Source organism: Lithobates pipiens, unplaced genomic scaffold (assembly GCF_037356315.1).
Source record: "Lithobates pipiens isolate NorthernLeopardFrog02 unplaced genomic scaffold, aLitPip1_a1.2 Scaffold_18, whole genome shotgun sequence".
Lineage (NCBI taxonomy): Eukaryota > Metazoa > Chordata > Amphibia > Anura > Ranidae > Lithobates > Lithobates pipiens.
The window spans coordinates 355,556,320-355,700,498 of record NW_027507758.1 but is presented as its reverse complement, the minus strand read 5'-3'; positions in this window follow the sequence as shown (position 1 = coordinate 355,700,498).

Here is a 144,179-nt window from a genome sequence, read left to right as displayed (position 1 = left end):
AAATTGGGCCCAATCAGCCATTTTCCCTCCCCGGTGTCATGTGACTCGGTGTTACAAGGTCTCAGGTGTGAATGGGGAGCAGGTGTGTTAAATTTGCTGTTATCACTCTCACTCTCTCATACTGGTCGCTGGAAGTTCAATATGGCACCTCATGGCAAAGAAAGGACCTGAAAAAAAAAAATTGTTGCTCTACATAAAGATGGCCTAGGCTATAAGAAGATTGCCAAGACCCTGTAACTGAGTTGTAGCATGGTGGCATACAGCAGTTTAACAGGACAGGTTCCACTTAGAACAGGCCTTGCCATGGTCGACCAAAGAAGTTGAGTGCACGTGCTCAGCGTCATATACAGAGGTTGTCTTTGGAAAATAAACGTATGAGTGCCGCCAGCATTGCTGCAGACGTTGAAGGGGTGGGGGATCAGCCTGTCAGTACTCAGACCATACGTCGTACACTGCGTCAAATTGGTCTGTATGGCTGTTGTTCCAGAAGGAAGCCTCTTTGATAGATGATGCGCAAGAAAGCCTGCAAACAGTTTGCTGAAGGCAAGCAGATTAAGGACCTGGATTACTGGAACCATGTCCTGTGGTCTTATGAGACCAAGATAAACTTGTTTGGTTCAGATGGTGTCAAGCATGTGTGATGGCAACCAGGTGAGGAGTACAAAGGCAAATGTGTCTTGCCTACAGTCAAGCATGGTTGTGGGAGTGTCATAGTCTGGGGCTGCATGAGTGCTGCCAGCACTGGGGAGCTACAGTTCATTGAGGGAACCATGAATGCCAACATGTACTGTGACATACTGAAGCAGAGCTATCAAGGAATTAGGACCTTTTCATGACAGCACCCCTCCTCAAAGGAGCGGCCTCTGGACGCTCCAACTAGATGTAATTGTGCAAAAGTTAATGGCCTCAAACCGAACAACGGATGAGGGCACGTCAAGCTGGGCACCGGGTACTTCAGGCTGGGCATCGGATGCGTCAAACCGGACAGCGGCACATCAGGGCAGGCAGTATTTCCGGGTCATCAAACTGGGCATCAGGCTCTGGGTCATCGGGCTGGGCAGCAGGCTCCGGGTCGTCGGGCGGGGCAGCAGGCTCCGGGTCGTCGGGCGGGGCAGCAGGCTCCGGGACCTTAGGCCGAACAGCAAGTACTGTGAGGGCAGGCTGGATCACAGGCACCGGCTCAGCAAGCTGGGTAAAGGGCCCCCGGCCCAGCGGGCTGGGTGACAGGCCTCGGTTCAGCGAGCTGGGCACCGGCACTGGTCTGGCAAGCCGAATAATGGGTACAAGCTTAAGAGGACACGTGACGGACTCTGGTTTAGAAGACTGGGTAGCGGGCACCGGCCCCGCAGACTGGGCAGCGGGCACCGGCCCCGCAGACTGGGTAGCGGGCACCGGCCCCGCAGACTGGGTAATGGGCACCGAACCTTCAGGCTGAGACACGGGCACTGAACCTTCAGGCTGAGACAAGGGGGACTTCAGACTGGAACACCAATATCAAAACATCAGGCTGGGAAGCTGGCACATGAGACTGGGAAGCTGGCACATCAGACTGGGAAGCCGGCACATCAGACTGGGAAGCCGGCACATCAGACTGGGAAGCCGGCACATCAGACTGGGAAACATAGACATCAAACTGGAAGACTGGCACATCAGGCTGGGAAGCTGGCACATGAGACTGGGAAGCAGAGACATCAAACTGGAAGGCTGGCACATCAGACTGGGAAGCTGGCACCAGGACATCAGATTGGAAGGCAGGAACATTGGACTGGAAGGCAGGCAGCAGGACATCAGACTCGAAGGCTGGCAAATTGGGCTGGAAGGCAGGCAGCAGGACATCAGACTGGAAGACAGGCACATTGGACTGGGAGGAAGGCAGCAGGACAGCAGACTGGAAGGCTGGCACATTGGACTGGAAGGCAGGCAGCAGGACGTCAGACTGGAAAGCTGGCACATTGGACTGGAAGGCAGGCAGCAGGACATCAGACCGGAAGGCTGGCACATCAGACTGGAAGGCAGGCAGAAGAACATCAGACTGGAAGGCTGGCACATTGGACTGGAAGGCAGGCAGCAGGACATCAGACTGGAAGGCTGGCACATTGGACTGGAAGGCAGGCAGCAGGACATCAGACTGGAAGGCTGGCACATTGGACTGGAAGGCAGGCAGCAGGGCATCGGACTGGAAGGCTGGCACATCGGACTGGAAGGCTGGCACCGGGATGTCAGGCTGAAAGACTAGGATGTCAGGCTGGGTAGCAAGCACTGGGACATCAGGCTGGGTAGCAAGAACTGGGACGTCAGGCTGGGTGGCAAGAACTGGGACGTCAGGCTGGGTGGCAAGAACTGGGACGTCAGGCTGGGTGGCAAGAACTGGGACGTCAGGCTGGGTGGCAAGAACTGGGACGTCAGGCTGGGTGGCAAGAACTGGGACGTCAGGCTGGGTGGCAAGAACTGGGACGTCAGGCTGGGTGGCAAGAACTGGGACGTCAGGCTGGGTGGCAAGAACTGGGACGTCAGGCTGGGTGGCAAGAACTGGGACGTCAGGCTGGTTAGCAGGCACTGGGACGTCAGGCTGGGTAGCAGGCACTGGGTTGGCAGGTTTAAGTGGGTCATTGGGTTCAACTGGCATGCACGCAGGCTGGAACAGGTTGGTTGGTGTGGAGGCAGGTTGGGTTACTAGCAGGATTGTGTGGTTCGGAAAGAACTTTTGTTTCTTTTTTGGCTTAGCCACTGCAGCTTTGTATGCAAGTGCAGGGCTTTAAGAAAAGAAAGTATCTGGGCAAAAGAAAGACCAAGGAACAGTGGCTGGAGGAGAGTATTGTGGGATTGTTACAGGTGGAGGAGAAGAGGCAGGTGGATTGAAGGCAGGATAGGTGCTACACTTGGCGACTGGGTATTTGGTAGGAAGTGGAGTAAACTGGGCTGTAGCTGAGGTTGCCATAGGCAATGGAGAGATAGATACTTGGGAAGGCAGGTGATTAATGACAGGGATGGAATGTTGTGGCGCCGCTAAATGCAAGCGATCTGACCATACCTGTAGCACAGGTTGAACAAACACTGATTCACACACAGCCTGACTAATCAGAGCTTGCACTGAATTGATGCAATCAGACAACACCTGCTGTGGACAAGAGGAATACTGTTCCATGAAATAGGCTGGATCATCCTCTAACAACCATACCAGAGATTCCACTTGGCCATAATTGAAGAAGGGAGACAAATCATCACTTCCTTTGGGACAACATGACAGGGCTGGCTTTGCACATAATTGGATTAAGGGCTAAACAACCTCAAATGACATGTAGCCCTGATCCACCAGGGAATGAGTTGATTGGATGGTTTCAGCTGGATGGTGACAATATTCACCATCCTCTTCTGCCAGCAGAGAATAATAAGTGATTTCATTGAAATCCATATTGGCAGACTAACAGGTCAGGATGGTTCCTCAGTGCAGTCACATCTGGTCACATCTGGTCAGGGATGGCCTTGGTATACTATCAGGGAATTAGTAGAGCAGACTGTGTTCACTGCACAGAGGAAACCCAAAACGCATGTAGGTGAAGTAACAATAGTGCTTATTATAATAAGTGACAAGAAAGTGAAAACAAACAGTGCAATACCAACCACAAAATCACAAACAACAAGTAATATATACAATAAATGGGAAATACCAGAGTCGTAAAAAAAAAAAAAAGCCAGGCCGAGGTCATACACAGGGGAATCAGTAGATGGGGAACCAGCAGGAGAGGGAGAGGACAGATGGATGGGCTGCAGAGCAGGGATCCTAAGGTAAACAGGAGACAGGAGGGACAGGTCCAGGATGGGATCGGGAGAGATCAGGTCGGGTCAGATGCAGGCTCAAGGTCAGAGTACAGACAACAAGGTCAGGGTACGTGGAGAGAGCAATACCAAGGCAAGCATGTAAGGGCTTGCCCGGTATTTATAGGACTGCCAGTGATTAACCTCACGTAACAGCTGAGCGCAGAAGGTGCTGTCTGCTCCACACTGCCGGAGTGCACATGCTGGTGGACACCGGTACTACAGCCCAAGGATCCAACAGTGCCACCAGGAGGTAAGTCCTCTTATTACAGGCCCTGGGTGTTAGAAGACATGTGCTGGTGGACACTGGTACTGCGATCCAAGAGACCAACAGTGCCACTAACGGGTGGACCTTTTCATGACAAGAGCATGATGCCCTCCCTTTGGAGTCTGGGCCACAGGGCAGTATTCCAACATGATAACGAACCCAAACACACCTCCAAGATGACCACTGCCTTGCTAAAGAGGGTAAAGGTGATGGACTAGCCAAGCATGTCTCCAGACCTAAATTCTATTGAGCATCTGTGGGGCATCTGGTAAACTCCATGCCCAAGAGGGTTAAGGCAGCTGGAAAATAATGGTGGCCACACAAAATATTGACACTTTGGGCCCAATTTGGACATTTTCACCTAGGGGTGTACTCACTTTTGTTGCCAGCGGTGTGTTGAGTTATTTTGAGGAGACAGCAAATTTACACTGTTATACAAGCTGCACACTCACTTCTTTATATTGTAGCAAAGTGTCCATGATCTCAACATGGGGAGGGTGCTTTGGGGTCCCCCCAAAACACCTTGGGGACAAGGGCCTCATCCCATAATCCTTGCCTGGTGGTTGTGGGGGTCTCTGCAGGCAGGGGGCTCATCGAACTCTGGAAGCCCCCTTTAACAAGGGCAGGGCTTTTTTCAGCGGGATCGCAGTTCCGGCACCTCCAGCACTGAATGCATGTAATAGCATGGGGTTTGGGGTGTGCTGGGGGGTCTATTGATGATTGATGTTGGCTGCTGGGGGATCTAGTGTCATTGGGGGGAATCTGATTTTGTGTGAGGGTCTATTATTTCTGATGGGTAATCTATTGTTGCTGGGGGGTCTTATGTTACTGGAAGGGATCTATTGTTGAGGGAGTGGTTTATTTTTACTGGCTGCTGGAGGATCTATTGATGCTGGCTGCTGGGAAATCTGTTGTTGCTGCTGGGGGGGGGGGGGCTCTAATGTTGCTTGGGTGGATATTTTGTTACTGGGTGTGATATTTTGTTGTGGGTTGTTCACTGTTCCTGCAGGAATCTATTGTTGTTGGGGTGGAGTCCATTGTTGCTGGGGGAGTCTGTTGTTGTGTGGGGATCTATTAGAGGGATTCTATTGTTGCTGGCTGCAGGGGATCTATTTTTCTGCTTTTCTTTTTATCATCAACATGTTCCATACAAATGATTTAGCACCACAAAATGATACTTGGTTCTGTATTCTCTAAAAGGGCAGTATTGGTGGGTGGGTAGGGGATGGAATCAAGGGACGGTGATCAGAGGTGGGTAGGGGGCAGAGACAAGGGGTTACTCAGATGGGGGGAGTTCCTGCACCTATTTTCCAAGTAAAAAAGCCCTGAACAAGGGGACCCCCAGATCCCACCCCCCCATATGAATGGGTATCGGGTACATTGTACCTCTATTCATTCACCAAAAAAAGTGTCAAAATGTTAAAAATGACAGTAGACAATTTGGGACAAGTCCTTTATTAAAAAAAATAAAAAAATAAAACTGTCCCGCGATGTCCATTCATCCTCGATGGACCCTAGACAGTGGCGGCTGGTGAAGTTTTTGGATGGGGGGGCGCCAGACCCCGCCCATCATGACCCCGCCCATTATTTTGGCCCCTCCCACTTCTCATAAAACACGCCCCTTATGTAATCTGAAAAAAAAATTGACGTGGGTTCCCCCTCCGAGAGCATACCAGGCCCTTAGGTCTGGTATGGATTCCAAGGGGAACCCCCTACGCCGAAAAAACGGCGTGGGGGTCCCCCCCAGATCCACACCAGACCCTTATCCGAGCACGCTACCCAGCCGGCCAGGAAAGGGGGTGGGGACGAGCGGGCGGCCCCCCCCTCCTGAGCCGTACCAGGCCGCGTGCCCTCAACATGGGGGGGTGCCTTGGGGGAGGGGGGGCGTGCGGCCCCCCCACCCCAAAGCACCTTGTCCCCATGTTGATGAGGACAAGGGCCTCTTCCCGACAACCCTGGCCGTTGGTTGTCGGGGTCTGCGGGCGGGGGGCTTATCGGAATCCGGGAGCCCCCTTTAATAAGGGGGCCCCGGATACCGGCCCCCCACCCTATGTGAATGAGTATGGGGTACAATGTACCCCTACCCATTCACCTGTGAAAAAAAGTACAAAAAAAAACACAACACAGGGTTAAAATATTTTATTGCACAGCTCCGGGGGTCTTCCGTCTTCGGGGGTCTTCTCGCCGGACTCCTCCGCTATCTTCTTGTAGCTCTTTTGCTAGCGGAGGAGTCCGGCTTTCTTCCTCGCCGCCGGCCTCTTCTCCCGACTTCGGGGGTCTTGTCCCCCTCTTCGGTTCTTCTGCCGGGCCACCGCGTCTTCTTATAGCTCTTTTAGAGGCGGTGGCCCGGTCTTCTGCCGCCGCCGCCGCCGCCGCCCGTTCTTCTTCTTCTTCTCCTTCTTCTCCAGGAGATGTTGCCTCGACGATCTCCCTGGCCGGAATGCCAGGGACGCGCTGCGTTGCCACTTATATAGGGACAATGGGGCGGTGTCACATGGGTTGATGTCACATGGGTTGGTCACATGGGTTGATGTCACAGTCGCCATGTGACATCAACCCATGTGACCAACCCATGTGACATCAACCCATGTGACACCGCCCCATTGTCCCTATATAAGTGGCAGCGCAGCGCGTCCCTGGCATTCCGGCCAGGGAGATCGTCGAGGCAACATCTCCTGGAGAAGAAGGAGAAGAAGAAGAAGAAGAAGAACGGGCGGCGGCGGCGGCGGCAGAAAACCGGGCCACCGCCTCTAAAAGAGCTATAAGAAGGCGCGGTGGCCCGGCAGAAGAACCAAAGAGGGGGACAAGACCCCCGAAGTCGGGAGAAGAGGCCGGCGGCGAGGAAGAAAGCCGGACTCCTCCGCTAGCAAAAGAGCTACAAGAAGATAGCGGAGGAGTCCGGCGAGAAGACCCCCGAAGACGGAAGACCCCCGGAGCTGTGCAATAAAATATTTTAACCCTGTGTTGTGTTTTTTTTTGTACTTTTTTTCACAGGTGAATGGGTAGGGGTACATTGTACCCCATACTCATTCACATAGGGTGGGGGGCCGGTATTTGGGGCCCCCTTATTAAAGGGGGCTCCCGGATTCCGATAAGCCCCCCGCCCGCAGACCCCGACAACCAACGGCCAGGGTTGTCGGGAAGAGGCCCTTGTCCTCATCAACATGGGGACAAGGTGCTTTGGGGTGGGGGGGCCGCACGCCCCCCCTCCCCCAAGGCACCCCCCCATGTTGAGGGCACGCGGCCTGGTACGGCTCAGGAGGGGGGAGGCCGCCCGCTCGTCCCCACCCCCTTTCCTGGCCGGCCGGGTAGCGTGCTCGGATAAGGGTCTGGTGTGGATCTGGGGGGGACCCCCACGCCGTTTTTTCGGCGTAGGGGGTTCCCCTTGGAATCCATACCAGACCTAAGGGCCTGGTATGCTCTCGGAGGGGGAACCCACGTCAAATTTTTTTTCAGAAATTTGGCGTGGAGTTCCCCCTTCAGAGCTCATTCTCTGATTGGCCACGGCAAAAGTCGCCTGGCCTGGGGAAACCTTTCTGGCTGTGAAAGCTTTTTGCATTCATTCAGCTAAATGCACGAACATTCTCCACAAAGTAGAAGCTAGAAAGCCTTTATGCGGTGACTCACCTCTCACTGTCTGGCAGCTCCGCTCGGGCTAAGGAACGGAGCTGCCTGCGTCACTTCCGGGTTTCGTGAAGCAGCCGAAAGCCGGAAGTGACTGCCTGTCTAAGAATGACAATGCTCCCGCCCCTAGAATCACAGTGATTTTACGGGCGGAAGCTATTCGGCGTTCTGCAGTGCGCCGCAAGGCGGGTTTTTAACCCGCAAATGAAGCGCCATGGATGCAATCTTGTGATTGCATCGACGTGGCGCTTCTCATAGTGCACTGTGACCAGCGCCACAGTACACTATGTTAAATTGTTAAATGACATTTTTTTTTTTTTTTTTTAAATGTCTTAAAGGGCCCGTTTTTTTTTTTTGTTTTTTTTTTCCTTTTTTTTTTATTTTTTTTTTTCCTTTTTTTTTTTTACACCTAGGGAGAGGGGGGGCGGTGCCCGGGCGCCCCCTATGGGCGGGCCGCCACTGAAAAAAAAAACGCAACAACTCCATGGGAGGCTCCCCCCTGAATCCTGTTCACGATTACAGCTGTTATATAGCTGAGGGCGGGGCCACCCAGTGACGTAAACTGGTAACCCCACCCCCTTCTGACATCACGTCACGTAAGTCTTCCCAGCCCACACAAAAGAAAGAACAACCTCAACTCATCTGCATGAACCAGGGCCAAGATAACAACAGTCCATATTTATTTTTAGTCTTTATTCAGCAAGGAAATTGGCCGATATGATGATCACAAGTCAGGGTTCCTGCTAGGCTTAGGAAACATCATAGAAACTTAGTTAGACCCATTATCTAGTGAGGACTGCAATATTAATAGGATCTGTGGGGCTAGGTCTTCGCTGTAATTTTTAAAAAATTCCACAGTTAAACGGTCCGGGTGTTTGCCAACATTGGAAGGCAGAAATAGCAGATTGAGCTTCCTCGAGCATGATCAGGGCATCAAGCCAGTCATGATAAGCTGAAATAAGGGTTGAAAAGTCCACCCTGCTATGTAACCTGATAGTTCATCTCCAATGAATGTTGCCCTAGAGATATATAGACTAATGGAAGTGAGAAGTGAATCATGAATCGAAAAAAAGACTGGACGGCCGCACTCTGTTAACACCTTTATGGAAGACAGTTTAAAAAGACATGAGGCACAGGATCAATGAAAAGCTTTTCCTGTGCCTTTGATGTCTTTGTCGCAGAAGAATTTTTAAACCATCTTTAATAAAGGTGTTAACAGAGTGTGGCCGTCCAGTCTTTTCTTCGATTCATTCCTACATGCAGAGCTAACACCTGTTTCCATCAGCAGGTGGGATACATTATGGGATATCTGCCTAATCTGCAATGATTAGATGTAAAAAAAATATGCTCCTTTGCTAATCAGGCCAATAACATATAATTTATTCCCTAGTTCAAATAACATCTGAGCCTAGTGTAACATTTTTTTTGCGGAAGAAGTACAAAGAAGGAGAATATCCTTCTACACAGTTTGTAACATATCAATTATTTGGAGGTCTTGAGTCTGTGCATAAGTCCTTTTTGGGGCACAAGCTTCATCTTCTGCTTTCTCTAGTTCAATCCACAGCTCTCACTTAACTCTACCTATAGTTGACTTGTATTAGCCTTGTGTAAATGCCTCGAAAGCAATATTCAGCTACAGCATGTCTGATCTCTTTTGTCAAATACCCAATATTGTGAAAGTTTCCACAACCTGTCCTAGGAGGTCAGAAACACGGCCATGACACATCATGCAAATCTGGAACAGTATATACTGTAGGTGCATTTTTTTTTATAAATTCTTTATTTTTTCATCTTTTCTTTCCATAGATTTCACATTACATTTCGTTATATATCTACAACTTCTTTAACAGCTATAACAGTCTTATAATATTTCAATCCATACCTCAATTCCACGTCATCCTCCCCCATCCCTCACCCTTCCCTCCCAAAAAAATAAATAAATAAATATACAAACTAAAAAAAAACAAAAAAAACACGGAGTTTTCACTATAATCCCCCCCCCCCTCACTCCTCCCCCCCCACAACCTGGCTGCTCTATCATATTTCAAATGTTTTACATCATACTTTATCTATAATTTAGATATGGGGCCCAAATCTTCTGATATTTCTCATCTTGATCTCTCATTGTCATTGTTAAATTTTCCATTTGTTGGATTTCTGCAATTCTCTGAAACCACTGTGCTCTATCTGGAGGGCTGCTTTTTTTCCACAGAACCGGAATACATGCCCTTGCTGCTATCAATAAGTGTCTCAGCAAAGAATTTTTGAATCTTTCTATTGCCATTGGAATATCCAGCAACAGAAAAGTTGCCGGTTTATCTCCCAGGTCAATTCCTGTAATCCTTACAATAGTATCGGCTACCATCTCCCAGAACACTCTAATTTTTGGACATTCCCAAAATATATGTAGTAGTGTTCCCTCTGCTCCATGACATCTCCAACATGTCTCTGATATCTGGGGGTAAATTTGATGTAACACTTTTGGCGTTCTATACCACCTAGTAAGGATCTTATACCCCCCTTCTTGATATCTGCTTGCCATCGAAGCCTTTTGATTAAACAGCAACATCTTATCCTTTTGTTCTGGGGAAAACGTAGTCCCTAAGTCTCTTTCCCAAGCCTGCAGAAAGGGCAATTCTTGTGGAGTCTCCTGTTCTATTAACATACTATAAAAATAAGACATCAAATGTCTCAGTTCCTCTCCTTTCAAACAGATCTCTTCAAACTCAGTCAATGCCCTTATTTCTACGTATACCTTTGATTTAGATCTAATAAAGGCTTCTAATTGCCTCAATCTGAAGGGATCTAGCCCTAATGTCATTCCTTTTTCAATATCTTTTTTAGTCATTAACCGATTGCCTACCGAGAAATGACAAATTCTGCTCATGCCTCTGTCTCGTATTGTTTTAAATTTTGGATCTGTCATTCCCGGTAGAAATGCTGGGGTGCCCAGGATGGGAAGGAGCGGACTGGGAATTCTTGAAATAGATGTTTTTCTAAATACTCTTTTAGTTATTCGTAATGTCTCCCCTAGTATTGGATGTTTTCTCATTCCTACTGGTATTTCTGTATCTGGAATCCACACTAATCCTTCCAATGGGATATCTATTGCTGCTTGTATCCACAGGTTTTTCGTTTTTAAGCCTACACCATTCCACTACTCTAGCTAAATGTGAAGCTTCCTGGTATTTTATTGGGTCTGGGAGTCCTATCCCTCCTTTTCCTTTGGGGAGTACTAAAATATCTTGACGTACTCTTGCTGGTTTCCCAGCCCAGATGAACTTCATAAATCTTGATCTAAGATCCTTGAAAAAACTTGGAGGGATCTTAATCGGTATAGTTTGGATTATGTATAACAGTCTAGGCATCACATTCATCTTAATAATATTGGTTCTCCCAAACCATGTAAAAATCTCTTTATCCCATTTTTGAAGATCACTTTTGATCTGTCTTACCAGTGGGATATAGTTAAGTTCAAACCGCTCATTTAGATTTTTTGACATTTTTGTTCCTAAGTAAATTATATATGAATTTGTCCATCTAAAATCAAATTGCGTGGATATTGCTTGTAGCTGAGGCGAATCTATTTCTACCCCCATTGCTTCTGATTTTCCATAATTTATTCTAAAGTTAGATATTTTCCCATATTCTCATAGCTCCATTAGTAAAGACGGGAGAAATGTAATTGGGGACGTTACAAAAAAGATCAAATCATCTGCATAAGCTGCTAACTTCTGATCTTCATTTTTTATTTTTACCCCCCTGATATCCACATTGGCACGTATTTTCCTTAAAAAAGGTTCTATTGTCAAAATGAATATCAGGGGTGAGAGGGGACATCCCTGGCGTGTTCCATTTAAAATGGAGAATGGCTCTGATAATCTGTCATTCACTTTCACCCTAGCACTTGGTTTTGAATATAAGTTAAGGATCCATCTCAGCATCCCCTCCCCCAGGCCTATATGTTGTAATACTGCTTTTAAGAATATCCAATCTACCCGATCAAACGCTTTTTCTGCATCCGCAGATACAATCACCTTTGACTTATGCAGTTTTTGTACCAGGTAAATTGTGTTCACCTCTCGTTGCGTATTTTCTCTTCCTTCTCTCCCTGGGACAAATCCCACTTGACCTGGGTGTATTAATTCCGGTATCAAATTTATCAATCTCATGGCTAATATTTTTGTGAACAATTTAAGGTCCACATTCAACAACGAAATAGGTCGGTAGCTGGGACACTGAGAGGGATCCTTTCCTTCTTTTGGTATTACTGTTATATGCGCCAGTAATGTTTCTGTTGGAATTTGCTTCCCTTCCCGTATTGAGTTATATGCTTCCACGAATCTCGGAGCCAATTTCTCCATGAACATTCTATAATATGACAAAGTAAATCCATCTGGACCTGGTGATTTACCTAGTTTCAATATTTTTAATGCTTTTGCAACTTCCTCTAGAGTGATTGGTACATCTATTTCTCTGGCCATTTCCTCTGTTATTTTTGGCATTTCTGTCCTTTCAATATATTCTCTGGCGATCTCTCCTTTTTTTAACTGCTCTGCCAAAGTAGATTTCTTTTCCAGCTGATATAGCTTCTCATAGTATTCTTTGAATACCTGAGCGATTTTCTGCGATGTATTAACCATTTCATCTCTCTGTGTCTTAATTTGTGTAATTGAGTTCCTGGCTGTGCTTTCTCTTAGAGCATTTGCCAGCAGTCTCCCTGGTTTATTCCCAAATTCATAGAATCTTCGTTTCCCTCGAGTTAGCTTTGCTTTCACTTTTTCTATTAATTGGAGATTTAATTTTTCACGCAAACTGTCTAATTTCTGTTCTACTGCTTGTGCTTGTGATTTTTTATGTACTTTTTCTAGTTCCCTAATCTCTTTAAGCAAATTATTGATCGTTTCATTCAGTCTGCGTTTTCTATGTGCTCCCAGGGATATACATATTCCTCTCATAACACATTTATGTGCTTCCCATATACAAAAAGGTGTTGTTTCTCCTACTTTATTTGTTGCGAAAAAAACATCCAGTTCTTGTTCTAATTTTACCTTATATTCGTTATCCTTCAGTAATGTTTCATTTAACTTCCATTGCCATTCCCTTGGTTCAGCTTCCCCTAATTCTATCACACAACTCGTCGGGGCGTGATCTGATAGTGTAAATGGGCCAATTGAGGCTTCCACTAGGGATGTAATCACATTCTGGGAGATTAAAATGTAGTCAATTCTAGAGTAAGATTTATATTTTGCCGAGAAGAATGTATAATCTCTGCTCTGTGTGTGGACAGCCCTCCAGCTATCAATCAGCTGCAATTCTTACATCATTCTCTTTACTTTCCTTAATTTGACATATGATAGATGAGACGAGCCTTTTGATGTGTCTTTTATTGGATCCAAAAACATTTTTAGGTCGCCTCCTAACACTAGTATTCCCTCTTTATGTTGTTGAATAATCTGTAGATAGATTTCTAAAGAGGTTACTTGATCTTCATTTGGCAAATATATATTTACCAATGTCACTTTTTGGCAACCCAATGTACCCTTTACTATCAGGAGTCGACCTTCCTCATCCATGTGTACCCCTGGTTCCTTCCATGGTGTCTGTCTTGCTATTAAAATAGACACCCCACAGGATTTCGAGTTCTGTGAGGTGCTATGGTATACCCAGGGGAAATAGTGACCTTTACTCCAAGGGATCCTCTCCTTTTTAAAATGAGTTTCCTGCAAGAAAACTATTTGAGATTTAAATCTTTTCAACTCCATTATTAATCGTGTACGTTTCTCTGGGGTGTTTAGTCCCTTAACATTGTATGATGTAAAATTTATTTTAGTCATTTTTATTGCCGGTCGGGGGGGGGGGGGGAAAGAGAGGGGACGAAAAAGAGAATAAATAAATAAATAAATAAAAATAAAACCCAACCCACACCCCAAAACAACCCCTTTTTTCAAATAAATGAGAGACAGATACTATATCCGGAGCTGTCCCCCACAAAAGAAAAAAAAAAAATGAAACCCCAACGCCTCCGACTTTTCCTCCACCTGGAGGAGAGGCGTTTAATATGGGGGTGTTAGTGAACAAAAGAGGAGTAAGTGAACCGTGCCCACAACCAGCGTTCTCCACACTTACAGTAATTATTTTTCTACCACATTCATCTTATTCTTTTTATCATAGACATATTATCATTATCTTTACTTAATCCTTTACTTTTCACATATTATCTCTATTCTTCACCTTTATTTCTTCTTTTCCCTTTCTCTTTCCCATCTTCTCTCCCTTCTCTCCCTCCTCCCCCTCATCATTTCTACTGCTACCCCTTTCTTCCTTTCCTTAAATAAATTACTCTCCCCTCTCCCCCCCCCCCCCCCCGCTATCAACGGGAAAGGGAGGACAGGAGGGGAAGATGTGCGAGGGACAAAAAAAAACCCCACACTCTCCCCCTCCCCTCTCCCATCTCCTCCCCTTCCACTGTAGGTGCATTTGAATATACTGTCTACTATCAATTGCTAGCATCACACTGTAATGTATAATTATGTATACCAATTCCTAACTCTGGCTGTTGGGAAAAGATCCTGGAAGGAGGAAGTGGCGAGAGAGAGAGAGAGTGAAGATCTTAGCCACATGTCCTGTCCATGTTACTAATACCAGATCAGTAGTGATTAATTTTATCTGATAACTAGGACTGCTTTCCAGGCTGGTTAGGTAATTGCTAGAGACCCCACATTTTGTCTCCTGGTCTCCAACACAAGACAGACCCCACATTATATTCAGGGGATTCTGTAATGAGACTTTGCTGCAACATTCATCTGGAAGTACCTCTAATACTGCGTACATGTTAGGTACTCACCAGGGGCCGAAGTGCTGAGAGCAGCTACCCTTGCAACTGGGTGCACAGTACCCCTGAGGGTGGAACAGCGGGTACAGGGCACGAAGGGGCACGGGTTGCCAGCAGGTGACTTGTATGCAGGAAATCTTCTGAAGGAAGCGATGCCCGTGCAGATGGCTTTGGGATATACTTGAAGAGAACGCCCGGCAGGGGTTCTAATACCTGACTTGTGTGAAGGTCTGGAAGAGGGTTCGTGCAGGATGGATCGGACCAGAAGGTAAGTAGCAAGCCAGTCTGTAAAACAGGTAAAAAAAGTGCAGAAACCGGCCGGGGATCAAACACAGTTATCAGTCCGGGAGCCAGCAAGGCTAAGTACAGAAGACAGAGGATATTCCAGAGGCAGGCCGAGGGTCAAACACAGGTATCAGTCCGGGAGCCAGGGGTCAGGTCAGGAGAGAATCAGTGTAGTCTTCAGGCAATCCGGGTCACAACAGGAAGTGGTAAACAGGAACAGGAAGCAGAGGAACACAGGTGAGCTGAGGAGACAAACCAGCAAAGACACAGAGCTAATGGTTGCCTTTTATAGGTCTGCCAGAGTGATCAGGTGATGTGCAAGCCTGCCGTATCATGTACCCATGTGTGCCTTCGCGCTGGTCTACCCCGCAGGTGCACAGGGAAACACCGACGCTGAAGTCTGTTGATCCTCTGACAGTGCCCCCCCCCCCCCCCCCCAAGGGGCAGCCTCCGGATGCCCAATCTGGCTGGTAACTCAGGGCATCTATGGTGGAAATCCTGTATTAAGCGAGGAGCGTGAATATTACTGGAGGGTTCCTAAGAATTGTCTTCAGAGGGATACCCTTTCCCCTTTACCAGGTATTGAGTCTGTCTCCCCCTGTTTCGACAATCCACTATGGCCTCCACCTCGAATTTTTCTTCGCCTTTGACTTCGACCGGTGGAGGTGGTGCCACTTCTCTTCCGGGAATGGAGCTTGGGATCACTGGTTTCAATAGGGATGCATGAAACACTGGGTGGATCTTGTACGGACTAGGTAGCGATAATTCAAAGGCTACTGGGTTTACCACCCTCTTGATCTTGAAGGGACCGATGATCTTGGGGCCGAGTTTTCGTGATGGGTATGGTAATTTCAGGTTAATAGAGGATAACCAAACTTCTTCCCGATCTTGAAACTCGGACAGTTCTTCCTCCCCCTATTATAATATTCCTCATAGTCCCTCTGAGCCTTTCTCATAGCTTCTTGGATTTGTAGGAAATTGTTTTGGATTGATTTTACCCATTCTTGTACTGCAGGAGTGGAGACTTCGGGGACGGAATCTGGCAGGAAGGAAGGGGGATAGCCGTAATTGGCCCAAAAGGGTGCTTGGTTGGTGGTGGAATGTACCGAGTTATTGTAAGCAAGTTCCACGCAGGGCAGGAGAGAGGACCAATTGTCTTGAGAGCAGGAGCAGAAACAATGAAGGTATTGCTCTAGTGTCTGATTCGTTCTTTCTGTTTGCCTGTTGCTTTGTGGGTGGTATGCGGAGGATAGTGAAGTCTTGATTTCCAGTGCTATGTAGAGGTCCTTCCAGAATTTGGAGGTGAATTGGATTCCCCTATCAGACACGATGTTTGAAGGGACGCCATGTAGCCTCACGACTTCCTTGATAAAGATGCTTGCTGTAGCCGAAGCAGAAGGAGTGCCATACATAGGTAGAAAATGTGCCATCTTCGAGAGACGATCTACTACTACTAGGATTGTAGTAAACTTGTCAGAAGAAGTCAACAATAAAATCCATAGAGATCTTTCTCCAAGGGTGATCGGGAACAGGTAAGGACCTCAAAAATCCCCAGGCCTTGGTGTTTGCCCCCTTGTTACGTTGGCAAGTGATACAGGACTGGACATAGTTCTTGCAGTCCCTTCTCCAACCCGGCCACCAGACAGAATGACTGATTAAATCGGCAGTCTTCTGGATCCCAAAATGTCCTGCCATCTTTTGATCATGAAAGGTCTACAAAATCTGGTGTCTTACTGAAGGAGAAATTAATACCTTGCTGTGTGCCCATAGCAAACCGTGTTTCCTTTCCAAGGAGGATGCTGTAGTTTCGGAGAGTTGGTTAGTGGCTTGTTTTATGGCAGTTTCTAGATCGGGCTGGATGATTTGGAGGAAGTTGTGTGGAGACAGAGTAGTTGCAGGCTCAGGTGGTTCTTCGGCTTCTGGAAACATTTGGGAGTGCGTCTGCTTTCCCATTCTTGGAACTGGGCGGAAGGTGATATGGAAATTGAACCTGGAGAAAAAGAGGGCCCAGCGTGCTTGTCGGGGTCGGAGGCGTTTAGCAGCTCTGAGGTACTCCAGGTTCCTGTGATCTGTAAAGATCATGATGGGTTGAGATGCACTCTCCAGCAGGTACCTCCATTCTTCCAGTGCAAACTTTATAGCGAGAAGATCTCGATCTCCGACATCGTAATTCCTGGACTGAGTTTCCAGGAAGCAAAGGCGACTGGATGAAGGAGAGCCTTCCGCCCACTTCTTTGGGAGAGGATAGCACCTATTGCGGATTCAGAGGTGTCCACCTCCAACACATAGGGAAGGCTTGGATCTGGATGTAGGAGGATGGGAGCTGATATAAAGAGTCTCTTTAATTTATCGAAGGCTTCCTGTGCTTGTGGAGACCATTGGAATTTGACCTGCTGGCGGGTCAGTTGGGTGATGGGGGAAATAATGGTGGAGAACCCTTGGATGAACCTGCGATAAAAATTGTCAAAGCCAACAAATTGCTGGACAGATCTTTTGTCTGAAGGTGCCGGCCACTCCTGGATGGCTTTGATCTTTTGTGGATCCATTGAGATTTCTCCTGTGGGGATGATAAATCCGAGGAACTGGATGGTATCTCTTTCAAATTCACACTTTTCTCCTTTTAGGTAGAGCCCATGTTCTCTGTGGACGAGGAGGACCTTCCTGATGTGGGTACGGTGCAGTTCTAATGAACTGGAACAAATCAGAATATCATCAAAATATACTATCACGAAGTTGTCTAGATACTCACGGAATATACCGTTGACCAGGTACTGGAATGTGGCCAGGGCATTGCAGAGCCCGAAGAGCATCACTAGATATTCAAAATGCCTGAATCTAGACCTGAAAGCCGTCTTCCACTCATCCCCATCGTGGATTCGGACTAAATTATATGCTCCCCGAAGATCTAGTTTAGTAAATATCTTGGCAGTTCTTAGGCGTTGAAAAAGTTCAGGGATGAGAGGAAGTGGGTACCTGTTCTTAATGGTAATTTTATTAAGTTCCCTGTAGTCCATGCAAGGCCCGAGAGAACCGTACTTTTTTTCAACAAAAAAGATACCTGCACCAGCTGGAGAAGAGGATGGTCGGATGAATCCTTTTCCAGGTTTTCATCTATGTAAGAGCATAGGGCTTTTAGTTCAGTCTCTGATAATGGAAAGATCCAACCAAATGGAATTTCGGAACCGGGTAGCAGGTCTATCGGGCAATCATAAGGCCGATGGGGCGGCAGAGTATCAGCCTTCTTCTTGTCAAAGATGTCCAAAAAATTATGATAGGCTGAAGGGACATGTTGTAGGTTATCAGGATTAGTCTGTATGGTTAGGCAGGAGGTGGACTTGTGGGAGATCAGCAGTTGACAGTGCTGTGAACAGTAGGCAGAGGAAAAGAGTACTTCTTTCTTGTTCCAGTTGATCTGTGGGTCATGGGCTTGTAACCAAGGGAAATCGAGAATGATTTGAAACATCGGAGAATGGATAACGTCAAAGCGAAGAAATTCGCAGTGACCAGAGTCTGTGGATGTTAAGATTGGTTCTGTTTCCTGGGTTACAGGATCGGAGCAGGGTAGGGAGCCATCAGCCAGATGAATTTGAAGGTGTTGTTTTTTAGAGCAGAGAGGGATGTGCAGGCTCCGAGCTAGGGTTATGTCCATAAAGCAACTGCAGGCCCCAGAGTCAATGATGGCTCTCAGCAGAACCTCCTCTTCTGCCACCTGTAATGAAACTGGGAGGATAAGGTGAGACCGGGTGGAAACCGCAATCTGAGGATTTACAGCAACATGAGGTCGGCACTTACTGGGTCTCACAGGGCAGCTGCGTAGGAAATGGCCCGCTTCACCGCAATATAGACAAAGGTTGGCTTGACGCCGACAGAGTCTCTCATCAGGGGTGAGTGGAGCCCGGACCAAGCCCAGCTGCATGGGTTGGCCATCAGTAGAGGAGGTGGGAGCTGGAACAGGTGCGGGTACCGGGGGATACCCGGGGTAGCATCCACATGGGTCTAAAACATAAGATAAGGAAAGGGGAAAGAGAGGAGCTGAAGGGGAACCAACCCCCGGGACTTTAAAACGGTACCCAAGTAGAGAAAATCAAAAAGAAATACCCACAGAAATAATACAATCTATTTATTAAATGTTCAATAAAGATTTAAAAAATGAAGTCCGTAAACACATAAATGTACAGTCTTCAAAAAAGATAAACTCATGAAATATGTACAAGAAAGGTACAATTCATATCACTACAAAGTGTTACCAATCCAACACATATTAATGCTGCAATGATTCTTTTCTACATGTTTCACTCTCGTGAGCTTCTTCAGGAAGGTGCAGCAGATATTAAAAAACTAAGAAAAACGAAAGAATTAAAAAATGTCAAAAATTAAAATTAAAAAATAGATTGTATTATTTCTGTGGGTATTTCTTTTTGATTTTCTCTACTTGGGTACCGTTTTAAAGTCCTGGGGGGTTGGTTACCCTTCAGCCCCTATCTTTTCCCTTTCCTTATCTTTTGTTTTAGACAATATTGGGATGTGTTACCCTTTATCTATTTTGGTTTGATCGTTTCATCTTTGTATACTCTCTTTGTGATCCACATGGGTCTAGTTGACTGGAGGAATTTGGAGCGACACTCCCGTAGACGTCAATCAAGTTTGGTAGCCAACTGGACCAGATCTTCCAAGGATGTAGGGGTGTCTACTCGGGCTAATTCATTTTTAAGGTCTCAGATAGGCCCAGATGGAACTGATACTTAAGGGCAGCCTCATTCCAGTTAGTGTCCCCAGACCATTTCCGAAACTCCACAATGTAGTCCTCTACTGGTCTCTTTCCCTGGGTTAGGGAATGCAGAATGGCTTCGGCCATAGTGGTGCGCTGGGGATTGTCATACAGTTGTGCCATAGCTTCAAAAAAAGTCTCTACAGAATTAAGAAGGGGGCTCTTCTGTTCTAGGAGGTTATGGGTCCAGGACTGTGGCTCATCGGATAGCAGAGAAATTATGAAACCCACCTTTACCAATTCAGAGTAAAAGGTCCTGGGCTGCAGAGCCAAGTACAGGAGGCATGCATTCTTAAATGCCCTAAACTTCTTCCGGCTGCCCGAAAAACGCTCAGTAGTAGGGACCCTGGGTTCCGGGAGGGTCATGACTACTGCAGGTGTCGCACCGCCTTGGGCTTGCAAAGCGGAAGAGCTGATGGCTGTGGATGGTGAAGAATCCGGTGGACTGGGAGAGATTGCCAAGTGCTGAATGCGACCCTCAATCTGGAAGTAGCCGTCTTGGAGTCGCTGCACCGTATGGGTGAGGGCTGCAACCTGCTGGCAGAGGGCCTCCAAAGGCCCTCTAGCTCTGTCGGCCTCTGACATGGCTCATTTGTACTGTCAGGTACTCACCAGGGGCCGAAGTGCTGAGAGCAGCTACCCTTGCAACTAGGTGCACAGTACCCCTGAGGGTGGAACAGCGGGTACATGGCACAAAGGGGCACAGGTTGCCAGCAGGTGACTTGTATGCAGGAAGTTTTCTGAAGGAAGCGATGCCCATGCAGATGGCCTTGGGATAAACTTGAAGAGATGCCCAGCAGGGGTTCTAACACCTGACTTGTGTGAAGGTCTGGAAGAGGGTTCGTGCAGGATGGACCCGGACCAGAAGGTAAGTAGCAAGCCAGTCTGTAAAACAGGTAAGAAAAGTGCAGAAACAGGCCAGGGGTTAAACACAGGTATCAGTCTGGGAGCCACCAAGGCTAAGTGCAGAAGACAGAGGATATTCCAGAGGCAGGCAGAGGGTCAAACACAGGTATCGGTCCGGGAGCCAGCAAGGCGAAGAGCAGGAAGTCCGTTAAACAAGCCAGGGGTCAGGTCAGGAGAGAATCAGTGTAGTCTTCAGGCAATCTGGGCCACAACAGGAAGTGGTAAACAGGAACAGGAAGCAGAGGAACAAAGATGAGCTGAGGAGACAAACCAGTAAAGACACAGAGCAAATGGTTGCCTTTTATAGGCCTGTCAGAGTTATCAGGTGATGTGCAAACCCGCCGTATCGCGCACCCGTGTGCGCCTTTGTGCTGGTCTACCCCGCAGGCGCACAGGGAAACACCGACGCTGAAGTCTGTTGATCCTCCGACAGTACACACTAATAGACTTTCCAGCAGAAAAGGTCAGACGGTCTTCCCAACAGAGTTCCGATGGAGTTCCGATGGACTTCCAACCGAACGGACCTGCCCACACACGAACGGACCAAAGTCAGTTCGTTTTGAACGTGATGACGTACGATGTGACTAGAAAACGAAGTTCAATAGCCAGTTCAATAGCCAGTAGCCAATAGCTGCCATTGCGTTGTATTTGGTCCATCGGACAGATTTGAAACATGTTCTATTTCTAGATCCGTCTGAATTTTTGAAGAAAAAAGTCAGATGAGGCCCACACACAATTGTAATATCCGACGGAATGATTCTGTTGGACCTTTTCTGCCGTAAAGTCCGGCCGTGTGTACGCAGCATTAAAATAACTATTTATACCCTGGTATATGTGCACAATTTCACCAAGACTATAATCAGGAACTTTTCTGATATCTGTTTGTACATTAAATGTATATACTGCTATTGATGTCTTCCTATATAAAGCTTGTATTATTTTTATCAACAAGTGGGCATTTCTTGAGACAAATATTAGTCAATCTATCCAAAACTAATATTTCAGTTTGGTAAGATGCAGAGGATTATGTATTTCTGTGAGACTGTGTTGGTGAGATCTCTGTGCTTGCATTCATTTGTGGATATACCTGCTGCGCCCATTATGATTTATATTTGTTTTATATTTTATAGAGCACAACAAGAGGTTCCGGAATATGAAAATATGTGTGGCAGCACTCAAAATTACCACATGGAAAGAAACAGAGTAGAACATTTTATAGCAAATGATCTCTGTTGGAATTTCTAAAATGTATAAAAAGCCAATGGCTGATTTGGACCACCAGGCTCTCTCCATATCTCCATATATAACACATTACTAGGTGGGCATATCTTTTAAAACTGATATGTTGGAAACTAGTAGTTTATATATATATATATATATATATATATATATATATATATATATATATATATATATATATATATATATATATATATAAATATAAATAAAGGACACCTAAACCATTGTATTACATTAATTTTGTGGAATTAGATTACATATTACTTTAAATACAGGGCTAATTCACATTATGGCTGATTCGGGAACTGGCTGGTAACTCTCACCCCTGCTAAATACCATGCAAACACTGGGTCTAAAGGTTTGTACTCTACCAAATTTTATTGCTGTGTGGATGGGCGGGGGAGGTTGGTACAAATGCTATCTGCACTGTTTTTTAAGTGATTATTAAAGATTGTTTTTTTATTTCTGGCATAAACATTTATATAAAACTGGGTCTGCAGTAGTGTAATCCCTCTCAAAGGTTAGGGCATTTAGTGTTCATTAACAGATATGTACAGGTTACATTTTCCTAATAAGCAATTATATTAAAATTGCTATTTATTAACCGCTTCTAAATCAAAAGCTGACAAACAACCCTGCTCTGTGACAAGCCTAGATCTTATTTATATTTAAATAATGTCACTGTATGATATTTTACCTGCTTATGTAAGGTGTATTTAAAAGCATTAAACATTTTAAGAAAACAAATATATGCTATCAGTATTAGACAGGTAAAATGCTGCCCTCTAGTGCTTGATGTTAAGTAAGCACTCAGTTTGTTATTGTACTGTGTATGTTATTGATAGTATATATTTTTTATAAACACATTCGCTTTTTCAGCTTTAAAAGTTCCAAAACAGATTAAATCTATGAAGTTTCAGAATTTTGTTAAAAGTTATGATTTTAATAAATGTCTGCATCTTAGATGTACCGTACTCAGGGCAGGACTTGGGGTGGTGGGGGCCCCTGGGCTTTAGTCACTTCCGGGCCCTACCTTCTATACATTACCGTATTTATCGGCGTATAACACACACCCCAAGTTTTGGAGGGAATTTTAAGGAAAAAGAAAAAACTTACATTTAAAAGGGAGGGACTGGGCGTGACTGTGAGCGGAGCCAAGCCGAGTACACTCGGCTATGTATCTTGGCTGGGTCCGCAGGGCCCCCTATTGGGCGGGGCCCATGGGCTTGAGCCCAGTCAAGCCCAATGGTAAGTCCGGCCCTGACCGTACTGTGAGTGCTGAGTGACCTAAGCTTGTGCTTTTTATATTTATAGTACAAGTGTGTACTTGCAGTAATGGATATATAAATTGTTTTTCTTGTTCACCAACACGTTTCTCAGAGTCTACTTTCTTGGTATTTATCTATGCTGGGTTGTCGCGTCTCTGACAAAAAATCTTCAAGTCCACACAAAAATGTGGACTTGAAGGTGGACTTCAAGTTCACATTTGTGATTCATGATAGGAAGATAGGAAGGCAGGACCTCTTAAATTTAGAAGTTGAGACAGAGGTAGCATGTAAAGAAAAGTGGTTGTAGCTACAGACAATAAATACCCTGGTTGGTAGAAATTATGTACAGCAAAGCTCACAGATTATGTCAAGAGTGTGTAAGCTAAAGCATAAGGGAGAAAAAAAACCAGTGCAAAAGGAGGCAGAAATGCTTTGGCATGGGTGGGAAGAAGAAAAATGCCCTGCAGTTGGTGGTCAGTGGCAGGAAAGATTCCCCATTGTCGGTGCTCAGTGGGAGGACGTTTGCCCCAATAGTCAATGGGAGGCCCTGTAAATATAAGAACAAAACCCGCTGAATACAGGACATATCTCTAAACTATGTCCCTTTCTAACCAATGAAACAATAAAGCTCCTGATTCACTCCCTGGTTATCTCTCGCCTTGACTACTGCAACTCTTTCCTCATTGGCTTAGCTTTAAATAGACTATCCCCCCTTCAGTCCGTCATGAATGCTGCTGCCAGACTCATCCCCCTTACAAACCGCACAGTGTCTGCTACCCCTCTCTGCCAATCCCTCCATTGGCTGCCACTTGCCCAACAAATTAAATTCAAAATACTAACAATAAATGACAAAGTCATCCACAACTCTGCCCCCAGCTACATCACTAGCCTAGTCTCAAAATACCAACCTAATCGCCCTCTTCGTTCCTCCCAAGACCACCTGCTCTCTAGCTCCCTCATCACCTCCTCTCATATCTGCCTCCAGGACTTCTACTGAGCCTCGCCCATCCTCTGGAATTCACTACCCCAATCTGTCAGAATGTCTCCAAATGTATCCACTTTTAGGCGATCCCTGAAAACTTTCCTCTTCAGGAAGCCTCTATCCTGCCTCAATCTAGCAACCGCACTATTTTCTCCATTAGCTCATCCCCCACAGCTATTACCCTTTTGTATAGCTTGACCCTCCCTCCTATATTGTAAGCTCTAACGAGCAGGGCTCTTTGATTCCCCCCTGTATTGAATTGTATTGTAATTGCACTGTCTGCCCTAATGTTGTAAAGTGATGGGTGAAGTGTAGGCGCTATATAAATCCTGTATAATAATAATAATAATAATATGCCCTTATAGAAGTGAATGCATGGAGAGCTTGTTTATTAAACTTTTTTGATACTGGAAGATAGAAGGAATAAAACAGACATTCCACTGGCCACAGCACAGAGAGAATGTGGAAATGAAAAAAAGCATTGGAGTAAAAAATAACCAGTCCAAATATACAGTACTGTATATAGGTGTGTTTAGTTTATGTATTAGTCTGCCCCAAGTTCTTTTTCCATTCTGCCTACCTTCTGTAATATAGAGAGCATAGAGACTCATCTCCCATATTTTATGGTTTGAATGAAAACATTTGTAGTCAAGCAGAAATAAATGATTTGTTGGTGTGGTGCAAGACTGGATGTTTTAGGACTCATTTCAGGACTCATTTATAGTAATATGTACTGTTTTTGTCAAGTAGCAGTTATGGGCAACCACACAAAGAACATTTGGTAAAAATGGATAATTGGAGATGGAAGAATATATTAAACACTACTTAGACCATTCCCCTTCTCTTTTATGCATGTTAAAACACAATTTTCTGCACATTTCCCAATATGGATTGTTTTAGAGTTTTTACCAAGAAAATAATAGAAATGGTTTACATGCTATTATCCCCTTTTATGATATGAATACATATCCACAATGGAATCAAGAAAATAATGCTATAGGGCAGTGATGGCGAACCTTGGCACCCCAGATATTTTGGAACTACATTTCCCATGATGCTCAACTATACTGCAGAGTGCATGAGCATCATGGGAAATGTAGTTCCAAAATATCTGGGGTGCCAAGGTTCGCCATCACTGCTATAGGGTAATATAGGTTTATTCCTAAGGCCTGTGAGGCAAAATACGTATGACTTTGCCAATGTCCCTGTTTTACAACTTGTCTTGGAAACACTGGGTATTTAAGAAAGTGAAATTCAATTGTCTTGTGCTGTGCTGTGTAGTTTATTGGTAGGGCAAAAAACAGATATTGTGGCCATGGAAGTTTTTTTAAATGGAGCAATTACCAAAGCAGCACAAGCAGCAGCAAGTGTAATGGATGGGAGCCTGCTGCATGAAAACATGGTGGCTATACAGTATGTTAGTATAAATCAGTGGTTTTATGAGAGAATCTATTTGCTTGCATAAGGAAGAGTTGGCTGAAAGTCATAATTTATCCAAGACTCCTTGATTTTGACTAGAGACTTTATTTACACATCGGACAATATTTCAATTACTATTCTTTTCAAGAAGTTGATTTTTGAATAGTCAGGTCGCCCACAGAATTACACAAAAAACAAACAAAAAGAAACCACTGTTGCTAGACTTCAAGGGGCTGTTTCTACATACTGTTATAACATTAATATTTATATGAAGTCTAAAGTAAAAACATTACAGTAGCTATGCCCCATCTTAAGACCATTTACTGTATAATAATATCAGATATAAAAGTATATCGACCCTCATTAAAATTCCATCCACAGCATTTCCCCAATACAAGGAAAGCTCTCCTTTATCCAAATTTTACCAATACTGTCAGTACAACCTCTCAATGTTAGGAGTGGGAGCAGCCTCTCTCCCTGCCACTCAGGCACTCTTGGCAGCACTCATGTCTCCATTGCTGGGCAATGGGTACAGCTCCCACTCTGTGTTGATTTACCAGTAGCAGCTGGTGTGTGCTGGCTGGGCATCCTCATTGTCAGGCAGCAAGCCACTCCACCTGCCTAGCCTTTCCTCTCACTTTGATTGGCTAGCTGCCTCACACCCCTCCGTCTGTCTGTCCTGCCCTTATTGGCTAAACTTCTCTGGCACTTTATTTAAGTATCACAAGCTCAGAGCTCTGGACCTGTGAAAGCATTCCTGCTTCCTGTCTCCCTTCCTACAGTCTCGTACACACCATAAGAATATCAGACGAATGATCGTTCGTTTTCTTTTGCATGCTAGCATCATATCTAGGGCTGGAACAACTAATAGATTAATCGACAACTAATCGATTATGAAATTAATCAATTACTATTTTCATAATTGATTAATCGGCTAGTAACATAATGGGGTTAAAAAAAACTAAAATGAGCCCTTTATAGTACAAAAAAGAGCAAATAATCGCTACTGTAAATATTACTTTCACAGTTCTACAGTAAAAAAAAATGATTAAAGTAGTGATTATCTTCTTTTTTTTTTTTTACTATAAAGGGCTCATTTTAGTCTTTTTAACCAATTATGTTACTAAATGTCTTAGACCTGGTTCACATCTATATGTTTGTTGGTGCTTTTTGCTGAAACGCACTACAGTTTATTTACATGGTTTCCTATGGGACACGTTCATATCTGTGCTTTTTTTCAGCCGCTGCGTATTTGGAAAGGGTCAGGGACTTTTAAAAGCAAAACGGTGCTTCTTTTAGTTCAATATATTTCAATGGAGAAGCTGCAGAAAAGCATGTAATGCATTTTTGAAGCAATTTGTGTTTTTTAATCTGCCCAAAAAAAAATGCAAAAATGCAAATTGCAGTAAAATCACATTTGCAGAAATCAAAAACGCACAGCACAAAGCACTGCAGAAACAGATCAAAAGCAAACTGCATAGGTGTGTACTGAGCCTTATGCTGGCTACATTGATCAATTTTCAGGTGAGAATATTCAGACGAAAAGTCTTTGTACAGTCGCTGAATGAAAGAATTTTGTTTGAAACTTTCACTTGTTTTTAACATTCTGTTTTTAAAATTAATGTAATTTCTGAATGAAAACCACATACACCGTCTGAAAATTCCTTCGACCAAGCAGTTTTCTATTATTTCCAAATTTTCCCGTCACTGTGATTGAAAATGAACGTCAATTTCACCCACTTTTTTTTAAGGTTATTAACCAATTAATCGAAACAATAATCGGCCAACTAATCGATTATGAAAATAATTGTTAGTTGCAGCCCTACTCATATCGAAAACCAGTAGGATACTAAAGTTATGAAAATTCTCATAATACAAAGTACAACTTCGGAAGTGATGTAATGTGTTTTATTGCAATGTATTCTTTCATTTCTGAGCATGCATGGTCTTGATCTTCTGATTTTTTACAGATGAATCCTGTACTGATTATATGAAAATCATATGTTCTGTTATTGTATGAGAAAAATCTTTGTGCTGGTTCCTTCGGTTATTTTCACATGAATTGTCATGATCTTTTCTCGAAAGCTGTGTACTAACAATCAGCTTATTGGACGATCGCTCAGAAAACTGTTTTTTTGGCCGATTTTCTCATTGTGTGTACTAGGTATAAAACTCTGCCAGTCCCTGACCTGTTTACTTACCTTGGATTCCTCATTTTTGACCCCTGTGTGGATTACTGATTACTCTTACGGATTGCCACCTACCTTAGAATCTTTTTCTGCCTCCCACCCTAACCTTGGAATTGTCTTCTGGATTATGTTTGCCCACTGACAGCCCTGACCTCAGAACTGTTGACTGGATCACCTTTGCCTGCACTGACCTTGGACTGTCATACGAATGCTCACCAGGGTGGTACTGCAGGCCCTGCCTGACCTGCCTAAGGAGAATAAGTACCCTTTTCGGTTATCTGCAACCAGTCCCAATGTAATTTGGATATTGTGTGCTAAGACCTGGGGACAAGAAAATCTCAGTATGCCAGCTTTACTTTTGAGAACAGGGGCTACTATAGGAAGAAGAAACACTCACTAGTTAAATCAAACAAGGTTTTTTTAAGGTAAACCAAACCTAAGAAAATGGGACGTTAACGGTGCAAAAAATCAGAGTTATATTCATAATAAAAGGTTTTTCTATACAATATTTATTTATACAAAATTCATAAAAACAGAGCAGTAATCTGTATAATCATACTGAGGTTATATACAGCTTTGTGGTCCAATAGACGGTAAAGTTGAGGTAGTTGCGATTGATTTATCCCGACATGTTTCGCTTAATGCTTCATCAGAGGATAAGCCAACTACCAACATAATAAATTCAAAAAGAAAAAACATAAATTAATTTCACAAAATACATACACGAAATGGGCTCTTAAAATATATACACGGATTTCGCGATTAATTTGGTCCATTATCGCGATCGCACCGACTGATATATTGGGGTATATTTTCCTTTCTCTCCCCCTTGTTTATTTATATCTCTCTCTCCCCCCTTGGTTTCTACAGACCTCTTTCGTTCCCCACGTGCATTTTATCATGCGACTCATATTATTTGAATATCGCATGTTATTTTGATGCATGGCTCCTGGTCGGCTGCTTTTGGCACTTTGGCATTGGAGAGGAGCATATGGACGCCCGAGGGCATCTTTGCTGGGTTGGACCATATCTGATCTGGCAGGCTGCCCACTGGTTAGCGGTAGTTCCTGCGTGCGAGACAGGGAATCATACACCTTGGGGCAATATGAGTGTGCTGGCCGGAGCATTGCCTTAGCTGTGCTCTGACTATCCCCTCTTTCACGTTTCCCTGAATGCCGGTGTTTGCACCGATGCATTGTGGGAAACGTAGTCTCCAGATTCCCCCGAAGGTTCTCTCGCGGTGACGTCAGACGCCGGCTCGATGGACGGCGGCATATATACTGGGACATCAAACACCCGGCTCAATTGTGGGGGAGCCGTGCTAGGAGGAAGTCCATACCTATTAGCTGGTTAGTAATTTTAACATTGGATTGCTGAGAATGATTTCCTTTCCTTTTTCATACCTTAATCAATGCTAAATATACTTTTCTTTCTCAGACACCTTGTAAACAGGCTGCAAAGCCCGTCTGGGTGAGCTACCCTTCCGGGTTTATCCTAATCTGAAGGGGAACTTCTTACATACCTTGGTGGCTATAATATAAAACCTGGATAAAATATTAAGGAAATTCTACTTTATCGTCAGTGAATGTAAGTGGATGAACTTAAATTAATAATAACTGGGCTCCACTAAATTAACAAAAAATATATTTATTTAAAGTAAAATGCATAACTTAAAAATGATTGCTATACCAGATAAAATACATTAAAATGGCTATAGGATATTCCTATATTATGATTATAGTATAAAACAAAATAATAAAATAGCTCTTGTTTATAAATAGTATGCTGACATATTGTATAATTTTTCTGTCCCAATCAGCCGCCGTCTATGCCCTCTCCAGCTATATTGCCTGGCTGCTGTACTTGCTGCCCTGCAATCCTCTATCCATCTGGTAGTTATATAATTCTTCCTGGGGTACGAATGGGTCGGTAAAATGGGGGTGAGCATATTTCCATCTTTTTGAGCCTTACTCGTGTCCTTTAAACACTATATATGCTGATCATCTGTATTAATGATGTAAAAAGAAATGTATTTTGTGAAATTAATTTATGTTTTTTCTTTTTGAATTTATTATGTTGGTAGTTGGCTTATCCTCTGATGAAGCATTAAGCGAAACATGTCGGGATAAATCAATCGCAACTACCTCAACTTTACCGTCTATTGGACCACAAAGCTGTATATAACCTCAGTATGATTATACAGATTACTGCTCTGTTTTTATGAATTTTGTATAAATAAATTTTGTATAGAAAAACCTTTTATTATGAATATAACTCTGATTTTTTGCACCGTTAACATCCCATTTTCTTAGGTTTGGTTTACCTTAAAAAACCTTGTTTGATATTTCTAAAAGGGATGAGGTGTCAATTAATGGGGTGCTGATGGAGGTTTGAATCATTTCCTTTTTTGACTCACTAGTTAAAGTTCCTGACCTAGGCATATGGCTGTGTGTTAAAACAGAAGTATTGTGAATGAATCCTTTTATTGACTATCTGGATTTTTATATGAAACAATCAAACCTTCCATTCACATCTACTTGTATTTTCATACTGAAGCCCAGAGCTCCTTAGACATTGACAGAACTTTGCTCCCTCATAATTGGTGTTATTACCCCTATAGCAATAATGTTCCCGTCATTGTAAATAGAGTATTACAGGATCACATGCTGTACAGTGCCATCAAATGCCGTACAGTGCCATCACATGCTGTACAGTGTCATTACATGCCGTACAGTGAAGGAGTGGCTGGATTGTGGAGATGTTTCCACCCCCTGGAAACTTTTGAACTGAGAAAGAACTATTAGTCCCCTTTCACACTGGATTGTTTTGCAGGTGCTATTGTGCTAAAAATATCGCCCGCAAACCGACCTGAAACAGCCACTGCTGAGGGCTTTCACACTGGAGCAGTGTGCTAGCAGGACGGTAAAAAAGTCCTGCTAGCAGCATCTGTGGAGCGGTATACACCGCTCCTTCACCGCTCCTGCCCATTGAAATCAATGGGGCAGCGTGGCTATACCGCCGGCAAAGTGCCTCTGTAGAGGGTTTTTAACCCTTTTTAGGCTGCTAGCAGGGGGTAAAACCACCCCGCTAGCGGCTGAATAGCGCCGCAAATATGACGGTAAAGCTCTGCTAAAAATAGCGGCGCTTTAATGCCGACGCGCCTCCCGCTCCAGTGTGAAAGGGGCCTTAGAGCTGATTCGGGACACTTCAAAAGATTATTCTGCAAAAACTAAAGGGCTGGGGAAAGTATGAAATGCAATGCAGCTATGAGGGTAGCATGTACTACTTTTTCTTTTATTCCAATACTTTTCTTTTAAATTATCACAAGCCATCTTTAACACTACAGGAGAATAGATTTTTTAGACTGTGTAATTGACCGGCCAAGTCTAGGAGTTATCCCTGTGTGTGCCACAACAAGCTGTGGCTCGTCCACCTTCCCTGCCAGATCCTCAATCCAAGGTTAACCTGCAAAGCAAAGCAAGGCACAATTTGTTGATGTGGTACCATTTTCATATATGTACATTAAAAAGAAAGAATAAAAAGGAATAAAGGACTTTATTGGTAGCCACATATAATCCTAAAAACATAAGGTGAGCACTCAAAAGGTTATAAAGACACAAACAATTTACATAGCACCCTCTACTGTGCTAGGGAATTAGTACAGTTTTTTTCCCTAGAATTGGTAATTTTTCAGACTTGGCAGACATCCAAGCCTGGGTGTGTTTGATCTGGGCTGTGAGTGGCTCAGGGTAGTGCTGGGTGACTCACGGGTGGCATCACTAGGACCTCCTACTTCTTTATAGAATCTTCTGGTGTTTTCTAAAAAGAGAGGCTGGAGGGGAGGTGGAGTCACCTGGGGTGTTCTGGGGAGTCCTGACAAATCCCCAACTTGGATTGGACCCAATAGTACCCACCAGTGCCCATAAGTACCACACAGCAGTACCCAGAATTACCACCCAGCAGTACCCAGAAGTACCAGTCACCAGTACCCAGCAGCACACACCAGTACCCAGAAGTACCAGTCAGCAGTACACAGAAGCACCACCCAGCACTACCAAAAAGTACCCACCAGTACCCAGAAGTACCAGCAAGCAGTACCCATCGGTACCCAGAAGTACCAGCTAGCACCACCCACCAGTACCCAGAAGCACCCCCCACCAGTACCAAAAATTACCCACAAGTACAACCCACCAGTATCCATCAGTACCCAGATGTAGCAGCCAGCAGTACCCACCAGTACCCAGAAGCACCACCCACCATTACCCAAAAGTACCACCCAGAAGTATCAGCCAACAGTATCCAGAAGTACCAGCCAGCAGTACCCACAAGCACCACCCAGCAGTACCAAAAAGTACCCAGAAGTACCAGCCAGCAGTACCCAGAAGTACCAGCCACCAGTACTAAGAAGTACCAGCTAACAGTAACCACAAGCACCACCTAGCAGTACCAAAAATTACCCACCAGAACTCAGAAGTACAAGCCAGCAGTACCCACCAGTACCCAGAAGTACCAGTCAGCAGTACCCTGAAGTACCAGCCAGCAGTACCCACCAGTACCAGCCAGAAGTACCAGCCAGCCGTACCCACCAGTACCAGCCAGCAGTGCCCACTAGTACCTAGCAGTACCACCCAGCAGTGTCCAGCAGTACCCACCAGTACTCGCCAGCATTACCCACCAGGATTCACCAGCAGTACTTCCATACCCACCTAGGAGACAGCAGCAGCCAGCGATACCTGCAGGAATCCTGAGGAAGAAGTGACAACTGAGGTCAGTTAAGGTGCAGGTAAACCGCAGTAAATCAGTGTGAAAGCAGCCTTAGGCTCCTTTCAAATGATCGCCTCTATAGAGCGCCAGATTTAAATTGACCTGCGTCCTTTTACATCCGCCTATCTAAAATCCAACCTGCTTAAAAAAACAGAAGGGAATGCCCTTCTGTCTGGGCGGATCGTAGGGCCCATAGAGTAGAGTGGGCTTTGTCCCTGTCTGCTCTGCAAATGCAGAGTGGACACAGACCTGTCATCTGCCTGCCCCGCTTATTGTGGCCCGCAACCAGCTGCCAAGTCGCTAATGTGGCCCTCGCTGTTCAAAAGGTTGGGCACACCTGATCTAAGGTTATCAGTGGTGTACCCCAAAATTCAGTGTTGGGACCCCTACTTTTTAATATCTTTATAAATAATATAGGGTCTGGGATTAAAAGTACCATTTCAGTGTTTGCAGATGACACCGAGCTATGCAGTGGAATAACGTCCTTACAGGATGTCTCCAACTTACAAACCAACCTCAATGCTCTGTTTAATTGGGCAACTGTGTGGCAAATGAGGTTTAATGTTGATAAATGTAAAATTAGACATGTAGCGATAAATGTAAAATTAAACTCCTAATGAGTATGCGCTATGTCTGTAAATTTAGTTTTGGGGCTAATTGCTTTAAATTGTGCATTGGCATCAGTTTGGCTGGGCTGTACTGAGGTACTGCCTGATCATAGGTGGAGTTCGCACCTGTGAGAGGCATTAGAACGCAATCTGGTTGGACGCATTGGGTACTAATCTCTCTCTCTGAGCCAATCAATGAGCGTTTGTCTCACTGTGTATTCCGGGAGAGGGTACTTAAGGTGATGAAGTCACGTGGTTCTGGGTTCTGGTCCAGAAGTTGTTGCTGACTCCATGGTCCTGGTCCTCCTGACCAGCCCCCAGGGGCCCTCATGGCCTGGGGTGCGGATCCATCCGTTTCCGAGCCTCGGAACTGGCTAGTTCGAGGCACAATAACTGGAAGGAGGATTCTAAGGTGTTCTGGTGCCGTCTTGGATTTGGAGAGGCCTAGCAACTCTACATGCAACCAGGGGAGGAGTCTTCAGTAAGAGGGCCACGCACGAGGCTGGCTGCTCGGTAGGAGCCTGGAAGCTGAGCTTCCATGGACATTGATTGAATCCACAATTCTTACGGTATCGCCGGATCGGTTGCAAGATTCTGGTATAGTAAGAAAAGTTCCTACCTCTATCCTTCCGGTTACAACTAAGTTTTCAACCAAGTCTGTGTGCGAGACTTTGCAAGGCTAGAATTACTTGTTGGCTGCTAGATCCAAGGTCAAGGATTTATCCAACAGTTAAAGAATCCAGTTGCCAGTGGCTATTCTCTGGATTGTGTACAGAGAGAGAGACTTTTATTGAAGTCAGCAGTTCCAAGCATCTGAGCTAAACTTTATCCTGATACCCTCTATTCCCAACTTAGAGACTGAATTTATTCAACAGTTTTATGCAAAATAAAAATCCTAACAAGCAATTCAAGTGTCGGTCTCTACAGTTACTGGGTCCTCAACCCTGGGAACCCCTAGGCAAGGACAAAGAGTTACGAGCTGGTGGAGGTATTCTGTAAGCCCAGAAAAATTCAGCCGCTCCTTCAGGGGTAAGTACTACAAACACTTGAGGGCTAAAAATATACATGCATCATACATACTAGGGGGAGTAAAACTGGGGCAAACAATAGTGGAGAAGGATCTGGAAATGTTGGTAGATCATAAGCTTAATAATAGCATGCAATGCCAAGCTGCAGTTTCCAAAACGAGCAAAGTCCTTTCTTGTATTAAGAGAGATATGGACTCCAGAGAGAGAGATATCATTTTGCCCCTGTAAAAATCATTAGTAATACCTCGTATGGAATATGCAGTTCAGTTTTGGGCACCAGTTCTCAAAAAGGATATCGGGGAACTGGAGAAAGTGCAGAGAAGATCAACCAAACTGATAAGAGATGATAAGAGACATGGAGGAACTCAGTTACGAGGAAAGATTAGAGGAACCAAAATTATTCTTTCTTGAGAAGAGGCGATTAAAGTGGATGTAAACCCACTCTCATCCTTTCTAAACTACTGCAATATTGGTTAACTATAAGAATATACAAGCCTCTTCCATGTATATGTAGCACTAACCCCCAAAGGAGCTGCTGGTTTTATTCAGGCTTACCGTTACCTCACCTGCTCGCCTCTTCATCTTAGGAGAGTCCCGTGCAAAGCAGCCCAAATGATGACAGATCAGACACGTGGTCCTTTTTGAAGATTTATTTAGGGGTAACACCAAAGAAATACGCAAGACACGGTCCTTCAATAGAGGGTTAGAGGATAAGGGAGAGTTCAGGCACCTGGTAAGTGCGGGCTAGAGGTATCCGTCAGAGGACAGACAGCTCCACAGACTGGATCCAGCAGTCACCGGATAGGCCCCCCACTCACTTGATCTAGCAGCCGATGAGATGCCAGACAAAGTCTCTGCCACAGACTTGTTAATTGAACTTAGTGGTTTTGAGAGTAGATGCACAACAATGTCTCTGCCACAGACTTGTTAATTGAACTTAGAGTTTTTTGAGAGTTTTTAGGAATAACTACCATACAGTACCAGAATCTTTCAGCCGACACGGCGATACTGTAAGGATATTCATCCGGGTTGCGTCCTCAAACTGAATTTCCAGGCTCCTCCAGAGACACCAGCCTTGCGCTCGGTCCTCCACTGGAAAAGTCCCCCCCTGGATCCTCCAGATTTTCTTGGCTTCTCCCAGCAAGTGAGACAGCACAGGACCACCCCTGGATCAGCAGACCCCAAGAGGCTCCTCCAGAGACACCAGCCTTGCGCTCGGTCCTCCACTGGAAAAGTCCCCCCCTGGATCCTCCAGATTTTCTTGGCTTCTCCCAGCAAGTGAGACAGCACAGGACCACCCCTGGATCAGCAGACCCCAAGACATTCCAGGGCCCACACTCTCAGTTGCGAAGCCTCAGGCCAGCCGGCCCCGAGACGCAAGAGCATGCGACACAGACCCCAGGCCAGGAGGGCCCTGGGGTTGGGATCATGGACCCCAGAAAACAAATGAAAAAAATGGCATCGGTACCTTAAATACCCTGTTCCAGAATGCGCAGCAGGGAAACCACACCCACTGAACCATTTCCAAGCAAGAGGTGGCATTAAATTCATCCAGCCTGCTGCTGTTCCACACCCACCGTGACAGTGACAGTGACAGTGATGTTTGACCATTCCTCCAGAAGCACATTTGTGAGGTCAGGCAGAGCCCAAAGCAAGGTCCATGAAGACATGGATGAGTGAGTTTAGGGTGGAGGAACTTGACTGGCCTGCACAGAGTCATGACCTCAACCTGATAGAACACCTTGGGGATGAATTAGAGTGGAGACTGCAAGCCAGGCCTTCTGGTCCACATCAGTGCCTGACCTCACAAATGCGCTTCTGGAAGAATGGTCAAACATTCCCATAAACACACCCCTAAACATTGTGGAAAGCCTTCCCAGAATAGTTGAAGCTGGTATAGCTGCAAAGGGTGGGCCAACTCAGTATTGAACCCTATGGACTTAGACTGGGATGCCATTAAAGTTCATGTGTGTGTAAAGGCAGGTGTTCCAATACTTTTGGTAATACAGTTTATATGCAGCGCGTAATAAAAGTATTGAACACGTCACCATTTTTCTAGGCAAATATATTTGTAAATGTGCTATTGATATGACATTTTCACCACATGTCCGTAACAATCCATGCAATTAATACATACAAAGAAACCAAAACAAATAAATTCAGAATTTAAGTCATGTGTAATAAAATGAAATGATAAGGAAAAAGTATTGAACACATGTGTCAGCTCCTCACCAGGGCCGAAGTGCTGAGAGCGGCTTCCCTTGCAACCTGGGTGCACAGTACCCCAGAGGGTGGAACAACAGGTACAGGGCATGAAGGGGCACGGGTTGCCAGCAGGTGACACATATGCTAGAGGTCTTCTGGAAGAATAGATACCCGTGCAGATGGTCTTGGAACTTGTTTGAAGAGAATGCCCGGCTGGGGTTCTAACACCTGGAGTGAGGAACAGCAGGGGCCGAGGGTTAAACACCAGGGAGATTAGATCAGAGTCCAAGAGCAAGCCAGGTCATACACAAAGGTCAGTCCGTAGATCCAGGCGTCAAAACACAGGGAATAGGCAGAGACAAGTCCAGGAGGCAGGCCGGGGGTCAAACACAGGAACAACAGAGGAAAATCCGAGAAGCAAGCTAGAGGTCAATCACAGGAGAGGTCCAAGAGAAGTCAGGTACGATCCGGGTCACAAAGGGTAGGCTCAGGAAACAAGGCACAGGAACCCAGGAACACTGGAGCTGAAGAGACAAACCAGCAAAGACACAGAGCACATTGTTGCCTTTTATAGGCCTGTCAGAGCAGTCAGGTGGTGTGCATAGCTGTGTGCATATCGCGCATATGGGGGCGCCAACCCGTGATACTGTGTGTGTGCGGACCCGCTAATCTGCGCACTCGTATGCGCAAACCCACCGCATCGCACACCCGTGACCGCTGTTGCGCCGTTCTGCCCCGTAGACACACAGGGAAGCACCGACACTGAAGTCTGTTGATCCTCTGACAACAAGACGAAAAAAGGAAGATGCAAAAAGGCATGGAAATCCAAGAAACCAGCTGAAATCTATCAGTAGTAAGAAGGCAATCCTGCCCCTTGTCAGTACAAATTAATATTAGCCAGTTCACTCTCAACTGATGGCCTATGAAAAGGTGTCTCATAACCAAAGTGTCACACAAGAAATGATGGGTAAAAGCAAAGAGCTCTCTCAAGACATTCGCAACCTTATTGTTGCAAAACACACTGATGACATTATTTACAAAAGGATTTCTAAACTTCTGAATCTTCCAGACAGCACCTTTGGGGCCATAATTCGTGGAAGTGAAAAGAACATAATTTCACCATAAAAGAGTGGGAAGAATTATCAGAAGAGTTGTCCAAGAGCCAAGGACCATTTGTGGAGAGCTTCAGAAAGACCTGGAATTGGCAGGCTCAATTGTTTCAAAGAAAACAATAAGTAATGCACTTGTAGAGGTGTTTCCCCACAACGAGAGATATTGCTGGCATGTTCTCAAGTATCCTTGAGGCTCTAGCTCCTGCTGACACAGGGCACTTGTGGTTAACAACTAAGGATCCATCGGCGGCTTCCTCAACCGCTGTACCTGATAAGCCCTCACCCATTGAGCACTATGTGAGTGCATTCATGAAAAATTCAAAAAACACCTGGCGCATATAGTACGGTAAATCACCTCGTGGATTTTATGACAGGCAGACCAAAATGTAGGTAAAATATATATATATATTATTATAACAACATGATGAAATAGTACAAACCACCAATGAACATCATATAGTATTAATGCAATTGTGAATATAAGATCATGATACATAATACTCAAAATATCACATTCTTTATGTGTTGTAGGTAGTCACACCAAATGTTCATTTGATTAAGATTTTCCTTCTGTTCGCTCACTTTGCATTTTGTAAACTGATAAAAATTAAAAATTAAAAAATATATTTTTGAAAACATTCTTTCTTAAGCCCCGTACACACGAGCGGACTTTTCGACATCCAAACTCCGACGGACCGAGTCCGTCAGACTATCCGATCGTGTGTGGGCTGCAACGGACTTTAGCTTCGCCAAAGTCTGACGGACTTTAGAAATGAAGCATGCTTCAAATTTTCCCGACGGAACTCCGCCGGACCCGGTCCCCTTCTAAAAATTCGCTCGTGTGTGTGCTACTCCGACGGACTAAAACCGACGCTAGGGCAGCTATTGGCTACTGTCTATGAACTTCCTACGTCGAATCCAGTCGTACGTCATCACGTTCGACTCCGTCGGAGTTTGGTGTGATGGTGTGTGGTCAAGTCCGTTCGGTCGAAAAGTCCGCCAGAACTCCGTCGGAACTCCGGCGGAACTCCGGCGGAACTCCTTTGGAGGTCTGTCAGACTTAATCCCTCTCGTGTGTACGGGGCATTACTTTTTTCCACCTCCCTAAAACTTTTTCACAGTAATATACATTATATTACCAAAAGTATTGAGACACCTGCCTTTACACGCACATGAACTTTAATGGCATCCCAGTCTTAGTCCATAGGGTTCCATATTAAGTTGACCCACCCTTTGCAGCTTCAACTTTTCTGGGAAGGCTGTCCACAAGGTTTAGGAGTGCGTCTGTGGGAGTGTTTGACCATTCTTCCAGAAACGCATTTATCAAGTCAGGCACTGATGTGGACAGGAAGGCCTGCCTCGCAGTCTCCACTCTAATTTATCCCAAAGGGGTTCGATTGGGTTGAGGTTAGGAATCTGTGCAGGCCAGTCAAATTCCTCCACCCTAAACTCACTCATCCATGTCTTTATGGACCTTTCTGTGTACACTGGTGCGCAGTCATGTTTGGACAGGAAGGGCCATCTCCAAACTGTTACCACAAAGTTGCGATCATAAAATTGTCCAAAATGTCTTGGTATGCTGAAGCCTTAAGTGTCCCCTTCATTGAAACTAAGAGGCCAAGCCCAATGCCTGACAAAACAACCCTACACCATTATCCCCCCTCCACCAAATGATTTGGACCAGTGTACAAATAAGGGTCCATAAAGACATGGATGGGCAAGTTTGGGGTGGAGGAACTTGACTGTCCTGCACCTCTAACCAATAGAACACCTTTGGGATGAATTCGATCGGAGACTGCAAGCCAGGCCTTCTTGTCCAACATCAGTGCCTGGCCTCACAAATGCGCTTCTGGAAGAATGGTCAACCATTCCTATAGACCAGGGATGTGCAATTAGCGGACCTCCAGCTGTTGCAGAACTATAAGTTCCATGAGGCATAGCAAGACTCTGACGGCCACAAGCATGACACCCAGAGGCAGAGACATGATGGGACTTGTCGTTTTGCAACAGCTGGAGGTCCGCTAATTGCAGATCCCTGCTATACACACACTTCTAAACCCCTTCTCAGAACAGCTGAAGCTGTTATAGCTGCAGAGGGTGGTCCAACTCAATATTGAACCCTACAGACTTAGCCCTTGTACACACAGTCGGAGATTCCGACGGAATGTGTCCGATCGGAGCATTTTGTCGGATATTCCGACTGTGTGTGGTCTGCATCGGACTGTTTCTGTCGGAATATCCGTCGGACCAAATTTTCCAACTTGCCGGAAATATTTTCCAACAAAATTCTCAGATCGGACATACTCCGATCATGTGTAGCCTACTCCGACAGACAAGGTGCCGCACATGCTCAGATCAAATTCCTACATCAAAGCTATTGGCTACTAGCCTGAACATAGTCCCGTTGTAACGAAATAACGTCATCACGTTCTGAGCGATCAGATTTTCCGACAACTTCGTCCGACCGTGTGTATGCAACAGTTTCGGACAAGAGCCATCGGACAAAATCCGACTAACAGAATCCGACGGATTTGGTTGTCGGAATCTCCGACCGTGTGTACAAGGGCTAAGACTGGGATTCCATTAAGTTTCATGTGCGTGTAAAGGCAGGCGTCCCAATACTTTTGGTAATATCGTGTACTGTGTGTATATACAGTATCTACCTTCATTGCTCTTAGAAGTGAAATTAATGGTCATTTTTCATCCCTAATGAACAGCAAAGAAGACATTGTCCTTTGGAGTCAAATGTTACACCCAAGTATGAAAAGTTTTTGTTCTACAGGAAACATCAGAAAGTTCAATGTAGTGTTTGTATTCATATGAAGTCTTCTGCCTTCTTTATCTTTACATGCACTTCAAGAGATTTCATTTTTTGCATAAAAACCTATCTGACATTGTCACTTACAGGACTCTGCCCCTTGCTATAATAAAAATCAGTTATCTGCTCCACATATTAAGGGGAAAACTTAGAATAGTATGTTGGCGTTTGTCCAGTATCTATAGCAATAATAAATATTAGTGAGTGGCAAATGTCCACATTGCACAGTGATTGCAAATTAAAAATATGATAAGATTAAACCATGCATTATATAGTTGTTTGTTTTTTGTTATCAAGGCACAGATATGGTTATAAGATTGAACAAAATACACAAGTCCATCCAGTTCAACCTATGTATGTGTATGCATGTGTGATTTTTGCTCTCTAATTCTTCCTGTAGCCATGTATGTTCTGCTTCCTGAAGAAGACATCAAAAAGTTTTTGAAGTTGATGACACTCTGTTATACCATTTCCTGGGGGTGGGAGCCCCATATTTTTACTACCTTCACAATAAAGAACCCTTTCCTTATTTTAAGGTTAAAACTCCTTTCTTCTAACCTCAAATCCTTTTCCTTCATGATTCTTCCAGGGGAGCTCTTCCTAATGTGTAATATGCATGTATATTTTTGCCACCCAAGTGCATAACTTTATATTTCTCAGTAATGAACCTCATCTACCATGTAGCTGCTCACCCACTACCCCTTCCCTATTTTATTAAGGTCTTCCAAGATAGAATCTTGGGGCACACTACTCAGAACCAGAGCATTCAGAGAACGAGTCATTTATGACCACTTATGTAACCCGTGTCCTATCCATGTATAAAATGTGTAGCGGTACCACCATAAGGGCTGCTGAGTACTGTGGTCCATCTGTCACCCTGCCCAGTCAGGCACACAGTTCACATTCACCCTCAGGCAGAAAACCAGGCCTTGAATTTTGTTTTGTTTTTATGTATTTTATTGAGGGGTATTAAACTTGGATGCGGTAAGGGCAGGGCAGTCTTTAATATTGATTGGACCCCGGGCAAACATTTTCTTGTGCCCCCCCCATGCAATTTATCTCTTCACCCCAACATCCCAAAAAACAAATAAACACGCACATAGAATTAGCTCAAAAACTTTAATAATGTAAACATAAAGAACTGGTTCACACTCACTGAGTAGTTGCTGGAGGTTACTGCAAATCCCTACTGCTCACTGATTGGTTGCTAAAGGTTACTGCCCATCCTTACAGCTCACTGATAGGTTGTTAGAGTTTACTGCACATCATTACCACTCGCTGATTGGGTGCTAGAGGTTACTGCTTATCATTGCTACTCACTGGTTTATAGAGGTTACACCACATCATTACTGCTCACTGATTAGTTGCTAGAAGTTACTGCACATCCTTACTGCTCACTGATTGGTTGCTGCAGGTTACAGTCTTTTATCCATTTTTATAATTTTGTTTTTACAACACATGCCTGTGGAATAACCTATAATTAACATACTTACTCACCAAAACATGTCAGCAGACACAAAATAGGTACCAAACTTACACAACATAAATATGTCCGCAAACACCTACTCAGTTATAGATTCAGTACCATACAATACATACAGCACAATATGGGGATTGGGAGGGCACACACCAGGGTGGGTCAGGAGGGCGCAGTACGGGGATGGGAGGGCACACACCTGGGGTACAGGAAGGCACAGTACGAGAGTGGGAGGGCAAAGTATAGGGTCTTGGAGGACACAGTATGGGGGGCAGGAGGACACAAATCGGGGGGCCAGGAGGGCACACACCACGGTGGTAGGAAGGGCACATACCAGGGGGTCATAAGGGCACAGTACAGGGATCAGGAGGGCACACACTAGGGTGTTGGGAGGGCACACACCAGGGGGGTCAGGAGGGCACATACCAGGGGGTCAGGAGGGCGCACAGCAGAAAGGTTGGAGTGCACACACCAGGGGGGTAGGGAGGGCACACACCAAGGGGGTCGGGAGGGCACACACCAGGGGGGTAGGGAGGGCACACACACCAGTGGGGGTAGGGAGGGCTTACATGCCAGGGGGGTGGGAAAGGCACACGCCAGAGGGGGTTGGAAGGCACACACCGGGGTATCAGGAAGTCACACACCTGGGGAGGTCAGGAGGGAACACACCAGGGGGCAGAGAAGGCCGCACACCAGGGGGGTCTGGAATGCACACACTGGGGGAGTCGGGGTGGTACACACCGGGGAGGTTGGGAGGGCACACACCAGGTGAGTCAGGACAATGAAAACCTTGGGCCAGTGACAGTGCTTTAGTTAATGCTACATGAAAAAGCCATCTTCCCATTTTTTAGCCAGCACTTCTTTGCTATACTGCAGTAGCTCAGCAGACTTAGCATAGACGTGTCTGCAAGCTAAAAAACAATGAACCATTAGGTCATTTTACCTTCAGGCACACTTGCTCGGCACCCTCTGCTCACAGCTACTGTCACACCACCCTTTTCCAGGCGGGCACGATCTTGGAGCTTAGCTCATCCCGCCCACTCAATATCGTCCTTAATGTTGCTGGAGAGCAGCAGGGAAATTGCTGATGAGCGATGTAGGGGGAGGTGCAGGAGGCGGAGATGTGTGGACAGTGGACAGCACAAATCTTAAGCAACAAGTGAAATGGGTGAAAGCTGTCCAGATCGTGGTTCTGCTTTCCGTAATGCATCCGGGGGCAAGAGCACGGCAGGCTAAGGGGGTAGCAGCTGCTTTCTGCCCCCAACAGTGACAGGGCCCAGGGCACTTTTCCCACTTCCCCTTTGTTAAAGACGGCCCTGGTTAAGGGAGTATGTGATGCCCAATTGATTGAAGTACAAATATACGGGACTCAGACTATATACACTTCCTGTATATACACCTCCATACTTCAGCTCCAGCACATCACTTGCTTGCAGACTATCTTTCCTTAACACCTACAGCACATCACTTGCTTGTTCTTCCAGGACCAGCTAGCACTATATTTTAGGCCTGACAATGGCTCAGCCAGGCCTTAGCAAAAGCCCTTTGCAGGCAAGGACCGTGGGTCCCTCTGGTGCAGAAAAAATATGTCGGTAGCACCAGCTAGCTGTCCACATGGGTACTGATCCCAGCACCACTTCTTCAGGCTCTTCCAGCCTTCCTGGCTGTAGCTACCACTCTCCACTGCCATGCCACCACAGTCTACTCCACTGGCTCTGCTCCATCTCAGACTGCAATCTCCCAGTCCCCTCAGGTGTGCCTCCCCAGTCCTCTCCTGACTGTGTGCAACTCACAAGCCCTCCTGCTGCCAGTCCAGGTTGGGTATTGGTCAGGGCTCCTTTACAATACTCCAGGCAGCTCCACCTCTCCTCCTTCCTTTCTAGAAGATTCTACCATATTCTGAAAAGAGGTGGGAGGTCTCAGTGATGCTGCCTGTGAGTCACCAGCTCTGTCTGAGTCACTCAACCCTGACTCAAAAGATGACACACAGGCTTGGCTGCCAGCCAAGCCTGACAATTTACCTATCCTGTACAAAAATATCCTGCTCACTATATAGCAACCTAAAGGGGAAGTGTTTATGAGGTACAGTATCAAATGCCTTATCAAAATCTAGATAAACTACATCCACTGGACTTTCACCTTCAAGTTTCTCACTTACCTTCACATAGAATGATATCAGATTGGTCTGAAAAGGATGGTGAACCAAAGAAATCTTGTGTGTAAGCCACTCAAGCTCAGAAAGGGGTGTGTGCCTCCAGCGCAGTATACACCTGTATCTACCTATATTACTGTTCTCTAATTGAGCCATCTGCAGGAGTTAGTGGGTGTTGTGTGCCTCCAGCGCAGTATATACCTGCATCTACCCTTTATTGCTGGTGTTCTCTAATACAGCCATCTGCAGGAGTCAGTGGGTGTTGTGTGCCTCCAGCACAGCACAATATACACCTGTATCTACCCTTTATTGCTGGTGTTCTATAATAAAGGCATCTGCAGGAGTTAGTGGGTGTTTTGTGCCTCCAGCACAGCACAGTATACACCGGTATCTACCCTTTAATTGCTGGTGTTCTATAATAAAGGCATCTGCAGGAGTTAGTGGGTGTTGTGTGCCTCCAGAACAGCACAATATACACCTGTATCTACCCTTTAATTGCTGGTGTTCTATAATAAATGTATCTGCAGGAGTTAGTGGGTGTTGTGTGCCTCCAGCACAGCACAATATACACCTGTATCTACCCTTTATTGCTGGTGTTCTCTAATACAGCCATCTGCAGGAGTTAGTTGGTGTTGTGTGCCTCCAGCGTAGTATACACCTGTATCTACCCTTTATTGCTGTTATCTAATAGAGCCATCTGCAGGAGTTAGTGGGTTTTGTGTCCTCCAGCCCAGTATACACCTGTATCTACCCTTTATTGCTGGTGTTCTATCATACAGGCATCTGCAGGAGTTAGTGGGTGTTGTGTGGTTCCAGCACAATATACACAACCCAATTGCTGGTTTTCCCATCTCCCTGCAGGCCATTCCCATGTCTGGAAGGCCAACAAGGAGAGGCAGTCAGGCACCAGCCAATACAAGAGGGAAAGCAGGCTCTGTGTCTAGAGACAACAGTCCTGGTCGTGGACGTGGTGCATCATCATCAGCACGTGGCCATGGGACACGCTTGTCATCAGCTGGACGTGTTGAGCTGCATCATGCCAAAGACTTGGTAGAGTGGATGACCAAGCCCTCTTCATCCTCCTCATCCTCTCTCACCCAGGCTCAGGGTACTAGCAAAGCAGCTGCCAACGCATCCTCTTCCCTCGTCTCAATGTCATCATCAGTCACTCCTTCCCTAGACCCACCATGTCCTCCTGAGGAGTCCCCTGAACTGTTTGAGCACAGTGTTGGGTACATGCTCCAGGAGGATGCCCAGTGTTTTGTAGGTTCTGATGTTGATACTCAGCTAGAGGAAGGCAGTAGCGTGAGCACAGAGAGAGAGATGTTCAAGAAGGACAGAAATCTGGCAGTCATGTTCCACAAGCTGCAGCATACTGCCAGGTTTGCTCCAGTGATGAAGAGGGAGGGGATGATGAGGTCACTGACTCCACCTGGGTGCCTGGTAGGAGAGAGGAGGAGGAGGAAGAGGCACATCTCCAACGAGGCAGGATGCCCTTGGGGGCCATCTTAGGGACAGCACACTGACTGAATCAAACCGCAGAGCTCCGCCTGTGCAGGGCGCTGCCTCTGCGCGTTATTCTAAAAGTTCTTTGGTGTGGGCCTTTTTTGAGATGAGTGCATCAGATCGCACCGCTGCTATTTGCAACATATGTCTCAAGCGTATCTTGCGTGGCCAAAACATCAGCCGCTTGGGCACCACATGCTTGACCAGACATATGTTGACCTGCCATGCAGCTCGTTGGCAAGCTTACCTCAAAGACCCACACCAAAGATCAAAGTGGACCTCTCCTTGCTCCTCATCAGCTTGGTTCTTCAACCCCACTAGACCTTCAGTGTGGTTCGGGTGGTGCTTACAGGATGTCTTGAAGCAGGCCAGGAAAGTCTGTGTGCATTTCTGCCAGTCATTTAATGCCAGTGCTTGGCTGGCTGAGCTCCAAAAGAAGTTGAACCTGCCCAAGAACCGCCTTATATGTGACATGCCCACCAGGTGGAACTCAACGCTGGTCATGCTGCAGCGGCTGCACACACAGCAGAGGGCATCAATGAGTACTTGTGCGACTACGGCACCAGGACAGGGTCAGGGGAGCTCGGTTTTTTCTCACTACGCCAGTGGGGCATGATCAGGGATGCATGCACTGTCCTGTCACCATTTGAGGAGGCCACAAGGATGGTGAGCAGTGACAGTGCATGCATCAGTGACATGGTACCACTTGTCCACCTGTTGGAGCATACGCTGTGTGGAATAATGGACAGGGCACTTGAGGCAGAACAGAGACAGGAAGAGGAGGACTTCCTTGCCTCTCAAGGGCCCCTTTATCCAGACAGTGTTCCTGCTGTCCCACCCATCACACAGGCAGAGGAGGAGGATTGTGTCAGCATGGAGGTGGAGCCTGGCACTCAGCATCAGCAGCAGTAGTCTTGTAGGGATGATTTACAGTCCCAAGAAACTCGTGGACTTGTACGTGGCTAGGAGGAGGTATCTGCGGATCATGTTGTCCTTAGTGACCCAGAAGACTCTGGACCGAATGCCTCAGCTAACCTACACTGCATGGCCTCCCTGATCCTGCAAAGCCTGCGGAAGGATCCTCGTATTCTTCGGGTCAAGGAGAGGGACCATTACTGGCTGGCCATTCTCCTTGATCCACGGTACAAGGGTAAGGTTGCCGACCTTATCTTGCCCTCACAGAGGGAGCAGAGGATGAGACATCTCTGGGAGGCCTTGCAGAAAGGTCTGTGCAACGCGTTCCCAGAGACTGGGAGGTTACAAACTCCTGGTCCTGGACAACATGTTGCTGAAGCTTTGGTCAGAAGGAGCGGTGGAGAAGGTGGCCGTCTGACCGATGCGTTCAGACAATTTATTAGTCCGCAGCCCCAAGGTATGATCGGTTCCAGCAACCATCGCCAGCATCTGATTTACATGGTACAGGAATACCTAGGGGCAAGGTCAGACTTGGACACCTTTCCCACCGAAAATCCTCTGGCTTACTGGGTCTTGAGGATGGATCACTGGCCAGAGCTTGCACAGTATACAATTGATCTACTGGCCTGTCCTGCATCCAGCGTTCTTTCAGAACGCACCTTCAATGCTGCTGGTGGCTTTGTAACCGATCACAGGGTGCGCCTGTCCATCGACTTGGTTGATCGACTGACCTTCGTAAAGATGAATCAGTCTGGGATCACCACCAGCTACCAAGCACCTGAAGCTGATGTAACCGAATCATTTTTTTTGAAATATCACATCCCTTCAAGACTGCCTATGCTGATGCTGAGTGACTGTCCTGTTATGTTGACTGTCTATCCTCTTCCTCCTCCGCTGATATCTTGGAAGAACATTTTTGGTTCTGTGTGATGCCATCAGCCCAATTTTTCAGCCCCTGTTTAACAGGGGCGTGTAATTACAATTTGTGATGCAATGCTTTGCAGCAGGGCTCATTCTTGCACTCCAAATAGAGTATATGGGAGAGGTTGCAGTGTATAGGCCCAATTTTTCAGCCCCTGTTTAACAGGGGCATGTAATACAATTTTTGATGCAATGCTTTGCAGAAGGGCTCATTCCTGCACTTCAACTAGAATATTTGGGAGAGGTTGCAGTGTTGTGGCACCAGCACCAGCACCACCACCACAACCACCAAAGGCCCAATTTTTCTACCACTGTTAAACAATGGCATGTAATTACAATTACAATTCTACATTCTGCCTAGCGACAAGTGACGCTGATCTCTGCTCCATGTGATTGGAGCAGAGATCAGTGTTCACTAAATGAAAGCCCAGCCCCCAACAGTTAGTAACACACCCCTAGGAACACTTAACCCCTACACTGCCACACACTGGTTAACCCCTTCACTGCCAGTGTCATTTACACAGGAATCACTGCATTTGTATAGCAGTGATTGCTGTATAAATGAAAATGGTCCCAAAAATGTGTCAAAAATGTCCGATGTGTCCGCCATAATGTCGCAGTCACAATAAAAATCGCTGATCGCCGCCATTACTAGTAAAAAAAATTATTAATAAAAATGCCATAAAACTATCCCCTATTTTGTAAACGCTATAACTTTTGCGCAAACCAATCAATCACTTATTGTGATTTTTATTACCAAAAATATGTAGAAGAATATGTATCAGCCTAAACTGAGGGAAAACATTTTTTTTAAATATATTTTTGGGGGATATTTATTATAACAAAAAGTAAAAAATAATGTGTTTTTTTTCAAAATTGTCGCTCTATTTTTGTTTATAGAGCAAAAAATAAAAACCGCAGGGGTGATCAAATACCACCAAAAGAAAGCTCTATTTGTGGGAAAAAAAGGACGTCAATTTTGTTTGGGAGCCACGTCGCATGACCACGCAATTGTCAGTTAAAGCGACGCAGCGCCGAATCGCAAATAGTGGTCTGGTCTTTGGCCAGCAAAATGGTCCGGGGCTGAAGTGGTTAAAGGAATATTTCACTTTTTTTTCACTTTAATCGTCATTAAAATCAGTGTTCCCAAAAAAACGGCAGTTTTTAAAAACATTTTAGGCATTGACTCATGTCCCCTGGGTCAGGAGCCAGGTCCCCAAACCCTTTTTAGGACAATATCTTGCATATTATCCATTAAAATTAGCACTTTTTATTTCGAAAGTTCGAGTCCCATAGACTTCAATGGGGTTCTAAAGTTCGCACAAATTTTCGGTCCGTTCGAAAGTTCTGGTGCAAGCCGAACCGGGGGGTGTTCGGCTCATCCCTAGTCGATACTATTGGAGGATCCACACCTCAAACCTCTCTTGCTAGGTATGCCCAGGGTAACATATAGAAAGTGCCAAACTTACAGGAACACAATTGAACCTAGCAAAATTAAACCCCAGCAACAAAAAAATCATCTTTCCACACATCAGTCTAATCCCACTAAAAGGGATGTTTCAGTGCAAAAAAACAATATGTAAGACATGTGAAACATGGCAATTTTCCACCAAAGGAAAAACTTACACCATGGGAGACTTCTACAGTTGTAGTTCAGACTTTGTGGTGTATGGTCTTACTTGCCCTTGTCATCTACTGTACGTAGGACGTACTATACGTCCACCCTGCCAAAGAATAAGTGAACACCGAAGAAAAATAGAGGTTGGCAATGACAAGTTGTCAGAAACCATAAATCAGACCAAGACAGAAGTACAATTAAATCACACTTGTTTATTAAATAAAATAAAAAGGTAAATAAATAAAATAAAAGCGTAGTCAAAGCATAGCCAGAGTCCAGTAACCGGATAGAGTAGTCAGCCAAGCCAGAGTTCAATAACCAGATCGGGTAATCAGCCAGGCCAGAAGTCAAGGATCCAAGTAGAGCAACAGCAAGCAGAATAAGGAGCCAGAAGGGATGTCAGCAAGCCAGTCATTAAACAGAACCGCGGGAGATGGTTTCTTGTGATGTGACCAAAGTGAAGGCAGAGGTGAAGTGAGCTGGACAGCTTTAAGTAGGCAGGTCAGACGAGCATGATCAGGAACAGCTCGTAACTGTGGAGAGAGATGAGAGCTGGCAATTAGCCGACAGTGGAGCAGCCAACCCAGAGAAGGAAGGGATAAGCCAGCCCTGACACAAGTACAGTGTCCCTTGCCATTTCGCTGAACACCACCACAAGTCCACCGATGGGTTGGAAGTATGGATTATAGAACAAATGCCAAAAAACATCTAGGAAGCTGAGAGATTTCACATATTATACGAACGTGAGACGTATTGGATATATTCCTTAAATACGTTGCCACCAGGAGGAATTAATGAAGAGTTAGAAGTATCCACCATACTATAGGACGATGTCTAACAATATCCCCTTTCTTTTTTCTTTTTAGGTGATGGCATATATGTTTATCACATATAAGTATATATAAGATAACAGAGGAGGTGGGCTGCTTCACTATATAGTAAGTAACCATTATGCTGTAATTACTTACCATTTATTATTTTGACCCTTCTCCTTCTCCTCCACCCCCCCCCCCCTTGTTTTTCCCTCCCTTCCTCCTCCTCTTATTTAATTATTCCCGTAACATATATAAATAACTCATTTGAATAATAGATATAGATACCTGTTATGTATCCATGTATACATGCTTGGATAGACTACAGTCGTGCGTGTATATACTCCATTAAAATAACCAATCCAACTACTATTATCCATAATAATAATTGTTTTTCATATATTCACTTTTAACTTAATACTGGATATATTGTACATACACATCCCATCTCAAATAATGATCCCCATGCATAAATTAATTATTAACCATCTTAATATCATTATTTATAATAATTTTGTTTTCATTTGTAATCATTTTTAACCTAGCAACAAATTTAGTCCAGTATGAGTTTATTACGTACATACAGACATGATCCCTCTGCATGTATGGACATTTATGTGTGTGCATATATAAACATCACATCATCTTTTGAATTTGCAAGTTTATAATTGTTTAGTTTACAATGTTTATATTTATATCTCTTTTCCTTTTATTTTTTTATTTTACCATTGGTTAATGTAATATAGAGAGCTGTGTATATATATATATATATATATATATATATATATATATATATATATAGACTCTATCTATAGATTACAATGTGAAAAGCTGCCATTATTTAATATAGAGAGCTGTGTATATATATATATATTTATGGTCGAAGCCCTATGGCCGATACGGATATGAACCAATAGACTTTACCATAAGATTAACAACATGAAATGGACCTGAAGTGTGCCCTGGTCTGATGGTCGGTATACCAAAATAAGGGGGCATACCCTAGATTAGAAATTAATATATTGTGAAGAGAAATGAATTTGAGAAATGCCCTGAAAAGGGGATGGGAGGGTGGGTGCCGCACACCGGAAACCGACAAAGACCACAGGCGAGCGGGCTGGTTAAATACCCTCCGGGCTCCTCCCATAAATTCAGGCCACCACACTGGCATTCCTACTTATGGTCGAAGCCCTATGGCCGATACGGATATGAACCAATAGACTTTACCATAAGATTAACAACATGAAATGGACCTGAAGTGTTCCCTGGTCTGATGGTCGGTATACCAAAATAAGGGGGCAAAACATTCAGGTAGGGGTGTAGTTTTATTCGTTTTAGCTTAATTAGATGAGCGAGTTTGGTGAATGCTTGTGCCATTTCCACACGAGGATTGGGGATGTACTGGGCGAGGTAGGCAGGGTTCCAACTGCTTAGTCTCTCAATGACGTGACTTGGGACCCAGGCCAACATGCTGCCAAGGGTGCTCAAATACTAAAGAGTGACCACGGTATGGACCGGGGTCGAGGTGTAGGCTGCGTAGAAGGACCTAACCGAGAGCGGTCCTGACCTAGCTTCATCAACAAGATCAACCTCGGCCCAGTTGTCGGTGGTGAAAGCCATGGCCTGTCCTGTCTTGACATGACCCCAGAGTCGAGAGGCTGTCATGACCGGGTATAGCTTGAAGAGGGAGGAAGTCCAGGTAAACCCGGGGTTTAGGAGTATCCCTGATGCCATGGTTCTGTAAGCCAGTGGTGGCCAAAAATTGCAGCGAAGCCTGTGGAGGCTGCGGCATCCGTCACTACCAGGGGTGACGGGGCATCGTAAATGGTATAAACATCGCTATACCAATCCATGCAGTAAGGAACCTTCCGACATAGATAGGACTGCTAATGCTACGGCATCTAAATTAAGGATCTAAGAGGGGTCCTGCGTCCGTGAGAGGGAGACCAGGAGGCGTGACATAAAGATTGACCCTGGGGGATGGCCCGTATTGTAGATTTTGACCATTCGTCAGGTGGTGTCTGTGTAGAACTTGGCTGCCAGTGCTACTAACGATAAACTGGGTAGGCCGTGAAAACCACAAAGGGCCCGGTAGATGGCCGCTTGGATGACTAGACTGGGGAATGTGCAAGGATTTTGTGTCCCTAAAGATGGCAGATGTGATGGGCAAGTGTATGCCGTTGGCTATGGGCTGATGCCTCTAGATGCCTCGTAGTGGGTATCTTACTGTATGGGCCGTAAAGACAGATGGCTCTCCGGGTCCTGTAAGGATAAGAAATGCTGAACGCTGGCTAGGTATAGCCTGACTGTGTAACAAGAAGAAGCCAGTTGCGTGTGTCAACACGATCCCGGTGCAGGACGGAAGTTGAACTCAACTGTCTTAAGGGAGAGATGACAGACAGGGAACGGTGAATGGCTTGTAAGAAAAGCCACAGAAGACAAGTGGCCAATTAAGTGCTGCTGAAAACAACGTGTAGCCAGTTTGTGGGCCACTGAGAATGTGCTAGCAAAAGAATGATTGCGAGAAGTTATGCTAAGTCGCGAGCCTTGGCACGATTGCCAAAGTTGTGTTTAAACATGTGCTTGGGACAATGGCACGGGAGTTTGTCACTGGAGATGTGTTCGTAGTAACTCTGAGAAATTCGTGTTACCGCATGTGCTTCGTGAAGACTGCAGGAGTTGTGCTCGAACATGTGTTTGGATGCGTGCTTGCAACGATTGCAAGATGTAATGCCAAGATGCGTGCTTGCAACGATTGCAAGATGTTATGCTAGGACGCGTGCCTGCCACGATTGCAAGGAGTTACACCAGGATACGTGCTTGCCATGATTGTAAGAAGTTATGCCAGGATGCGTGCCTGCAATGATTGCTTAGCTGTTATGCCAAGATGCGTGCTTGCAACGATTGCAAGATGTTATGCTAGGATGCGTGCCTGCAACGATTTGCAAGGAGTTCCCCAGGATGCGTGCTTGCCATAGTTGTAAGGAGTCATGCCAGGATAGGTGCTTGCAACGATTGCAAAGAGTTATGCCAGGATGCGAGCCTGCAACGATTGTAAGGAGTTATGCCAGGATGCGTGCTTGCAACGATAGCAAGGAGTTATGGTAGGATACATGGGTAGCCAGGTCGAAAAAGACAGAAGTCCACCCAGTCCAACCACGAATCAAATAAACAAAGTATCGCACAACCCAACATACCCAATTCTACACCCACAGCTGATCCAGAGGAAGGCAAAAAACCCCAGCAGAGCATAGTCCAATTTGCTACAGCAGGGAAAAAAAAATTCCTTCCTGATCCCTCGAGAGGCAATCGGATTTTTCCCTGGATCAACTTTACCTATAAACATAAGTACCCCGTTATATAATGTACATTTAGGAAAGTATCCAGGCTTTCCTAAAGCAATCTATTGAGCTAGCCAGAACTGCCTGCTAGCAATGATTGCAATAAGCTTGTGCCTGGACATCTGCTTGCAATGATTGCAAGAGTTCTATGCTTGAATGAGTGCTTGCAATGATTGCAAGAGGTCCATGCTTGAATGCGTGTTTGCCATGATTGCAAGAGGTCTATGCTCGAATGCGTGCTTGCAAGGATTGCAAGAAGTCTATGCTCGAATGCGTGTTTGCAACGATTGCAAGAAGTCTATGCTTGTATGCGTGCTTGCAACGATTGCAAGAAGTCTATGCTAGGATGCGTGCTTGCAATGATTGCAAGAAGTCTATACTTGGATGCATGCTTGCAACGATTGCAAGAAGTCTATGCTTGGATGCGTGCTTGCAACGATTGCAAGAAGTCTATGCTTGGATGCGTGCTTGCAACGATTGCAAGAAGTCTATGCTTGGATGCGTACTTGCAACGATTGCAAGAAGTCTATGCTTGGATGCGTGTTTGCAACGATTGCAAGACGTCCATGCTTGAACGCGTGCTTGCAACGACTACAAGAAGTCTGTGCCTGGAAACATGTTTGCAATGATTGCAGGGAGCGTATGCTTGGGTGCGTGCTAGCAGTGATTTGCAAGAAGTTGTTTCTTGGATGTGTATGGAATGAATCCGATATGAATCGGTCGAACAAACCGAATCTTATATGAGCCGATCGCATGAAATTAATCTGACAAAACCCGTTTTAGAGTGTATGAATTTAATCTAATATATATGAGACTGTGGAGAGTACGGGATGAACCCGGTGCGAATCAATTTGCCGCTGGGGCGACTGGAATTGAAACGGGTTGTAGCGTGTATGAAAATGAAACTGACACGAATCTTTGTAACTATATGTAACAAATCCTGATAGGAACCGATCGTAAGATGTATGAAAGGAAACCAAGATGCATTGGATTGTGCGACTATCAGGGGGAGTAGTAGTGAGGTGAAGGTTTTAACGAATGAATCGAGACCCTTGGCTGTAATTCGAAGCATAAAGGATCGATCTATAGTGAGTGTCGGACTTGGAGGAACGACAGGCAACATGCGAACGATACCTGTAATGCTGACATGACGGGTGCGAACCAATGTATTGTTGGTATGAGTGGATTAGACTCAAGTGACAAGAGTGTGCAGTGAATGAGTGAAATGTTTGCTGTGACATAGGCTGATTGCGATAACCGACGTTTCAGACGAAAAGTGATGAGATGAACTGTGGAGCATGTAACGAATGCGACCGAGCCAATTCGGAACAAAACAATTGGAGCACACCGGAACAAATCGCCGCCTCACGGATGCGACTGACTCGAATCGGGGCACGGTATATGACGGTCAAATTAATGAAATATGTGTTATGACAGAGGCATAAGTCGATCGTGCCGCGACTGCGACTGATGAGGAACCGGACCCTAGAGTATACACTGAAATTAGGTTAAGCACTGGGGCACACCGTAACGAATTGGTGCATTACGTATGCAACCGGATTCGAAACGGAGTGCGGCACGTGGCGGCGAAATTACTTTGATTGCCATGACAGAGGCACGAATCGATCATGTCGCTGTTGCGACTGACCGTTAACCGCGTACGCTCTGGAGCATGTACTGAAATGTGGCTGAAATACCTGGGGCGCGCCGAGACGAATTAGCGCACGATGCGACTGGATTCGTATCGGAAGCATGATACGTGACAGTGAACCGATTTCCCATGACAGAGACATGAATCAGAGAACCGAAACCTGCAACCAACAATGAATCCTGACTCTGGAGCATGTACTGAAATGAGGCCGTAACAACTGGGGCACATCGGAACGAATCGGTGCATCATAGATGCGACTAGATTCGAATCGGAGCGCGGTAGGTGACAGTGAAATGAGTGACAAAAGTTTGCCATGACAGAGGCCCGAACCGGTCGTGCCGCGATTGCGACTGACAACGAACGGGACTCTGGAGCATGTACTGAAATGAGGCCGAAGAATACCTGGGGCCGTCCGGACGAATCGATGCACGGGGATGCGACCGGATTCGAACTGAACGTACTATGTGACAATGAAATGTTTCCCATGATAGAGCTACGAATCGGAGAGGACGCAACCTGCGACCGTCAACGAACGGGCTCTAGAGCATGTACCGCAATGAGGCCAACGCAACTGGGACACGTCGATCGAACCTGTGCGTTTTGAGAAAAGCGACTGGTTTCGATTCGAACGTAATAGGTGAGGTGAAATGACTCCCATGACAGAGACCCGGGTCGTTTTAACAACGAGCGGGCTCTGGAGCATGTACCGAAATGAGGCCGAGCAAGTAGGGGCACACCAGAACGAAACGGCGCATTTAGCGGATGCGACTGGATTCGAATCGGAGTGCCGTGCGTGACAGAAATGAGTGAAATGATGAAATGACCTACGTGAGCCAGCTATGGCAGAGGTACGAGTCGTTGTGCCGTGAGACACGACTGGCAACGATTTTGACTGTGAAACACGGTAACGAGACTATATAACAAGTACTAAAACAGTGCAGTTTTTTCCTACCAGCAATATCTACCGAAATGACGCCCGTGAAATGAAAGGCGCTGCGAAATTAGAGCGTATTGAGTGATAACAACCGGTATCATAACGAGCGAATCAATATTTCGGTTTTAAGGACACTAAAAATAGTACAGGAAGGTCAATCGAGACCCTTACCTGCGGCAGCCGAGCTGGCGACGTTGTACAGAGCCGGCGACGTTGTACAAAACGAACGGGAAAGAAAACCACGAGAGAGACGTTTGTCCGAATGGAAACGAAACACGAGCCGTCGGCCTAGTGACGTAGTGCCGCGCACCGGAAACCGACAAAGACCACAGGCGAGCGGGCTGGTTAAATACCCTCCGGGCTCCTCCCATAAATTCAGGCCACCACACTGGCCTTCCTACATATATATATATATATATATATATATATATATATATATATATATATGGACTCTATCTATAGATTACAATGTGAAAAGCTGCCATTGTGTGTGGAGAATAGATTCAAACTCTTGCTGCTAGATGGCAGCACTCATAGGGCAAATGAAAAGGCTGTATCCAGCTGAACTCAAGTAGCTTGACAAAGGAGCACACCCTGTACACATCTCTCCAGTGTGCATGCTCCAAAACACTTCACGAGCACGTCCATGACACCATCTCGTCTTGCGCTGCACTCCAGCCCTCCCCCGTGGTTTGGATCCTGCTCGAGCATCGAAGAGTCCTAGTGGTCAGGATGCCGTCGCCAGCAATACCCTGCCATACCCTGCCATACCCCTGCCATAAGTGGTTGCACCCCCAAAACACGTCCATTGATTCCCCATTATGGGAGATAGAACATGTTGACATTAGATATGGGATCAGAAAGCAAATCCATATTTTGACTTACAATTTGTGTGCATCTTCTAAATTTGGCTTTTTGAGGGGTGACCTCACCCCATCTGATGGAGGCATAATTTTTGCAATGCTGAACTTTGTAAGTTCCAGAGTTGTGTATGTTATGTTTGGAAACATGCTTGTTTCTGTACTTTCTCCAAAATTTCAAGGTAAAACTTTTACAAAAAAAGTGTTTTTTTTTACCACAAAATGTTTTAGAACACACATGTGAATGTGCACAGAGTAAAAGGCTTTCAACTCAACAATGTGTGGCTTCTTCTTTCAATGCTCAATAACACTTTTTGTATTAATTTGGTGTTTATAGTGACAATGGGTGTTATTTAAATGATGTTAAAACCACTTGGCACTATAAATACACTAGGAGAACCTAGGAGACAGATAAAAGAAACACAAGCAGTAAATCCAAACCAAGATTTTCTCATATCAATTTTTTTTTGTATTTAGAATATATTTAAAAATGAGCTGGCATAGCAATGGCCTCCCTACCCGCAAAATATTGCACAAATTTTTCACGCACTTCACAAGGGCTTTGGGGGGGGGGGGGGGCAAGCCAGGACGGACAGCTTCCAGGGCCGTCATAGGATTCTCATAAGGTCCGGCCTCGGGCCCACCTGTGGTAACATAACCAGGTGCATTTCACTTTAAAAAGTTGTGCAGTATGCAGCAGGATAAAACAATGTGGTTAAGTTTGTACTCCGCCATGTTAATTGCTGTTAGAAATAAGCGGAACCTGCTAGTCCTTATCCCAAAGGTATTCTCCACGACTCTTCTGGCTCTGGCCAGCCAGTAATTAAAAACCCTCTTCTCTGGGGTGAGGGTCCTCTTAGGGAATAGACCCATCATGTGATCACCCAGACTAAATGCTTCATCAGCGATAAAAACAAATGGGAGTCCTCTGACATTTTCTTTCGCAGGTGGCAATCCCAAGCCACCACTCTGGAGACATCCGTAGAATTCGGTCTGGGCAAAGACTCCACCATCCGACATCCGGCCATTCTTCCCCACATCCATATAAACTCATATGTCCCCGACACCAACAACATGATACTATGAAACCCCTTATAGTTAAAATAGTATGACCCCAAATAGGGTGGTGGGATGATGTGGACGTGCTTCCCATCGATTGCCCCTCCCCAGTTGGGAAAGTCCCAATGATGAGCAAAGTGGGAGGCCACAGTCTGCCATTCCTGTGGCGTTGAAGGAAACTGGAGTCAAACCAAAAAAAAAAACGTAGTAATTTTGCACATAAACATTGCAAGCAGATTAGACACAAACATTCTTGGCCAACACCAGTATAACATTTATTTTAAGGAGCATTTAAATACAAAAGCATAAGGTCCACTTATCAGTTTCCTCACCCCCTCTGATGGCCCATCGTAAAATTTTTAGGGGGGGATGATTGTAAATGAGTTTGGGAGCCAACAAAAGCCTCTGGCACTCTGCCTGAATTTAAGGACAACAATAACATTTGGACACATTTTAGGGGGTGTTTAGGGTAGAGCACTACAATGGAGCTGCCAAAACAGATTGTTAATTGACTAGGCTAGGTGTATATGGGCCCAGGATAGCATGCTGGGGAGGTTAGTGAAGGCAAATATGCATGTAGGCAAAAAAAGGAGCATGAAAAGATTCCAGCATGCATGAGGACAAAGGGGACATTCCCAGCATATTCCAATCATGGTAATTATGGAATGATGAAAGAAATACAATACATGAGCAAACATTAAATACATAGAATGTGATGTTAAAGGAGAAAACTTACCCTAATATAGTCCTTCTGCAGGACATGAATGATGTCAGAATATCTGGAATAATGATCCCTGGGGGGAGATGTCTGTCGAGAACTTGAGGTGGCGATAAGCCTCTGCTCCGGAGTGATGGCTTTCCGCATGCAGGTGTCCTGCTTGGTAATATAAGGAGTGAGCAAAGCCAACAGATGGTGAAAAACGGGGTCCATCATCCAGAGATGATTCCTGAAATCATCAAGCTTATTCTCCTGGATCTCATGCAGCAGAGGCATACGAGAGAATTGGTGATGCTGGAGTAACCAATTCTTGGTCCATGAACTCCTCCTCCTGACCCTGTTCATGGACTGGGCTTGGGTCAAAGCAAGAACCCCAACACCAAACCCCCATATAGCACAAACTCTACGACGAGTACATAACCGCAACATGGCTTCAAAGCGGTTGGCTGGTCAGAACGAACTAAACAGAACGCACTGAAGAACAGCAAGGCATGTGAAGAGTGAGCTGAAAATCAGCAACAAGCAGACAAGAATGCACTGAAAAACAGATACGAACTGACTACACGCACTGAGAACCAGATACAAACCCACAAGCACAAAATGAACAGCAGTAAAACGATCTGAAAAAGCACGAGTCTGAAAAGCGTGAATCGTTTATCACCAAACTTCTACTAACACGGGATTAGCAGATGGAGCCCAAAGGACTGGGTATTGAACTTCCTTTTTCTAGTCCCATCGTATGTGTTATACGTCACCGCGTTCTTGACGGTCGGACATTTGGTTTGACCGTGTGTACGCAAGACAAGCTTGAGTGGAGTTCCATAGAAAAAACCATCATAGCCTTTTCTTGACCAAAATTCCGATCGTGTGTACATGGCATAAGTTTAAGCTTTCGAATAATCAAGATATAAAATCTTTTATGCTCCCCATGGGTATCTATATTATTTTCCCTTGTTTTATTGAAACAGTCTGGTACTTACATATTTTATGGATTACTGATATTGTAGGGAATAGCGGTTTATAAAATAAGTTTTATTACATTTTAAAGTTTTTTGGGGGGAAAAGTTTATTCATACAGATTAAATTATTCTTAAACAATTGCCTGACCTTTAAATTCACTGGGGTTTCTTTCACACAATTTTTTAGGCAGAAATCATCTGTTGCTAACACAGTTTCTAAAACAATTGTGTGCCCAGGAGGTTTTACATATGACCTTATTATGTACATTTGCTAGTAATATGTAACTGGGATCCTTTAGTATTTATCTGAGCCATAAATTATTGTCTTGAGCGAGGTAGTAGATCTGCCTTTGCAGCAGGGATGTGCGTTGAGGTCAATGGCTGATGAGGCACCGGCTAGTATCAGAAACAAACCCCACATCAACATTTAGTAAGTAAACCCCCACAGCGTAGCCAATCGCTGTGAGATGAAAAATGTCATCTTCATCTTCAGCCAATTGGCTTACGTTTAAAAAACCCACGCATCAGCATGCAGGCAGTCAATTGGATTCCCCCAGACAAATAAAAATCTGGTGAAAGGAATCTATTGGACAGTAGATTTTTATTTTTTATTTCTGCATTCTGTAACAGCCCATTAAATGCTGAAATTTCACTGGTCAAGTACAGGGCTGTTAACGAATGCAGAAATAAAAAATAAACATATAGCTACTAACAGTCATGATTTTATTAAAACAAGTCCTTATGTTGGTTAAATTAGTAAACTGTGAGAACCAATGAAGTGCCATATATAATCTATATAATAAAAGAATAGAACCTGAACCATTCTCTGATTATATAGATTATATATAGCACCTCCATTAGTTCTCATAGTTTACTAATTTAACCAGCATAAGGACTTGTTTTAGAATATGTAAACGGCATTCAAACCACACATGTGAGGTATCGCTGCAAACGTTAGAGTGAGAGCAATAATTTTAGTACTAGACCTCCTCTGTAACTCTAAACATGTAACCTGTAAACATTTTTAAAGCGTCGCCTAGATTTTTAAGTACTGAAGTTTCCACAAGTGTGCACAATTTTAAAGCGTGATATGTTAGGTATCTATTTACTCAGTGTAAAATCATCTTTCACATTATATAAAAAAATTCGAGTTTGTTTTATTTTTATTCATGAATATAACAAAGTAGGATTTTACAAACAATCTGGTGATTGCACACCTGATACTGGCTGCTGGGAAGGTATAGAATCTCTCCCTTAATTAATATCTGTGCCTCACTGTACTGCCTGTGTGCCTCATGTACCTTGCTCCTTGCTCCCTGTGACGCTGACACTGATGCTGATCCTACTCCCGCCTGCTTATACCTGCTCCTGTGTACCTTCTCCCCATCTTTGCTTATTCCTTGATCCCCTGCCTGATCCTGCACTGCCTGCTTTCCCCTGTACATAGTTTAGTTTACATAAAAGAGAAGTAGGGGTTTGGGATTTTTTCCTAATTTACATTTATCTAGGTGGATGCAGCATCAGTCCGATGCTGCATCTGTACCCCCGGCGCCTCTACACTGAGAACTGAGCTTTCAAATACCACGATCGCTCGGTTCTGACAGCTTCCTGAGCAGTGAGCTGCTGACTGTCACTCAGCAGCTCTCTGCTATGCCTCCTCCTCGCTCACTAGAGCATGGGGCGGTGGAGGGGCATGAAGTTGCCAGCTCAGGCTCTCAGCAACTCCCTGAGAGGCTGAGCAGGGTGCCAGTCCAGGCACCTGGCGGATCCCGATTTCCAGCTCGCTCTCTGCTGAAAATGGGTCACAGGAGTGCAAAACAAATTGCACTCCTGTGATCCATAGGAGAAGCCCAAATCGAGCTTTGACAATACTTCTTAGTTAGGTCAGATTAGTTTGTTTCAGTAAGTTTTGCTTATTCTTCTGATTTCCACCTATTAGGTTCAATTTGTTTAAGTTCACTGGATTTTGTTGTATTGCATGTTTGTACTCATTATTGTCTCTGTCACCTGTGCTGTCGTCCTAATAAAACTACATTATTATTATGTACTATATAAGCGGGGTGTTTTCTGTGCAGATTCATACATATCTTGTCACGCCTGTTTTACAGGAAACCCGCGCTTGCCAGAGCCCTAATATTGGAGTAAGGCATCTGTCCAGGGGGTAAAGTACACAAGCAGTGATGCTGACTTGGATGAGCATCTGGCAGATGCCTTGAGGGATTCCATTCAACAGAGTTTGCATTTGGGATTTTGCAGGATTCTTTGGCTAAAGTGTTAGTCTACCGAATTACCCTGCAAGTAGCTTTTTCGTGGAGAATTTGTTTAAGCCAAATTTGTTTAAGTATATTCAGAAGAATTCTCTTTTACCACTTTGGAGGAGTAGTAAATGCTCATCTTAAAGGTCAGCTGTTCCCTCTACTTCTGGGTCTTCAAGTCAGTAAACGTGTTCTCTTCCCAATGAAGGGCACACCATTTGTTCAAGTAAGGGGCATTTGTAGGCTTTTGTGGAAATATGGCATGCCTAGTGTATAACCAACCTATACTGCAACGTACTCCCCCATTTAGATAATAAATAAGACCATACAACTTTTAGAGTAAAATAGGCCATAGCAGCCATTAATTTATTAATCAAAACTGTATAAATATCCAAACATTGCAAATTTTATATACTGCTTTTATCAATAGATATATCCTCCTTGTGTACAGCGCACCACTACCCTTCTTACTCATTATTCCCCGGGGTTCAGATATTTCCCTTTCAGTGTGTGCAGCAGTACCCTATCTCCCTCTATTTCCCTGACGTGGCACAGGAATACTTATTTTCCACTGATTTTTATACCTATTCATATCCATTCTTGCTGCCGTCATGGATATTTTTACTTTTTTAGATAAAAGACAGGTTAATCTAGAAGAAACCTTTAATGCAACTACACCTGCCCCTAAAAGTAGCGATCTAGAAAGCCTTATGAGGAAACTAGGCCACAATATTGAAAAGAAAGTGAGCCTTTGGTGGGACATTGTCACTTTTGAACAGTATCTAAAGGATGGCATTGTCCCCAGACGTTTAAGATGGGATGTAGTACCAAATGATGGTCTTACAGACCAAGAGTCAATAGACAATTGGTTTAAATTCTTCAATGAGAAGGGCCTGGAACTCCTTACGTTCCTATCGGAAAGGAAAAGGAAGAAACAAAAAGTAGTGGATGGTATTATCACATAAATAAAAGATGAGTTGGAAACATATAGAGATACAGCAGAGTTTACAGCTCTTACGACACAATTGAATAAAGATCTTACAAAGAAAGACAGAGAAGTACAACAAAGGAAAAGTAAAAAATACAATCGTGATATGCACGACTTCAAAACTGATCGAGCGTTTAAATGGCAAAGCCAATTGGGACAAATGGACCCGATCTCAACTTACTCGACCCCTGAGAAGTCGGTAAGAGTTCAATCCGAGTATACCAACACACAAGTAGGCTATGAAACTCTAAACAGACCATATGATGGTGATGGCAGAACAAAACCTGAAAATATGAGCCAGGAAAGAAGATATGAGAATCATTATCAACATACCCCCCAGAGAAACAACAGAGGCCATAGTCCCTATAGGAATGAGAGGAGACCATACTATCAAGACAGAACACCCAGGAATGGATGGAAAAAACCTTTCTGGAGGAACAATAGGAGAAATAATGGTCCAAGACCCTACTACAACAAAAGGGCATACCACCAAAAAAAGAGATAATCGAGGACCACATAATGACAATAGAGGACGTCCACAAGATACCCATACACCCAGAGGAAGAAGCCCCTATAGACAGCAAGAAAGAGGGTGGGGTGGACAACACAATCCCCCTCCCCCCCAGGGACCCCACTACCCCTATGATAGAAGCCTGATCCCCACTTACAACTATTATGCACCCCTCGATCAGAGACGTGAGGAAGATAGGTCAGACAGACACAGACAGTCTGACATGGACTATGAGAGATCTTTTTTAGAGAGGGGCAGAGAGAACGATCCACCAGGGAGAAACGAGAACCCCAGATACCAAAGGAGGACACCAGAAAGAAGAGAGGATGCAGAGGGGGGAAGAGATCACAAAAGAAAAAGAGAATAAAAGGGGAAGGTATTTTCAACCTCAGTGGACATGAACTGTCCCATGAGGAAATTGGAGTCCTGGACAAGGGTTTGAAATATGCCCCAGCAAAAAATCTTAATAAATTTCAAACCTATGTTGGGATCCAAAAATTCGTTAGAACCTTGAACATAAAGAAATATCTAATTGCCAATCCATGTATACCAAGAACTACGAAATTAACAGAAGACATCATACACAGTAACCTAAGAAACAAATCCATTTTCAATCCTACGACAAAAGACAATAAACACATTGAGGTATTTAAAAGAATTGTACTGGATGAACTCAAAGATCTGAAGATTAAGAAGCAATATGAACCCAAACATATCAAAAGCGGGATCAAAAAACTTACGAAAAGGAATGACCTTGTCATACGCCCAGCGGACAAGGGGGGTGGTATAGTCATACTATCTAAAGAACAATGCCATCTAAGTATGAACAAGCTCCTGGAAGACCAAGAGACATACACTCGGCTCCTTAGCATACCAATGTTCAAGTGCAGGAAAGCACTTGAGCAGGTTGTACATCTAGGTCTTAAAAAAGAGATCTTGAATAAAAAAGAGGCAAACTACCTTATAACACAAGCATGTAGAACCCCCATCATTTACTCCCTCCCAAAAATACATAAAGACAAAGAAAATCCACCTCCTAGGCCAATAGTAAATGGGATCGACTCGTTGACGTCAAGAATGGGCCAATATATTGACTATTACCTGCAACCAGCGGTACAAGAAACCCAGGCATACCTTAAGGATACAAAACATGTACTACAAATTATCGACAATGTACCAATAGATGATGGGCCATGGTGGCAGCCACGCTTCACTTTACACAATAATACGACACCATCAGGCCTGCGAAGCAACAAAGTGGGGACTTAGGAAGCACATAAAGCTACCATGCATCCAGAGAAAATTCCTGGTTAAATGCTTAGATTTTTGCCTTAAAAACAATTACTTCTGGTACGACCGCAATTATTACCACCAAAAAACAGGCGTCGCCATGGGAGCAAAATTCGCACCCAGCGTTGCAGGGCTTTTTATGGCACAGTGGGAGGAAGAAAGCATTTTCACCAACCCCCCGGAGGAGTTACGTGTATATAAAAGATATATAGATGATGTCATAATCCTGTGGAAAGGTGAACAGACCAAACTCAACGATTTCTTAGAAAAACTGAATAGAAACGATAGAAATATTAAACTGTCTTGGGAAACTAGCAGTGAATTGATCACCTTCCTAGATTTGGAGATAGGACAAAACAATAATAGACTTTCATTTAAAACACACTTCAAAAGTGTGGATAGAAACAGCTACCTCCCACTACAAAGTTGCCATCATAAGAACTGGCTGTTTAATATCCCGAAAGGCCAACTAATGCGGTTAAGACGCAATTGCAATGAGGATAGCCACTTCTTTGACCAAGCCGCACACATGCGACAAAGATTTATAGAAAAAGGCTATAAAAGAGATTTCATCGACCAAAAGATTACAGAAGCAGCAAAACTAAGTCGTGAAAACCTGATAAAGGAGAAATCCAACAAAGCGATACCACAGAATACGATTCCAATTATCTTGGATTATAACATCCAACATAAACAGATTGAAAGGATTAATAAGCACAATTGGAAAATACTAAAAGCCGATAAACTATTGAACAACATTTTACCCACTTGCCCTAAATTCATCTATAAAAGAGCCCCTACCATTAGGGACAGGATTGTGAAGAGCATCCCAGATCCCCCAGGGAGAGGACTTACTTTTTTCACAGGGAAGGGTTTCTTCCCCTGTAAGAGGTGTTTTGCCTGCACAAAAACTAAGCGCCCCAACGAAAAGAAAAAGGAGTTCACTTCCATAAGCACTGGTGATACCTATACCATCAATGAATTCATCTGCTGCAACACAGTGGGTGCCGTATATGCCTTGGAGTGCAGTTGTGGACTGCAGTACATTGAGCGCACGAAAAGGCCACTAAGAACACGCATAAAAGAACATGTGCAAAACATATTAAAAGGCTTCGACAAACACAACGTGTCCAAACATTTCTTAATCCACCACAACAAAGACCCGTCACAACTAAAATTTTGGGGGATTGAGCCCTACGTGAAACATTGGTGTGGTGGACATGAGGTCCGAAAATTGAGCCAACTCGAATCCAAATGGATATATACATTAGATACATTGACGCCAAATGGATTGAACATTGAGTTTGACCTCAATTGCTTTATTAGCGACTTTTAAATCGCACCAACAAGTTTTTTCCAGGAAAACAGAAAAATCAATCTACTCTTCCTTAGGTGGTTTATTGAATATAGGAGAATCGTAGGCACATTCCTAACACTCCCCCCACTATGGATAGGCTTCAATTGTATTATTAGCGACTTTTAAAATCGCACCAGCAAGTTTTTTTCCAGGAAAATCAATCTACTTTGCCTCAGGTGGTTTATTGAATATAGGAGAATCTTAGGCATATTTGGGGTACTCCCCCCACTATGGATAGGCTTTTCACGTCTTTTTATAGTTATCCTCCCCTCCCCCTCCCCCCTCTTATGATTAATGATTGTTATTATGTCCATTATCTTTCTCGCGTTTTAATATAACTGTTAGATGAATGGTTTTATTCACTCGGCGATATACGTCATTTCCGGGTACGTCTATATTAAAAAAATAAAATGTTGATATATTTATTAATTATGCGACTTTTACGCTAGTGCTTTATTAATTTTAAAAAATTCCTCTAATATTTTAAAGATTTTTTCCAGGAATTTTTAATAATTTCTTTCCTTTCCCCTCCGATTATATTAAATGTATTTTTTTTGGGGATTTTTATTTTCCCCTTATAATTATATATATACCTATTGGTATATACATACACATATCTATTAATATATTTTTCATATTTTAATGGTTTATTTAGTGCCACATAACTCAATACGTCCCTTAACTAGCAATCTTGCTTGTTTTATCTGTGTTCACATTTCTTTATTTATATTTACATATGTAAAACGGTCCTTTATATCCAGTATGTTCACTAACCATTCTGTGACATATAACTAACCATATCAATGGCGTCGGCCGCATTTCCTGTTTAATGGATAGATGGGCGGGTGCCTTCTATCCATTTCCGGGTTTTAAAACACAATAAGTATGCCAGACACCAAAAAAATGGCCGTGGTGCCCTGTCCGGCGACATTATCAACAACAAAATGGCCGCCGGCTGACTTCCGGGTCTCCATAATAATGGCTGCCATATACTAGCACTGTTTAAGCTATTTTAAGGACACTTCCTACTGTTGTGTTTATCCCCTGATGAAGTCATGTGACCTGCGACGAACACGCGTCGGGACACAGCAACCAGGAAGTGACGTAGACCGAGCCCGCAGCTCGTTTATACACTGCTTGTACAGACTGTTTGTTTGTGAGTATTTTTAAACTGTTTTAATAACAATAAACCTGTTGAAGCATCTTACACTATGGAGTATTCTTCCTCCATCTCTGCTTAAACCTATGTATATGCCATACCACTGAGGAACCCTGACTGCAATACCACAGAGGAAACCCCCTTAAAGGGACCATATCATTGGTCAGGACCTGGGCACCCCACATTAAAAGGAAAATTCCACTAAAGGATCCCAAAAAGCTCTCTATATATACGCTGTTACCTTACAGCGGTAAGGTAAGGGGACATCCATTACTGGTATATACGGGACCACCAAGGCCACATCCCCTTCCACCAGCACCACTGCCCTTCCCATTGCAACAGCTCCACATTGTATATCTTGTTGAAGAAGTCACATCCTATGTGATTTTGAGAATAATCGCAGCACTTTGCACTGAAAACTGACTTTTTGTCTGATACACTTATATTTTTTGTCACTGAATTATTATTTATGTTTGAAGGTTTGCCTATGTGCACCACAGCAGAACACCTGCACTTTATGCGATTTTAGGATCGCAACACACTGCACTTTTGAATGTTATATTGTGTTTTTTCTTCTTTTTTCTTGTTTTTTTTATTTCACGGTTTTATGTTGTAGATTTTACACTAATAGCAACAAACATTATTGTTTTATCAGCCACAGTGGCACATTGGAATATTTGCACTTTTATGCGACCACAGGTTCGCAACACGTTGCACTTTGGATTTTATATGAATTTTCACTATTTTATGTATTTATGTTGTGGACTATTAGTAGAAATGAGTGTTGCTGTTTAAACTAGTCACATAGACATACCCAGACCTGTATTGTTTACTGGATATCCCCCCATTGCGAATTTTATATACTGCTTTTATCAATAGATATATCCTCCTTGTGTACAGCGCACCACTACCCTTCTTACTCATTATTCCCCGGGGTTCAGATATTTCCCTTTCAGTGTGTGCAGCAGTACCCTATCTCCCTCTATTTCCCTGACGTGGCGCAGGAATAATTATTTTCCACAATTCTCCAAACATATATAACTCTTTAACCACTTGCCAACTAGGCACTTAAACCACATCCTGCCCAGACCAATTTTTAGCTTTCGGTGCTCGCACAATTTGAATGACAATTACTCAGTCATGCAACACTGTACCCAAATAAATTTTTTGTCTTTTTTTTCCCAAACAAATAGAGCTTTCTTTTGGTGTTATTTGATCACCTCTGGGTTTTTTATTTTTTGCGCTATAAATTAAAAAGCCCGAAAAATTTGAAAAAAAAAAACACATTTTTCTTTGTTTCTGTGATAAAATTATGCAAATTACTAATTTTTCTTCATACATTTTGGCCAAAATTTATACTGCTACTTATCTTTGGTAAAAATAACCTAAATTAGTGGATATTATTTGGTCTTTGTGAAAGTTAGAGAGTCTACAAGCCATGGTGCAAATCATAAAAAATTGATCACATCTGATGTACTGGCATCTGATGTACTTCGTCGAAAACAGAACTTTGTGGGCCGTTCGCATTAAATTTGTGTGATACGAATGGCCCACAATGCACTGCGCCAGTTGCAGTGCATTACTGGCTGATGATTGACCAAGCATGCACTGTGACCCTGCATGCTTGGCCAATCACAGCGAGGAGAGCCATAATTGGCCACAGGTTGGATGCCTGTGGCCAATTATAGCTCAGGGGGTTTAGTACACGCCCCACACTATATAAGGCCGCCAGAGTGGCGGCCTTGTGTAGTGTGTTGCGGCGTTCATAGAGAGAAGGATAGGCAGGGACAGTGTCAGCAGTGCTTTACTTCTTTAGAAAGCACTGTTACAGTGAGTGTAGTGTTCAGGGAGAGAGCAGGATAGGCAGGGACAGTGTACCACTGTTATGCCGGCCATACATGGTTCGAATTTCAAAAGAAAATCGTATCTAAGAATTTTCATATGAATTTCACACCATTAGTGGGCTGCAGTAACAGCCGATTTTCCTGCAGAAATAAAATTTAAAGAATCGGACATGTTGGAAATTTTTTTAAAAACGAACGATTTTCTAATCAATGATGGGAGAATCGTGCGAGAAATTTAATAAGAAAATAAAATTTACGGAGATAAAAGAAAATTTACGGAGAGAAAAGAATCCCGGCCAAGAAAATTATTTTCTGTAACAACATGAGGTGAAATTGAAGGCTTGGTCGGCCGAATTTTCGAAAATCAATGGTGGCATTATCGGATCACAAAAAAACGAATTTTCTGATTTTGAAAAGAAAATTTGTTCGAAATTCGACCATGTATGGCCTGCATTACAGTGAGTGTAGTGTTCAGGGAGAGAGCAGGATAGGCAGGGACAGTGTCAGCTTTGCTTTGCTTCCTAACCTAGCGCTGTTACAGTGGGTGTAGTGTGCCTCCTTCACAGCATACACCTGAATCTACCCCCCCTTATTGCTGGTGTTGTGTAGTTGATTTGTGCAACACAGGCATCTGCCTAATATTCAGTCAGTGTAGTGTGCCTCCTTCACAGCATACACCTGAATCTACCCCCCTCATTGCTGGTGTTGTGTAGTTCATTTGTCCAACACAGGCATCTGCCTAATGCCGCGTACACACGGTCAAACTGTATGACGTACTTAGTCTGGCGGAAAAGTACGCCAGACTGTCCGTCGGAATTTCCGAACGCGCTACTTGCCCACACACGGCACTTTTTGAGCGGACTAATACGGCGTACTAAGTCCGCCGTACTATCCGCCCTACTTTTGAATGAACGGACTCGCCCACACACGCATTTCGAGCGCGTCTCCAGGTAGGCGGGGCCCGCAAAGGAGACGTCGCTGGCCCCGCCGCCTGGTATGGACTTAAAGGGGAACCCCAACGCCGAAAAAAATCAGCGTGGGGGTCCCCCCAAGTCCACAACAGACCCTTGTCCGAGCACGCTACCCGGCCGGCCAGGAAAGGGGGCGAGCGAGCGCCCCCCCTCCTAAACCGTACCAGGCCGCGTGCCCTCAACATGGGGGGTGCCTTGGGGAAGGGGGGGCCGCGCGGCCCCCCCACCCCAAAGCACCTTGTCCCCATGTTGATGAGGACAAGGGCCTCTTCCCGACAACCCTGGCCGTTGGTTGTCGGGGTCTGCGGGCGGGGGGCTTATTGGAATCCGGGAGCCCCCTTTAATAAGGGGGCCCCCGGATACCGGCCCCCCACCCTATGTGAATGAGTATGGGGTACAATGTACCCCTACCCATTCACCTGTTAAATAAAAGTACAAAAAAAACCACAACACACGAGATAAAATACTTTATTGCACAGCTCCGGGGGTCTTCCGTCTTCGGGGGTCTTCTCGCCGGACTCCTCCGCTATCTTCTTCTAGCTCTTTTTCTAGCGGAGGAGTCCGGCTTTCTTCCTCGCCGCCGGCCTCTTCTCCTGACTTCGGGGGTCTTGTCCCCCTCTTCGGTTCTTCTGCCGGGCCACCGCGCCTTCTTATAGCTCTTTTACAGGCGGTGGCCCGGTCTTCTGTCGCCGCCGCCGACGCCTTCCGTTCTTCTTCTTCTTCTTCTTCTCCTTCTTCTCCTGGAGATGTTGACTCAACGCTCTCTCCGGCCACAATGCCAGGGCCGCGCTGCGCGGCCACTTATATAGGGACAAGGGGCGGTGTCACATGGCTTTATGTCACATGGGTTGGTGTCACATGGTGACCCCGCCCCCTTACAATGTCATAGACATCGTAAGGGGGCGGGGTCACCATGTGACATCAACCCATGTGACCAACCCATGTGACATAAAGCCATGTGACACCGCCCCTTGTCCCTATATAAGTGGCCACGCAGCGCGGCCCTGGCATTGTGGCCGGAGAGATCGTCGAGTCAACATCTCCTGGAGAAGAAGAAGAAGAAGAAGAAGAACGGAAGGCGGCGGCGGCGACAGAAGACCGGGCCACCGCCTGTAAAAGAGCTATAAGAAGGCACGGTGGCCCGGCAGAAGAACCGAAGAGGGGGACAAGACCCCCGAAGTCGGGAGAAAAGCAAAAGAGCTAGAAGAAGATAGCGGAGGAGTCCGGCGAGAAGACCCCCGAAGACGGAAGACCCCCGGAGCTGTGCAATAAACTATTTTATCTCGTGTGTTGTGTTTTTTTTTGTACTTTTATTTTACAGGTGAATGGGTAGGGGTACATTGTACCCCATACTCATTCACATAGGGTGGGGGGCCGGTATCCGGGGGCCCCCTTATTAAAGGGGGCTCCTGGATTCCGATAAGCCCCCGCCCGCAGACCCGACAACCAACGGCCAGGGTTGTCGGGAAGAGGCCCTTGTCCTCATCAACATGGGGACAAGGTGCTTTGGGGTGGGGGGGCCGCGCGGCCCCCCTTCCCCAAGGCACCCCCCCATGTTGAGGGGACGCGGCCTGGTACGGCTCAGGAGGGGGGCGCTCGCTCGCCCCCCTTTCCTGGCCGGCCGGGTAGCGTGCTCGGACAAGGGTCTGTTGTGGACTTGGGGGGGACCCCCACGCCGATTTTTTTCAGCGTTGGGGTTCCCCTTTAAGTCCATACCAGGCGGCGGGGCCAGCGACGTCTCCTTCGCGGGCCCCGCCTACCTGGATACCCGCTCGAAATGAACGGACTTTTCTCCGGGTGGGAAAAGTCCGCTCATTTCAAAAGTATGGGGACTGGCATACACACGGCCGGATTGTCCGCCGAAATGCAAGTACGACGGACAGAATTTCGAAAAATCCGAAATTCTTAGTACGCCGGACTGCACGCTGAAAAAGTCCGCTGAAGCCCACATACGAGCGGACTGTCCGCTGAAATGTGTTTCGGCGGACTAAGTATGCCATACAGTCCGCTTGTGTGTACGCGGCATAACATTAACATAATATATTTTGGCTGTGGGGTTCCCCTTAATATCCATACAAGACCGAAAGGGGCTGGTAATGGGCTGCGGTAGGGGGCTGATGGGGTAGCCATGCCATTTTTCTCAAAGATTTTCCTCCATATTACTTAATAATTACCTAATTAATGCTTTAATAGCCGCAAGCAGTTTTAAATGGCTTTTTTTCCTTTACAAATGTCATTTTGTGCAGGGACTGTTCTAAACATGGGAAATACATGCCACTTCACAGGCATACTTTAGACACCCCCCAGGTACGATATTTAAAGTAATATTTCACTTTTTTTTCACTTCATGCATCATTAAAATCAGTTTAAGATTAAGAACATCATGGGCCTGGTGCTAAGGATTATGGTGGGGCATTTTATATATAAAAAAATTTTTTTTAAATGCAAACAATTTTTTTTTTATAACAAATTAAATTAAATAGAGAGAGGGAGGATGAGAGAGAAAGAAAGGGGATGAGAAAGGGGTGAGGGGTAAGGGAGGGAGCAGGGGCGTAACTAGAAATCACAGGGCCCCATAGCAAATTGTTGTATGGGCCCCGCCCCCCTCACCCAGGGGCAGATCCAGAGTCTAGTCTCGGGAGGGGCACTGACAGAAAATACTTACATTTGTGTTATGGTGTCAGGATGATTGAAACATATTATTTCTATTATTACATTGCTATAGAAAATAGTTCAACTCACCATAATGCAGAATCAGTGGGAGCCCCGAGTGTGTCACCTGCCACTGTCACCTGCCACGAGATGCAGATTGTCACTTGTCACACGTTGCAGATTGTCACTTGCCACGTCACCTGCCACAAGTTGCGGATTGTCACTTGCTACTTCACTTGTCACACATTGCAGATTGTCACTTGCCACACATTGCAAATTGTCCACTGTCACCTGCCACACATTGTGGATTGTCCACTTGCCACGTCACCTGCCACAAGTTGCAGATTGTCACTTGCCACAAGTTGCAGATTGTCACTTGCCACACGTTGCAAATTGTCCGCTTGCCACATCACCTGCCACCCATTGCGGATTGTCCACTTGCCACATCACCTGCCGCCTATTGCAGATTGTCCACTTGCCATGTCACCTGCCACAAATTGCAGATTGTCACTTGCCGAACATTGCAAATTGTCCACTTGCCATGTCACCTGCCACCCATTGTGGATTTTCCACTTTCCACGTCACCTGCCACACATTGTGGATTGTCCACTTGCCATGTCACCTGCCACAAGTTGCAGATTGTCACTTGCCACACGTTACAAATTGTCTGCTTGCCACGTCACCTGCCACCCATTGCGGATTGTCCACTTGCCACAAGTTGCAGATTGTCACTTGCCACACGTTGCAAATTGTCCACTTGCCACGTCACCTGCCACCCATTGCAGATTGTCCACTTGCCACGTCACCTGCCACAAGTTGTGGATTTTCCACTTGCCACATTATTTGCGACAAGTGGCAGATTGTCCATTTGCCACGTCACCTGCCACAAGTTGCGAATTATCACTTTCCAGCTAAGGTGGGAATGGGGATTGTCACATCTGTTTCCCAGTCTGAGTCAGGCAGCAGAGAGATGATGTAATCTCTCTGCTGCCTGCATAGTGAGTGAGGGCGGAACTGCCAGTTTGCAGGGCAGGCGCCTGGCGGTGAGAGATGATGTAATATCTTTGCTCCGCCACCCGCTGATTGGCCACCCACCCACCAAGCCTCCCAGCTGGCAGCTTCCCCGCCCCCCGCCCTGCTGCCAAGTCACCCAGCTGTGTCTGCTCATACAGTCAGTGTGACTGTACGAGCGCCGAGCGGACGGGCAGCTCGGCGGCTCATCCACTGCACGCTCACATGGCCCTCCTTGGCTGCGGGCCCCATGGCAACTGCACGGGTCGCTATGGCGGTAGTTCCGTCACTGGGAGGGAGGATGAAAAAAAAATCCGATCGGACTTTTTCTGATCGTTTGTAGAGAATTTCAACGGACAAAGTGGCAGGCATGCTAGATCAAATTACGAGACCAAAGCTATTGGCTACTAGCTTTTACGTAGTCCCGTCGTACGAAACGAACGTCACCACGTTCCAAGCGATCGGATTTTCCGATAACTTTGTCTGACCGCGTGTATGCAACACCAGTTTTGGACAAAATGAGTCGTAAAAAATTTGACACATATTGTTGTCGGAATGTCCGACCGTGTGTACAGGGCATAAAGGTTTGTGGAAGGATGTTTAGGGACTACATAGTGGTTAAGTGGGCCATACATGAATTGAAATTAAGCCAACTAAGCAGGGACCAGCTATAGTCAATCTATGTATGGGCTAGCTGGTTGTACACAAGTTAATCTATTAACCACTTCAATACCAGGCACTTAAACACCTTCCTGCCCAGACCAATTTGAGGTTTCAGCGCTGTCGCACTTTGAATGACAATTGCGCGGTCATGCTACACGGTATCCAAATGACATTTTTATCATTTTTTCCCCACAAATAGAGCTTTCTTTTGGTGGTATTTGATCACCTCTACGGTTTTTATTTTTTGCGCTACAAATAAAAAAATACCAAATTTTTAAAAAAAATATATGTTTTTTTTTGTTTCAGTTTCAAAACTTTGTAAATAAGTACGTTTTCTCCTTCACTGATGGGCACTGATGGGGCTACACTGATGGGCACTGATAAGGCGGCACTGATGGGCACCAATGATGTGGCACCAATGAAGTGGCACTGATGAGGTGGCATTGCTGGACACTGATATGTGGAACTGATAGGTGGCACTGATAGGGGGCACTGACAGGCGGCACTGATGGGCGACACGGATGGGGACTGATAGGTGGCACAAATTGGCACTGCTAGCTGGCACGGATTGGCATGGATGGGCGGCACAGATGGGCATGGATAGGCGGCACAGATGGGCATGGATAGGCAGCACAGATGGGCATGTGTGGGCACTGATAGGCGGCACGGATGGGCACTGATAGGCGGAACAGGTGGGCACTGATAGGCGGCACAGGTGGGCACTCATAGGCGGCATTGTATTGTTATACTGTACTAATGGATGCCAATCAGTGCCAAACAATAATGCATGCCAATCAGTGATGCCCATTGTGGGCACTGATTGGCATCCATTATGGGCACTGATTGGCATCCATTGTGGCACTGACTGGCATCCCTGGTGGTCTAGGGAGGATTACCTTTTGTTGGGCATCCCTGGTGGTCTGGTGGCATCCCTGGTGGTCCAGTGTGGGCATCCTCGGGGGGGCTGTGCTGATAATCGATCAGCACAGACCCCCCCTGTCAGAGGAGCAGCCGATCGGCTCTCCTCTACTCGCGTCTGACAGACGCGAGTGAGGAAAAGCCGATCACCGGCTCTTCCTATTTACACTGTGATCAGCCGTGATTGGACACGGCTGATCACGTGGTAAAGGGTCTCCGTTGGAGACTCTTTACCGAGATCGTAGTTGCCGGGTGTCAGACTGACACCCTGCAACAACGATCGCCGCGATGCGCGCCCCCCGGGGCGCGCAGCGGCTCATATTCCTGATCACGTCATATGACGTCCGATCAGGATTATGCAACCACTTTGCCACCGTCAATTCCCTATAGGGGGGGCGGCAAGTGGTTAATCAACTTGAGTACAACCAGCCTGTCAGGTTTTTCCCAAAATAGTCAGTGCTGCCAGCTATAGTTAGCAACACTGATCATTGTATTCTGTGGGTTGGGAAGGCTCCCAACTGGCAGAACACAATAACACTGCAGGATGGATTTCCCCAGCCACAGGTCAGCAGGTGTGGGGACAGGCTGGGGAGGGAGGTTTGTCAGCAGGGGGTGTGAGGTGGTCATGGAGGGATATCAATTAGCGGGTGGGGGGAGTAACTGGGAGTGATATCTTTTGGAGTAGGGTCTGTCATCAGCAGGTTGGGAAATGGTCACCTGTGATATAAGTTGAAGGGAGGTGGCTAACATGGAAAGTGGCTGGGGAGTGACCTGGTTGGTGGTGAGTGTGAAATGGATGATGTGTTTCAAGTTTCTTTCACGTTTGCAGTAATGCTTACTGCCCTCTGAAAAGTGATCTGTGGTGCATTGCTTTTCAATGAGGGGTATAGCAGCAGCTTACATGCGTTCATGAGGAGCTACTGCTGCCTCCTTTTTTGTTTTACATTGCTGAATGGCAGTTTTACATTGTTTGCTGCTACTGCGATCAAGTTTGACAGGCGGTGCTGCCTCTCAAACTCTGCAGGCTCCAAGCTGTCCATTGAGCTCAGTGCCTCTGACAAGAATTGAGAGGCCCTATGAGCTCATCCTCTCAGTCTGCTGCAAACAGAGTGTGCCAGCTTGTATTTAAACTGGCCGCTGAGTATGTAGCTTCTAACAGGCTGCACAAGGAGCCCCGTATCTCCAGGACCATAGGTGATAGGAGGCAGTAGTGGGGTAGACCTTCAGCTAGTAGATAAAAATGGTGTTGCGCTCCAGCTAAATAAATGTGATAAACTAAAATAAACTGGCTGGTACCTAGGTAGCAGCAGGAAGGTGAAAGATAAATATTAAACTACGTGCTTAAATAAACTCAGACAATGTGCATAACCACTTGAGTGCAATACATCAAATAGTGCACTTGACATAGAAACAATCCCAGATCAAGTGCTATATAGAATCCAAAAATATCAGTGAAAAAAATGTGCAATACACATACATTAATAAATTGTATAATGCAAATATAGACAGAAAAAAATCAAAATTAAAGTAACCTATCTTGATGAAAATGATACTAAAAATATCAAAGGAGATAAAACTTATAAACGCTAAATGGTGCGACTTTAAGAGGTGAAATAAACAGTGATGATTAATCAAAATTACACATAGTGCTAATAATGATATTCGAACTCCAAGCACAATGGAGATGTGCTCTAAAAACCAAAAAAGGTGCTCAAACGTTGCTCTAAGAATAAAGTTCACTATAATCATGCAGAAAATCAGTCCATTCAGTGATAGGCAAAACAATATCCTGCGTGCCCAGAAAGAAAGGGAGGGGGGGTAATTCCACCAGTGCTCCTGTGCGTCTTGTGTCCTCACAGTAGGTGCAGTAATTACCTTACCTTACTGCTGTAAGGTAAACAGCACTCCCAAAAAAACACTTGTTATCAGCTGGTGTGGGTTCAATAAGTGGTATTACTCTGGACACTCATTCACCGTAGGCACGTTGTATCATGCAGAAAAAACAAGGGGAACACTCCAATAGTGAAGTATGTATTCACAGTTTATTTAGATAAGAAACGAAGCTTGGGTACTCACATTTAAAACGAATAAAAATTGCATAATAACAAAACGAACGAGCGCCACGTTCGTACTTCCGGACGTCACTTCCGGTGTCCTCACTAACCAATTGCGTTCCTACGTGTATCGTCATGTGACTTCATCAGGGAATAACAACTGGGGTAAGGACGAACGTTTAAATAGTGTCAGTAATTGGCGGCCATTTTCCCGAAGTCCGCAATTACCAAGCAGATCAATGTTAACTGACCACAACAGCAGCCATTTTCTCGTGGATTAGTATAGTAATAATGGGACAGGTCAGCGTACTGATCTACGGCCGCCATTTTCTTGTAGCCAGCAGACATAACAATAATAGGAAACACTCAGGCTGCACTCATGGTCATTTTCCCAGGGGTACTTTTAATGTAAACATATACACAGCTCAGATGTCATTCATCAATAGCTGTTTTAACCCAATGAGAGATAGCCGGGCGCATAGGTTCCTACTGGGGCAACCAAGAAGGCATTCCTAATACTATATAAAAAAACAACACAAAGCACACATCTAACTAGTGCACCAGCGCAATAACATTAACTTTTTTAAAAGGTGACATCTAGCAAAAAACGGAACATAGAAAAGCCAGCAAATATTAGCAGCACTAGTGGTTCAACAATATAACCGATCATCAAGATAGGTAACACAATATAAAAAATTATATATAAAAAATTATATATAAAACTATTAAAAATATTAAAAATAGATGCAATAGAAATTCATTAGCAAAACAGGTCCATAAAAATATCGACTGTTGACCATATGGACTGCCAACAGGACAATCTAAAAACCGATAATATCTAGAAGGGAGACAACAATCCAGAAATCCGCAAGCCTATGTTCTGGACCATAATGAGTACATAGGCTAAAAATATTATTAAAAATTGTAATTATAACTAAAATATACTGTATACAGTGGGTCAAAAATTAATTAAAGGAACCAATAAGGTGATATGGCTTCCAAGGGGAAGACGGCACTGTAGGGATCCTGAAGTGTATAGTATGGACCATAATAGATACACCATTAATCTAAAATAACAACAAGCAGCATCCATCCAGCCAAGATCAGGCATTGGGATAGGATCAAGTTCCCTCTTTGGGCATACACACAAAACGGAGGATAGAGGAAGGGAGGAATAGAATATACATTAAAATCACTCTCAATTTAAAAAGGGACACCGGAAAGGAAGTCCGAAGTTCTCGTGGTGTCAATTTTAAAAACATAATAATAAAAAGAACATCTAGCATCGCTCCTAACATATAATACAATCAGAAATCACTAATAAAACAATTGAGGTCAAAGTCGATGTTAAGTCCCTGGGGCGCGAAAGTGTCTAAAGTGAAAATCCACCTTGATTCTAATTGACTTAATGTTCTGACCTTATGGCTGCCTCTCCAGTGTTTTTTGTAGGGTTCAATCCCCCAGAACGTGAGCTGAGTGGGGTCCTTGTTGTGATGTGTAAGAAAATGCCTTGAGACGCTATGCTTGTCAAAACCATTAATAATGTTTTTGACATGCTCTTTTATCCGTACCCTTAGTGGTCTTTTGGTGCGGCCTACATATTGCAAGCCACAGCTGCATTGCAACATGTACACAGCTCCCTCAGTATTACAACATATAAAATCTTTTACTTCATACGTATTCCCAGTACTTGTAGACGTGAAGTTGAATTTCTTTTCAGCTGGACGTTTCGTTTTCAGACACGCAAAACAACGTTTGCATGGGAAGAACCCTTTTCCCGTGAAAAAAGTCAGGCCTGTAGGTGGGGGGTCAGGGACATTCTTAACGATCTTATCTCTCAAAGTCAATGCCTTTTTATACACAAATTTGGGATATTCAGGTAGCAATTCCTGTAAATGCACATCTGAACGCAGAATGTGCCAATGTCTTCTAATAATCTTTTCAAGTTTCCTATATTGAGCATTATAGTTAAGTATGAGCGGTACCCCATTGATCTCTCGGGCCAGAGTGAGTTTGTCTTTAATTAGATTTACACGATCCATATTTTCCACTTCTATAATTTTATTTCTAATATCTTCATCTCTATATCCCTTGTTCGTAAACCTCTGGCCTATCTTTTCAGCTTGCAGGAGGTAATCTTTAGTGTATGTACAATTTCTGCGCAACCTCATCAGCTGGCCCTTTGGTATATTGCAAAGCCAGTTAGTGTGATGGCAGCTCCCTCTCGGTAAATAGCTATTCCTATCAACATTTTTAAAATGGGTCTTTGTATATAGTCTATTGTCATTTTGTATAATTTCTAAGTCTAGGAAGGATACTGATCCGGTACTCACTTCCCAGGATAGTTTAATGTTTCTATTATTAATATTTAGTCTTTCCAGAAACCTTACTAGACTAGTTGTTTCCCCTTTCCAAAATATAAGGATATCATCAATATACCTTTTGTACATGGCCAGTTCTATGGGTTTGTTAGTATACACCACTTCTTCTTCCCATTGGGACATGAATAGGCATGCCACACTGGGAGCGAATTTAGCTCCCATCGCTACTCCGGTTCTTTGATGAAAGTACTCTCGGTCATACCAAAAATAACTATTTTTTAGGCAGAAATCAAGGCATTTGACTAAATATTTGCGCTGGAAGCACGGTAACGTGCTATACTTTCTCAAGCCCCATTTCACTGCCTCACAGGCTTGATAGTGTTGAATCACTGTGTACAGTGAAGAGACATCTACAGATGCCATAATCCAGGGCCCTTCCTCTTCTGATAATCCTTCTACTATTTGCAATACTTGCTTCGTATCCCTAAGGTAAGCTCCAGTTTGTGTGACCACAGGTTGCAGATATTTGTCTATATATTCCCCAATTCTTGAGGTTAAGGAATCAATCCCATTCACTATGGGCCTAAATGGGGGGTCTATTTTATCCTTGTGTATTTTGGGCAATGCATAGATAATCGGGGTCCTACATGACTCCGGGATCAGATATTTGGCTTCCTTTTTGTTCAAAATATTCTTCTTGAGTCCAAGGTGCACTACCTGCTCTAGCTCTTTTCTACATTTAAACATGGGATTCTTTGTTAATTTTGTATACGTAGTGCTGTCTCCTAGTAACTTCTTCATACCTTCATAGTACTGTGCTTTTAAAAGGATCACGATTCCTCCTCCCTTGTCGGCAGGTCGAACAACAATATCTTTCCTCTTTGACAGTTTCTTAATGCCACTTTTTATAAACTTGGGATCCTCACGCTTTTTAATTTTCAGGTTCTTCAAATCTTGTAATACTACCTTTTTAAATACCTCAACGTGTTTATTATTGGAGACCACTGGGTTAAACACCGATCTATTCCTCAATTCACTATGTATAACACCCTGATCCTCCATCTGGATACGCTTTTTAATGGGGTTGCTCACTAAATATTTCTTGATGTTTAGCGTCCTGACATATTTCTGTACTCCTAAATACGCCTCAAATTTATCCATATTCTTAGTGGGAGCATATTTTAGCCCTTTATCGAGTACACCGGTCTCTTCTTGGGATAGGGGCTGTCCACTAAGGTTAAAGATCCCCTCCCCTTTCAATCTCTTCTTTGCCTGTAATCTTTTTCCGGCCCTCTTTCCTCTCTTCTTATCGGGCTTCTTCTTGTTTCCCTTGTGTCGTTTGGGCGCCTCTGCGGGTAGGTCTCCATGCCTCTCCCTAAAAAAGGTCTATTTTGATAGGCATCCTGATAATAATTTTGGCTCCTCCCATCTCTGTTTTCCTCATAGTAATCCCTTAGTGGGGCGTAATGATTATATGTCGGTACAGAGTATTGTTCATAGGCATGGGCGTGGCCCTGGGGCGGACCCCAGCTATCTCTATAGCCATTCCCATAGTTCTGTGGTGGGCTCCTTCCTCGTTGGCCATATGTACCTTGAGGTGGGCCTCTATTATCTCTTTGGTCATATCCTGGTCTATTATGGTTGTTGTTCTGTGCCCTCCTATTAGGGTTATTGTTATTTTTCCAGTACGGTTTTTTACCTCCATTCTGTGGGGTCTGATTGGAATAAGGTGGTCTCTTATCGCTCCTCTGCGGGGTCGAATAATTATGATCATTTCGACTCTCTTCATATCTCAAATGCCTGGGTGCCTCCATTTTATTTACATGCTGTTGGTCATTCTGTTGTGGTCCATCTAAGCTGTTTACTTGTGGCGTATCTTTCTCAGGCGTAGAGAATGTAGAAATGGGATCAAGGCTCCCTCCTTGTCTTTGCCATTTAAAAACATCTTCATTTTTAAAATCATTGATATCCCTAATATATTTCTTGCTTTTCCTTGTTTGTACTTCCCTATCTTTCTTAACAAGGTCTTTATTTAATTGTGTCATCATAGTAGTGAGTTCAGGCTTTTCCTTATGTATCTCCAATTCACCCTTTATTTCTCCTATTGTTTGGTCTACTTTCTTTAATTTTCTTTGTTTCCTTTTCACTAGGAAGTCTAGTAGTTCCAACCCTTTTCCATTGAAAAAGGCGAACCATTCATCGATCGATTCTGGGTCTGTAAGACCGTCATTTGGTGTGACATCCCATCTTAGACGTCTAGGGACTATCTTGTCCTTCTGATATTGCTCGAAGGTGGTTATATCCCACCAGAGGCTCACCTTCTTTTCCATACTGTGACCTAGCCTACGTATTAGGCTCTCTAGGCCACCATTTTTTGTTGCATTAGGGTCTGAGCTATTAAACACCTGCTCTAAATTAATTTTCCTTTTTTCCATAAAGGAAAATACCATTACGGCAGCAAGAATGAGTGGGTAATTATATCAGAAGTGGAGGTAAAGGTATTCTAGCGCCAATCTACGTGCCCTAAAGTAAAATAAAAGTTGTGGTTGCAGCAAAACACCGGCAGGGGTACTAGCCCTCCCCAGAGTAAGTGATAGTAGATAAAAATGGTGTTGCGCTCCAGCTAAATAAATGTGATAAACTAAAATAAACTGGCTGGTACCTAGGTAGCAGCAGGAAGGTGAAAGATAAATATTAAACTACGTGCTTAAATAAACTCAGACAATGTGCATAACCACTTGAGTGCAATACATCAAATAGTGCACTTGACATAGAAACAATCCCAGATCAAGTGCTATATAGAATCCAAAAATATCAGTGAAAAAAACGTGCAATACACATACATTAATAAATTGTATAATGCAAATATAGACAGAAAAAAGTCAAAATTAAAATAACCTATCTTGATGAAAATGATACTAAAAATATCAAAGGAGATAAAACTTATAAACGCTAAATGGTGCGACTTTAAGAGGTGAAATAAACAGTGATGATTAATCAAAATTACACATAGTGCTAATAATGATATTCGAACTCCAAGCACAATGGAGATGTGCTCTAAAAACCAAAAAAGGTGCTCAAACGTTGCTCTAAGAATAAAGTTCACTATAATCATGCAGAAAATCAGTCCATTCAGTGATAGGCAAAACAATATCCTGCGTGCCCAGAAAGAAAGGGAGGGGGGGTAATTCCACCAGTGCTCCTGTGCGTCTTGTGTCCTCACAGTAGGTGCAGTAATTACCTTACCTTACTGCTGTAAGGTAAACAGCACTCCCAAAAAAACACTTGTTATCAGCTGGTGTGGGTTCAATAAGTGGTATTACTCTGGACACTCATTCACCGTAGGCACGTTGTATCATGCAGAAAAAACAAGGGGAACACTCCAATAGTGAAGTATGTATTCACAGACCTTCAGCTACCTACCCCCTACATTTGGGCTCTATGTGACCCCCTGGTCACAGAGCCATGACCCTCAAAGTCATTTTTTTGTTTTGTTTTTTGGGATTTCATTTTTTTTTTTAAATGGGCCTATCTTAAGGTAAGAGGCCGGGAGCTGCAGCTCAAACAGCCCCTATGTTAATCCAGCCCTAGTCATGTGGTCTGATGATTAAGGATGAGCCTGATGTTTGAGTCGAACATCGGGTGTTCGCCTTTTTGCCGAATAGCGAACAATTTGGGGTGTTCGTGGCAAATTCGGAAGCCACGGAACACCCTTTAAAAGTCTATGGGAGAAATCAAAAGTGCTAATTTTAAAGGCTTATATGCATGGTATTTTCATAAAAAGTGTTTGGTGAGCTGGATCCTGCCCCACGGGACATGTATCAATGCAAAAAACATGTTTTAAAACAGATGTTTTTTTCAGGAGCAGTGAGTTTAATAATGCTTAACATGAAACAATAAATGAAACACAGCCTGCCAGGTTGTGTGCTCGGATAAGGGTCTGGTATGGATTTTTGGGGGGACCCTCACGCCATTTTTTTAAAAAGTTTTAATATTCATACCAGACCCAAAGGGCCTGGTAATTGACTGGGGGAATCCCATGCCGTTTTTTCAATGACTTCTTTTATCTGTATTGCCGGGACCGACAATTCATCCTAGCCGCGAGTACTTTTTTTTTTTTTTTATTAATCTTTATTAGAATTTTTTTTCATATATTATACAGACATCCTTTTAAAACATTTTAACAATAACCCAATGTTACCAATAATCCAATACAGGTTCCTTCCATTCCAGAGTCTGGGGTTTTAGAAAGATGGGGGGGTCATGTTTATGTTTCCATACTCCAAAAAAAAGAAAATTAAATAACAAAATAAGAACTACATTTAAACAATGCCATAACACCCCCACATCCCCCCTCAACTATATTTCCACTACTTTCATTTTTCCTATTAAATTAACCCTCCCTTTCTTTTCTCCTCCTCTATTCCTCCCTCCCCCCTTCCCCTCCCCACTAGTGCTATATTTATACTTCTACCCTCCCATGTTTCTCTCTTCTTTCCTTTTCACCATTCTCTTTAAATCTAATTGTTTTTAGTGGTACCAACTCCCCTGTTCTTCTCTTCCCTACACCCTCCCACCTCCCCCCACCTCAACTTCTTAGAGTTCTTATACCTTATATTGGGGTATGCATCTCCTCTAACCAGTCTTGCCAGTTCTTATTAAACTCCTTTAAATTATTTCGTTTTGCGTATACTGCCCTCTCCTTACATAAATACTCATTTACAGCTCTCACCCAGTCTTCTACTGTGGGAGCTAAGTTTGATTGCCATCTTCTAGTAATCATCCTCCTAGCATGAAATAAACATCTTAAAATTACAATGGTAACTCCCCTTGCTCTCTCATTTCTGTACCCTAGAATACACACCACCGCATTTAGTTCTATTACCGTCTCGAAAATTCTACTTAGTGTCTCCACTACTCCTTTCCAATATCGGAATAGTTTAGGACACTTCCAGAGCATATGTATTAAATTTCCCAACCCCCCAGACCTAGGACAGCTGTCATCTACTCTTTTACCGAATCTAAATAGCCTCTGGGGAGTATAGTACGCTCTGTTAATCACCATCAGGTGTGATATCTTATGAGGGGGAGAGACCGAAACCTTTGGACATAACTCCAGTATTGTTTTCCATTGTGCCTGAGTTATATTGCCTACATCTTGCTCCCATTTCTCCTTCTCAACCCTACTCTTCCTCTCACCATTAATCTGTTTATCTAATTGGGAATAGAGTTTTGATATTAGTCCTTTAGTGGATCCTGCTTGCGCTACCAGTTGTATCAACGGCAGCTCTTCCCACACTAATAACTGGTTTCCAACCTGTGCCTTTATAGCGTGCCTCACTTGTATATATGCATATAGTGAATTTTGTGAGATCTTAAATTCTGTTTGTAGTTCCTCAAAGGTTTTAATACCCATACCTCTATATAAATGGTTCAACCTTACAATACCACATTTTTCCCATTCTAAGATTTTACCGACTCGCCATAATTCTTGTAGCTTCTTGTTATTCCATAGAGGGGTGTACTTAGTTATTTCCCTGTATCCCATTTTTTTTTAACCATATGCCATATCTTTAACATCATTTTTACTGTAGGACATCTATACTGAAATGAATCTGCTTCTAATGTCTCGATCAGCGTCCTATGTGGCGAACCTGTTAACACCAGTCTCCCATTCGGACTTCCTCCATTCACGACCTCAATTCCCCCTAACTGTTGAAGTTGTGCTGACCAAAAATAACACTCTGGATATGGGACTGCGAAGCCCCCCTCCTCTACCGGTAGCTGGAGCACCCGCAGACGCAATCTGGCCTGTCCCCCCTTCCATATCAATTCCCTGAACAACATCTCGATCTTACCAAACCAGCTTCTGTTAATCCATATCGGGGTGTTATGCAATATATAAAGAAGTTGGGGCATCCAAATCATTTTTCAAATTACATCTGCCAGCTACCGACAGAGGGAGTCGCCTCCATATAACAGTTTTTTGTTTAAACTTAGCTAATAAAGGGGCTAAATTGTAACTTATAAATTGCTTGGGATCCTTAGTCAGAGTAATTCCGAGATATTTCAATTTGTCCACTATCACCATTTGGGGTACTCCTAAGGCTGTTTGTTGGTCAACTGAGTCCATAGGGAGACATTCCGACTTTTCCCAGTTAATCTCCAACCCAGTAAAACCACCAAACTCCTGCACTATTCCTATTGCTTTTGTCAAGGAATGTCCTATATCTCCCAAAAATAGCAAAATATCATCTGCGTAGAGCGCTATTTTTTCCTCCCCAGATTTTCTTAGAAAACCAACTATCTCCTGGTTTGCCCTAATTGCACAGGCCAAGGGCTCTATAGCGAGGGTGAAGAGTAGGGGTGACAATGGGCACCCCTGCCTCGTTCCTCTCCCTAGCTCTATTTTATCGGAAAGCTCATTATTGATTTTTAATCTTGCACTGGGTTTATCATATAGCATCCTAATCCAACCAATAAAGGATGGACCTAAACCGAATTTCTCCAATACTTTCCATATGTAACCCCATTCTACACTGTCAAATGCTTTTGTTACATCTAGTGCCACTACAGCTCCCGGGGAATCGTTATCTGTTGGAATCTGTAAGTTCAAGAAGGCTCTCCTAATATTCATGCTGGTTGACCTATTGGCTATAAATCCTGTTTGATCCATGTGCACTAATCTTACTATAACTCAGTTGAGTCTAATTGCTAATACTTTGGCCAGTATCTTTGCATCAGTGCACAGAAGAGAAATTGGTCTGTACGCTGCTACATTTAATGGATCTTTACCTTCCTTATACAGCAAAATTATAATTGCCTCCATCATTGATAGAGGCAATTTGCCCTCCCCACTTACTCCTCTTAATGTCTCCAACAATTCAGGGAGCAGTATCTCGCCAAAATTTTTATATACTTCAATCGGGAGACCGTCTGGCCCAGGCGATTTTTGATTTGACATGCTTGCAACTGCTTCCTGAAGTTCTTTCAAAGTGATTGGGGCTTCCAACTCTTCTCTTTCTTCTTGTTTCAAACAAGGTACCTCTAGATGACCCAGAAATGACTCCATCTGCTTATCCATCCCTATTTTCTGTGCAGTGTATAATTTTTTATAATATTCTCTGAATGCTTGACCTATACTCCCAGTTTCCGTTGTGACCACCCCCTCCGTTGTTCTAATCCCCGGAATTGAGGATGGGCCAGAATTGCTCTTCACTAGTTGTGCTAACACTTTTCCCATACTTTCCCTTTCTGCAAAGGAGACTTGACGATAGAACATGCGTTGTATCTCTGCTTTTTTCAAAGCTATTAACCTAAATTCTTCTTGTTTATCTAGCCACAATTTTTCTTTTTCCAGGGTGGGATCACTGATATAATTCCTTTCAGCCGCTAGCACTTCTCTACCTATACTTGCCTCCTGCTCTCTTGACTTTCTATTGATTTTTGTGATGGATTGAATCAGGAGTCCCCTCAAAAATGCTTTCAAAGCATCCCATAATATCCCTGGACCTACTGTACCTCGGTTGTTTTTTAAAAATTCTTTTAGTTCCATCTGGATTTTCTCTAGACCTTCTCCTGACTCTTTTTTTATTAGTTCTAACCAAAGAGGGTTCAATTTCCATACCTTCTGTCCCCTCCGTTCCCTCATTTTTAAGGTTGCTATCATTGGGGAATGATCTGATATACCCCTGGGCTGATATTCTATCTTTTCCACCAGCTGTAGGGCCAGGTCATTCCCCAATGTCATATCTATTCTGGACAACGTGGAATGCGAGGCCGAGCGGCAGCTATACTACCGGGCTCCTGGATTCCCCGTTCTCCATAGATCCAGTAGTCCCACTTCTTCCATATATTGACCCAGCCTCCCATGCCCAGCAGATTCCACCAGTATCTTTTCTGGGAATCTATCCAGTTTAGTATCTAAAACTGTATTGAAATCCCCTACTATTATGATAGGGATTCCATCTATCCCCAGTAAAAATTCATATAATTCAAACAACACTTCCATTCTAAATGGTGGAGGAATATAGATATTTGCCAGTACACATTCTCTGTTTTCAATTAAACAATATAAAAATATATATTTACCCTTTTCATCTATGATGGCTCGTTTACAAACAAAGTTCACCCCTGTTCTTACCATAACGCTCACCCCTCTACTGTATGACGAGTATACGGAGTGGTATTGATATTGATATTTTCTGTTCTGCAGCCGATGCACTGCATCTTTAATCAGGTGCGTCTCCTGCAGACAGACCAGCCCAACTCCGTATCCCTCCATCATAGAAAGCACCGCTTTTTGTTTCACCTGTGTCCCCAGGCCCCTCACATTCCAGGAGCCTATCTTAATTTTCCCGTCCTGCATCCGCAAAGTAAACAAACAGAAAAGGAGAAAGAGAGGAAATCAAGGAGAAAAAAGGATATAAGAGGGCAGAGTGTATTTCTGGAGAATGCAGAGATTAAGATCTTCCCATATCCCAACACCTTCCAACTCTTCGCTATCTTCTTTATTAAATTAAACCTGGCTTCCAATACCTTAATCCCCACTAAGATGCCATATTTATTAACCAACACCGCTATTTCATCTATTATGTGTTTCCTAACGTGAATTGTGCTATCTACTTGTTTATCACAGTTTTTCCCTGTATTACCAATCAGTTTTACTTGTTTTTTGCCTCTCAGTGTTTTATATTTTTTCTTTATTTGAGTTAGCTCCTGAGCCCCATTCAATAATACACACATATTTTTTTCCCCCCCAACCTTCCCCCCATTTTCCCCTCTCTCCCCTCCCCCTCTCCCATCAACCCTCCCCCCACCTACCCAGGTGATATTCAGGGGGCTTCTTAGTGACCTTATTCCACTATTTTCACAACATATATACCACATATCCCTTCTCCACTCCTTCCCGCCGTGTATTACCACACTTCCCCCCCAAAGAGAAAAAAAAAAAAAAAAAAAAAAAACCCCATTCAAAACTCACCCCCCCCCCCCCCTTCTGCCTTCCAACCAGACTCACACTCCTAACTGGGAACCATAGATACTAAAATTTTTCTCTATTTTCTTCTATCCACTTTTCCACCTCCGTTGGAGAGCTGAAAACCTGAGTATACCCTAATGCATTAATCCGTAACTTTGCAGGATAAAGAAGAGCGTACGTCAATCTAAGTTTCTGTAGCCTGCGCTTCACCTGAAAGAACTCTGCCCTTTTTCTCTGAAGTTCTGGGGAAAAATTGGCATATAATGAGATTCTAACCCCCTTATACAACATATTCCCCATTTCCCTTGCTTTCCGTAACAACACCACTTTATCTTTATAATTTAGTAATTTCATCAATAATGGCCTAGGGCGACTTCCCTCAGGTGGAGCTCTAAAGGGCACTCTATGCGCCCTTTCTATAGAAAACATTGTTGAAAATGAGTCCCTTCCAAACATATCAATTAATAAATGTTCCATGAACTCAGCGGGATTTACTCCCTCGCTTTTTTCAGGGAGACCCACTACACGCACATTGTCCCTCCGAAGTCTATTTTCCATTTCGTCCATTTTTATTGTGTATCCTGTAAACTGCTCCTTCAAAGCTTCTAGCTCTTTAGTTAGGAAGGTTGTATCATCTTCTAACCTACTGGTCCTTGTCTCAAGTTCTACCGTCCTCTCCACCACTTTCTGTAAGTCTTGCTTTACCACCAGCAGGTCCTCCTTTACTCCCTTCATTTGGGTACACAATTCCTTCAATGAGATGTTACATGCATTTACGGCTATTAGCACATCCTTGATGGTAGGCTCTTTTTCCAACGGAAGAGGATCACCTGTTATAGTCTCTAAATTCTCTAAGTTCAATTCCCCTGCACCCGGATTCTTATTAGCTAAACCTTTTGCCACTGCGCCAGCCTGCATATTAATATTAGTATTTAAATGTCCCGTACTTTTCCTTTCAGGCAGTATCCCTTGTTGTCCCTTTGTCTGCCCCTTTTTTGGAGGGGTCTGAGATGTTTGTGCTGGATTGTGAGCGAATTGTTCTAGTTTGGCTACTGTGGCAGACTGTTGCGTGCTTTTTTCCCCCCTCTCCTTGGCCGAGCGCAGATGCTGCATCTTTCTTTCTTTCTTTTTCCCTTTTCTCGCCACTTTCCTCCCCCTTCTCTTTGGGTATTTCCTTCTCTATCTATCTTATTCCCATCCGATCTTCAAATCAGTCCTGGATATTATATTTAACACTTTCTTAACATTGTGACACAGCCGTCCTCCACCGCCGCTCCTTCAAGGGTTTAATACAGTGTTAGCCCAGCCCTCCAGTATACACTTCATGAATCGCATTTAACTCCCTACTTTTTTACTTCACAGCCGATACTTGTTCACATGCAAAAATTCAGAAAATCAATTAGTTTTTTCAGGACTGCCACGATCCCTTGATAAATCACTTAGTGCACCAGCGGTCTTGCCTTATAGCCATTGCAATATTTAACTCAAGCGTCACAGTTTTCCTGGCTTCACTAGCCACAAACTCCTGCCTTTACAGCAGGTAATTAATTGCATACACCGCTTGATACCATTCATTCATCTTGATAGGCAATACATCTTGGTGAGCCATACAAAGCGATACAGAGCAATGCACTCCAGAGAGGGGAGGGGAAAGAAAAATAAGAGACAGTCAAAGACCTCCTCACCCCCAACCAGCACTCTCCTGTTGGCTTTTTGACAGTTTTTGACTGTTTTCAGACACCACAATGTCCACTATGTCCGCAGCATTATTTTGCCACACCTCACTCCTCTATCTTCATCTCCCCCCCCGCACGCCACCGCTTACCTCCCTCCTCCTGTCGCGGCTTACGGGCGGGCGGGGAGAGCCTCTTGTTGCCAGCTGTATGTAGAGTTGTTTGGCGAGGTTCAGCGAGGTTCGGTGGCTCTGAAGCAGTCGGCGCTGGGGGGTGCTCGTGTATCCTCGTGTGTCCTCGGCCATTTTCATCAGGGACTCGGAACCCGGAAGTAGACGCTGTTCCCCGAGGGCTCGGCACCGTAATGCGGACGTGTATCGTCGCCTCTCCTCCCGTCCGGCTTCAGCAAGTGGCTCCAACCCTCCTCACAGTGCATCCAGCCACAACATCAGACACGCCACACTCTCCCCATGGGGCCCAAGAGGAGGTAACACACGGCGTCTCACATCCCTCACTCCACCTTACACATCCGGTCACGCCCCCGTCGTCTACGTTATTTCACTGCCGCGAGTACTTTTAGATTACTTTTTTTTCTTTAGAAATATCATTTTGTGCAGGGACTGTTCTAAACACTGGAAACATGCACCACTTTACAGGCATACTATGGACACCCCCCAGGTACGAAATTTAAAGGATTATTTCACTTTTATTGTTTCACTTTAAGCATTATGAAAATCACTGCTCCCATAAAAAATTTCAGTTTTTAAAACTTTTTTTGCATTGATACATGTACCCTGGGGCAGGACCCAGGTCCCCAAACACATTTTATGACAATACCGTGCATATACGCTTTTAAAATTAGCACTTTTGATTATTCATGTTCGTGTCCCATAGACTTAAACAGTGTTCGTGTGTTCGGAGTTCAGATGGTTTCAAGCGTGTGTGGCGGCAACCAAGTGAGGAGTACAAAGACAAGTGTGTCTTGCCTACAGTCAAGTATGGTGGTGGGAGTGTCTTGGTCTGCATGCCGGCACTTGGGAGCTCCAGTTCATTAAGGGAACCATGAATACCAACATGGTGCTTACTGCGATAGCCAGCTATAGATGAGGGTGGTGGAAAAATTTTTGGTTTCACATTGGTGTTTGTATTGGTCCAGCAATGCACCAACACCTTTGCAGCCATTGTGCCATTTGCTGGGTGTTTGGTGTGCTGCTGTACATTTAAGAAGGGGTGGGCTACCCTTCAGTCCACCTACCCTCATTTATCCATCAGAATGCATGTGCCTCCACTGTGGGGACACTCATTTTCAGATACCAAGGTGCCGTGACGTGGCTCTGTGGCTCATGCATGAGTTTGCAAATGCGTGTGGACTAAACCCCTGTTTTTAACACATACTGTTAGACAGGTTTATTTGGTTGTCTGCGAGCTGCTGGCAAGTAGGCTTTGGTTTTTTCCTGGGCATTCCCCAGGCTTTTGTTTCGACATGTACTGAGACATTCTGAAGCAGAGCATGATCCCCTCCCTTCGGAGACTTGGCCGCAGGGCAGTATTCCACCTTGATAACGACCCCAAACACACCTCCAAGATGACCACTTCCTTGCTAAAGAAGCTGAGGTTAAGGGTGATGGACTGGTCAAGTATGTCTCCAGACCTAAACCCTATTGAGCATCTTTGGGGCATCCTCAAACAGAAGGTGGAGGAGCACAAGGTCTCTAACATCCACCATCTCGGTGATGTCGTCATGGAGGAGTGGAAGAGGACTTCAGTGATAACCTGTAAAGCTCTGGTGATTTCCATGCCCAAGAAGGTTAAGGCAGTGCTGGAAAATAATGGTGGCCTCACAAAATATAGATACTTTGGGCCCAATTTGGACATTTTCACTTAGTGGTGTACTCACTTTTGTTGCCAGCGGTTTAGACATTAATAGCTGTGTTTTGAGTTATTTTGAGGGGACAGAAAATTTACACTGTTGTTATACAAGCTGTACACTCACTACTTTACATTGTAGCAAAGTGTGATTTCTTCAGAGATGTCACATGAAATGATATAATAAAACATTTACAAAAATTTGAGGGGTGTACTCACTTTTGTGAGATACTGTATGGCTCTGTTATAATGATGTACCCTTACTTTCTATCCTGTTGACAACAATTTCACCGGACAGGAAATGTGAAATTCACAACTGAGACATAGATAGAAATAGAAATCTGGGGTTCAAGCCTTCTTCCACTATACTAAAGCAATTAAATATCTTTCTGGGGTAGATTTTGGACAGTTCCCCCACTTTGTTTGGTAAACCATTGTCATCAGGACAAGGGAGGTTAAAATTTTCTAACGATGGCAATTAAACTCTCACAGATATTTCTAATCCTTCCCCACTCTATCCAAAACTAAGAGAAATGTTTTGACAGATAAACACTTTAGGTAAAAGACTGACCTTCAATAAATAAAATGGTTGATGATGTGCATGAAATGCCAAACTATACATTATAAATGCTTGCCAATAAACATACATGCTACTGTCCTATATGATTAACATATGAGATTACACATTAAAGTACTTAAAACAATAGCATTACTTACAACAGAATGTTGAGTTTCTCCAAACAAGGGTGACTCCTGCTCTTTGGCAGGTATCAGCATAAGCTTCCAGTGCTTTACATAAACTGCCAGCACCAAGAGTGCACAAATCCAATACACAGCTGTCAAAGAAGTGACTTGGGTTGATAACTAAGTGACAAGCCTTGAAAGGACCATCTTTACTTGTTAACAAACCACAGAACTGGTTGTCTGAATAAAGTTCCTCTGTATCTGGTGGACATGGTGGTAAAGGTGTAGGAATAATGGTGTTACATAATGGGTCATCATATTCCACCTTCCAGCTGTCTCCCAGCTGATTTGAGTTCTGAGCTAGCTGTCCATTGGGCATCATAAAGTCATCATGTCGGATGCCATTAAAGTTGCCACACATTCCACAGGTTTGATTAAAATATGTAGTGGGGATCTTCACATCTACTGTATGATCAATGTCATAAGAGACTGTGAGATGGAATTCGGTCTCCAGAATAACATATCGACCATTTTTCTTCACTGTCAGAGATCCATTGACCAAGATAACTGGAAGATTTGTCCAGACACCATCCACCTGTTAAGCAATGATACATGTTAGATTTACCCATGAAAATTCTATATTAACATCATGAAGGATATTTCTTGAATGTTTGAAAAAACTTACCAAAACTCGACTGGGCTCATTTGTAACAATGGCTATCTTGTGATCATTGACATTCACCATAACTCTATGAATATATGATACAGTTGAATGCCCATTACAAGGTTCATTCTTTGCCTCAATGTTAAAATATGGCAGAGACGTGGCATTGGTACAAAGCTTGGAGAGAGTATATGTGCATATTCCCATGAAGTAATGAACTTCTTTATCAAAGGTGTAGTAATGAGGATCCCCCCAAGTTACACAATCACCGAATGTGAAATCATAGCAGTCAAGAACTCCATTGTTTATACCACAATATTTACCAGGTGCACATGGAGCAGAATTGCACACTAAACTACCACCAGCAGAGGGACATCTGCATTTAGTGGAACAGATATCATCAGTCCAGAACTCCAAGTCTACTGGGTAATGTTTACCATCTTTCCAACATCCACATTGACTACTTGGTACACACGTCTTATCATAGAGAAGATATCCCGAGTCACATACACACCCTTCTGTGCAGGGAAGAGTACAGTTGGATTGTGGTACTGGATTGACACATGTAGCTGGACAAGCTGTTCCACATTGCTCATAATGGCTGTTTGGAGGGCAATTCAGAGCTGTAAAACATAAACTATTTGTAAAATCTATACCAGACTATCACAGAGTAAAAATACATATGTGATCAGCAGTACAAGCCCTATGTGAAAGTTTTTTAACAGCTTGCCAACAAGCCACGGCAGTTTTACTGCGGCAGAATGGCACGGCTGAGCGAAAGATTACCTTAAGTCGCTTCGCCTTTTGGTCAAAAGTGTTCAATGTGTCTGCCATAATGTCGTAGTCCTTATAAAAATCGCAGATCGCTGCCATTACTAGTAAAAAAAAATACCATAAATCTACCCCCTTTTTTGTAGACGTTATAGCTTTTACGCAAACCAATCAATATATGGTTATTGCGTTTTTGTTTTTTTTTACCAAAAATATGTAGAATAATACATATCGGCCTAAACTGAGGAAAAACATTTTTTTATATAAAAAATGTGGGATATTTATTATAGGAAAAAGTAAAATATATTTGGCCTGATTTACGAAAGCCGCGCACCATCAGTAGAGGTGCATGGTGATGCCCAAAGCACATTTTCATATTTACGAAATGGTGCGCCAGGCAACAGAGCGAGAATATACCCCATTTACTATACTGATCATGGCTCACAAGAGAATGCAGCCTGTACCACTATGGACATGGCACATGGCATCTTCAATTCAATATTAACAGAAGATGGAGGTGCCAATATTATGGGGTGATGCAGAGTGATGTGAGGAAGTTTAGTAACAACTGCCCAAGTAACAAACATGCCCAATATAGAATAAGAAAGGCACAGCAAGCCTGCAAGTACGTAACTGTGCAAGATCAATGTAAGCACTGCGCATGCGCAATCGGCTCTTGTGCTTGTTCACATGCATCTGTTCACTGCGCGGCGAAAATCTTAGTAAATGTCAAGCAATGTAAATGCAATTGCGTTGGTTGCTAAACGTGTTTTTTTTTTTTTTTACGCTGGTTCACCTTTATGTATTTTTTAAGGTTATTTGCACACAGGTCATGTTAGCATGTTGCATTGCCAACATGTGACATGAACCTTGTTAAAGTTATGTAAAAAGAGTCTCGCTCCTCTAACTCCTCTTAAAAGGGCATTTAACCTTTCCCCTCTAATGCATATGATTTCCTTGTGCTAGATTTTGCTTTTAAAGGGGAACTCCACGCTTCATTCTCTAATGCTCTTGTTTCCCTCCTCTAACCCCTTGGATTTCCATGGGCTAACCTTTGCTTTTAAAGGGGAACCCCCCACTCCACTCCATTATCAAAAGACTGTGAGTTGCCTTCACCAATCCAAACAACTTCTTTTTTCAGAGCACACAACAGGGCCAGCTAGAAAAGGGGCAAAAAGGGCGATCGCCCAACCCCCTCCTGAACCATACAAGGCCACTTGCACTCAACTTAGCTGGCTGCCTTTGGGGCATGTTGGGCTCAGCCCAATACCAACCACAAAGCACCTTATACCCACTAGCCATTTTTCAGCTTTCAGCGCTGTCACACTTTGAATGACAATTGCGCAGTTATACAACGCTGTATCCAGATAAAATTGTTATCATTTTTTTCTCCACAAATAGAGCTTTCTTTTGGTGGTATTTTATCTCCTCTGTTTTTTGTGCTATAAACAAAAAGAAAAGTGACAAGTTTGAAAAAAAAATATATTTTTTAGTTTATAAATTTCCCAATTTTTTAAACAAATTTTTTCCTCGGTTTAGGCTGATATGTATTCTTCTACATATTTTTGGTAAAAAAAAACAAAAAAAAACGCAATAAGCGTATATTGATTGGGTTTCACAAAAGTTATAGTGTCTATAAAATAGAGGATAGATTTATAGCATTTTTATTATTATTTTTTTTTTACTTGTAGTTTTTACTAGGGAAGGGGTTAAAGTAGGGGGTGATCAAGGGGTTAATATGTTCCCTGGGAGTGATTCTAACTGTAGGGGGTGGGGATTCACAAGGGGAGGAGACCGATCAGTGTTTCTCTGTACTGAGAACACACCTCTGAAGGGACTGACTGCTCCAGAAAAAACGTCAGTTTTTAAAACTTCTTATTGCATTGATACATGTCCCCTGGGGCAGGTCCCGGGTCCGCAAACTGTTTGTAGGACAATAACATGCACATTGGCCGTTATAATTAGCACTTTAGATTTTGAACGTTCGCAACCATTGTAATTAATAGGGTTCTAATGTTCGTGCGAACTTTCGGTCCGTTTGCAGGTTCTGGTGCGAACCAAACAGGGGGGGGCGGTGTTCGGCTCATCCCTACTTGTGACCCGAACAAGCCAGGAAAGTACAATTACCCCCCAAATGACCTCTTTTTTGAAAGAAGACATTCAAAGGTATTTAGTAAGAGGCATGGTGAGCTTTTTGATGTTGTAATTTTTTCCCACAATTCTTTGCAAAATGAAGATTTTAAATTTTTTTCAATTATTTTTCACAAAATTGTCATTGTAATAGGTTATTTCTCTCACATGGCATGTGTATACCACAAATGACACCCCAAAATAAATTCTGCTACTCCTCCTGAGTATTACGATACCACGTGTATGGGACTTATTCACAGCCTGGCCACTTAGAGAGGCCCAACATGCAAGGAGCGCCGTCATATGTTCTAGGAGCATAAATGACACATCTAAATTTTTGAATACCTATTACACTTTTGAAGGCCCTGGAGCACCAGGACAATGACACGTGGCACTGATGTGGCACTGATGACAGATGGCACTGATACGTGGCACTGATGATGACACGTGACACTGATGTGGCACTGATGACATATGCCACTGACAGATGGCACTAATATGTGGCACGGATGACAGATGCGCGAAGTGGTTAAATAACGTAAACAATAATAAACAAAACAATAACAACATTAGTTATGACACACATCAGCTCCCCCTAGTGTTGGTCTTTGCAGGTCCACCAATAACACTTAACTATATCCAAAATATGATACTACGGTCCCTCTGACGTGGGTTATTAGGCCTCAAGCCGACAGGCTGACTCAGAGACACCCACCTACCGCAATGCCAATGTAAGGAGCGCCCCTGTCTTGTCTTCCTTGCTCGAGCTGGACTTTCACTGGAAAAACTCTCTTCAATCGATCGGGGTGGTTATTCAAAAAAGGACCAGACACACACACTGGTTTGATTCTGAATACACACACTTTAATTTCCTCTTTACCAGTCTTTTTATGATTCAAAACATTGTATTATCAACCAATGAGAATTAGACAAGACATTCACCAATCAAATAGCGTTGACATTCTAGTGCGTCATACAGTTAGCGGACTTTTTTAGGGGAATTCTGATCAAAGGTCTCCAGACATACAGACATATATTTATATAAATGACCTTAAGAAATCATCTATAATTAAACCACATAGCGTCATTTCACCTTATGAATATTTCCTACTTCCTATAAATTCTAACAGCTAGCTCTAACCACAAATGCATCCTGTTTCTTGCAGACTTCAGAAGTAACTTGCAAAGCATGGTGTTTCACTAAACTTCAGTAAATATCTGTTCAAGCAGAGTCTAAATGTAATAAGACGAGTTTAAACTTAAAGGGTGACTCTCCCTACCCTTACAATCCCTCCTCTGATCATGAAGGACGAAGTCCTTTCTTGATCATTCTCAGAACCACCTATGTCTTTCTGCCTGTCTGGGTCTGAAGTGGAAGGTTTGATTTTGGTAATTCTACCCATTTAGACAAAATACAATCTTAATGGTGGCATAAATTGCAATTCCCAGGATAAGTATGATGATGAGGATCATTCCTACTTTCTTAAAGAAATTCATGATACTATCCCAGAACGAACCAAACCAACCTCCCACTCCAGAGAATGGATTCCAGGAGTCTCCCAGACGTCTCATTCGGTCCTGAAATTTCGCCCTTTCATCATTGTGTCCCTTTATATGTTGCTAACAATATGATTGCTGCTATATTACATGTCCCATCCCTCCTCTGAATGTGATACTCAGTTGTTGCTGCAATTTGTGCTTTTGACATTATATCTCCTGTCTATATACAGCAGGGATAATTATAAATCATTTCTGTAAATGTTGCTCTACCCCTGACCCCTATACTGTTATTCCTACTCATTCCGCTTGAAGATGTAAGCCAGCACCCAAAAACAGTTAATAAGAATACCTTCATGGTTAATGCAATTGACAAAATAAGAATAATTTTAACATTGCACCTTCTGGGCTTTGTGAATTGGGGCTTGGGGGACACTAGAAGGAAGGCAGCTTGGCTGTGGGACAAAGTGGCTAGAGGGGAGAGGGGCAGGGAGCGATGGGATCAGAGTCTCTTCAGATCCGAATGGAGGAGGGGGGGTGGCAGGGAGTGGTTGGGTCAGTGTCTCTTCGGATCCGTTTGGTCCTGGCTTTGGGTCCATCTCTGGTTCTGGAACCATTTCTGGTTCTTGCTGCTGTGGCACTTTCTTTATCCTTGATGCGTGGATCCATTGCGGGCTTTGCTCGGTCAGAATTGCTGTCCTGGAGACCTTGAGGACTTTGCTTGGTCAGAATTGCTGTCCTGGAGACCTTGAGGACTTCAAATGGACCTTGGAAGACAGGACCTGGTTGCTTGCGGACTGCAAGTTGTTTGATCAACACTTTGTCTCCTGGTATGAAGGGATGCCTGGGCTCTGTGAAAAGAGGAGAGAAAGTGCCAGCAACCTTATCATAGTTTTCAGTAAGGCTACCTACCAAATGTTTCACGTGCTCTTCCTGTAAGGAAAATAAGTTAGACTCCTCACCTATTTTAGGGCTTTTGTGCTGGCCTACCCATTAGGTTTTCAAAGGGAGAGAGACCTGTCCTGGCATGAGGGGTGGTCCTTATCTGGAAGAGTACCCCTGGCAAGAAATGAAGCCAGTTCTTCATAGTACCCTGTGTGGCCTTCCTTAGCTTGTCCTTAATTTTCCTGTTCATCCTTTCTACTACTCCTGCACTCTGTGAATGGAAAGGAATGTGGAACTTCCATATCCCCAAAACTCTCACTAACTCTTGGGTGAGTTTTGCTGTGAAAGCGGGCCAGAGTATATGGTAGCAGGTAAACCAAACCTACTGATCCAATGACTCCCTCCAAGCATGAACCCAGCAATCCATGTCTTTGGGTTGTGCTTTTCTTTGTACAAGGTATCTTGTTGGCTGCTCTGTTAGCTAAATTGTTACCTTTAGTAGTTTCTGTTTTGTCAAAAGAATTGCCTTTCACTCTTATAATATTAACTTTGCATGGTAAATGGAGTGCTTGCAGGAGGTTTTCCACCCATTTTTGGTTGGCAATTTGTTTGTTGTCTGCAGTTTTAAACCCCCGATTAGTCCAGATCATTCCATAATCATGGGCCACGTTGAAAGCGTATTTGCTGTCAGTGTAAATGTGTAAATGTTCACTTCCTGTCCCTGAAATAACTGACATGCTCTAGTTAAGGCATGTAGCTCAGCTTGTTGTGCTTAACTGGTCAGGCAAAGTAACTACTGCATACCCTGTTTTGTACGTGCTATCTGAGGGCCTGGAACAACTTCCGTCAACAAAAATGTCTTAAAATACAGAGTTGAGAGTGTCAGTCAACTCTTGAGGAGGGAGTCAGTCTTGGTGAAGTTGTATTAGTCAATTCTTTAGAACAGTCATGGGTGGGAGTGATTGCACTGGATCTCTGAGCTGTCATGTGTTGAGTTGACATGTTTTGTAGAAGATGCACTACAGTGTGTGTGGTATACAGAGTTGTGTCAGTGCCGAGAGTAATTTTACATGCCTCCTTTACAGTCATTGCAAAGCAGCCACAGCTTGTAGACAGGCAGGCAGGCCGGCCCTGGACTTGAATTGGTAGTTTTTTTTTTTTGAAAGGTAGGCCACGGGGCGGTAGTGAGTACCGTGCATTTGCGCTAGAACCGCAGCGAATGCAGGGTCCCTGACTACAAAGGATTTTCTGTAATCTGGCAAGCCCAGTGCTGGGGCACTGGCCAAGGACTGAAACAAAGAGTTAAAAGCTTGTGTCATTTCCTCAGTATATGTGACCTGTTTTGGGGGCAGTCAATGCAGTGGCAGGGCTTAGGACTGAGTCATAAAAAGAACAGTCTGGGATCCATTGCCTACAGTAGATGATAAAGCTGCAGAAGGAAAGGAACACTGCCTTATCCTTCGGGGGACCGAGACAGGTCAGGGTTGTGACTTGTTCAGGTGACACTTGTCGTGTCACGCCTGAGATAATACATCCTAGGTATTCCACCTTGTCCCTGCACCACTGGATCTTTTCCCAAGACGCCAAGTGGTCCTTGAGAAACAGGTGATTCATCAGGCTTTTCAAAGTCTGCTGCACACTGCGTCCCGCTCTCACTACACAACAGTAGGTCATCTGCATACTGTAGTAGGACAGATCCCTGGGGTGATACCCATCCAAGGTGACTTTCAAAACCATTGAAAAGGCTGCCAGACTGTCCACACATCCCTGAGGGAGACAACGTGTCCAGGTCAGCTGTTGGCCAGGGGCCCCAGGTAAAAAGGGAAGATTTCCTGAAAATCCTCATGTACATCAATGCTAAAGAAAAAGCATTGGATAAGTCTAGTACCGTGTAAGTGGTGGATGTGGCAGAAATTTTTAAGATCCCGGTATTGTCTGAAACTATTTGTTTAATCCCCGCAGGTCCTGCACCATCCTCCACTCCCCACTGGCCTTTCTGACAGGATTTATGGGGGTATTCCAGGGACTAATGATGGGTTTAAGGATTCCCCTTTGTAAATACAATTTGTGGCTGTATACTCTGTAGTTTTTAGTGTGTAGTAGTGTGTATTGTTTCTGAAAGATGGGAGAGGTGCCGGGCTTGAAAGTAGGGACATATGGAGTGCATTTGATATGTCCTACATCTGTCTTGGACTTCGCCCAAATTGGGTGAGTCTCCAGGGGGGGCTGGTATGGACATGAAGTAAAATGTCAGGTCCCTTCGCTTAGGCATAGTTAAGTCACAGTTAACTGCTTTAGCTGTCATACCCCCTTGTAAGTCAAATTAAATGGCTATCGCCATCCTCAATGAGGACATAAGGTCCTGTCCCATTAGACATAAAGGGCAATCAGTGAGGGTGGCAAAACTTTGCTTGGTTAAGGGTCTATACTGCAAGTCTGACACCTGAAGTGGTTCTACGGGGTGTTTGTCATTAGGTTGATTTGGAGGATGACCAGGAGTTCTACTTTCGTTTGTATGTGAGGAGGTTTCCGTTCTTGCGGATCTCCCTGTTGGTGTTGTTGACCTCTTCCCTGATATCTGCCTCTGAAATCAGCTCTCCTTGGACCACCTCACCGTGGCCTATAGCCCTTCCTTTGAGGACAATCAGATTTCCAGTGGGAAGGATCCCCACAGTTAAAACACCCTTGATTGTCATAGGGCTGAGGATATGGCCCTCGTGGTTGGTCATTGAGAGCAGGAAACGTGGCAGAAATACCAGGGGAGATTTCAGGTGTGGTTTGCGTGAATAATCCCCCTTTTGTATGAAAAACCCCCGGAGGATGCTCGTTTTTTAACGTCCTCCATAAAATATTTAGGACTCTGTGTAGCCCAATCAGAATTAACAAATTTTATAATTTGTGTGACTTTAGGGTCTCCATTATTCATTGCTGTACTGACAAACAATAGTGGGCTATCAATTTCACAGGATGTGTAAATTTTAAACAACTGTGACACAAAGGAATAAAAATCTTCCCCTGTTTGTTGTTTACATGCACGCAAACCATTTATGGGCATTTCTGGTTTATATGCTTTTCTCCAGGCGGCTAGGAGTTTGTTCCAAAAGCCAGTCCAATCTTCCTTGACCGTGCCTAGGGGCAAGGGAATTTGTACTTGGGTAGTCCCCATAGTAATAAGGGGAAATTTAAGGGCTGTTACATCTGACACTAATTCTGTTTCATTTACAGACTTTTAAAGAGGCATTTTAAGGTGACTCATTTTTAAAGAGAGGTCATCATCTTGTGACTCCTCTATTTCTTCTTCCTCGCCCTCTGATAAGAGAGCGAGAACGACTTCTAGAACTATGTATGTATGTATTTCTGTAACATCTGTCCCATTTATTCCCTTAGAGCAGCCCTCGGTATAGTTCTCAGTGATAAAATGGGGGTCATTACATAAGGGACAGGGGGCATGCATCTAGGGGATGAGGGAACCGTTTTCTATATTCCTTCAATGTTTTAGACCATGCTTTATAACATTCAATCACGTAATCATTATTATGGGGAAATGGTGGATAATTGTACTGTTTGTGTTGCTCACAAAATTTAGTAACCTCCTCCCAATCCTCTTGGCAACAAGGGCCGTTAGTAGTTAAACCTTAAACTTGAAGAATATGAGCTCTGGATAGTATGTTTGCCCAAAAGGGTTCAGTACAATGTTTTCCATAATTTCCCAACATGAAATCAAATGGGGTCGGCTGTTCCAGCTTACCTCCTGGACCTCCCTTTCCCAGCTGATTTCCCATGTTCAATTCTTATACTTTAACTTATAATATGACTTCTATTTATAATCATCAGTTGCAGAACACACTCTTAATGATTTTGGACAGACTATAAATTGTTCACTTGTTCTGAATTCAATAATACTCCTGACACCTTTAACAGTTAAACCTTCTTGAAACAAAAAATTATTCTATATATTAAACCTTAATGTTTGTATCCGCGGTGCACCTTCACGGAACAAAAGACCCTTTTCCCACCTTGTGATATTAACCATCATCAACATTAGCAACCAAATAGGTTTGAGATTATTTGTATACAAATAATAAGCCTGTTAAACACTCAGGGCAGCGTCCTGCCAACAAATACCCAGGAAAATGTCCTGACATTAATTCTAGAGGTTTCCAGTGAACAGTCCTTTATAACTGAAAACTTAAATCTATATTCTTCCCGGCCATCCTAGCGAGGAAAATTCATCCTATTACTGACCCCGGCCCGCCTAGCGAGGGTCTCAACTCTTATAACTCTTTAACTTAGCGAGCTTCCTTTTTTCAAAGACAGAGACAGATTATATCACTGTTTTGAAAACCACAATCAAGTACATGAAGTGTCCTAGGTACAGCATTAAAACAGGCAAGTTTCTCAAAAAGACTTATAAAAAGTAATTTCAAAGAAAGCTCACCTGTTCAATGGCTGACCATCCCACTTCTGACACCACTTGTAAGGAGCGCCCCTGTCTTGTCTTCCTTGCTCGAGCTGGACTTTCACTGGAAAAACTCTCTTCAATCGATCGGGGTGGTTATTCAAAAAAGGACCAGACACACACACTGGTTTGATTCTGAATACACACACTTTAATTTCCTCTTTACCAGTCTTTTTATGATTCAAAACATTGTATTATCAACCAATGAGAATTAGACAAGACATTCACCAATCAAATAGCGTTGACATTCTAGTGCGTCATACAGTTAGCGGACTTTTTTAGGGGAATTCTGATCAAAGGTCTCCAGACATACAGACATATATTTATATAAATGACCTTAAGAAATCATCTATAATTAAACCACATAGCGTCATTTCACCTTATGAATATTTCCTACTTTCTATAAATTCTAACAGCTAGCTCTAACCACAAATGCATCCTGTTTCTTGCAGACTTCAGAAGTAACTTGCAAAGCATGGTGTTTCACTAAACTTCAGTAAATATCTGTTCAAGCAGAGTCTAAATGTAATAAGACGAGTTTAAACTTAAAGGGTGACTCTCCCTACCCTTACAGCCCCCATAACCAATTACCAGATAACCTCCATTAACTGGGGTACCACCCTCAGGACCCGTACCACGACAGATCCTGACTCTTCATTCAGAACTCTCTTCCTTCACCCGCAAGGACCAAACACCAGCCACAGCTAACAAGGGTAACCCCTTACCTTTGGGAGCCCTTCCACATTCGCAATGCTCACTGCGCTCCATCCTAGATCCCCAGGGCCCACAGATCAGTCCCCACATCATTGAGGTGCTGTCACGTACCTAGTAGACGAGCCCGGAATGCAGGGAGCGGCCCCTCGTATCCCCTGGCTAATGAACCCCTGGAGGTGGTAACAGGAATTCAAAAGTTCAGAGGGCACAAGTGCCTGGCAGATAGAGGCAGGTCCGGATAAGCAGCAGAACACCGACAGCGAGTAGGTAGGGCTGATGGTAATCGGCTGGTGTAGGCAGGCACAAGTGGGTAGACGGCAGGCAGACGATCGTCAGCGGAGACAGCAGTCACAGGAAATCCAAACGGGTTGGCAGGAACAGCGGAGTAGGGTGCAGGCCGGGTCAGCAGGAAACGGTCAACGCGGTACAAGAGGATGAGGCAGAGACGTGGTCAGACAAGCAAGAAGTCGTAGGCAGGCAGCAACGGATCAAGGTCAAGAACTAGCCGGGTAACAGGAACCAAGGTAACAGGTACAGGAACTGAATAGCAGGATCTCCGAACACGCTGTAGACTGGACAGCAAGAAGGGAACGGAGCAAGGACCTTGAGAAGCCTTTAGGGTGCCAAAACGGTCGCACGACGAGTCAGCGTGCCCCCGCGAGTGGCCGTGCGCCCGTTCATGACCCCACGTGCACGCGTGCGCTCGTTCATGCCGACGTGAGAGCGTCCGTTCGCTTTAGCGCGCGTCAAAGGGGAACGACGGGTGCTCAACGACAGGCTTCTGCGGGTAAGTCTCCCGTGTGCGACCGGAACGCCAGGACGATCGTGACATTGCCCCCTCCCAAGGGGCAGCCTCCGGATGCCCTACTGAGCCATCTTACTCGGGTGAGAATTCTTAAAGGCACGAATGAGTCTCTTAGCGTGGATGTTAGATTCTGGCTCCCAGGAGTTCTCCTCAGGTCCGTACCCCTTCCACTTGACCAAAAATTGAATCTGGTTCTGTCTCTTCCTGCAGTCCAGTATGGATTCAATCTCGAATTCAATTTCCCCATTGACCATCACGGGTTCTGGAGGACTGGTAATTCTGTCAGTGAAAGGATCCGGGACTGCGGGCTTGAGAAGTGACACATGGAAGACTAGATGGATCCGGAAGGATTCAGGAAGCTTGAGCTCAAAAGCCACGTTGTTTAATTTCCTCTTGATCGGGAAGGGACCCACGAATTTTGGGCCCAACTTCTTGGAGGGGCAAGACAGTCTAAGGTTCAAGGTGGACAACCAGACCTGATCCCCAACCTTGAGATCCAGCTCCCCCCTTCTCTTTCTGTCGAAAACTTCTTTGTTATGCTCCTGTGACTTGGTCAGGGTTTCTTGTAGAAGTTTGTTATTTACTTCAAAGAAGTTAAGACTCTCCTGTACCGCTGGTACCGAACACTCGGGGAGATTGCAAGACAAGAACAATGGATGGAAGCCAAAGTTCGCATAGAAAGGGGACTGCTTGGTGGCAGAGTGGACTGTGTTGTTGTAGGCGAACTCGGCCATAGGTAGAAGAGAGACCCAGTCATCTTGGGAGAAGGACGAGAAACAACGAAGGTACTGCTCCAGTGTCTGGTTCGTCCTCTCGGTCTGGCCGTTGGTCTGCGGGTGGTAGGCTGAGGACAGGCAAAGGTCGATTTTCAGAGCTCCACAGAGTGCTCTCCAGAATCTTGTGGTGAACTGCACCCCCCTATCAGATGTGATGTTGGCGGGGATGCCATGGAGTCTTACAATCTCCTTAACGAAGGTGTTGGCTGTCTCTGTGGCTGAGGGGGTACCCTTCATGGGCAGGAAGTGGGCCATTTTGGTGAGTCTATCGACTATGACGAAGATCGTTGAATAGTTCTCCGAAGGAAGGAGTTCGACGATGAAATCCATGGAGATCATCCTCCATGGTCTATCAGGAACAGGCAGCGGTTTTAGCAGACCCCAGGCTCTAGACTTGTTGCCCTTACTCCGAATACAGGTGACACAAACCTCCACATACCTCTTGCAGTCGTCCCTCATTCGTGGCCACCAGAATGTACGTCGGAGTAATTCCAAAGTCTTGAATACCCCAAAGTGGCCGGCCAATGGGTGGTCATGACAGGAGGCCAGAACCAGAGTCCGAACTTCCTGGGGAACAAAAATCTTGCCCTCATGCCACAGAAGGTCATTACTGGAAGATAACGGGATACCGGATGGAGGTGTTGTGCCTATGGAAGCCTGCTTAACTTGAGACACCACATCCCCCTGGAGCAGAAGAAAGTTCCCTGTAGAAAGGATGGTATCAGTAGGTGGCAGGCTCTCCGGTTGACTGTACCTGCGGGATAGAGCGTCTGGTTTGGTATTCTTGGATCCGGGACGGTATGTGATGTGAAATGAAAACCTGGAGAAGAAGAGTGCCCACCTGGCCTGACGGGGCTTCAATCTCTTTGCTGTCTTAAGGTACTCCAAGTTTTTGTGGTCGGTATAGACCAGGATCGGATGGATGGCTCCCTCCAGCAGGTAGCGCCACTCCTCGAGTGCAGATTTAATTGCCAGTAACTCACGATCTCCGACGTCATAGTTCTTCTCTGCCTCTGACAATTTGCGGGAAAAGAAGGCAACCGGGTGGAGTAAGGACTTGGGCCCCTGCCTCTGGGAAAGTATCGCTCCGACTGCTATTTCTGAGGCGTCAACTTCGAGGATATATGGTAGAGCGGGATCGGGGTGTTTCAGGACAGAGGCCGATACAAACAAATCCTTCAGGGTCTTGAAGGCCACTTGTGCTTCGGGGGTCCAACAAAACTTCTGGCCCTGCTTGGTCAGTCCGGTAATGGGAGAGATAATAGAAGAGAATCCCTTAATAAACTTGCGGTAAAAATTTGCGAATCCCACAAATCGCTGAACTCCCTTTTTATCGGAAGGGACAGGCCAGTCCTGAATTGCGGAGATCTTCTGGGGATCCATCTCAATCCCTCTCACAGAGATGACCAGGCCGAGAAACTGGATGCTCTGCTGTTCAAAGACACATTTCTCGGGTTTGGCGTACAAGCCGTGAAGGCGGAGACGAGTCAGGACCTTCTTCACGTGTTCCCGGTGGTCGGCTAAAGTGGGGGAAAAATTAGGATGTCATCAAGGTAAATAATTACAAACAGATCAAGGTAATCTCTAAAAATGTCATTGACAAAATGCTGAAACGTGGCTGGGGTGTTACACAACCCGAACGGCATCACCAAGTATTCGAAGTGCCCGAAGCGGGTACGGAAGGCAGTCTTCCACTCGTCACCCCTCCTAATACGGACGAGGTTGTAGGCACCCCGAAGATCCAGCTTGGAGAACAACTTAGCAGAACCTAGTCTCTGAAAAAGTTTGGGTACTAATGGCAGGGGGTAGCGATTTTTAATGGTGATTTTGTTCAACGCCCGATAGTCCACACATGGGCGTAAGGAGTGGTCTTTCTTTTCCACGAAGAAAATCCCAGCGCCAGCCGGGGAGGTAGAGGGTCGGATAAATCCCTTCTCAAGGTTATCATCCAAGTAGGACTTCAGGGTACTCAGTTCAGACTCGGATAGAGGGAAGATTCTTCCGAAGGGGATCTCTGCCCCCGGGAGTAGTTCAATAGGGCAGTCATATGGCCTATGAGGTGGTAGAGTCTCGGCCCCCTTCTTACTGAAAACATCTAGGAAGTCATGATATTCCTTGGGCACAGCTTGTCGGGTTTCTTCGTCTGCTTCCAAACAGAGGAGGGCCGATGCGTCCCCGTTAACTGAAGGGCAACAATGCTGGAGACAGTAGACCGAAGGAAACTCAATCATTCCAGTGGCCCAATCGATGCGTGGGTTGTGTGCTTTCAACCAAGGCATACCTAGAATGATGGGGAACAGAGGAGACTTGATGACATCTAGGCATAGGAATTCTTGGTGAGTCCCGGCGATGACAGCAGATAGGGGACTAGTCTCCTGAGTCACTGGTCCTGATTCCAAAGTAGACCCATCGGCCAGGTATACCGAGAGCCCCTTCTCTCTCGGTCTAAGGGGAATCCTGTTCTTCAGGGCGAAGGACGAGTCTACAAAGCCACTGCACGCCCCGGAATCAATAACTGCATGGGTTGGAATAGTCCTTCCTGGAAGCTGCAAAAGAACAGGGACAGCCAGGTGAGAGGTGTTATCAGACAACACAGGTGAGGGGACAGGTGGAACAAGGAGGCACTTACGCATCTTAGCTGGGCAAATGCGAACAAAGTGCCCTGGCTCTCCGCAGTACAGGCAGAGGTTGTTGACCCGGCGACGTTGGCGTTCCTCTGGAGTCAGGGATGGACGGAGTAGCCCCAGCTGCATAGGTTCCGGGGGATCCAGTGTGGCTGCGGCTGGAACAGAAGGAGCTGGGTGGGCGGAGCTAGGCACCTGTGGTAACATCCAGACCGGGCGAGTAGCTGCGGTAGAACGCTCTTGGCGGCGCTCTCTCAGGCGCCTATCAATTTGGACTGAAATGTCTATCAGAGCTTCCAGAGTTTCGGGAATGCCTACACGTGCCAACTCGTCCTTCAGAGGCTCGGACAGACCCATGCGGAACTGATATCGCAGGGCCGCGTTGTTCCAGTCCGTGTCAGCGCTCCAACGACGGAACTCTGACACATAATCCTCCACAGGCCTGCGACCTTGTTGCAGGGCGTGTAAGGCTGCTTCAGCGGTCGCAGCGAGTTGGGGATCCTCATAGAGTCTAGACATCGCCAGGAAGAAAGTGTTCATGGTGTCTAAGGACGGATCCTTTCGTTCCAGCAGACGATGTGCCCAGGCCTGAGGTTCGTTCGTCAGAAGGGAAATAACGAACCCCACCTTAGTCGCCTCAAGGGAGAAGGTCCTCGGTTGCAGGGCGAAATAGAGCTCACAGGAGTTGCGGAAGGCTCTGAACTTGTTCCGGTCTCCCGCAAATCGTTCCGGAGTTGGGACCCTGGGCTCGGGTGGCATCATCACCACTGATGGTGGGGCATGGGCCCCCGGAGCAGCTGGCGAAGAAGCAGATAGCGCCTGGACTTGTTCTTCCAGTCTGCCGTAGCCTTCTTGTAGACTCTTTACTGCCTGGGTAAGGCCAGCCAGGTGGCGGCAAAGCTCGTCCATGGGGGAGGCTCCCTGCGCAGGCTCGGACATCTGGCTGTCCAGTACTGTCACGTACCTAGTAGACGAGCCCGGAATGCAGGGAGCAGCCCCTCGTATCCCCTGGCTAATGAACCCCTGGAGGTGGTAACAGGAATTCAAAAGTTCAGAGGGCACAAGTGCCTGGCAGATAGAGGCAGGTCCGGATAAGCAGCAGAACACTGACAGCGAGTAGGTAGGGCTGATGGTAATCGGCTGGTGTAGGCAGGCACAAGTGGGTAGACTGGCAGGCAGACGATCGTCAGCGGAGACAGCAGTCACAGGAAATCCAAACGGGTTGGCAGGAACAGCGGAGTTGGGTGCAGGCCGGGTCAGCAGGAAACGGTCAACGCGGTACAAGAGGATGAGGCAGAGACGTGGTCAGACAAGCAAGAAGTCGTAGGCAGGCAGCAACGGATCAAGGTCAAGAACTAGCCGGGTAACAGGAACCAAGGTAACAGGTACAGGAACTGAATAGCAGGATCTCCGAACACGCTGTAGACTGGACAGCAAGAAGGGAACGGAGCAAGGACCTTGAGAAGCCTTTAGGGCGCCAAAACGGTCGCACGACGATTCAGCGTGCCCCCGCGAGTGGCCGTGCGCCCGTTCGTGACCCCACGTGCACGCGTGCGCTCGTTCATGCCGGCGCGAGAGCGTCCGTTCGCTTTAGCGCGCGTGAAAGGGGAACGACGGGTTCTCAACGACAGGCTTCTGCGGGTAAGTCTCCCGTGTGCGACCGGAACGCCAGGACGATCGTGACAGGTGCACTCCATCCTTCTTCCAGTATTGCCAGGTCTCAACCTCCAACTTCAGGTGTCTTATACCCAAACCCCCATTCTTTACCACAAACCTGCTGATGTCTCTGTTTATTTTACGTCTGGCCCTGTTCACTCCCTACACTGATCTGGCCATTCTCCAAGACTGACGAGCCACCATGTCGGACCACACTATGATAGTATCCGGATAAGACCTACGCAGCCGCAGTATGTCGAACTTCATATCCCGTGTGATATCCAACATGGACCGGACTCCTAAATCATTTCCACCCACATGTAAAATCAAAACATCAGGAGGCCTGTCCCACTGTGCAAAACGGTGAACCTCCGATACCATTCTACTCCATAACATACCCGGAAACCCCAACCAACGGACACAGGCTTCTTGCTTGGAAAACCCCAGCTTCCGCCTGCTATACCTCACATCCACCCTTCTGGCCCCCCAGCAAACATATAAATGGCCCAAAATCCAGATCAGGCACTGCACCGTACCTGGAATAAAAGAAAGACAAACGTGCCACCATGACCTTCAAAACCAACGTTAACACAAATTCCCCAGATCCTTATCCCCCAAAACCAACTGTCGTCACAACAATTGAGGGTGAACATATAGTCTAAACCTATTGGATTCCCACCTCCCGATGCGTTTTACTGCTTCCTCGTCTAGACCAGACCTAGCCGCTTCAGTCGCTGCCCCTATCCTGAGAAGAGAAACCTTTTTCCTCCAAACCCAGACCCCGTAAACACTTCAGAAAAATAGATACAAACTGAAACTTCTGAAAGGGGGGACCCATCCCCATGCATTAAAAAGGAGCCTGGAACCCCCGTTCTGTGTTCCAAGAATCCCCTTACTGCCTCCACTGGACATGAAGCCGATCCTGGCAAGGGATAGACGTATACCATCTTACCCCTGCCCGCTTGATCCGTTTTGTATCTCTGCAAAAGAATGGAAACCCCTTCCTCATTACACTGTACATCCTGGCACCCAATGCCTCCCTGCACTTTCTTAGATGGGCTCACCAATTCCCCAATTCTAAACGCCCCAAAGAAGGCCAACAGAAAGCCACCCTGAATAACCCCAACTCATAGGTCGAGGAGCAAACCCCCACATGTTGCTCCAGAATGCCCCTCAGAATCTCAAAAGACACAGGTCACCTAGCATCCTTATGCCCTACCATTTTCTTGTAGTTGTTAATCGCCTGGCGCACCCAGAAATCCTTCGTAAAGTAGTGAAGCCCCTGCCATTTAAACAAAAATGCTAAACCCGCCATCTTCCTGCTTACCACTGCCCCTGGGGCTCCCTCTTCCATGTGTCTGGATAGGTAGTACAGCACCATCCATCGAACTACCGGGCCAGTGGGATCCTCACCCAAACCCAGAACGAAAACCCCCCATTCCTCCCATACCTTACCATATGCTCTCCACGTGGGCTCGCTCACCGACTTTCTGATCCATCCTGCGATTTGCCCAATGCAATCATCCATAACCAGTCGGGACAGGGCACTCCGTGTTGCTCCGCAGCCAGCGCCAACTCCCGGAACCTGTCCCACTGAAAGCGAGACAACACATCAGCAATCACGTTCTCGACACCTGGCAAGTGCACCGCATAAATGAACATATTCAGCTGTAAGCAATGCGAAACCAGGTGTTGCAGCAGCTTTATGACCCGAGGAGACAATGCAGATACTCTGTTGATCACCTGCACTACCCCCAGGTTATCACCATGGAATTGCACCTTCCTGTCTCGGAACGATGCCCCCCACAAATTCACTGCCAGCACCACTGGAAAAAATTCCAGTAGCACTAGATTTGCGGTGAACCCCGCATCAACCCATGACTTCAGCCAAGGGCCCGCACTCCAGCACCCCTGAAAAAGAGCTCCAAAACCCGATGCCCCAGCTGCATCAGTGAACAATGCCATATCAAAATTACTCACCGGGCCAGTCATCCACAAAGCCCTCCCATTGAAGGCCTCCAAGAAATGGTGCCAAATCCGAAGATCATCCCTATGCACTTTCAGCAGCCGCACATAGTGCACGTGCGACCTAACCCCGGCCGTGCTCGCCAACAGCCGTCGACAAAACACCCTACCCATTGGAAGAATTCTACAAGCAAAATTGAGTTTCCCCAACAGTGACTGCAGAACCTTAAGCTGCACATTGCGCTTGTACAGTAGTCCTTGAATCCCGGTCTTTAGGTCTGCGAGCTTGTCCTCTGGCAACCTGCATTCCATCGCCTCAGAATCCAACACAATACCCAGAAAGGTGATGACCTTCCTGGGCCCCTCCGTCTTTTCGGGTGCTAGCGGTATTCCTTACCGTTCCACTACGTGTTCCAACGTCCCCAACAACACCCCCTGTACACTTTGGAATCCGGAGGTCCCACGCAGAGGAAATCATCCAAATAATGGATAATAGAATTCAGACCTGCGATATCCCGCACCACCCATTCCACAAACTAGCTAAATGTTTAAAATACTGCACATGAAATAGAGCACCCCATGGGGAGACAACGGTCAACATAAAACATGTTGTCCCAATGACACCCCAACAGCTGAAAACTTTCGGGATGGACGGGTAGCATCCGAAAAGCCGACTCAATGTCAGTTTTTGCCATCAGCGCACCCTGCCCGTAACGTCGAACCCAACCCACCGCCGCGCCAAAGGACGTGTAGCTAACTGTACACTCCTCCGGATCAATGGCATCATTAACCGACCCCCCTTTCGGAAAAGAATGGTGGGGAATTAGCCTAAATTTGTGTGGTTCCTTCTTTGGGAGAAACCACAAGATCGGGGAAAGGTGCCACCGGAAAAAGGGCCACCCATCCGCCCCAATTCTACCTCCTTACGCAGTTTCGCAGAAACTACGTCTGAATGCAGCAAGGCCAACCTCAGGTTCCGTGGTACCTGAGGGACCACCTCCAACCTACCCGGTATCCGAAAAACTCCTCTGTGAAACCCTCCCCCAGCATGCATACCACTTTCCTTTCCGGATACCTACCTAGAAACAGTCGCATCCTTTCCACCATCACCAGCGTCCTCCCTCTTTTGTGCAGCATCTCCAGTCCTGCCTCTGCCTTGCTTGAAGCAGCGTGATAGAGGGTGCTTCCCCCGCAGCCAGAACACTCGTGCTTCTACAGACACAATCCACCGAACTTACAGGATCTCGTCGTTGTCTTTCTTCGTATTGTCTGGCTTGATCCTGTCAAGGTGGAACTTCTCTAGTGGTAGTGGGAAAAATATCTCCACATACTCACCCTTCCATATTTTTTCTCGCACCTCCAGCTTTAAATGAGCCCCCAACGGCCCCTCAAAGCAGACGTACACCTCACATTTCGATGAGTCTGCCAAACGTACAATGCCCTGCATGGTGGAGGACTCACTCCCACTGGAGGCCTTAGGGGGCACTGGTGTTTCCTGCCCAGTGACCGCAGTGACAACCGCCACTTGGGAGCCGACCACCTCTCCTGCGCCTTTGGCGCCCCCCTGCCACCCCACCTGCGGGGACCCAAGCTGCCACCGGGCCAGCAGCGACCCTCTCCTGGTTGCCACACCTGCCTACTAGCTCCTTAATCCCTTCCAAAAAATCCGATCCCACCAGTCGATCTCTAGGACTCCCTTGCAGGGGTCAGCCTCCTCAGAATCTCCTCCTGCGATCCGGACACCTCACCCTCCGACCTGTGACGAGACATCAGTGCGTCTTCTCCGGACAAGGGTAAAACAGCCAACCTGGCCTGCCGCCGTGCTGCATACCCGCTTGTGAATTTTCTGGTTGTCTTTGCCGGGCCGGTGCAGACCACCGCAGCCCTGTCCGATCGGTCCCCACTCGCTGACCCAAGCCTCCGTCCCTCCTCACCCGACCGGGTGATGCCAGCCATGGGGGGAGACCCTCCACTGCGGCACGAGATTTCCCTCGCTGAGGCCCTGTCCCAGCGCGCGCTACGCCGGGGGGGCGCATAAGCCCCTTCCTTCTGTCTCTGAGGCCTGGCAGACCCTGCTAATCCACCCTCTGACCTGCTCCTCTGCCCCAGCCTGCAGGGGGATGGACTCCATAGTCTCCCCCCTCCTGTCCTTGTCACCTTCTTCACCGGGGGCCCAATGGAGCCCGCTCCGGACTACTGGCATCTACCCTCTCTCTCCTAGGGGGTTAAGGGGAGAATCTAGATGGCGGCTGGGACCTCTGAGTGCACCCTCCCCTCCCGCCATCCCAACAAAGATCCCAGAGTCTCCTGCAACCATTCCTCCCCCTGATTGGTTGCCTCCTCCCTGAGCCTTACTATGAGTGCTTCTATGGCCGCCATGCTCTGCTCACTCTGGAAACTTTCTTCCGACTGCTGCCTCGTGGAGGGGGCAGAATCAGTTTCCCTGCACATTGTAAACCCACCCCCTACATTCCCAGCCAATCCCGCACCCTCTAACACTTGGGGCTGACATGGACTGTTCACACAGTCATGCCAGCCCTCTGCCTACGGGGTTTTGTTAACCCCTACGGTGCCATGCTTTACTGGAGGGTTAGGGGACGAATGGGTCCACTGTACAGTGGCTCATGGATACAAGTTGGAATTCTGAAATTTTCCACTTCTTATTATTACTATACAGGATTTATATTGCACCAAGTGTTTGCTCAGCACTTTACAAAATGAAGGCAGACATTACAATATAATTTGGTACAAGAGGAATCAAAGGGCCTTGCTCATTAGAGCTTACAATCTAAGAATGTGTAGGACCCACTTGGTGGATTGGGTTCCCTGTTCTTCTGCCTCAACTCTGAGAACAACCTGAGCCCCATGGACACACCAGGTTAAGCGCACATAAATGCTGCACTGCTACTCGGAGCACAACTATAGATACTCTGCACTCAACTAAGGTACGGTATCAAAAATAAGACCGGTTAGTGGTATACTGGAATGTTGTGTATATATATATATATATATATATATATATATATATATATATACACAGTGCCTTGCAAAAGTATTCACCCCCCTCTGCTTTTTACCTATTTTGTTACATTTCAGCCTTTAGTTCAATGTTTTTTTTTATTCGGAATTATATGTGATGGATCAGAACACAATAGTCTAAGTTGGTGAAGTACAATTAGAAAAATATATACATAAAACTATTTTTCAGAAATAAAAAATCTGATAATTGGCATGTGCGTACGTATTCACCCCCTTTGTTATGAAGCCCATAAAAAGCTCTGGTGCAACCAATTACCTTCAGAAGTCACATAATTAGTGAAATGATGTCCACCTATGTGCAATCTAAGTGTTACATGATCTGTCATTACATATACACACCTTTTTGAAAGGCCCCAGAGGCTGCAACACCTAATCAAGAGGCACCACTAACCAAACACTGCCATGAAGACCAATGAACTCTCCAAACAAGTAAAAGTCAATGTTGTTGATAAGTACAAGGGTTGAGTTATAACAAAAATATCCAAATCTTTGATGATTCCTAGGAGCACCATCAATTCTATAATAACCAAATGGAATGAACATGGCACAACAGCAAACCTGCCAAGAGAGGGCTGCACATGAAAACTCATGGACCGGGCAAGGAGGGCATTAATCAGAGAGGCAGCACAGAGACCCAAGGTTACCCTGGAGGAGCTGCAGAGTTCCACAGCAAAGATTGAAGTATCTGTACATAGGATGACAATAAGCCGTACGCTCCATAGAGTTGGGCTTTATGACAGAGTGGCCAGAAGAAAGCCATTACTTTCAGCAAAAAACAAAATGCTATGTCTGGCGCAAACCCAACACATCACCCAAAGAACACCATCCCCACAGTAAAACATGGTGGTGGCAGCATCATGCTGTGGTCAGAGTTGAGGGAAAGATGGATAGTGTTAAATACAGGGATATTCTTGAGCTAAACCTGTACCACTCTGTGTGTGATCTGAGGCTAGGACAGAGGTTTACCTTCAAGTAGGACAATAACCCCAAACACACTGCTAAAGCAACACTTGAGTGGTTTAAGGCAAAACATATAAATGTGTTGGAATGGCCTAGTCAAAGCCCAGACCTCAATCCAATAGAAAATCTGTGGTCAGACTTAAAGATTGCAGTTCACAAGCACAAACCATTCAACTTGAGGGAGATGGAGACATTTTGCAAGGAGGAAAGGGCAAAAATCCCAGTGGTAAGATGTGGCAAGCTCATAGAGACTTATCCAAAGCGACTTGGAGCTGTGATAGCTGCAAAAGGTGGCTCTACAAAGTATTGACTTTAGGGGGGTGAAAAGTTGTGCACATTTACCTTTTCTGTTATTTTGTCTTATTTGTTGTTTGCTTCACAATAAAAAAAAAAAAAATCTTCAAAGTTGTGGGCATGTTCTGTAAATTAAATGAGGCAAATCCTCAAACAATCCATGTTATTTCCAGGTTGTGAGGCAACAAAACACACAAAATGCCAAGGGGGTGAATACTTTTGCAAGGCACTGCATATATATATATATATATATATATATATATATATATATATATATATATATATATATTATACATACACAGTATATTGTCTCATTTTGTTGTGTACTCTTCTTTGCTGGGTCGTTTGGGGTGTGGCTGTATTCCATTGTTCTATTGTGTCTGTCTGTCTTGGATATTATGGGATGTGTAAGTGTGTTTTCTTTTGGGGAGTTCCTCAGACAGTTCTCCCTGCTGATTGGACAGTCTACCCCACCTGGAATGCAAAGGGGGGGTTGTCCCGGGTATTACCTGTGTACTTGTGTTTCAATTAATGCCGCATACACACGATCGGAATTCCGGACAGACAAAGACGGTTGAGAGCTTTTCATCGGAAAATGCGACCGTGTGTATGCTCCATCGGAATTTAGCTGTTCGAATTCCCACCAGCAAAAAATTGATAGCATGTCCTCAATTTCCCGATGGAAAAACTTTCTATCAGAAATTCCGCTCATGTGTATGCAATTCCGACACGCCAAAAATCACGCATGCTTAGAATCCAGTACGAGACGGAACTGCTCAGTCTGGTAAAACTAGCGTTCGTAATGGAGATAGCAGATTCTTCAAACTGCAAATTTTTAAATTGTTCAATGCTGCGCATTCTCATCTTTATAATGCTAGAAGAATGAAATTGTTTTGCTGCTCATATTCACACAGAGTTATCACAAACTTATTTATTTTTTATTTCTAGGTATCTCCTGAATAATCTTTATTTGAATTTAAGCCAGATCTACATAATATATATATATGTATTTTTTTTTAAAGTGCTTTTATTTATTTACTCTACATTTATGGATTATTTTATTATTTTCTAGTGCTCTCCTTTTTATTTTTTTATGTCACGTTTTCACAACACCATTATTATGTTGTATTTGTAAACCTGGTTGGTGTTGGTGTCCCTTTTTAATTTTGACATTGTATTTTTGAAATGTACCTGCCTATTCACCCACAAAATTTTATAATATGCTATTTGAAGAAAAACACATAGGCAAGTATTTTCTGAAGCAAAAATCACAATTTATTTTCCATCATAATAACAAAATAAAGATGAAGGCAATGCTGGAGAAAGTGCTTGAATTTGCAAAGCCTTTAGCCCCCAAGGCACACATCAACTTTGTGGCTCAAAAACTTGATAGCTTGAGAAGTCCATATAGAAAGGAGGTAAATCTGGTCCAGGAATCCCAGAGAACAGGAACAGCGGCCGATGACATATATGTACTCAGGCTGTGGTACCACAACAGGCTGCATGTTCCATCAGACCAGACTGAAGCCAGGCAATCACTTTAGACTCTTCCATACAGCCTTCCCTACAGACTTCCCTGGAGGCTGTGGCTCTGGAGGTGGACTTGTGGCAGGAGGAGAAGAAGGAGGAGGATGGGGGAGCGTACACAGGTGGTCGTCATCAGTTATTTCGACACTCAAGCCCTTGTGGATGGTTGCAAAAATGATTTTATCACATTTGCACCATTGGCCCTCCTCCATTTGCTGTAAATTGGAGGCTATGTAGATGCCATAGGCCTCTACAGCATCAAGGGGGGATTTCAGGGCGTCATTAGCCTCCATGATGAGGGCCAGTGCTGCCTCCTCTGTTTTAGTCCCCTTTCTGGGCCTTTTGTATGGAAGTCAGAGGGGAGGTACCTGAGATTGAGTGTTACTGGGTCCTGCCACCTCCTGGCTGACACTTTCCCCCGCCTCCTCCTGTGTGCCACTTGTCAGAGCCTCGTCCTGGCAGAGGTCTTCCTGTGTATGAAAAAGGGACATAGTTTTAGTTTTTTGTTCATCAAACACACACAATTTTCAGCTCATGACTGTTGCAAATTTAATGTTACTAAATATAAAAGACTATCATTCTGAGCCCAGCATTTTTCATTCTTGTCACAATCATTTTTGGCCACTACTGTCTATTGATATGTGAAACACTTTTTGTTAAATCAGTAATTTCTTATTAATAATAACATCTAGTTAACAACCATCATTTTCGCATAAAAAATATGTATAAAAAACCTATACCTGGCTCTAACTGGGCTCCTCAATCTCTTCCTGGATGGAAGGCCCAGGTTGGTCCACGGAAGCCTCAGCTGGGGTTGAGAGAAGGCTGGATGGAAGGGTGGAGGGAAGGGGTTCCAGAGGAGTCGAAAGAAATTCCCTGCCCTCAATCTGGTCAAGAAAATGCATCCTGTTGTAGTACAACAGACTGGATACATACACCTTATCTGCTGCAGCGCCTGACCTCAGGGACTGCTGGACCTTCTGATACTCCTTCCTATAGGTGCTTCTCAAGCTACCAATTTTAGTTTCCAGAGACCTCATGTCTGCATTGGGGGCCCCGAGTCAAATTCAAGCAGTTTCTCCAGCGTTGCCTTCCTAGCTGCTTTGTTGTGATATAAGGGGTTTTTCACCTCCCATAGATTTCTCATATCTCGATATTTATCCAGGAATTCACCCAGGAATTCTTGGGCTTTAAATGGATACATTTTCTTTGCAAGACCAAACAAAAGACAAAAACACTCATCTCAGGATAATCTTTTAACCCAATATAGGCATCAATCTAGATTCAGTATAGTCCGCTCATGTCACCAAAGTTAAAATCTTACCTTCGTTATAATGTTCGTCGCTTCTGTGACTCCTTCCTCTGCACACAGAATGTATTTACGACACACACGAGTTAAGCTTTATATACACTGGGCATGCGTGAAACTCCACCCGCATCACCCACCCCTGACGTTCTTTCTAGAATATTCCTCTTTCATTGCAGTGGGAGAGGAACATGGCAGAGACATAGCAGGTGCATAATTCTAGTAACGAGGAGGAGGAAAGCCCGGAGCCAGAAATGTCCCGATCCCGGAGGAGATTTAAGGCCACAAATATGTCCTTTAATGAAATGTTAGAGATGGTGGACATCTTGAGGAGTAACGACTATGATGGCAATTATGGTCCGTACCCAAACCCAAATCTGAGAAAGGCCAAGATCATGACTAAAGTTGTGAAGAGTCTGTACAGGAATTTTGGGGTACGACGATCCAAGGATCAATTAAGGAAATGCTGGTCAGATCTCAAATTAAGGGAGCAGGATCAGTATAGAAAGATCAAGAAAGTTCTTCGAAAAAGTAAGTATTTGTCATGTGTTCCTATTATTATTATTATTGCATGCTGCACCGTGGTTTTCTTTATGGTGTTGGACATTTAAAAATGGCTACTTTCATGTTCATACGCACAGTAATCTGTCGTAGTAAACATTGTTTGTTTCCCAAATAAATACAACGTTTCCCCAGATACCAGATTAAATACATTTGGTCATTCAAATTTTTAATTGAAAAGAGGTTTAGGACATTGTTGTCTAGATGTGTTTGAACCTAGAAAGATAAGCAAACTAGCTTCAGTGTAATGTATGGAGAGGACACTCAGCAGCTGTTTACACATCTGGACTCAGGTGCACTAGTGTGGGACACAAGAACAAACTTTTTAGGGTGTCCCACACAGGTACTCCATTGTATACGTGGGGTGTCTCCAGGTGGGAAACTTGTCCAAAAAGGTAAGTATTCCAGCTTTAGTAAGGGAGTAAATCATGTCTTAAGCTTGGAATTCTGCCAAAACAGACAATTGTACCCCACTTCCAAGCAATATTTATCATTCATGTAGCGGCCATAACCCTTGGTAGGGCGGCCTTGACTTTTGGGCTTACCGGTTACCTCCGCTTGGCTTGTTCTTCCATGTCTAGGGGTTCCCAGGGTTAGTACCCAACAACTTTGGATGCTGACAAAATAAAAGTCCTTTAGAAAGGTTTTTACTTGCAGGGGGTAACATCCAACAAACACAGTCTCGTATAGGAACAGAGGGCAAGGGTGAAGAAACTCGGGCACCTTGAACTGCTAATCATCTGAAAGTCTCTAATACAGCCCAGAGAGTAGCCACTTGCAGCTGGGCGCCTCAAAGCTGAACAAATCTCTAGCCAGAGATTATGGCAGTCAGCACTTTGATCCAGAACTTGTGAAATCTCTGACCTTGAGTAATTTGTAACAGAAAGTGAACAGGAACCTTTTCTTCAGTAGCTGAAACATTCTCTGTCTCCTTAGCAGTACTGGAAAAGCGTGGATTCGTTAATGTCCTTCACAACCCAGCAACCAGGCACTTCTTGGGATGCCAGCTTTTTGGCCCTCCTCCGAAGAGTCCTCCTCCGGTCACTTACACGAGCTGCGGTGCCCCTCCAAGCCGAGAGCACACCCAGATGCCTTGAATCCTCCCTCAGTTACTGCGCCTCGGACCAGCCGATTCCGAGACTTGGTAGCAGACGGATCCTTACCCCAGACCAGGCGGGTCTATTGGGGTTAGTCAACCGAAACATGTTGCGGAGCGACGCACGCTCCTGTGACTGGGACCCCTCGCGGGGCTACCCCAGCCCAGAACCAGGAACAGGCAGCTATGGCCTCACGAACAAACCATAAACACGTGACTTCAACATCTTAGGTACCCTTCCCCAGACTCCTCAGCTGGGCCAGACGCACCCACTGATTGGTTCTGAGGAACGCTGATACCCAAAGCGTCCAACCAGGCCTGGTTCTGGCCTGTCATGTGCACCTGACTGTACACATGACCAGGCAGAACTCTAACACAGCCCAGCCAAACTGATGTCAAAGTTAACCCTATACAATCAGCCCTCAGAACCCCTTTACTGTTCTGAGGTAAAAAACTAAATTTGTACATGGCAGACACTTTGTCCAAAGTGTCGCCGCTACATTCATATTTGTTGCCTCAAATATCTGTGTGGTAAGTATACCTTTTGTTTCATTCTCCTAAGGGAACAAAGAATCGGAAAATATGACGTCATCAGGGACCCCACACCTCCTGAACAAGGGGAACAGAGGTCACAACCTGAGGATGTGGAGGAAGGAGAGGTGGTCCAGATTGAGACCACAACAGGTGAGTGTCTGACACCCCAGCTTCAGGTAATAAGAGATGTATGCCTGCATATTTATAATACATGGTGTGTTTTTTTCATGTTTAGGTGATGTACAGGTTGTGGAAGAACAATCAGATCATTTCACCAGTGACACTGCCCAAAGGCTAATCCAGGACATCATGTGGTGTAGTCAGGATTTAGACATTATAAAACAAAAAACTATGGAGATTGAAGTAAAACTTAAAGCGGAGGTCCACCCTAAAGTGGACCTTCCGCTCATTGGAACCCTCCCCCCCTCCGGAGCCACAATTGGCACCTTTCAGGGGGGAGGGGGGCACAGGTACCTGTACAGTACAGGTATCTGCACCCACTTCCGGCGTAGATTCTGCAGAAGGTACGCCCCTTTCCGCAGAATCTACGCGGATCCCAGAGACAGCGGGGACCATCCTTATTGCGCAGCGCGACTCGCGCATGCGCAGTAGGGAACCAGGAAATTAAGCCGAAAGGCTCCACTTCCTGATTCCTATACCCAAGATGGCGGCACGACATCGCGGGCGCGCTGGGCGGGTAAGTGTCCTTATTTTAAAAGTCAGCAGCTGCAGTATTTGTAGCTGATGGCTTTTTAAAAAAAAAACGCCGGACTCCCGCTTTAAGAACATGATTGATGTCCTCGGAAGAATATAATTTCCCAAAAAACTGGTACCATTTTGTGAAATATTTTTTGGACATTTTGAAAACATTTTATAAAGCCTAATTTTGAAGATGCACACAGTATGTCAACACGTGCTATCTGCCATCAGGTGATATCAATGTATGCATTTTGTGCCTGCAACCCCTTCCTCAAAACTCAAGTAGGTGAGAGGAAGGGGTTGCACCCCCAAAACACATCCATTTATCCCCCATGATGGGAGATAGCACATGTTGACTTTAGGCATGAGATCAGGATGTAAATCCCCAGTTTGACTCCCAATTTGTGGGCATATTCAAAATTAGGCTTTTACAGGGGTGACTTCACCCCATCTGTTGAAGGCAAGATCCACACATTTTGGAAAATATAATGTGTGATCTTGCCTTAAGTTTTTCAATGTAAGTTTCAGAGTTGTGTATGTTCTGTTTTGAAACATGGCTGTTTATGTAACCTAAAAAAAAAAAATATGTAGATAACTCAAAATTTTATACTTTTTTAACAAAAATGTTTTACAATGCACATGTGAATGTGTACAGAGTAAAAGGATTTATACTCAACAATGTGTGGCTTCTTCTTTCAATGATCAATACCAGTTTTTGTGTTTAAATTGGTGTTTACAGTGTCAATGGGTGTTATATAATAATGTAAAAACCACTTGGCACTACAAGTGCACTAGGAGACACAAAAAAGAAACACAAGCAGTAAATCAAAATCAAGATTTTAGCAGATTAAATCTAAAATGTATTCAAAATGTGCTGGCAAAGCAATGCCCCCCCTCCCCCGAAAAATATTCCAAATAATTTTGATGTACTTCACGGGCACTTTGGGGGGGGGGGGAAGCAAGGACGGGCCACTTCCAGGGCCGTCATTGATTGCTGACATCCGGCGTCAAGCCCAACTGTGACCACATCATTTGAGTTATTTCTTTTCAAAAATGTATGCAGGATGAAACAAGATAACACAATGGTATTAAGTTTGTATTCCGCCATAGTAATGGCCCTTTAAAACAGGCGGAACTGGCTTGCCAAGATCCCAAATGCGTTCTCAACAACTCTTTTGGCTTTGGCCAGCTTGTAACTCTTCTCCGGGGTGAGGGTCCTCTGGGGGAATGGCCTCATGACATGGTTTCCCAGACCGAAAGCCTCATTTGCGACGAAGACAAATGGCAGTCCTTTGACATTCTCCTCTAGGGGTGGCAATCCCAATCCACCACTCTCGAGATGTCTGTAAAACTCGGTCCGGGTAAATACTCCTCCATCCTCCTTCCGGCTATTCCTCCCCACGTCCACATACAGAAACTCATATGTTGCCGAGACCACCAGCATCAACATGTTACTATGAAACCCCTTATAGTTAAAATAGTATGATCCCGAATGGGGTGGTGGGGCGATGTGGTCATGCTTCCCATCGATTGCCCCTCCGCAGTTAGGAAAATCCTACCGCTGGGCAAACTGGGAGGCCACAGTCTGCCATTCCTGTGGAGTTGAAGAAAACTGTGGAGTCAAACAAGAAAAATCAATTTAGTCATTTTGCACAGAAACATTACAAGCAGATTATACACAAACATTGTTGGCCAACATCAGTATAACATTTCTTGTAAAGAGCATTTAAAGGCTAAAATATAAGGTCCACTTATCAGATTCATCACCCCCTCTGATGGCCCCTTGTAAATATTTTAGGGGGGGAGGTATGTTTTGGACAGGTAACCACCCTCTCCACTACATAATGGAGTAACAAAGTAATGTGTGCTACTTTGGCCAGCCCCTCCTTAATTACACTATTAGCAGCCCACTGGACAGGTGGCATCAAAACAAATTAATAAATGGAAGCACATTTTTAGATTCTGCAATTACCTATCAAGATAATAATAGAAGAAAAATTTAAACAGTAGCATTTGAAAGTATTGAGGCAGGCCGTTGCACTACATGCTTTGAGAAATTCATCCTTAAATCTGTCCACAAAAGAGGTAGGTATAGTGTGTATGGGTTTGGAAAAGTCGGCAGATAGAGGATTGGTATCAGCTGACTTAGTGGTTGGGGGAGGGGGTTTCAAATGATTTTGGGCCCCTCCAAAAAAGCCTCTGGCACTCTGCATGATTTTAAAGACAACAATAACATTTGTACATATTTTAGGGGATCTTTAGGGTAAAGCCTTACAATGGAGCTGACAAAATACATTGTTAAGTGACTAGACTAGGAGTATATGGGCCCAGGATAGCATGCTGGGGAGGTTAGTGAAGGCAAATATGCATGAAGGACAAAAAGGAGCATACAAAAATCCAACATGCATGAGGGCAAAGAGGAAATTCACAGCTTATTACAATTATGTTAATTATAGAATGATGAAAGAAATACAATACATTAGCAAACAGTAAATAAATATAATGTGATGTTAAAGGAGAAAACTTCCCTAATATTTTCTTTCTGCAGGACCTGAATGATGGCAGAACAGGTCTCCTAAATAATGATCCCCAGAACCTGGGGGGAGATGCCTGTTGAGATCTTGAGGTCCTGAGTGCTCCGGAGTGATGGATTGCAGCATGCAGGTATCCTGCCTGCTGATATAAGGGGTCAGTAAAGTCAACAAATGGTGAAAAACGGGGTCCGTCATCCTGAGATAATTCCTGAAATCATCAGGATTATTCTCACGGATCTCACGCAGCAAAGGCATATGAGAGAATTGGTCACGCTGGAGCAACCAATTCTTGGTCCATGAACTCCTCCTCGCCCTGTTCATGGACTGGACTTGTGCCAAAGTAAGAACCCCAACACCAAGCCCCCGCACAGCACGAACTCTATGAGTACGTACATGCAACATGGCTTCAAAATGGTCAGCTGTTCAGAATGAACTAACAGAAAGCACTGATAAACAGCAAGGCCTGAAAGAACGAAATGCAAATCAGCAATGAGCAGACAATAAGCACTGAAAATCAAAGCGTACTATATAAATATAGGTCACAATGACAAACAAATGTGAACTGACTACACGCACTGATAAGCAGATACGCACTGACAAGTACAAACTGTAGAGCAGGAATGATCTGAAGCAAAAGTCTGAAAAGCACGAATCGTCTCTAACCAAACATCTACTAACACGTGATAAACACGAGATCAGCAGAAGGAGCCCAAAGGGTGCCGCACGTGGTGCTGAACTTCCCTTTTCTAGTCTCGTCGTACGTGGTGTACGTCACCACCTTCTTGGCAGTCGGAAATGTGGTGTGACTGAATTCCAATCATGTGTACACGGCATAACAGTTCATGTTGAGCAACCAAACGAGTACTGCCTAGTATGTGGTTGTCAGCGGTTTGTAATATCTGATATCTATATTATATTGGGATGAGGCTCAGGTGAGTTTTAAGAGGGGCTGGGGAAGCTGCCGCACAGAGAAGTTTTTTTTTACCTTCATGCATTCATGAAGGTAAAAAACACAGATCCACGTCCTGTCAGTGGAGAGGAGACCGATGGTGTGTTCCCAGTACAGAGGAACACCGATCGGTCTCCTCCCCTTGTGAGTCCCCTCCCCCCACAGTTAGAATCACTCCTATAGGGAACATATTAACCCCTGCAGTGCTCCCTGGTGTTAACCCCTTCCCTGCCAGTCACATTTACACAGTAATCAGTGCAATTTTATAGAACCGACCGCTGTCTAAATGTGAATGGTCCCAAAAATGTGTCAAAAGTGTCCGATGTGTCCGCCTTAATGTCGCAGTCATGAAAAAAATCGCAGATTGTCGCCATTACTAGTAAAAAAAAAATGGGATATTTATTATAGCAAAAAGTAAAAAATATTGTGTTTTTTTTCAAAATTTTGTTTATAGCACAAAAAATAAAAACCAAAGAGGTGATCAAATACCACCAAAATAAAGCTCTATTTGTGGGAAAAAAAGGACGTAAATTTTGCTTGGGTGCAACATCGCATGACCGCGCAATTGTCAGTTAAAGTGACGCAGTGCCAAATCGCAAAAAGTGCTCTGGTAAGGAAGGGGGTAAAATCCTCCGGGGCTGAAGTGGTTAAGCTTGGATAGTTGGTGAAATAATACAGGGAGAAGGCTATGGAATGCAGGAGGGAGTCACAGAGATGACAGGAATCATAAAACTGTTAGATAATAATTTTGTTTCCTAAATGATTATCTAATAGTTTTAAGACGACTCTCACCTCTGTCACTCCCCCTCCCCCTCCCTCATTCCATAGCCCTCTTTCTGTCTTACGGTGTACGTTTGTTTGCATTTTTCTTTTATCAGCTATAGTCCTATTAACATTCTGAAACCTTGTCTATTTCATAGACCAATTGCTTCTTATTTTTGGTGCATGTCTTTGTGACAGGTATTTTTCAGTGAGATTGCCTTGGACCCCGTGGGATCTGGCATCTCAGTTTGGTTCTTTCAGCTCTACAGTGACCTCCATTTGAGCCTATTTGGGACCTGTGTGGTGTTACCAGATGTGATTATATACCAGGCAGGAAGTACTGCCGCATCTCTCGTTGGTCATTGGCTAGCTATTGCTGACCCACTGCTTGAGCGTTGCAGTGCACCTGACACACGGTAACAGCTCAGCGGCTTAGGGATCCCCACTGAAGATTCAAGGGAATCTTACACCATATCCAAAGTGATCCACCTCCCACCCACTGAGCTACACAGTACACATCCTATGCTGCGCCAGGTACTGTACAGTGATGGTCATAGAGGAGCCAGGTGAAAACTGAACCACATTTAGGGTGATCCATCACCCACCCCTTCGGGCTACATAACACACATCCTATGTTATGCTAGTCCTGCTACACAGTGATGGCCATAGAGGTGGACACCACATCCAGTGAGATGCACCATCCACTCTCTGAGCCACGTAGTGTAGCTTCTGATGACATCACATTGATGCCTAAACGCATCAAGCTAAGATGCACGGTGCGAGTAGCTGAGTCCTAGGTGGAATGCACGCTGACCCTTAGACCATTTTATTGTACAACCACTATATGCGGCTAACTGGCAAAGGATATTCTTATGTCTTTATGGATGTCACACTGCTTGAAGGATTTTAAATACATTTTGAAACTTTTTTACGCTATGAGGAGCTTTTTCTTCTCTTCTCTGGTTTATCCTGCCTATTGCAAGACCTTACCTGTGGTATCCTGAACCTCCGGGTGGAGGTCACAGAGACCATACAAGCCTGATATGACTCCTCTTGTCATAAGGCAAAGAGGATCAACGACGTCTGGTGAGTAGGGATCTGTATTAAAATTTTTACCTCTTTGTACCCTTTGGAAGGAACGTTCGGTATATTATTGGATATTGCGGGCTATACGCAGCTAAAGTTATTCCTGTACTTGAGAGATTCGTCTACATAGGATTACAGATTTATTTATTCATCTATTACATGGACTTCACCATGGATTTCTTAATATATTTTTAGGGGGTTATTTACGAAAAGGCAAATCCACTTTCCACTGCAAGTGCACTTGGAAGTAAAGTCGCTGTAGATCCAAGGGGGACATGCAGAGCTTCCACTCATTTCAGATCTACCCCTTAGATTTAGAGCGACTGCACTTCCAAGTGCACTTGCAGTGCAAAGTGGATTTGCTTTTCCCCCATAGTTTGGTTTATGTCACAGCAATTAATTGATTTTTTCAATTGTTTGATTTCATATTATCACTTTAATGTTATTTTGTAATTTGCTGGTTTCACAATAGCAAGCACTGTTAATAACAAGTTTGGGTACAGGCCAAGGAGGAGTGAGGTCTTTACATATAAAATTTTATTAGACGTGTACTGTATGTAGCTGTTTTATAATGTGTGTGAAAACTTTGATTCATAGACACTCAGGGGAGATTTACTAAAACTGGTGCACTTAGAATCTGATACAGCTGTGCATGATAGCCAATCAGCTTGTTCAATTAAACTTTGGCAAGAAAACCTGAACACTGATCGGTTTCTATGCAGAGCTGTACCAGTTTTAGTAAATCAACCCCACAGACAGCAATAAAAACATTGTCAAAAGATCTAAACCTGTAATGTCAAACTGGTGTTTTAAGGGCCACATGCAGCTCTCTCATTCATTCTCTGCAGCCCTTTACAGTTTAAAGAATAATTCCAGTCAAAACCATCTCTCCAGTCATAGCTTCAGTGTAGAGTATAGAGCAGCGACTACCGCTGCAGAGCCTGAACGTCCCCCATAGGCTTACTATGGGGCATCTATTTTTGGCTGCCCCATCCTTCAAAGCATTCCATCTGCAATCAGTGGATCATGGGTGCAATGTCATGCTCCTGCAGACACTTCCTCCAGCTTTTTATCTGAAAAAGAAGAAGTGTTAAAGGACACTTGTGCTGATCAGGGGGTGGGGGTTGGGGTGCTTAGCAACATGTTACACCATAAATATGGGTGTAACATATAACATGTTCATAAAGGTGAACTTAGCCTTTAAACAGTACAAACAATATGTAAAAATTACCAATACTCATAACATGTAATCTGCCCGGCTGTATAATTAAAAGGTCAAAACAGAATGACAAGGGGGTCATTCACAAAGATTTACCGCATGTGATAAGCGCGTCAGGTTACTAATTTTCATAAATTATGGTGAACGGTGAATACTGCATAAAAAGCTCTTAAGTCTAAAGTTAAAAAATGCTTCTAGACACAAACGCGGCATGTAAACGCAGTTAAACTGACCTTTTTAGATGTCGGTTTCTAGCTATCAAGTTAAATTGTTCAGGAGAGGTTAAACAACCTCCCATGTACATGACACCTTAATACTTTTGTAAATGATTTTATGGCCCCTTTCTCTGTGAATAAATATTGTAGGTTGCAACTTGCCATTTTTCTCTTTGTTTTGTGTTAAATGAATATGTCTTTAATCACATAAATAGAATGGATGGTTGTCATATCTCAAAAAAAAATTTCCAAGATGTTGAAAAATGTATTTCCAGAATGGTTTGATATCATGTAAGCATACAGTATACTAATTAGTATGTTCCAAAAGATTCAAAAGCATAAGTAAATTGAGTAGTAATAAAATAAACTTATCTACAGTATATAGCCACCATTCCAGTGAAATTAGTACTAGTACAAGACCTATATGTGTCCATTGCTTGCAGATAATTCCCATCCTCCATAAAGGTCTTGTGCTGATACTAATTTCACTGGAATTGTAAATGGTGGCTAGATAGATAAGTTTATTTTATTACTACCCCAGATTATGACCGCTCCCTCCCAGCTCTTACATTACTTAAACTAGTGAGTATCTTTTCCTTTCTTACATGCGAGTGTAAACTTCAAGTCACCTCCACCATGCTGCCTAAATGAAACAGGAGTAACATTACAAATGGGGCGTTTTTGGAATTTTGCATTGTGTCTGATTTATTTATCTATTCTGAACGTTAGAGGGTAAGTAAATTGAAAGAAAAAATGATTTATTTGTTTAAGAAATATTACCCACAATTTCCTATTATCAGAATGTTTTACCAAATTTTAGTAGCCTTACTTGCCTAAAAAATATGCGGTGTATACTGTCTGCCAAAACAAAATTTAGTTTATATTAAGTAAAAAACATATATATAAATGTTAGTACCCAGTTATATTATGTACATTTAGGAAAGAATCCAGGCTTTTTTTTTTACTGAGCTTGCCAGAACCACCTCTGGAGGGATAAAATATTTTTTCCTCTAGATGTAAAGAGTGCCCCCTTGTCCTCTGTGATGACCGTAAAGTGAATAACTGAACACCAAGTTCACTATATGAACCACTTATGTATTTGTACATGTTGATCATATCCCCCTTAATCTCCTCTTCTCAAGAGAGAATACATTAATTTCCTCTAATCTTTCATCATAGCTGATCATAGCTTCCATGCCTCTTATCAGTTTGGTTGCCCTTCTCTGCACTTTCTCCAGTTCCCCGATATCCTTTTTAAGAACTGGTGCCCAAAACTGAACTGCACATTCCAGATGAGGTCTTACTAATGATTTGTACAGGGGCAAAATTATATCTCTCCCTCTGGAGTCCATACCTCTCTTAATACAAGAAATGACTTTGCAAGTCCATCAAGTCCAACCTATGTCTGTGATTTTGTATCAGTATTACATTGTATAACCCTGTATGTTGTGGTCGTTCAGGTACTTATCTAATAGTTTTTTTAAACTATCGATGCTCCTCACTGAAACCATCGCCTGTGGAAGGAAATTCCACATCCTTGCAGCTCTTACAGTAAAGAACCCTCTATGTCGTTTAAGGTTTAACCTCTTTTCTTCTAATTTCAATGAGTGGCCACGTGTCTTATTAAACTCCCTTCCACGGAAAAGTCTTATCCCTATTGTGGGGTCACCAGTATAGTATTTATAAATTGAAATCATATCCCCTCTCAAATGTCTCTTCTTCATAGAAAATATAAATTCAGTGCTCGCAACCTTTCCTCATAACTAATGTCCTCCAGTCCCTTTGTTCATTTTGTTTCCCTTCTCTGTACTCGCTCCATTTCCAGCACATCCTTCTTAAAGGCCTGGTGCCCAGAACTGGACAACATACTCCAGGTGTGGCCAGACCAGAGTCTTATAGAGTGGGAGAATTATCGCTTAATCTCTTGCGTTAATCCCCTTTTTAATGCATACCAATATTCTGTTTGGTTTGTTAGCAGCAGCTTGGCATTGCATGCTATTGCTGAGCCTATCATCTACTTCCATCCTTGATTCCCCCAGAGGTTCTCCCTCCCAGTGAGTAGATTGAATTCATATTTTTGCCACCCAAATGCATTATTTTAAATTTTTACACATTAAACCTCATTTGTCATGTAGTTGCCCACCACATTAATTTGTTCAGATCTTCTTGCAAGGTTTCCACATCCTGCGGAGAAGTTATTACCATGCTTAGCTTAGTATTGTCTACAAATACAGAGATTGAACTGTTTACCCCATCCTCCAAGTTGTTTATGAACAAATTAAATAGGATTGGTCCCAGGACAGAACACTGGGGGACCCCACTTTCCACCCGAGTACTCCTTATTTATCACTACCCTCTGAACTCGCCCTTGTAGCCAGTTTGTAATCCATGTACTCATCCTACGGTCCATGGCAACAGACTTTACTTTGTACAGTAAATGTTTATTGGGAACTGTGTCAAATGCTTTTGCAAAATCCAGATATACCCAGGGGCGGACTGACAACTCATGGGGCCCCTGGGCAATAGGAGATTATGGGGTCCTGGGCAATAGGAGAAGATTATGGGGCCCCCGGGCAATAGGAGATTATGGGGCCCCCAGGCAATATATTATGGGGCCACACAGTATATACACACACAATATACACACACACAATATACACACACTGAAAAGGTACTGGAGAGGCGGGAAAGCTATAATCTTGGGATTTTTAAAAAAACACAGATATTTACATACTGTCCCTGGTTTTATTGAGGCTGGCAACCCTGAGGGGGCCCCTTAGTGTCATGGGGCCCGCGGGCAGTGCCCCAGGGCCAAAATGCTTAGTCCGCCCCTGGATATACCATGTCTATGGGCCTTCCTTTATCTAGATAGCAGCTCACCTCCTCATAGAAGGTTAATAAATTGGTTTGGCAAGAACAATTCTTCATGAATCCATGCTGATTACTACTAATGATACCATTTTCATTACTAAAATCTTGTATATAGTCCCTTATCATCCCCTCCAAGTGCTTGCATACTATTGATGTTAGGCTAACTTGTCTGTAGTTCTCAGGGATGTATTTTGTCCCTTTTTAAAATATTGGTGCTGCATTGGCTTTTCTCCAATCAACGGGTACCATTCCTGTCAGTAAAATTAGGAACAATGGTCTGGCAATTACTTGACTGAGTTCCCTAAGGACCCTCGGGTGCAATTTGGCCATTTGGTCCCAGTGACTTATTAATGTACATTTTTTTAAGTCTATTCCTAATTCTGTCCTCTGTTAGCCATGCGGGTGCTTCCTGTGATGTGTCATGAGGATAAACACTACAGTTTTGGTTCCTGGAGCCCTCCGATTCCTTTGTGCAAACTGAGGAGAAGAATAAATTCCATACCTTCGCCATCTCACCATCCTTTGTAACCAGATACCCTTCCTCTTTCGTTATAGGGCCAATATGGTCTGTCCTCCCTCTTTTACTATTTATATACTTAAAGAATTTCTTGGGATTTTTTTGCTATTCTCTGATATGTGTCTTTCGTGTTCTATCTTAGCTTCCCTAAATGCACCCTTACATTTCTTGTTGCATTCTTTGTAAAGTTTGAATGATGATGATGATCCATCAGCCTTTTATTTTTTGAAGGCTTTCTCCTTTGCTTTTATATGCATTTTTACATTGGAATTAAGCCACCCAGGACTTTTGTTCCCTCTTTTAAATTCCCCAATGGGATGCACTGGCTAATGCCCTTATTTAATATGCTCTTAAAGCAAACCCATCTCTCCTCTGTGTTCTTTGTTCCTAAGATTTTTTCCCAATTATTATCTTTTAGCAAGGTTCATAGTTTAGGGAAGTTGGCTCTTTTGAAATTCAGTGTCTTTGTATTCTCCTTATGTTTCCTATTTGTGTGATTTATACTGAAGCTGATTGACCTGTGATCGATGTTTCCTAAATTGCCCTGTATTTTCACATCCGTGATCAGGTCTGTATTGTTGGTAATCAGTAAGTCTAGTAACGCTTTGTTTCTAGTTGGCGCATCTACCATCTGACCCATGAAATTGTCCTGCAAAACATTTAGGAACTGGCGAGTCTTGGTTCCTTCCGCCCGTCTATGTCTGGATAATTAAAATCCCCCATTATGATGACACTTCCCATCCTTGCTGCTAATCCAAATTGTGATAGGAGGTCCATCTCCCACTCCTGCCCCAGGTTAGGGGGCCTGTAGAATACTCCCAGTATTACTTTCCCCTTAGCTTCCCCCCTTTGTAGCTCTACCCATAAGGATTCCACCTTCTCCCTAGCTCCCTTAGTGATGTCATCTTTCGCATTCACTTGTTCTTGATATACAGGCATACCCCTTCCCCTTTTTACCCTTCTTATCCCTGCGATAAAGGGAATACCCTTGAATCGTAGCCAGCCAATCATGAGAGCTGTTGAACCAAGTCTCTGAAATTCCCAAAAAATCAAAATCCTCCTCCTCGTACAACAGTATCTCTAGTTCACCCATCTTGTCAACCAGGCTCCTAGCATTGGTGAACATGCCATGTAGTTTAGACCAATCACATACTGTCTTCTTATTGGGTGTTCCGAGGTTGCAAGTATGTGCTTTAGTCAACCTACCACTAATGCCCTCAATACTACCATATGGAATATGTTCCATGCTGACTATCTCTACCTCTGGACCCTCCCCCCTGTCGCCTAGTATAAAAGCCCCTCTAACTTTTCGGCCATCTTCACTCCCAGCAGATCTGCACCATCATCATTTAGGTGCAGTCCATCCCTTCTATAGAACTGGTGACTGACTGAGAAGTCAGCCCATTTCTCCAGGAACCCAAACCACTCCTTTCTACACTAGCTCCTTCACCACTTGTTTACTTCCCTAAGCTCCCTCTGCCCTTCTTCTGTGGCTCGAGGTACCGGTTGTATTTCTGAGAATACTACCTTGGAAGTCTTTTCCCTCAATTTACTTCCTATGTCCCTAAAATTGTTTTAGGACACTCCATCTTCATTTGACTTTGTCATTGGTGCCACCGTGCACCATGCAAGCCGGGTCTTCCCCAGCCCCACCCAGCAATCTGTCCACCAGATCTGTGATCCGAACCCAAGTGCCCGGTAGTCAGCATACAGTTTGACGCTTCAGGTCTTTGTCACTTCTCTGTCCTTCTAAGAATCTGTCTTTACTTTCCCTTCGCTTCCCCCCCACTTTCACTGGAGTAGTTCTGCCCCTGGCAGCTAGGGGAGTCCCTCAGCACCAGCAGCGCTGGCCCCTGACTGGTTTTACCAATGTGTACGCAGGACACGTGCACTTTCAGTCCATGTGCCCTCGCATCACTCGTGTACTTACTGCCCATGTGCACTCACAATACACAGGTACATGCAATACTCAGGTACTAACAAATATACCACAATACTCAGTTACCCAACAGTGCTCACTACTCAGTTATATCACAATACTCAACAGTACTCAGAAGTACCACCCTACTCAGTTGATCAGTGATACTCACTACTCAGGTATACCACATATACAGTTACCCACAATTCACTGCAATATACAGTTACCCACAATATTCAGCAGTATTTAGTTCCTCACACTACACCCTCTTCAGCCAGTGTCCCCTCTACACACAGTCAGTCACACACACAATCAGTCAGTCAGTCTTCTATTAGCTTTGCTGCTTTGTGTCCCCTCTGCTCCTGCTTAGCCTCCCCTAAAATCTGTCAGCGTTCAGACTCCCTTGGTCAGCCTGCCTTTCACTACTGCCTCCACTTCCCAGGTTTACCTGACACCCTTCCGCTCAGGTTTGCGGCTTACCCATACACGCCCCCGCCTCTCCTGGTTACCCTGTCACCTCTGCTTCCCTCAATCCCCTGGTCTGCCTCCTCTGTTGGAGTTACGGTCCTCAGTCACTTCTGCTCCTTGGTCCCGACGCCCGAGCCTGTCCCCGCTCTCTGTGCCCGCAGCCTCTCTCAGTGAGACGGTTCTCACACAGTACACACACACACACACACACACATCTGTAGTAACTAGATAAAACCAATGCACCAGGAACCATGTTCTAAAAAATTGCTTGTGATCATGACCTGGATATGAGTTAACCTATTACTAAAGTGAAGCACTTAAAGTGCTATTAAACCCAAAAGCAAACATTTATTATATTGAGCATAACAATTCTTAGAAGTGGTGGCTGTATTCATTTTCTTTTTTAGGTTTCATTTCCTTAATTTTCTTTTTTTTTATAAACTTATAAACTTAATTTTGTTATACTTTTTTGAAGTTACAAAGAACAAAGCTAAACAGTCAATCATCAAGTGAACAATCAGTTAAAGTATATAATAAAGTATCAACAAAGGGTGTACATACAGTGGTGTGAAAAAGTGTTTGCCCCCTTCCTCATTTCCTGTTCCTTTGCATGTTTGTCACACTTAAGTGTTTCGGAACATCAAACCAATTTAAACAATAGTCAAGGACAACACAAGTAAACACAAAATGCAATTTGTAAATGAAGGTGTTTATTATTAAAGGTGAAAAAAAATCCAAACCATCATGGCCCTGTGTGAAAAAGTGATTGCCCCCCTTGTTAAAACATACTATAACTGTGGTTGTCCACACCTGAGTTCAATTTCTCTAGCCACACCCAGGCCTGATTATTGCCACACCTGTTCACAATCAAGGCATCACTTAAATAGGAGCTGCTTGACACAGTAAGGTCCACCAGAAGATCCTTAAAAGCTACACATCATGCCGAGACCCAAAGAAATTCAGGAACAATTGAGAAAGAAAGTAATTGAGATCTATCAGTCTGGAAAGGGTTATAAAGCCATTTCCAAAGCTTTGGGAATCCAGTGAACCACAGTGAGAGCCATTATCCACAAATGGCGAAGACATGGAACAGTGGTGAACCTTCCCAGGAGTGGCCGGCCGCCCAAAATTACCCCAAGAGCGCAGCGACGACTCATCCAAGAGGTCACAAAAGACCCCACAACAACGTCCAAGGAACTGCAGGCCTCACTTGCCTCAGTTAAGGTCAGCGTTCATGCCTCCACCATCAGGAAAAGACTGGGCAAAAATGGCCTGCATGGCAGAGTTCCAAGGAGAAAACCACTGCTGAGCAAAAAGAACATCAAAGCTCGTCTCAATTTCTCCACAACACATCTTGATGATCCCCAAGACTTTTGGGACAACATTCTGTGGACCGATGAGACAAAAGTGGAACTCTTTGGAAGGTGTGTGTCCAAGTATATCTGGCGTAGAAGGAACACTGCATTTCATAAAAAGAACATTATACCAACAGTAAAATATGGTGGTGGTAGTGTGATGGTCTGGGGCTGTTTTGCTGCTTCAGGACCTGGAAGACTTGCCGTGATAAAAGGAACTATGAATTCTGCTGTCTACCAAGAGATCCTGAAGGAGAATGTCCGACCATCTGTTCGTGTACTCAAGCTGAAACGAACTTGGGTTCTGCAGCATGACAATGATCCTAAACACACCAGCAAGTCCACCACCGAATGGCTGAAGAAAAACAAAATGAAGACTTTGGAGTGGCCTAGCCAAAGTCCTGACCTGAATCCTATTGAGATGTTGTGGTATGACCTTAAAAAGGCCGTTCATGCTCGAAAACCCTCTAATGTAACTGAATTAGGACAATTCTGCAAAGATGAGTGGGCCAAAATTCCTCCAGGACGCCGTAAAAGCCTCATTGCACGTTATCGCAAACGCTTGGTTGCAGTTGTTGCTGCTAAGGGTGGCCCAACCAGTTATTAGGTTTAGGGGGCAATCACTTTTTCACACAGGGTCATGATGGTTTGGATTTTTTTTCACCTTTAATAATAAACACCTTCATTTACAAATTGCATTTTGTGTTTACTTGTGTTGTCCTTGACTATTGTTTAAATTGGTTTGATGTTCCGAAACACTTAAGTGTGACAAACATGCAAAGGAACAGGAAATGAGGAAGGGGGCAAACATTTTTTCACACCACTGTAGGTCACATTCTTCTAAAGTATGCTTAGTAGGTAGGGATGAGCTCGGTGTTCGATTTGAATGCATGTTTGACTCAAACATCGGCCGGTCGTCTGTTTGGCGAATTCAGAACTTTGTGGACCGTTCGCACCAAATTCGTGTGGCACGAACGGCCCACAATGCACTACGCCATCACAGTGCATTGCTGGCTTATGATTGGCCAATAATGCACTGTGACCCCACATGCTTGGCCAATCACAGTGCCGGCAGTAAGGAGAGCCATAATTGGCCACAGGCCGGATGCCTGTGGCCAATTATAGCTCAGGGGGTTTAGTACACGCCCCACACTATATAAGGCCACCGGCGTGGCGGCCTTGTGTAGTGTGTTGGCGTGCAGGGAAAGAGCTAGATAGGCAGGGATAGTGTGTTCTTTTCTCAGCCATCTGCAGGAGTTAGTGGGTGTTGTGTGTCTCCAGCACAGCACAGTATACACCTGTATCTACCCTTTATTGCTGTTGTTCTCTAATACAGCCATCTGCAGGAGTTAGTGGGTGTTGTGTGCCTCCAGCGTAGTATACACCTGTGTCTACCCTTTATTGCTGTTGTTCTCTAATACAGCCATCTGCAGGAGTTAGTGGGTGTTGTGTGCCTCCAGCACAGCACAGTATACACCTGTATCTAACCTTTATTGCTGGTGTTCTCTAATACAGGCATCTGCAGGAGTTAAAGTGGATGTTTTGTGCCTCCAGTACAGTATACACCTGAAGATACCCCTTATTGCTGGTGTTGTCTGTTGCATAGCTTGCATATTAGCCTTTAAAATTAGCACGTTTGATTTCGAATGTTCGAGTCCCATAGACTTTAATAGGGTTCTAAAGTTCGTACGAATTTTCAGTCCATTCGAATGTTCTGGTGCAAAGCGAACCGAACCAGGGGGTGTTCGGCTCATCCCTATTAGTAGGTATAAACATTCATAGTTGCTGTGCAGGGAGAGGTTAGAGCTTTATCAAAAAAGGTGGTAGGTTGAATATGGACAGGATGATAAGCTTTCAGGGGTGTAGTAATACTATCATGAGAAAGATGTGTATTTGGGATGCATGAGCCAAAGGTCCCAGTGGTTTTGTAAAGTAGGAATTTGTAGATGTGCTTTTAGCATACATATATTCTGTTAGGCAATGGTATTTCAGAATAGATATTAATTCTGAGTGAGGGGCTTTCCAATCTCTTGTGATGGCTAGGCGGGTGGCTATGAATATATGGAAAACTGGGGCTAGGTATCCATGTCCATGCCCAGTAGTTTCATTTGAGGCGAGAGGGGTACGTGAATTGGTAAGATGGAGAAAAGCAGCTTGGAGAGCATAGTCCAAAAGTTAGTAAGGGTTGGAAAATTCCACCAGATGTGCAGTGAGTTCCCTGGATTACCTCAATTTCTCCAACACAGGTTGGTGGAGGAAGGTTAAATGCAGGCAATTTTGGTTGGGGTAAGGTACCAGTTATGATATCTTTTCTGAACAGCTTCCCCGTGTGTTATGCACCATGAGAATTTCAATAGTGCCTGGAGCAAGTGTTGCCACTGTTGAGGTGTGTAGGAACAATATAGTAATTTCTCCCATAGTAGCATTGTTTTCGGTTTTTGAGTTGTGGCCAGTATCAGTGAGAAGTTTGTATATATAGGAAATTCCATGTTGATGGGAGGGGTAGAAGGATCCCACATTAGAGTAACATTACCAGATGCAGTCATGGGTCATTATTTAAGAGAGCCTGAGCACCGGGGGTTCACCCGTTTGCCCCGAGGCCCCTAGTCATATACATCAACCCATTGAGACCAGACCTTATCAAATTTTTTAGGGCAGTTTCTACTCTCGTATGTTAGCTTGTACAGAGGCAGGACAGAGTTTATCGTGGCTGTCCACATATGTTGCGTGGGGGGGCCGGGCTGCTTCCATCTCAGGAGAATTTCCCATCTGGCATAGTATAGTCCGTAAAACAAAAACAGTTTCTCATGTCTAGACGCGTCAATATTTTCCATACTACCTAATAATGCCAGGGCCGGATCCAGTCCGAAGGACCAGTCCCCAAATGCGTCCAGGGCACCCATGACCCCCTCCCAGCATGGACGCAGCACAGGGCACGACTATACCATGTGGAAAAAGGTACCGGGGGACACACCACATCTGGAGCAAAGATCACTTGTTCCCGGATATATGTTGGCCAATCGCACAGGGGTATAATATGTCCTAGGTAGGAATTTGGTTTGAATGAAGTGGTCCTTTGCTGAAATCATTTTTGTGGTGTACTCAGACACTATGCCTTCCCAACTGTTCTCTGTCAGCCCCGGGATGTCAGCCCTCCATTTATTAAGGACCTTTGTCAGAGATGTCATGTATGCAATGGAGAGATAGAAGTAGAGGGAGGACAAGGATTTGTCCATTACCTTAGCAATGAGCAGTCGTTCGATTGCATCGGTCTGTGATGAGAGGGAGTTTATTTGGTCTTGTAAGAGTGAGGGAAGGTGTAGGTTGTTCAGAAAGCAGTCTACATCCTCAGGAGAGGATGGTGGGGCAAAGTTGGAACTGGTTAGGTTGTACAACTTGGAGTAAAAGGAGCTAAATTGAGTAGCAATATCTGTGGGATCGGTAAATTGGGCACCAAGGTGGTTAGTGAGATAAGGAATTTTAGTGTGAGTAAGCCTATGTTTCAGTTGTTTGGGCAAATATGCTCCTAGTTTGTTATGTTGCGAATAGTGTTGCAGGCGGAGATGTTTTGTTTCAAAGATTTTATTGATATTTTACAAGCATTACAATTAACCTCTGTGACAAGATGAAGTTATGGCATAGTACATTTTTGTTGAGGCAAAAAAAGGAAAAAAGAATAACAGAACATTTCCAGTAATAGCAAGTATTAACCGTTAAGACATTTGAGGTGTAATTGTAATTATACCATATGTATTATTATTTTCAGAGGCTGTAGTTTAATATATGTAGTGATGTGGAGGGTTCTTGCAAGTTGATTATGTGCGTAATGTGAGTACATTTATTTTTATTTTTTTTGTATGGTCAGAAAGTGCCCCATTCACCCCTGAAGGGAACTTGCTGTGAATCTGCGAGGTCCTGGGTTGTGGTAAAAGGTCACAGAGTGAGTGAGTACCATGAAGCAATAGATTGCGTTACGTTTCTTATGTATTCAGATGTTTGGTTGTTAAGCATTTTAACTTAAGGAGGGGAGGTCATGATGACCCTCATAGGTTTCAAGTGTGGTAGAATAGTGGTGTGATTGTGTACAAATTCTGTGAGAAAAAATTTATAGGAATTCACTTCTGTTGGGGAGAAGTGATCTATCAAGGGGGGGAAGTGGGAGGAGAGTGTGAGGAAAGTTGAGGAGTTTTTCTGAAATGCTTCCAGCATGCCCATGTTTTCTCGTAATTGATCATGTTGTCTCTGGCCTGGTGTATGAGATTTTCCATCTCTTCCACTTTATCAACTCGTCGTGACCATTCTTCAACTGTGGGAGGTGTGGAGCTTCTCCAATGGACCGGAATGCACTGGTTGGCTGCATTAATTAGGTGTATTCAGGGGCGTAACTATAGGGGATACAGCAGTCGCAACCGCAACTGGGCCCTGTGATGCAGGGGGCCCATGCAGCAGCATAGGCAGCTAGGGGTACCAGTGCACCATGCACGTGGGTGGCTGGAGGTGGAGGGTGACTAGCAGAGCTCCATGGTCGACTATCGCACTCGCAGCTCTTTAGTTGTGCATTCCCCGGATGACCTGTGTCCTCGGCCGGCTCCTCAGAGTACCCCTCTCCTGCTCCATGCATTGCCGCTCAGTCCGATGTTTGTTCTCCCCAGCCAGAGTCCCGCCCCCCCTGAGTCTGGCCCACACTGCACTGCATCTTTCTCCCGGGTAAACAAACTTTAAGCACACAGATGCAGTGCAACCCTATGAGAGCCAGCTCCCGGAGGACACTGTAGGCTTGTCTGCCAGCCCCCCTCCTCCCCCGTCATACACAGATGATGAAATGTCTTTCTGGGAGATATGCTGATCGCCCGTCCAGCACACTGTATGGAAACCAGGCCAACATGGATGAGTGCGCAGCCTACAGCTTGGTCATGGTGAGTGAGAGGACCCCATCCCCCACACATCATTACATACCCCCTCCATCTCCCCTTCTCACGTGGGGACAGGGACCCCCATCTCCCCTGGGGACAGGGACCCCTTCTCACTTGGGGGCAGTAACTTCATCTGCCTTGGAGAAAAGGACCTAATCGCTTCTGGGGACGGGGACCCCATCCTGCCTAGGGACAGTCCCCCAATGGGGCACCTAAAAATTAAAAAAATAAATAATAAAAAAAACTACTGATGCTAGTGGTGGAACTACAGGGCTCACAAATATCATACCTGTGACCACACCCTGGAGTTCCACCGCCGGACTCGGAGGGAAGGGCCCTGGCTGGGGTTCAGGGGTGCCCTTCATGGTTTCTTGCATCGGGGCCCTGAAGGTTCTAGTTACGCCACTGGGTGTATTGTGAGAGATTTTTTGTAAGTTCGTATGGAAGATGGTGTATGGTGTAGTAAGAATTGAGCGGGAGTGAGTTCTATGTTGTATGTTGTGTTGTGGGAGATGAGGTGTTGCATTTCCATCCAGATCTGTTGGATTAGTGGACATTCCACCAAATGTGGAGTAATGTGCCTTGGGCATTGTTGCATTTCCAGCAGAGCGGAGGGGGACTTGGGTGAAATTTGTATATCTTCTCAGGGGTTCTATACTACCTTGAGAATATCTTATATCTACTCTCCTGAGTAGAGACATTTAGAGACCCCTTATGCATGTGGTTGTATATGTGTTCCCATTCTTTTGCAGTCAGATCTAGATTGAGTTCTGATTCCCCGCGTCTAACCAGGGTGTCTTTTTTTAATGTTGTGGTTAGAGAAAAAATGTGCGTATATTGATGAGATTACATGTCTCTGGGGTTCATTACTGGCGCAAAGGTTTTCGAACGGTGTGTAATCAAGATGCCATGGTATGTTGGGTTTGTATGTTTGAAAGAAATGTCTGAGTTGTAGGAATCAAAAAAATGGAATATGGTAATTTGGGAATGCCAAGGACATGTTTTGATGTGACAGAAGTTCCCCATCCGCAAATAAGTTTTTTGCTCCCAGGCTTAAGCTAGTTGGTGTCACTGTTGGGTCTCGTAAGTGGAGGCCTGCAGGTAATTCTGTGTTTTGTCCACTGGAGTAATGGGACCCGGGATGTTTAGTATCTTGGAGTTTTTACCTGCCAATCGGGAATAAAGTAATGTAGCGCTGATTTTGGGGATGTGGGAGTGGTGGATCCATGGAAAATTGACCAAGGGGATTAAGGTCAGGGCCGTCTTTTTTTTTTTTAATAAAATTTTATTGAAAGAAAAAGTACATTACATAAAGTCCTCATCAGCAGGCACAAGTATTTTTTGTTTTTTTCTGTGTAAAGTACAGGGTACAAGGAAAAATAAAACAGCAAGACGAGTCACACAACATCTTGAAGGCATAAAAAGAAAACTTAATCGAGAGAGGACCTAATCCTCTCCCTAGCAAGACTAGGAAAGCACGAGGAGATTGTAACTGGATGGATCTAATGGCCATAAGGCTCAAAACTAACCTTATAGGGCTAACAAAGTATGGTACAAAACAAAAGGGAGGGCGGGAGAGGGGGGGAGGAAGCGGGGGGGGGCCTGAAATCGTTTACTCTATTGAGGGGAAAGCATCCAGTAGTAGAAAGTGTCATGTTCGACAAGGGTCTTTGTAGACAAAGGAGAGTTTATCAAGGTGAGTTTGGTCGTGTGGAGAGAGCTGCGCCATAACAAAAAGGTCCCATCTATCGTGGAAACGTTGGGAGGCTTTCTGGTGGTCCAGATTGGTATTGATCTTGTCCCGAAAGAGGAGTTGCAGGAGATCTCTTTCAACCTGGGCGATGGAAGGCGTGGATGTAGAGGTCCAGTTGGCCAGTATGGCCCTTCTTGCTAGCAGGAGGCAGATCAAAGACCAATCTTTCCCCGGTGGGCTGGGAGCGGTGGACCAAGGGAGCAGTGTGGGGTCCCAGTGCCCAAAGATGAGGAGGAGCGGGTTCTTGGGGAGCTTCAACAACGTAATCCGGAATATAAATGCCAGAACTTGATCCCAGAAAGCAGCAATGTAGGTGCAAGTCCAGTAACGGTGGACAAGGGAGGGCTTAGGTTGCTGGCACATTGGGCACAGTGAGTGCGAGGATGAGGCTGAAGAATGTTTAGAAGTTGGAAGAAAAGGAATATGAGCTCGGTGAGTGATCTTCAGCTGGGTTTCCCTCCATGTTTCATTAGGAACCAGGTTGTATACAGAATTGAGGCCTTGCAGGATTTTGTCTACTATGTCCTCTTCTGGAAAGTCCTTTGCCCAATTCAGCACAGAGGATGAGGCTAGAGAGGGAGTAGTTTTCATAAGTAGAGGTTTATATGTCAGAAATTCTGCAGGTGTCATTTTGTATGAGAGTGTCAAGGAACGATGGCGCGAATCTTGTGGATTCGTTCCTGCAGGTTTTGTGAAGGAAGCTAACACATTGACCATAGTGGAAAGCAGAAGCATCCGGGAGAGAAAATTTGGTGGCCAGGGATCTGAATGGTGCTACCCGACCGGATTCAGGATCACATAGGGAGAAAAAGGCAACGAGACCCTTCTGGCGCCACTCATCATATGGCTGGCGTTCCAAACCCGGGGTAAAACTCGGGTTTCCTTGTATCGGGAGGAATCTGGAGATAAATGGAGAAAGACGTAGACTTTTCCTTACCTCCCTCCAGGCAATGGCAGTGTCTCTCAGCAAAAGGTTGTGTTGGTGCGGAGTTGGTAGGGATTTCCACTTGCAGTGAAGAAGGGCAGGAAGGGAATAGGGATGGACCATTGCTGTCTCTAGGTGAAAGTTGGAACATTGGGACTTTTGGGTAACCCAGTCTAGGCTCACCCGCAAAAGACAAGCTAGATTGTACAGTCTAAGGTTTGGAAGACTAATACCACCTTCGGTCCTGGGAAGATGGAGTTTTGAAAAAGCGATACGTGGCCTTTTGTTTCGCCAGAGGAATTTTGATATTGCAGAGTGCAAAATTTGGATGTCCTTGTGTCTGATAAGTAAAGGTATTGTTTGGAGAGGGTATAGCAGGCGTGCGAAACTGACCATTTTTACCAAGTGACATCTTCCCAGGAGCGAGAGGGGCAGATCCATCCAGTTTTCCAGTTCCAGAGTGATCTTGGCAAAGAGGGGAGGATAGTTCAGATGGTAGAGTGAGGAGGGGAGTTTCCCTATCTTGATACCCAGGTAGGTGATGTGTGACTTTGCTATCGAAAAGATGGAATTTTGGCCGGAGGTGGGAGGGGACCGAGGGGCAGTATCTCGCTTTTGGAATAATTTATGCGTAAACCAGAACATTTTCTGAATAGGTCAAATGTGTTTTTTATCGTGGGCATGTCTGCGGAAGGATTTGCGGAGAAGATGAGGACGTCGTCTGCAAAGAGAGACGTCTTCAACTGTTGCTCCCCTATTGTAATGCCATGGATTGGGGCCACTGTTAGCAAATATCTAGAGAGTGGTTCCAGGGCCAAATTAAAGAGGAGAGGGGATAGAGGGCAGCCTTGCCTCGTGCCCTTATGTAGGCGAAATTCATTTGAGAGCAGGCCAGCAGCAACCAATCTGGCTGCCGGAGAGGTGTACATGGATTTTATGAGATTCAGAAAAGGGCCAGTGAATCCCATTTTGTTCAGAACTAGAGATAGCCATTCGATACTAACGTTGTCAAAAGTCTTTTCGGCATCAAGAGTAATAATGGCAAAATCCCCGTTCGGGTTACATCTAGCGTGCTCTAGTGCCATCATCACCTTTCTGATGTTGATCACCGCCGTTCTGCCCTTCACAAAGCCTGACTGGGCAGGGTGAATCAGAAAAGGGATGATGTCAGCTAGTCTTGTGGCTATTATTTTGGATAGAATCTTGACATCGAGATTTAGGAGCGAGATGGGCCTATATGAGCCTGGTTCTGTAGGTTCCTTCCCTTTTTTTTCCAGAAGTTTTACTATTGCCTGGTTGCCTGTAGGTAGGTAGGGGCCACCCATCCATATGTGATGGTATACCTTTTCCAGAGTGGGTGCTAGGAGCGAGTTGAGGGATTTATAAAATTCGCCCGTTAGTCCATCTGGACCAGGGGCTTTTCGAGGAGGCTAGAGTCCGGATCGTGTTGGTTATTTCTGCGAGAGATATGGGGGCAT